The sequence below is a fragment of the Akebia trifoliata genome, chromosome 16 (genome assembly GCF_017979445.1).
Source record: "Akebia trifoliata isolate Shusen 1 chromosome 16, ASM1797944v1, whole genome shotgun sequence".
NCBI lineage: Eukaryota > Viridiplantae > Streptophyta > Magnoliopsida > Ranunculales > Lardizabalaceae > Akebia > Akebia trifoliata.
The window spans coordinates 17,058,471-17,202,649 of NC_141390.1; the positions used below are offsets into that span (position 1 = coordinate 17,058,471).

The window sequence follows — 144,179 nt, forward strand, 5'->3', positions numbered from 1 at the left end:
TTAAAAAGCTTCCCTAGCATCTCATAAACCCTAATTTTGAAGTCCCAACTCCTTACCTAACACCTATATTTCGATTTTAGCTTGAAAAACACCTACAAGTCCTTCAAAAATACTCAAAAATCCATAAATAAATCCGAAGAATCCAGATCTAAGAAAGAGATACCTTGCCTCGGAGTTCAGAAATCAGATCCGGAGACAGAACAAAGCGAAGAGTATTGTACAAAGAACGATTTTTTCAAATCTGAGGGAATAAAATCGTTGCGTTCGAAGATAAAATTCTTTTATTTTTTTATCTAGGTCTTTTTATTAGCAATGTAGTTTTGTTTGGGATAAGTAGAGACCGGCATTGGCCGGACGGGGTTGGTGCCTAACACCTTCTAACCCCGTAACGTGATCCCCAGACCCATATTTTTGTAGTAGATTAGTTGATTTATTCGTTTAGAGTATATATTCGGTTCCTAAACCGTGATAAATAGGTAACGACTCCCAAACCTCAAATGTCAAAAGCGGATCCGCGCACCCAGCGGATTGAGGGCGCTTCACACAAATGAAGTTTCTCAAAATAAATTAAGGTGCACATAAATATGAGAAAACATTACAATCATAAGAGTTTCATTAAATAATATTGTACTTACAATGAAAAACTACATAATGGAACCAAGTCCCATAGTCACTATATGATCATTGAATTTCAACGGTGGCATGTCTTTAGTCAAAGGATCAGCGATCATCAATTTAGTGCTAACGTGTTCAATGACCACTTTCTTTTCTTTAACACGTTCCCTTATGGCTAAATACTTAATGTCAATGTGTTTACTTCTGAAAGCGCCCTCAATTCGCGGGGTGCGCGGATCCGCTTTTGACCCTTGAGGTTTGGGAGTCGCCACCTAGTTGTTAAGGTCTAGGAACCAAACTGACTCTAAAAGAAAAGCAAACTAATCTACGAAAGAGAAAAAAGGTCCGGGGATCACGTTACGAGGTTGGAAGGTGTTAGGCACCAACCCCGCCCGGCCAAAGCCGGTCTCTACTAACTTCCCAAGTAAATTACATTGCTAAAACCTAGATAAAAATAAATAAAAATAAAAAATTACCTTTCCGATAGCAAGGACTTTGTTCCCTCAGATCTGACAAAAAGAGCTCCTTGTACCGTGCTCCCTTGCTTCGTTCTGTCTCCGGATTTGACTTCGGATCTCCTAGATCAAGGTATCTCCTTATTTCTGAATCTGAACTCTTCAAGTTTGTTGCAGATTTAGGGGTGTTTTTGGAGAGATTTTAGGTGTTTTCTAGACTAAAATTGAAGGGGGGATGTTAGGTAAGGAGTTGGAGCTCCAAAACCAGGGTTTATGGAGGGTTAGGGGAGCTTCTAGACCTACTTCTCTTAGGATTTATGATTTGATACGAAAATAGGGTGTGAGCACCTCTATTTATAGATGTTTTTAGGGGTTGATTTGGATAGAGTTAGTGTTTAATTAGAGATCTTTTAATTAGAGTTGTGTTTTAATTTGACTTGTTTTTAGGTAGAATTGTGTTTTAATTCAAATTGTTTAGGTAGAATTGTGTTTTAATTCAAATTATTTTAGGTAGAATTATTTTTAAGTTAGAACTCTATTAGATAGAGTTATTATTTAATTAGATCTCTATTATGACTTTTGGTCTTATTTGATTGACTTTTAATGTTTTGACTTTAGTCTTAATTGATCGACTTTCAATATCTTGACTTTAGTCTTGCTTAATTGACTTTAATTTTGACTTCAGTTTCACTTGATTGACTTTAATACCTTGACCTTAGTCTTGCTTGATTTACTTTTGGTTTTTAGAGAACCCCTTCCATTATTTCTTTAATTTTTTGGACCCCCAAATGGAGGGGTCCTTAAAGAAATATCCCACAAACCCTCAACAATTTTGCCTGAGAATCCGATTAATCGATTTTTTAGGTTCAAAATTTTAAATTAATTTCATTAATGTTTAAATTTAATTATTTAATGTTTTATTTATTAATTTCGAATTTTTTAATTATGAAAATTGTGAAATTACCGTTTTGCCCCCGGAGAGGACTTTTCACGTTTTAAGTCGGTTTTTAATGTTCTAGGATGTTTTAGAATCGATTTTTCGTAAGGAATTCAATGGAAATATTAGTTTTTGTTATTTATGAAAATTTTTTGTGTGAAATGGTGTGAACTTTGTGAGGGGTATTTTCGTAATTTTGTGAAATTCTGTTAAAATTGGTGAAATGATTTATTTGGTTCCGATTTATTATTTTATGTGTTCGAGAGAGTTTTCCTAAGCGTAACGTAGGCTCTAGGGTTGTTTTGAGGTTAGGGGTATTTTGGTAATTTAATCATTTTTAGTGATTTTTATCGTGAAGCTTCTTTTTGGTTTGCAAGATGATAATTTCTATGTTTCTGAGGTCGTATTTTCCTAGCGTAGCGTAGTTTCTAAGTTTTTGTCAGCTCGAGATACCTCATCCGGATTTCTGAAACATATCTGGTAACAAAGTAAAGCAATGGAATACACATCCATCATTGGGAATCATTGCAATCGAGTTGACGAGTTGATTAATCAGGCGGATGCAAAAATGGGGTGTCTACAACTTCGACTTCCACTTTTGTTGTTCTTAGCCATGAAAACAGCAACTGAATTGTCGCAATATTTTCTTAATGGCCTAGAGATAGAATCCATAATTCTAAGCCCAGATATGAAATTCTTAAGCCATACACCATGTGAAGTAGCCTCAAAACAAGAAACGAACTCGACCTCCATAGTAGAAGTGGCAGTCAAGGTCTGCTTGGCACTTCTCCATGATACAGCTCCACCGGCCATCATAAAAATGTAACCTGATGTTGATTTGCGTGAATCAACACAGCCAACAAAGTCCGAATCTGAGTAGCCAATTACTTCCAGATTGTCCGTCCGTCTATACATAAGCATGTAATTCTTATTTCCTTGAAGGTACATCATCACTTTCTTTACAGCTTTCCAATGGTGTAAACCTGGATTATTCTGATATCGTCCCAACATTCCCACAACAAATGCAATTTTAGGTCTTGTGCAGACCTGAGCATACATTAGGCTTCTAACAGCAGAAGCATATGGAATGTTTTTCATTTGTTCCCTCTCAAGATTGTTCTTCGGGCATTGGTTCAAATTGAACCTATCACCCTTCACAATGGGAGCAACATTTGGTGAACAATCCTTCATCCGAAATCTCTCTAAAACCTTATTGATATAGGTTTCCTGCGACAGATCCAAGATATCTCAAAATCTATCTTTATGGATCTTAATGCCAATGACATAAGATGCCTCACCCATATCCTTCATATCAAAGTTTTTAGAGAGGAATTGTTTCACCTCATGCAGCAAACCTTTATCATTGATTGCTAGCAAAATATCATCTACATATAAAATAAGAAAAGAAATTTTACTCACATTGACCTTTTGGTATATACATTGATCCATAATATTTTCAACAAAACCAAATGAAGAAATTACATTATGAAATTTCAAATACCATTGGCGGGATGATTGTTTTAAACCGTATATGAATTTCTTAAGCTTGCAAACCAATTGCTCACCATCACTAAAGGGGAATCCTTCAGGTTGTTTCATGTAAACCTCCTCCTCTAGATCTCCATTAATGAATATTGTTTTCACATTCATTTATTACAACTCCAAGTCAAAATGGGCTACTGACGCCAAAATAACACGCAAGGAATCTTTCTTATATACAGGAGAAAAAGTCTTCTTGTAATCGATTCCTTCCTTCTAAGTGAATCCCTTAGCAATGAGTCTTGCATTGTATCTCTCAATGTTGCCTAATGAGTCTTTCTTTGTCTTAAAGACCCATTTACAACCAATAGCTTTTACACTATTAGGCAACTCAACAAGGTTCTAGACTCCATTATTCTTCATAGAATTTATCTCTTCCTCCATGGTATTGTACCATAATTCTGATTCTTTGAAACTCATGGCTTGCTAAAAAGATTCAGGATCATTTTCGACTTAAATGTTGTAGTCAGATTCTTGTAAATGCACAATATAATCACCAGAAATTGTTGACTTCTTAGTTCTAGTAGATCTTCTTAATGTCGCACCATCATCTTCCTCGGAAGTATGAGGTTCAACTCGTTGTTCAGAAGTCTCGGGCAACTCTTGAACAACTTGATCTACCGGAATGTTGTCAACAGCTTGTGAAACTTCAATGATTGGATGTTCAACACCAATTTGTACTGTGAACAATAACCAATCTATCACCTAAAGTGGAAGGTTGAGACTCTGAATGATCATTCTCAAAACCTATAATCCTGATTTGATCGCTTCCACTGATCAAGTCATTTTCAAAAAACTTTGCATTTCTCGATTCCACTATCCCAGTGCTGTAAGATGGACAAAAAAATATGTAACCTTTAAACCTTTCAGCATATCCAATGAAGTATCCACTAATGGTCCTTGGGTCCAGTTTCTTTTCTTGTGGATTATAAAATCTTACTTCAGACGGACATCCCCAAACGTGCATATGTCGTAAACTTGGTTTCCAACATTTCCATAATTTAAATGGCATTTTAGGAACAACCTTGGTTGGAACTCGGTTTAATATATACACTGTCGTCTTAAGTGCTTCAGCCCATAAAGAATTAGAAAGATTGGAGTTGCTCAGCATACTCCGCATCATGTCCAATAATGTTCGATTTCTTCTTTCTGCTACACCATTCTGATCCGGTGGACTAGGCATGGTGTATTGGGCAACAATCCCATATTCTTGAAGAAACTTTGCAAATGGCCCAGGTGCTTGTTCATTCTCTGTGTATCTATAATATTCTCCACTCTATCTGATCTCACGATTTTAATTTGTTTGCCGTATTGTTTCTCTACTTCATCCTTAAAGATTTTAAAGGCATCTAATGCTTCGTTCTTATTATGAAACATGTAGATATACATATATCATGAATAATCATCTATGAAGGAGATGAAGTATTTCTAACCATGTGAGTCCATGTCTGGACTACATATATCAGTGTGTATGACTTCTAATATAGTCGAACTCCTTTTAGCACTTTTCTTTGACTTGTTGGTCTACTTTCCCTGTATGTAGTTCACACAAGTCTCAAAATCAGTAAAATTTAGAGTACTAAGTACTCCATCATTTTTTAATCTTTTCATTCTTTCTATGAAGATATGACCTAATCTCCGGTGCCATAATGTAGAGGAATCCTCATTAATAACACATCTTTTAATGCCAGTTTAAACATGCATAACATTATAAGTGGTATTGTTTTGTAAATTAATGCAGTAAATACATCAGACAAATACCATTCCTAACACAATTAGATTTATAAAATAAAATAAATAATATTTATGAAAAGTGAAAGAAATATCCAAAAGGTACAAGTCTTGAAACTGAAATCAAGTTTCTAGAAAAACTTGGAACATAAAAAGTCTTTTCTAATTCTAAAACAAAACTACTACTTAAAGTTAAATAGCATGTCCCTACAGCCTCCACATGTGAGCCCATCTTGTTTTCGAATAAGATGATTTGCTTACTTCCCACTGATTACCTTAGGTTTTACAAATCGGCAAGGAATTCGAAATGTGGATTGTTGATTCAGAATCAATCCACCATGTGTTAATATTTATATTAACCATATTAGATTCATAACAAACAAATGAGATTGAATTACCTTTATCCTCAAGTCATTTCTTAAATTTGGCGCATTCCTTCTTTAGGTGTCTCGTCTTTTTACAGAAGAAATACTTGAAATTTTTCTTGATATCAGCTTGGGGAGGTATTTTACCTTTCCCTTTCTGATTAGCTTGAGATTTGCCTTTTCTACGGGTAACCAGCATTGTACTCTCACCCAGTTCCATCATTAGCCTTCCTTCCTCTTGAACACACATGGTCATGAGTTCATTAATTGACCATTTATTTTTATTTGTGTTGTAAGAGATTTTGAAGGGCCCGTATTGATGCGGAAGGGTATTAACAATGTAGTGCACCAGAAAGGAATCTAACATTTCAACATCGAGATTCTTTAATTGAGCTGCAATATCCCTCATATGCATGATGTGCTCGTACACACCTTTGATATTTGTAAGTCTTAGGGATTAGAACTTCATGATTAGGGTATTTGCAAATGCCTTTTCTGAAATGACGAATTGATCATCAATGGCTTTCAGCAAATCCCGGACATTATCATGTTGATCTACGGAACCACGAATATCAGTAGAAATTTTTGTCTTAATGAACATTACGCTGAGACGATTAAATCGCTCCCATTTTTCATAAAGCGTAATGTCCGTTGTAGAACTGGTATTAGAAATCGCAGGTGGTTGTTTTTCCTAATAGCATAGTCAATATCCATCCATCCTAAATGAAGGAGAATTCTCTCTTTCCATACTTTATAGTTATCACCTTTTAATTAGGGAATATCACATCGGATATCAGAAAAATTCGTAGTTTGTGAAGCTACATAAATGAAAAAAATTACATGTTTATGTTAAAATTAAGACCTAAATAATTTCATGTTTACCAACGTAAATCATGTTAAAAAATTGAGTCTAATGATTAAAAATTATCTGTGGGCTCAATTTTTAATTAAAAATATTCAATCATTCTTTATGATAGAATATATCAAATTATTCACTTAATTCGTAATTATACAAGGTATATAATTTGATATATATTTTATCTTATATTAAACTTTATGATAAAACTACTAAATTATTAATTTATAATTCTTGTGGATAAGTTATGAATAATTTGATATTTTATCCTAATTAATTATATAAATATAATAAAATTTCCTGTGGGATAAAATTTATTATATTAATTATAATTGATGTCTAAATAAACTTTATGTGATCATAATTAATTATAATTTTATTTAATTAAAGATGTTGTGGCTATTCTCTAATTAACTAAAATTATATGGATCACTTAGACATTATTCATTTATACTTAAAAAATTATTTTGCATAAAAAAATTAACTGAACTTAACGTGTTATTATTATGCATAATCAATCCTATAATTTCAAGCATAAATATTCATCTAAAAAATTTGTATAATTAATTTAAGTAGAATAATTAATACATGCAAATATATATAAATATGAATAAATTGCATACAATTAAACAAACTGAACATCATATGCAAAATAAATAAATAAATAAATAAAAGGTAGGCATGATGTTAAATAAATGCCTAAACAATTTTAAAATGTATTTTATTTATTTGTTTTATTTATAGAAATTGGTCTTCTTCAACTTTCAGTCTATCCGATTTCTATTCAATTTCGATTCGATTTCTATCCGATTTCGATATGATACAACTCATCAGATAAAACTCCAAAAAATATATAAATATAGTTTAAAAAATACATAAAAGTTATAAATCTAATTTCTCAATGATTTTTCGACATTCCAATTTCTATCCGATGCAACCCAACAATCAAAATCGATCTCCAAATCAATATTTTAACATTAAAAAATTATTTTAAAATACATAAAATTAGAAATCTAATTTCTCAATGATTTCTAGCTCCAGTATGTATCAAAATCAAATTAAAAAAAAAATTCAATCAAAAACAAAGAAATATAAATATTTTCGGATACATAAAAATAAAAATAAATTATCAAGGTAGAGATTTTGTGGCTCTGATACCAAATGTAAATCATAACTTAATTTGAAAATCGATTTTCTAGATAAATGTAAAAATAATCTGAGAATCGGAATCTGAAAAAAATGCCCAAAAATCTGTATGAAATATATACCTCCAGCCATTGATTTTTTACTCTTACATTGTGGATCTTTCGGTCTTGATTTGGTACTTCCAAAACTCTGATTCACTCCTTAGATGGTGTAAAAATGAAGGAGATTGAGAGAGTGAGAAGTTTTGGGGACCAAACGGTTCTTTTTATAACCAAACTTGGTCGAGGCTTCTATCAAGCACTCGACCATGTTTTGGTTCGTTGCCATACCCAGATCTAAAATAGGTTACGTTTCTTAACTATAGGAAACGTGATGGAGCATCGTGGACTACCTCATGAGCTCAGAAAATGGTGGTTCTAAATCATCCACGTAAATCAGGGCTAACAGCTCCATCAACGCAAGTAACGACCCATCTTGAACGTTTGCTAATTATCCATCTTCCAACACATTTGGCAATTCTCCTTCTTCTAGCACATTTTCAGTGCCAGTTAAAGGAGGATTTTCAAAAGCTTTGACAGAATTTGGTAAGAAATCCTTGTGCAGTAAAACTCTTATCGGTTAAAGCAATCTCTCACTTTCCTTGTTGAACGTTTCCTTATGCAAATCCATAACTACTTTTTTTATTAGAATCCTTGCTCAGAATGGAAACTTTGGCTGCACGAACCACGCTTTCCTTAACCATCTCTGGCACATTCTTCTCCATTCAAATTTGATATTTGAATTGATGGGCTGAGTCCACATTAGAAAAACTCGCCATGTCAGCACAAGTTTTTGCCACATTGGATGGTGCAAGGTTGACTAGCCAACCTTAGAGACACATCATCATCTTCTTCCCGTAGAACTCAAACCAATCTGTAAAGTCATCGGCTTCTTCTCTTTACCTTCAACATTATGGTTCTTAAATTTCGAGTCTATCTATGGGGTGGGTCTTTTTTATCACCAAAGGTTTTGGTTACATCCTTTATTCTTTCCTTCCTTTACCGTTTGCTTTATGGCTAGAGACTTAGAAGCTCCCTTCGTTGGAGCTCCCAACTCTTTACCTGCATCAGGTTTCTGCCTACAATCATTCTCAAGGTGGGCCTAGTTAAAAACAATAGGTACAGTAGAGGGTAATTGATTCATAGACGATTTGTTGCCATAAGCCAAATTGTCCATGAGCAATTCTCACTATCTTTGGGCGGCCTTTTAGCAAATCGAGGAGAACACAGACTCGCGCTCCATTCAATCTAGTCCCATTCCATTTATCTAACTATACTATATTCTTCAATCATCCTGACTCATGGATTTCTCATCTCGTCCGGTTGACCAAACTTTCAAGTTGACTCGTTTGAGGTTTTTGTCCCAAGTGAGTCATCTTGTTAAAATCATTTTGGATAATTTTTTTAAATAATTATTATTTTTCTATTATAAGTTGGATTAATAGATGTAGCTCAATCGTAAATATATATATATATATATATATATAATAAAATGAAGTAATAGGATTCGTTTAGCTAACTCCAAATCAGAGGATAAGATTTTTATTTGTTATATTAATTTCATTAATTGATATGAGGGGATTTTAGTAAATATTCCACAAGTTTGCAATTTTGCTGTTGTTGTTGGACAGGTGTGGTTTATATGAGAGAGAGAGAGAGAGAGAGGAATGGTTGGTATCGTCGAATGGTTAGAATTCTGTCGAGAGAGAAGAAAACTTTTATAAACTACCAACTAGTGAGTTCCTCACTTTCAATATCTATGAATTCGTAGGTATACCAGAGAATTCATTGATTGATTATAAAAGTGATGAATTCACTCGAAATACATGTTTTGGAAATTAAAATGGACAGTGTACCAAAATCTAAATTTGGACATTAATTGCACACATTTTGAGAAAAACCCCTTATTTATTTCCATTATTTTAATTGGGGTGTAATAAGTAAAAGTTGTGACGCAACAGCACAGCTCTTTATATATCACTTGAATTTATAACTCTTTTAAGTCTTTTTTTCTTCTTCTTCTTTTAATAATTCCCATTCAAGTCAAAGCTATTTTTTATTTCAATGTATGCATATTTCACAAAAATGAGCACATTATCTCATCACCAATGGACCACTTGATCTATGAGCCAGCCCTGATATTCTTTCTTAATCCAACTATAATATATTACTCCATCATCCTGACTCATGGAGTACTCATCTTGTCCGGTCACCAACCACGACCGAGTTGACTTGTCCAAGTTGTCTTATTAAAATCATTTTGAATATTTTTTGAAATAATTATTATTTTTCTAATATAAGTTGGATTAATATATGCTTAGCTCAATTATACAAAAATATAGATCATATTAATAAAGTAATAGGACTCATGTTACAAAGCCCAAATATTTGTGATAAGGTTTTGGTATTGTTATCTTCATTTCATAAAACTGATTTGGTACGACAAAGTTGGTGTGGGAATAAAACTTTTGACTTTTTTTATTTATTCAAATGATAGGTAATGTGTTTCATAGTGATTAGAAATTGTTTCTAAGAATTAAAAATGGAGGAAAACTAACACAACAAAAGAGTTCTTTATTTTTGAAAACTATCAATTTCTTAAGTAGTAAAGATCTGAGAGATCCTAATTAACATCTTCTTTTTTTTTTTAAAGGGGGGGGGGGGGGGGATGTATTCGACTAAGTTTAGCCTTACTAACTTAGTATGATTCACTAAGTTTTGAAAATTTATTAAGAGTTCTTGAACTTACCTTGTAGCCTCTAACAACGTGATCTAGTGCCATAGGGTGGGGATGGCAACGAGATGGAGTTCCCTCCGAACCCGCCCCAACCCCCACTTGGGTGTAATTTTTTTAACCCATCCCCACCTCTAATAGTATTTTTGAAACCTGATCATGCTCACCTTTACCAAAAAATTTGCACCCTACCTTTTACTTACAACACATCAGTCTTTTTAAAATTAAGCAACTCTTTCCATAAAACATTGGTGTGTTATAAGTAAAATTTGGTGTGCAAAAGCTCTAAAAAAATCCAATTTTCTCTCAAAATCCAATTGATTTCTCTTCTTCAAAATCATTCAGAAAAGTGTAATGATTTTTTGATGCCCACTTTGAGACACGTCCCCATCACAGAATTGTCGATCATTTGCCTTGGGATATGTAAAGTAATAAATCTTTTTCTTATGCATCCCGAGGCAAATGATCTACGATTCTTTGATGGGGACGTGCATCAGAGTGGGGGTGTCATATTATCATAACACTTAAAAAAAAAAAAAAAAACCTCTCATCTTCATCCTATTTTAAACGAGTGTAATGATTTTCTACCGCCCCTCTTTAACATACGCCCCCATCACATAAGGGCATAAACTCAAGTTCTTTTAGCTTACTTTCACTTTTGATTTAAATTTTCATGAGGAGCATTCCTAATTTAAGGATGACATACCTATTTAACCTAATTTATATACTCTCTTTCACGAACTAAAGGAAATTATTGCATCTCAAGTACACCAATTACCAGGTACGAGGATTAATGACAACTCCAGCATAATTTCAAAACTCGTCAAAGATCGAGATGTGTCAACCTAATTGTCTTGGTATCAAGCGTAAATGAGATGAACACATAAGTCAATTGTTAGTACAAGATTTAATACCTCACATTATTATTTTTTTTTTGAAACTAGACATCTCAATCGTATCGAAAAATTTGTTCGAGACGAGACACGAAATCGAATTTAAAACCATGCACACCAGTTACTTGATATAGGGATTAATGACAGATAAGAGGATAAACGGGGATATAGTCACTTATTGAATTTTTTTTTAATTTCTTTTAATTTATATAATCCGGAGACTCGATTTTAAGTTCCGAATTTCAAGCTTATTTTAGTAATTTTAATATTTTCTAATGACGAAAGTACCCTGAACTTTCGTTAAAGAAAACTTTGATGAGGTGGCCCCACACGGTTTGGAGAAGAAAACTTTGATGAGATGGCCCCACACGGTTTGGAGAAAAACACTAAAAAAATTACAAACCCGCCATTGAAGCACTTCTACATCTTATCATCAGGTCAACCCCCTCCCTTTCAAATTTAGCTCCTTTAGTTTCCTCTGTATGTCTATATCAAAAGCTTTGCTTTCTGACCATTAATCCACAGCTATCCTTCCCTCTGTTCTTCCTTAATAAACTGTAAGTTTTACTTCTTTTGACTTGTCTCTGTTATTATATCATGCAATAGTTGTTTTAATTTCAGTCGAACTAATTATCTTAAGGTGTCTTTATAGGCCAAATTCAAAAGAAGGAAGCTATTTACTATTTGCACCTTGTAAGTCTTTTTTCTTTTTTCTCTTTTTTTTTTTTTTCCAAGCTGTTATGTATTTATTTCATTTTTATCCCATCAACTTATATTCTTGAAATTATTTAGATTTCAATTAAATTTTCAAAATTTTACAATAAATATCTTTTACCCAATGTTCCCATAGCCTTTAAAAGTACTTTTGAGTATGAAAAAATTGGAAAAAAATCCCCTAGAGAGAGATTTAAAAAAAAAAAAAAAAAAAAAAAAAAAAAAGAAACCTTACTTTTGGGGTTAGTTGATGGCCCAGTTAGTAAATTTTTTAGTCCTTAATTCCCCTTACCCTTTCAAATTTATCTAGTTCAACTTTTATAAACTGGTCATATATTTATGTCGCCGATTTAAATCATTGAGATCGACTATCATAAAAGGTGGATCTCGACGAATGAATCAAAACAGGATCAATCATTTGTAATTTTGTATTGATGATTTCAATCATCTAGATCAATTCTTGTAAAAATGGTCAATCTTGATGGTTGAATCAAAATAGGTCGAGATCAACCATAATTTTATCCAAAGCATAAAGGTGTTGACCTCTTTCTTTCGGACCAGGATCCCTTGACTCTAAGAATGACTCATGAAAAAACCATATGATCTCAACCCTTTAGACACAAAATCCAAATGGTTGAGATTTATGAGTATCTTGATAACATAAATCTCGGAGATACGATTTTGCATTTAAAGGTTGGGATCATGTGTTTTTTTCATGAGTCATACTTAGGAGTCAAGGGATCCTGACCCGAAAGAAAGAGGTTCCTATCTCAAGGATATTTTATATCAGTGACTTAAAAAAGAAAAGTGATTCTAGAGAAACGCATGACACTTCAATGAGAGCAATTCCAATGGTCTCTAACCCCAAAGGATTGGTGAAATGATCATATCGCACCGTAGGAATTGGAGGTCTTGAGTTTGAATCACCCCAAAGGATTGGTGAAATGGTCATATATTTGGGGAGAGAGAAAGTAAAAAGCAGTTTCACATGGCCTCCTCAAATCCTTTTCGATCACAATCTTCCCCATTTTCTAACCCAAATTTGACTTTGTTTTTGCACAAGAGAAACAAGTATTTTTAACCCCAAAATCCTATAATATTACCATTTTGTGACGCCACATATTATACTTGTGTCACTTATCTTATTAATGACAATATTCATCGAAAATTGATAGCATTATAAATCTTTTCAAATATGTACCATCTTTCCACTACACTCAATTAAAAGTAACTTTTGTATGGCTTAAAACAAGTTGAGTTCGGATTAGATTTGAGTATATTCATATTCATATTTGATTTTTTTTTTACCCGGATCGAAATTCGATTTCAATCCGGTTAGCCTATACCATATCACAATCATTTTGCTTTCACTAAATCTAGATCTCCTTGACCGAATCGCTTGATTCGGGTTGGTCAGGTCGATTAATTTCGGACCGTTCAACATTTTTTTCCAATATTTCTTTTCTAATTATTATACTATCCTATTTTCCCCTTACAACTCCTTTATTTTATAAGAACTCATATTATACTAAGGTAGTAGAAAAAATGATATTTTGAAAAGATAAAAATATAATTTTTAAAGTAATATATTGTTCAGATCTAGGTGGATATAGGGATGGATCCACATCCAATCCGGATTCGACTCAGTTCAAGGGACACCAACCCATATTCGACCCATTTTTTATTCAGGTCAAGTCCAACAAACCAATCCCACTAAAATCGGATGAGAAGACCACTACGGTATCCACCTTTTATAACTTTCTCAGATGGTCTTGCTTTCCTATTTTTGAGGATAGGGAAGAGAAAACCATTGGAGATCTCTAAGCCTATCCAAATAACTCAAAATGATCTAACTGTGCATGGGTCATCTGATTTTTATTTTTCTTGGAATGAATAAGTAGTTGTATGGCATTTAAGTCATTCAAAAGTAATTGAATAATTCTGAAATAGTTTTTAAGTTACTGAAATATACATATGACATCTAAGGGCATTTTAGTCACACATTTTAAACTAGATAAGTTCTTTCAAGAAAAACGATTGATTGAGATGAGATGAGGATATTCCTTATGGATTTTCTAAACAGATAGATCCAATCTCTTGGAAACTTGATTTTTCCATCCATCTCTGAGTACATCAAAAGTTGTTTTTAAAGCATTTGTCTATCAAAAGCTTTCTTCGTTCATGTCTTTTATTAGCCAAGTTTTTATTGTTCTCTTCCATAATAGAGAAGGAGATTTGAGAGTTGGTAGATCCGTAAACTCATATGAAGCGAGCTCATATGTTTACACACAATCTGATTGTGTAAATTCAAATTCAATTGTTGATATTTATCATAGAGATACATGTATTTTAGCGATATGTATTTTTATTTCATAGTTGAATTTGTTGTATTTTTATTTCACAGTTGAATTTGTTATATTTTTATTTCACATATGAGTTCTTTTTCCATGAGTCTACAGATCCTGACCCATGAAAGATACTCTTTGTTCTTCTTTTAAGTTTTTTGAATATCTTTGCTTGTTTATCTTTTTATTGTTTTCGCTAACAATAACTAAATTATCTATTTTCTTTTATAGGGAACTCAAAAATAAGGAAACTATTGGAAAAAAAAAGAATCATTATTTTTTAGATGTATTTTTGTCAATGGAATCCTTTTGACACTGTGCAAAAATAAATTTTGGTCTCATGTCAAGAGGTGCCTGTTGGCATTGAGTATTTAAAAAAATATATATATATAATTGACATGAGATCAGAATTTATTTTTGTATAGTACCAATAGGATCCTATTGACAATGAATTTTTCTTAAAATAAGGGCATATTCATAATTTTAATAAAAATTAAAAAAGAGTATTTTTTATATAAAAAAAAATTATCAATTTATTATACTGTTTTGGTAAAAAAAAAAAAAAAATTGAAAACGGTAAATTACTATTTTTGAAATTCAGTTCAATAATGCTTTGTTTTAGGAATTATTCGATTTTTGGTGCATGTTTTGGTAAATTTACCTAATTTTAAATATTGTATGATTGACTTGAGATATAAATACAAGTTTTCATAAATGCATTGACTCTCTTACATATTGAACAATAAGGCTACTTTTCAAACGATAATGGGGGGGGGGGGGGGGGGGGGGGGGATATAGAAGAGATAAAGTAAGAGTGAGTTAAACAACTGATAATTTTGGGCTTAGATGATGGATGATGCTTAGCATTTGTCTAATGGAGAAACCGTAAATTGTAAAGGAAGAACATGGAAAACATTCCCATGTGAGATTGATATGTTTTTACTCTATTTACATAGAGATTGTTTAATTAAGGATATGAATAGATCATTAATAATTCAAAGAACGTAAAAAAATTAGGATTTTTCGAAGGAGTTGTGCAAGAAAAAGGTTATATCGTTCCTTGTTTTAGTCCAAAAATATTTTATAATGCATGAAATATTCAGAGAATCGCTAAGTATAATCTATACACAGGAAAAGGAAAAGAAAAAGAAAAAAAGTAATTAAAAAAAACATATAAAATGATATCCAAAGCACATTTTATAATTTTTAAGAACCTTCATCTAATCTAATATGAAATTTGCACGTTTGAAACTTATCTCACTGCGTTTGTGTATCAAAGTTTTCTATGGTGGTTTCTTTGCTTAGGCAAGTTCTTTATCTCTTTCAAAAAAAAAAAAAAAAAGCAGAACATACGTTTTACCCAATTGTAAATTTTTGGCTAGTTTACCTTTTATTATCTCCCTCTCTTATTATATAAGGGGCGCTATATGCACCCACTTTCTTGCTCATCTCACCCACTTAACTATTTTCACCCACCATCCGCCACTGAATCTGATTTGGTCTGTTCGTCCCCTTATTCTTCTTCTTCTTCCTCTCTCTCTCTCTCTCATTCACATCTACCTCTTTCTCATTCTTCTTCTTCCTATTTGAATCTACATAAGTTTCAACTAGGGCTTCGTGTTACAAGAAGCAATACCCTTAGAGTTTGCAAAATAGGTTAGCAATGATCGTGAAAACCTGAACGCCTAATCTAGTAGTTGTTAGAAAATCTTGGTACCGAATTAAAATTTTTTTTTCCCTCTTTTTGGCGAAGTGAGCAAAAAATTTAATTAAAGAATAAGGAATCTACATCAATCACTGAGGCATTCCCCTTGTTTTGACCTTAGAATTGGGTGACCTAATTGATCACCGAAAAATTTCTCCCACAAAATTTCAAAACATATTGGGCCTGGTCCAAGTGTATGTGTTTTTAGGCCAGTCCAAGATAATTTGGGTTGGGTTTGTAATTTATGTAAGTGGCACTTATGTGGTGCTTTCAAAAATAGGGGTTTTATTTTCTTTTGTAAGAAGTCTGAAGTCTTTTCTAGAGAAAAGAGTAGAGAAAGAAAGCTCAAGAGATGAGAGGTTTGGAAAAATTGATTTAGAAGAAGGTAAATTTAAGTGATAGAGGTAATTCCTTGTATCGATTTGTCCCATTTTTTTATAGTGAAATCGAGCTCCAACACTCATACATCTGAGGATGTAACCTTCGAGTGGACCATGTAAGATCTTGTGTTGTGGGTAATGTGTTCTTACTCTTTCTTTTGCATTGGCTACTATTAGTCGGCTTTATCCTTTTTTGCTATTATCAAACAAGGTTTTGGAATGTGTGACATACAATATGTTTGGTGAAATACTCGATAGGTGTTTGATCAAATTACTAAGTAAGTTTCACTAAGGTGTTCACATACACAACAAAATCTTCATCAATCATTGAGGCATTCCCTTGTTTAGACCTCGATATTTGGGTGTCCTAATTGATCACCCAAAACTTTCTCCTACAAAATTTCTTTCGCCCAAGTACTGTTGAAAATTGAAGCATTAATACCCATTATCGTGAGAATTAACATGTTCTCCACATTCAAATCCTTCTTCCTTCCCCACTTCAAACCATCAATAGGTAGAGGTTAGAAAACCTTCTTATACCAACTAAGTTGCTTAATTTAAGCCAAGCCTCATGTGCAAAACTGCACTAGAAAGACATAGCTCCTCTTGAATTCGACACATGACACATCTAGAACCAAGTTGAGGTCCCCTTTTCAAGAACCAAGGTTTTAAATTGAAGCACTTTCATTTTAATTACTTGGAATCCCTGAGCTCCAAATTCTCTCCCAACTACGATCTTCTATGTCTCACCTTTTGATAGAGTTCAAAGCACGGCTTGTAGAAAATAACCCAGATTTATTTTCTTACCTAATAATCTACATTGATGAAGCTCCATTGAACAAATCAGATTTTGAACCTCCTCATCCATTTGATAATTTATCTTTTCCAAATCCCTTACTCCTTTAGCCCAAACCTCATCTATCTAGACATCATTCCTTAGTGTTGGAAAACGTCTATGAGAGGGTCTCCTCATATCAACAAACTTATTTAGACCTATGCTCAGAACCTCTTCTGCTAAAATAAATAAAGCAGGAGATAGATTATTTCCTTGCCTTAGTCCTCTTGAACTCTTAAAGAAATTCCATTCCGACTTGTCGTAAGCTTTGGACATGTCGATCTTGAGAGTGATTTTCCCTCCCTTGATCTTTATGTTCAGCTCTCTATTAGCTTCATGGGCCATGATTACATTATCATCAATGCTCATTCACTTGATAAAGGTTCCTTGTTCCATTGAAATTGTAGAAGGTAAACGAACACCCAGACAAATAGCAAGAATCTTTGAAATAATTTTATATAAAAAGTTACATAACCTCTGTTGCATTCACCTCCTTAGGAATAACTCCCTCCTTGAAGAAATGAGAAACAACTGCTAAAAGGTCTTGTTTTAAGGAGAAATTATGGTTAGTTGTATAGTTGAACTTGAAGATGAATGGTTTTAGGGAGAAATTCAGAGGTTTTTTCTATTAGAAGTTGAAGAGAAGGATATTTTCAATTAGTATATGAGAAGGCCTGGTCAAGAGACAATGTCATCAACAAAAATTGAAGGGGTGTGGGGGCAAACTATGGTTAGTTGTATAGTTGAAGAACTTGAAGATGAATGGTTTTAGAGAGAAATTCAGAGGTTTTTTTATTATTATAAGTTGAATAAAATGATATTTAGATCATTTTTAATTAGTATATGAGAAGGCCTGGTCAAGAGGCAATGTCATCAACAAAAATTGAAGGGGGTGTGGGGGCAAACTATGGTTAGTTGTATAGTTGAAGAACTTGAAGAAGAGATGAATGGTTTTAGGGAGAGGTTTTTTTTATTATAAGTTGAAGATAAGGATATTTAAATCATTTTCAATTAGTATATGAGAAGGACCGATCAAGAGGCAATGTCATCAACAAAAATTGAAGGGGGGTGTGCGGGCAAATGGGGAGAGAAATGAGGGAGTGGGGACAAATGGGGGTGTAATTAGTTGAAAATACAGGGGAGTCTTAAAGTTCTGTGGGGGCAATTGCCCCCACCAGCTCCTTATTAGCTCCGCCCCTGCATCTTACCATGACAGTTCATGCTTTTGATCGCCTCCCAAACTTTTTCTTCTAGCATTTCCATAAGCAAATCATTTTGCTCTTAGAGATTGAGGGCTGGATTCCTTCTAAAAGCCGATCCTCCAGGGGAGGGCAATCCACGACTGTGATGCCAATTCCATCCACATTATTAAGTCATTCTCCAATCACAACGTGTCCCCCCTTCTTACTTGGGTTGTCAAGTCAAAGGATTGGGTATTCTGATCTCTATCCTTAAGCAAGTTTATGTGGGATTTTTGCTTCCAAAACATCTCCTCACGCTTGATAAAGCCAGAATGCTCAAATTTTGCTGCTTGACACTCTTCATAGACCTTCTGATCCCAAACCATTGAGACCCTAAAAAATTTCAATCTGTTCCTCTTCTTTTTTGCTTCTCCTTAATTCCCAAGCCCACATTAATCCCAACATCTTTACTCCATTCCTGGAATTCAATCTTCACTCTCTTTGGTTTTGAGAATAATCTAAACATCGGGGAATCCTCCATATATGCTTACATATAAAAAATCATCCATTTCCTCTAAAAAATATCCATTTCCTGTTGAGTTTAGTCCTACATCGAACAATCATTGCCTCGTTTCTGTCCTTATAACTTCCTAGGCCTCACCACTCATTGCCAATTGTTTTGGAGTTGGACCTCCAAATTTATCATCTCCACCCAAAACTCAAGAAAATGGAACTTTCTTAGTCTCGAAGCAACATTTTTTGGTAGGGCAATGATCTGAACCAAGCCTTGGGAAATGCTGGATTCCTGGGTTGCCAATGTCTTCAATCCATATTGTGGAAATAAAATTCTATCTAATCAAGCCCATATCTTCCTTTCTCTATAAGATTATTACTCCAAGTGAATTAATTCCCGAAGAATACAACTTCAATAAGAACCATTAAGTTAATAAATTCTTCAATAGAATTTTTGTTAAGAGATGACCTGCCTCTGTTTTCTGTTTCGATGAATTACTGCATTAAAGTCTCTTGGAAGATCTGTTATATATTTGAATGAGCTAGCTTACTAGATCTTAAATTTGGCAAGATCTCTCCTTCCTCTAATTCTGGAAGATCAATCACTACCATCTCACTAATCTTTGTCCATGGTGGTATTGCTACATCATTATTTAGATCATATGTTTTTGATGAGTAACTCATTATGGGTTCTGTGTCGTCATCTTCTTAAACTCCAGTTTGTCCATTGTTTATCATTTCTTTCCCTTTACCAGCTTATTCAGTCTCACATCATTATTTTTAATTCTTCTTTTTCTATGCCCAATCTTGTCACAACTTTTGCAAAAATGAAGAATAGAACTATAGTCAATTGGTTGCTAGGTCCAACAGAACATATAACCTAACTTCATTTAATCTTGATACCCATTCTCGTAGTGTGAAAAATTGCTAGCACCTCACCCACAACCGAGGCTAGAGATCTTAAATTTACTTCCTCATAACAGAATAAAGGAATCTCTTAGGAAGAGTAATCCAAGATGGAAGGATCAGTGGGTTGTTTTTCATTGGGTGAGAAAACAGACTCCGCTTAAAAACCCTCATCATAATTCTTTATTTTAACCAAACAGCCACCATGTCTTCTTGAATGGAGAAATTAAGCATAACGTGTCTGAAGTCAAGGGTCATTACTTCATATGATCCATGAAGCTTCCATCTTGATGCCATTCCAAACGAACTCCACTCCCAAGTGAGCTTGAGACCATTGTCGTTCCCTAAAAAATTTTGCCATTTGGGCAAACTGAAATCTCATTGCACCTGCCTCCACATCTTCTTTGCTGAAGATAATAGCAAGTTCTCCAAAACAATTAGAGGCTTTCTAAGCTTAATGAGGCGTTCCTTGATCTTTCAAAGGCAGTTGAGGTCCTCCATCATCACCTTGTCTTATTATTGAAACCACTTTTGTAAATTGACCTTGAAACATTCCTCGAAGGATCACCAGTGTTCTCCATCTCTCTTGGCCGTTATAGTGATACCTTCTCGATTGGATTGCACCCTCCCATATAATAGGAGAATGCTAACGTCCAATAATTCATGGGGACGTTAGCATTGTCTAACACTTTTTTTTTCAATAATACCCTTCCTCATTTAGTCTTTTACACAATAAATGTTTGTTTACATAATAAATGCTATAAGTATTTAAGTATTTTGAATTAAATATTTTTTTTGTAGTAAATTATTTGCAATCAATGCCAACATAATAAATGCTTTTATTAATGGCATAATAAATATATTTATTGTGTAAAAGACTAACATGTCCTTGTATTTTTCACTAAAAGACAAAAAAAGGAGGGGTATTATTGTAAAAATAAAAGTGTTGGACAATGCTAACGTGCCCCTGAGGTCTAAGATGTTAGCATTTCTTATATATAAATATTAGGCTTGGAAAAGAATTTTTAGTGAGTCACTTTGTAATATGTAGTAATAGAAAAATCCTCTACCATCTTAAAAGCAATACATCCTTTGTTTTAGTAAACCATCTTTATTTTTGGTTCGTTAAAAAAATATTTTTATTAATATAACAATCCCTACGTCTCTTCTTGTGAGAAATAACTTTGAAGTTGATCCCTTCCCAAATTGAAGTTCCCAAGGTTTTCAAACTTTTGACAATTCCCTCAATGTTTTGATGAAAAGTTGAGATTCCCCCATGTTTTTAGACTATTTAAAATCTCCTTCGTCTTGGTCTTCTTTTGTAGATTAATAAAGTGATGACTGATGACCTCAATATCTTCGTCTTAAATTTGGAACAAAACCCTTTGTTTTCTTCCTAAAATAGTCATTTTCAAGCTTTTCAACCTCTAAACAATTTTCATCATCATGCTTCAAATATCCTATTATGTTTTGAGATTTGAAGGTTGAATTTAGACTTCAAGCTGTAACCCCAAATCTTGACTTTTCCACTTAATTCAAAGTACATCAAATTAGGATCATTCTATGCTTTTTTTCTTTCAATTTAGTCCCAGTACTAATGGATCTCAGATTCATTAATACATGATCTTATTTGTAGTAATTACAATAAGTGCTTCGATGACTATAATCAAGATTGTACATTATATGGTACAAATTAATAATATATTACATTGTTGACATATTAAATCGGCTCATTATATACTCATTCATACATACATATGCTTGCACTTCAAAATGAAAACTCCAAATGACAGGATATCCTTGTGCACACAAATTATATACATTACTGTGAATTAAGCATCTCTAAAATTTACAATAAATAGATAGATTTTTATTAGTAATTATTAATTATCTCAGCAACGACGTTTCTAATCTTAGTATACATAACTCTGAAAGATAGAAACATAAGCTCATGTATTCTATATTAGGATATGTTTGTTTTCGGAGGCAAATGATTAATTGGTCGAAAAAACTTTATCATAGGCGAAAGGATTTAATCTAAGAGAATTCTCTACCCATGGAAAATTCTTTTACAGACTGAAAGATTAAGAAAATATATACTTGTGATCGTGGAAAATTTGGATTTCAACCAAAAATTGATTACCCAACAAATGCACAAATAAACAAACCATTAATCTCCCGTTTTTCATTGTTTGATTTTGAAGTTCAATTTAAAGATTAATATTAAACTCCTGGACTATTTGCTTGCACTATTAATGCTTTAGTTTTCTTCTCTACTATTGGAATAACTATAGCCAATGACACTATATTTTACTTTTAAGTTGTTAATTTTGTCCTTTCCTAATTTTACATTTTAAAAGATTGCGATATTTCGTTAAAAAATGTGCAGGAAAATGGTGGATGCAATCCTAAACTTTCTCATAGAAAAACTGGTTGAAAGTCTCCTAAATGAAAGTTGCCATCTACTTGAATTCCACAAGCAATTTAAGATTGTGAATCAAGAGCTCGAGTTAATGCAGAGCTACATCAAACAAGTAGAGAGAGTAAGGAGGAAGGACCAAAATGAAGTTCTTAAGACTTGTGTGGGACAATTGAGAGAGTTACTATATGATGCAGAGGATATTCTATCAGATTGTAAGTTGTTTTTAGTAAGAAGAAAAAGGGTCTCAAAGTTCAAGCGTTGTTGCTCTCCTTCATTTTGGAAATTCCGTTATAGATTGGGAAAGAAGCTTGGTGGGATAAATCAAGAAATACGGACTCATAGAGGTAGGTTGAGTTCTTACCTTCTTGCAACTCCTCCTATCCCTCTGGACCAAGAGCAGTTAGGAAGTAATCGACCGGCGACTTACCCAATTCTAATGAAAAAGGCTGAAATAGTAGGCCTGGAGGAAGATGTGAAGAAAATTAAACGGTGGGTTTTAAACCCACATGGTTCGCCGTTGAACATCATTGGAATAGTCGGTATGGGTGGGATTGGAAAAACCACCCTTGCTCAAAAGGTACATAATGATGATGATGTGGAGCGTTACTTCGATCATATCTTGATGGTGACTGTTTCACAAACTTTCAAATTTGAAGAGTCAATCAAGACTATGTTGAAAAAAATTGGCGGGCCCAGAGATTTCTCGAACATCAATTTATATGATTTACTGAAGGAACTACAGGACATATTGGAGAAGAAGAAATGTTTGGTTATCCTGGATGATGTATGGAGACTAGATGAAGGCTTATGGTGGGAAAGTTTGAAAGCAGTTTTGGTTCACAGCAGTAGTTGTGTCATTGTCACAACAAGGGATGTGGATGTGGCTCGCTTAATGGGAGCCACTGAGTCACGCACACATCATTCACAACCTCTCTCTGATAAGGATAGTTGGTCATTATTCATCAGAACAGCATTTTCAGTGGAAGGAGGTCAGTGTACGAATTCAGAGCTTGAGAATATCGGTAAGGAGATTGTTGATAGATGTGGAGGACTCCCATTGGCAATCGAGGTTGTTGGAGGAATGATGATAAATAAAGGAAGTTCGACCAAGGAATGGGAGCGAATATCTAAGAACCTAAGCAAAGAATTGGACAAGAAAGGTGAACCAATCTTTTCTATGTTACAATTAAGTTATGATGAACTTCCTTCTCATCTGAAACCATGTCTGCTGTGTTTGGCTGTATATCCTGAAGATTATAGTATATTATCTGAAGATATCATTTCTTGGTGGATTGGTGAGGGCTTTGTTCGAGTAGGGAAACAAGGAAGGACTGCATATGATATTGGGAGAGACTATTTCGAAGAATTAATCAGCCGATGTTTATTACTTGTAAAATTTGAGTCTTTTAGGACAAAAAATGTTTGGTTTAGAGTACATGATATGGTAAGAGAAATGATTAGAAGGGTCGCAGGGGAAGAAAATTTTATTTGGGTAAATGATGGGGGGGAGTTTTCCTCTATCCAAATGCAATCACGTCGTCGAGTAGGTATGGTGATGAACACAGATATGAATCTCTTTATATCCGAGGAGCAAACCAATTTCAAATCATTGCGGACAATAATAGGGTTTGATTTAGAAGAGAGTGAGGAGTTGGTTCTAAATCTGGAATCAAAGCTAGGCCAATTAAAATGGTTGAGGGTTTTGGTTATTTGTTTTAAGGATTTGTCATCTCAGGAGACTCTTAAAAGAGTAGATTGGTTGAGTTGGATAGGATCACTAAAGCATCTCGTTTGTCTTCGGATAGAAAACTCCCGATTAGATAGACTTCCAGATTCTATCGGAAACTGTCAAAACCTTCAAATTTTAAGCCTAATGGATTGTCCTAATTTAAAGAGATTGCCAAAAAATATAGCATCCTTGGAGAAATTATGCACCTTGGATTTATTAGGTTGTGAGTGCATAGAATTCCTCCCCAGTGAGATTGGAAACCTTCGACAACTGTGTATATTCTCTTTTACTACGAATTCAAAAGTCAAGGATGGGGGGTTTCGCATTTCTGGGTTGAAAAAATTGACTCAAATCAGTGAACTTGTGTTTTCCATAGATTCAGAAGATGGAATAGAACAAGGGGAGCTGAAGGTGTTGTCAGAACTCACACAATTGGAGTGGTTGTATATACAATTTCCAAGCAACAACGACGACAACAATGGTGCGGAAGAACGACTGCGACTAGCAAGGAAAGTAGATCATCAACTACTCTCACCTCTTAACCACCTCTCAGAGTTATATCTTAAAGGAGAAGTAGGAGATAAGACACCTATTTGGCTCAATCCAACCTCTCTTCCCAATTTAAGGTATCTTTATATTGGCAGTAGTAAATATCTCTGGCATATGAGTCCAGAATTCTTTGGAGATGATGAGGTTTCTAACAACAATAATACAACTACTGTCTGGAAATTGGAAGTCTTATACCTTCACTGCCTATACGAATTGGAGGAGGAGTGGCCGAGAATGCAAAAGGCAATGCCATTTTTAAGACTCCTAAATGTTTTCTACTGCCCAAAATTCAAAGCATTCCCTTTGGACTTGGATGAAGATGGTAGCGGCAGTTGGAGGAAAGAATGAACTGTGTACGTACACTTCAATTTCGATACCCTCCTTTTAAAAGGTTCGCATATTTACTTTATTTTTATTTTACTGGGGCTTTTCTAGTTTTAAATTTTCATTAATAATAGTTGATTTGGATGAAAGCATTCTCTTTTCACTTGGATGAATAATTTGTAGGGGCAGTACTTGGGCAGTTGGAGAAAAGATTAAGCTGTTCATTTTGATGTAAGTACCCTCCTTCAAAATGTTTGCATATTAATTTTTTCTCTCTTTCTTTTTCTCCATTAAACAGATGGTTAGGATAGGAGGAAACTTACATATTTCTAGAAATGAGTGATATTTTTGTAGGGATGACTCCACTTTTTCCTTGGGATACATTTTTGTTTTGGTTTTGGAATCCATATCTTCCTAACCGTCAGTTTGATGGAGGGATTAGTTGATCAGAAACCTTTTTAACTTTGGTTGTAAATTATGTATCATTTGGATTTTATCACTCCTGTTAAGTCTCTTTTTTTAATGTCCCTTCAAAGCTATTTTTTCTTGCAATATATTCATGTTTTCACAAAAATGAGCAGGGACCAACAAGTTGCACATCACTTACAACTGATTGCACTCCATCCTAAAAAAGATTATTATAAGGGATATTTATGAAGAAGTTATCAACTTTTGACAAATTTACAATTCAAGGTCACTGTTCATTATAATTACCAAAACTTGAACGATAACAAATTCGGCCAGGTTTAAATTGGCTAACTGGAACTAGTCACTTTAAACTTGCAAATGGTTCTCACTTTAAAACCATCGAACTTATTAGAGTTCGGGTTTTTTTTTTTTTTTTATAACCAAAACATGATCATTAACGTTTTGGTAATTAAAATGAACAGTTAGCTCGAATAGCAAATAATTCATTTTCAGCTCACGAAATGGTAATTCACCCTTATTATTATTATTATTATTATTATTATTATTATTATTATTATTATTATTTTATCTCCCTACTTATTATGGAAAAAAAACTTTGAAGCGGGCAGCCCACTTCAAACTCTTGAAGGAACCCTCTCTATTGGATTACATGTGGCATTTTCTAGGAGGTATTTCCAATTTTGGTGGAAATGTAGGGGGGTGAAATAAATTATAAATGCCACGTGTCTTGTGACGAGGAAGGTTCCTCCAAATTTTGAAGCGGGCTGCCACTCTTCAAAGTTGGTACAAATTTTCACCAAACTTTTCATTCAAAGTTCTTATAGGTTTTAATCTACTTGTAGATCATGAAGTTTTGAAAATTAAATTTAGAGTTTATGAAGCTTTAGTGTTGTTATTCCTCTCTTGTTTTCAAGAAGAAGAAAAACAATATATTTATTATTATTATTTTGGACTTAGGAGTGCAATCAAAACATTGGAAAGAAAATGATTTTAAGTGATGAAGTGCAACGGCTACTAGGTGATGTTCAAGTACTCGGTCCCTCCTATTATACTCTGCACCCATAGACCACTTGATCTATGAGCCAGCCCTTAATATTCTTCATTTATCCAATCATCCAGACTCATGGATTTCTCATCTCGTCCGGTTGTCCGTAATATTAAATTGACTTGTTCGACTTGTTTTGTCTCAAATTATGGGTTATCTTGCTAAATCATTTTAAATATTTTTATTGATCCAGATCAGTGGCATTGTGTTTGATAATGTTGCCAGCTTCTATGATTGGGAATTGCTTCTAGGTATTGCAGTTGGGAAAAACAAGAAATGGCATTTTGGTAAATTATTGTGGTGTTGTGATGTGTGTAAAATCTGGGATTATTGCTTGTTGAAATAGATATAATTGTTGGATTCTATTTAAATGACCAGATACCATTAAATGTAAATAAAGAATCAGTTGATACTTTATAATTAACTATCACAAAAAAAAAAACTTTACACAACGCTTTTTTTTTTTCTTTTTTAAACAAGCATCAATTTTTGAGAAAATGACATCCAAAGTGCATTTTTCGTGAGTGAAGGGATCGAGCAAAAAAGTGCGGAACTTTCGACATTGATTTATGTTCAATCTTTAAGGTTTAAACATCGATTTGAAACATCCGATGTCTAAAAACCGTCTTTAACACACTTTTTTATCCGAAGAGCAGACATCAGGTTTTTCTTATAAATATCATTTAAAAAATGATGTCTAAAGTCTATATTCTAAGAAACTCCAAACAACTCCTTCAAATTAAAGAATAATTGTATCCAAACATGACCTTATTTCAAATGCAAGTCTTCATGAAGGATGTTCAAACTAGTTCATTGTTGTCATTTTGTATTCATTTCGGATCATTTTGCCAAGAGTAGGAGAAAAAATGGTTCAGACCCAAGTGGGACATGAGTATTATATCCATATTCAAATTAAGTTGGAAATTTTATATTGATAAGATTTTTTTCTCGAATCCTACTAACTAATACCTTATCTTGATCCGACCTGGTTGGGTCAGATCGGATAAGTTTCGAATGGTTGATTTTTTAGCCTATGTTACTTTTTTGCAAGCTTGCAATAATATTCTATTTTACCATTTTACACTGACTTTATAAAAATTCATACTGTAAAACAAGGGTATTTAAAAAAAAAAAAAATGACCTTTATAGTTTTCAAAGCAATATAAATTTGGATCGGGCAAATCTAAGGATGGATCTGTATCCGACTTGAGTCATGAAACATAAATTATATTAGACCAGGTTTATTATTTGAATACACTCCAAGGATCTAAACCCACTAAATTTAATTTTTGGGTTATTTGAATCTTGGGTTAAATCTGACCCATTCTATGCTTATGGCCAAGGGGTTTCAAGAGTTGTGCCAAGTCTCAATAACTGGTTGAAGACTTGAAATAGAAAAAGGGTAATTTAGATATACCCCTCTGCATTTTGATAAATGTTAGAGATACGCTAGTGTTTTTAAACTAATGAAATGCCCCCTTGACCTTGGTGATTTTGTCTGGAGAGAGTATAAATGATTTATTTGATTTCAAGTTGTTGTTTTTTGTGTTTGAAAAGGTTTTTCTAAACGTAATGTAAGCTTTAGGAAAGTTTTGAGGTTAGGGGTATCTTGGTAATTTAGTAATTTTTTAGTGATTTTTATTGTAAAGCTTCGTTTATTATGGAAGATGATTTCTACGTTTCTGAGGTCATATTTCTTAGCGGAGCGTGGTTTCTACAGTTTTGTCAGTTCGAGATACCTCATCTGGATTTTTGAAACATATCTGGTAACAAAATAAAGTATTGGAATAAACATCCATCATTAGGAACCGTTGTGATCGGGTTGATGAGTTGATTAATCGGGCAAGTACAAAAATGGGGTGTCTACATCCTTCCACCGAACCCTCCGTCCCTAGTGCCGATCTCGCGGGCACTATGGAGCAGGATGCTGCTCTGGACGTGGAGCTATTCTTTAATGATTCGGAGGGACGACTACGGATGCACAGTCTACCTTCTTCCGGGGTGTCTAGCTCTGATACAGTGGTCGGGTCTTCTTCTGGAGCTATCCTAGAGACTCAGAGTGCCTGGGGCGATGCTCCCCCCTCGATCTGATTTTGTTGTACCTTGCAACACATGTAGATTTTTTTTTTTGAATTAGACTCAGACATATTTGTAAACATTTTAAACTTGTGTATATATATCTGTCAATTATTTTTTATTGTTTCATTGTGATCACTTGTGTAATTAACTCGGGCTCCATTGGGCTTCTTGGGCGTGATATTGATCATTAGGGCTTTTGAGCCCTTTTGAGTATTGGTGAGCCTACGAGTGGGTAAAGGGTTCGATTAGGGTCCAAAAGACCCTTCGAGTGTGTTCTTGAGTGACGTGAGTCGTTTGGGATCCATGGTTAGTAAGGTGGTTCTTGGAGGCTTAATATGACCCAATATGATCTTGGCGAGTTCCTACATTCCCGGTATATATTTTGAGAGCTTTCGAGAGTTTTGAACGCATTTATCTAGCACGTAGGAGTTCCTACTATTTTTCATATGATTTTAAGGTGTCAAGCCATGAGATGACCGTTACATGGTCCTGAGTTGTCAAAAATCCAATGACTCAGGGCTCCCAGGTTAAAATGTTCCGGTCTGTGCTTTTAACACGAATAAGCTCTACCAAGCTTTCATCCGTGCTTAAAGCACGGATAAATCATTTTGATTTTTATCCGTTCTTTAGGCATGGACGCATCACATTTTACTGCATTCGTATTTAAAACACGGATAAGCTAATCATGATTTCATCCGTATTTTAAGCACGGATCAGTCAACATTTGACTTTATCCTTGTTTAAAACATAGACCAGTATGATTTACTTCATGATTTAAGCCTGCTTCACCATCAATTTGCCCTAACATTTCATTTTTCACGATTTACTTCCCTTCTTCTCATTTTAGGCAGATTTTTACTCTCCTTCTTCCTCAAAACTTCTTCTCAAGCTCCATGGAGGTGCCCTCTACTCTTTCCAACTTGAAAGGTATGGCATTATCGATCCTTTCTTGAATAGTTGGATATATAGCATGGATAATGACGAGAAGGCTTAATGGTGTTTGAATAAGTTGAGATTCACTCTTTCCTTACCCAAGGTTTCATTGCAATGGGATTTGATCGAGGCAATACTAGGTTATTGGATCCCCGAACTCAATCTCTTTCGATTTAGGGAACATGAAATGACTCACACTATTGAGGAGCTTGAAGTGTTATTGGGGCTTGAAATATCAGGTGCAGTTGTAGTTCCACCATTGCGTGATGGGTATCGAAGTGAGACTTCCGACTTCTTGGGGATAAATCGCAATTTTTTGAAGATTCCGGATGGTGGATCGGTTTTGAAAACAATGTCCAAATCCTTCTTGATCGAACGCCTCACAGATCCCTCGTAGCCATTGATTCATTTCAATGCTTTCACTTTGATGGTGGTGAGTCAACTCCTGTTCCCGAGTGGCGGAGACATCATGGACTTTTCTCTCATTCATATAATTCAGCAAGTCCGGGAGGGACGTCGGTTGGCACCGATGCTGTTGAGAGAGATGTTCCAATCTCTCACGACTTGTTCGTTCGGTCGTGATCAAATTTTTTGAGGATGTGCTCCACTCCTACAAGTAAATTCCAGATTTAGCTTAGATTAAGTTTAAACTGAAATTTACTAGTTTCCAAAGTTTAGAATGCTCCTGTTATTGCAGCTTTGGTTTATGAATCATCTGGCTTCAACTGAAGTCGTTAATCGTCCATTTTGCGTTAATGCTGATCTCGTACTTATGATGTCGATGCAATTTGCTCCCTTCATCTCGGATGGGAAAGAAGAGTGGTATTCCTTTATCGGCAACCTTGATGATGAAGAAGTGATGTGGGTTGATGCCTTCCAATCATGAGGGTTTCTCGTGATTGCATTTGGTGGTGCCCGTTTCCTCGTTTTGATTGGTCTTCACGGGGCAACTCATTATATATTACTTCGGGTTTTTCGATAGTTTGATTACGATCAGGGTATGCTCATCCCCGAGAATTTCAATGAGTTGGTTGGTCTTTTATCGACTGCACTTTTGAGTTGACTCGTAAAAGAATGAAGTCGAGTTGAGGTTCTGAATTGACCCATCTTCACCGCAAACCTATTCCCGGCATACTTACATTGGATTCGAGAACTTGTCTTTGGGAGGTCATCGGTGTCGATAGTTCCCCGAACACGTCCAGATGCTTCATCTTTCTTTGATTATCGAGATCGAGTGGAGGAGTCTCAGACTAATCATCGTTGGATTCAGGCTATCTGGCTTAAGTCCGAGAAGAATAGGCAGAAGGAGATTGCTCGACTGACATCTGCCCTTGCCTAATCTGAGTCTAGTGATAGTGATGAAGTGGCTAGGCTTCGAGCTGAAGTTGCTGAGTTGAAGAACCGACTCATTCAGTGTTCTCATTTTGATGATTTTCAAGCATATCTGGTGAGTTGCGATGCTCTGATGCTAAAAAAGTAATGATGAGTCAGGCTGTTCGGATTCGTGCTTTGGAAGAACGCCTTGACTTTTTTTTCATTTCTCACCATGATGTTTGATTGACTGCGTTGTATTCACTCTTTTTGTATTTTCTTTTCATTATCTGAATGTATGTAAAATGTTGAAAGATTAATGCAAAGAAAATATGTTTTGTACTTACTTGACCTCAGGTGTATCTATTATTCCTGAAAACACGAAGTTTTGTTGAATAAGTCTTAGATTTGTCGTCATTGGCCAAAATAGTAGTTTTTGAAATCTAATGAGATGTCTTTATCAAATGAGTATGATAAATTCAACGTTTGTAAAATCTTTGGCTGGGACGATCCTGGTATTTTTGCCAAACACAGTGGATACGAGTGTCAATTATCTTTCGGTTCCTTTAGAGTCATCCCCAATGCCCTAGTGTTAGAAGACTATTTTCTATTTGGACCACAGATTTTTCAGAAAGATTTTACCGTTCACAATTTTTACTCTTACGGGTTAGGAGTTTTTTTTTTTAATATACCCTTATTGCCCCTGGTGCCCATTACGATTTTCACCAGACTCGATTTTATATTTTTACGCATCGACGTCCTTTTTGGGATTTTCATCATGCTGATGGCTTTGATCTTGCCAAAGTCTGATTTTTTTACTCATAGCGCTCTTTCAGATTTTCACTATGCCCTTTCAGACTATGCTTGTATTTTTAAATTTTTACATTACGGTTTTGTTCGGAGTTTCTATGTCTTTGTGGCTTGGTGACTCAAGTTGAGCTGCAAGATTGGTGACTCTACTCTTGTAGTGGCAATATTTCTTGAGTAATTGATCTAGATTCCCCTTTCGAGTTTGTTGATGACTATTCGTGGTTCGACAACTTAAATTGAGCCACGAGATCGGCTACTCTACACTTTGAGTACTCTTTTTTTCCAAATATCTGACCTGGATTCCCTTCTCGAGTCTTCCAACGACTAACAAGACTTTGAGGTCCGGACCAAGTCACAAGATCATTGGTGTTGCCACTGTCATTATGTTGCCCTAGAACATTTCCTAATCAACAAGGACTTTAAGTAGGACGAAACGTTGGCTCACGCTAATGGTAGTGGAAAGATATAAAAAGGTTAAGGTCTGGGTCTTATTTTATTTAAAGTGGGTTGGACATGGGGTTTGTCTATTTTTATTTCGAAAAGGTGATCTATGTCTCCTCACAGCGTCTCTCGAACTTGTTTAGGTTGGAGATTTAGGTAGAGCCAAGATCAAGTGTCCGAGTTTTTTGACCTTTTTGATTTTTTTTAAATTTTTGGCCAGTGTATCCTCATGCAGGCCAGGAGTATTTGAATGTTTTGCTTATTTTGCTGATTTTCTCTTCTTCTAACTTTTTTTTTTGACTTTCCCCAGTCTTAGGTTAAGAAATGAACGTGATGGCTCAAAGGGGTTGACTAGGGTTGATATTTGGTTTAAAATAGCAAATATGGCCTTTCGTCATCTCAGGGTCGATTTTTAGGCGTAGTATTTCTTGACAGTGTCAGCATTGATTAGTTGTTGGAAGACTTGTCCGTCCATTTCCGTAAGGATCAGAGCTCTTCTTGCCATTACCTTTTGCACGATGAAGGGCCCCTCATACTTTGGTCAAAACTTTCCCCTAGCGTCTTTTTGGATTGGCAGAATTTTCTTCAGAACAAGGTCTCCTGGCGAGAAATCTTTAGGTTTGACTTTCTTCTTGTAGGCACAGGCTATTCTTTACTAAAATATCTGTCCATGACAAATAGCTACGAGACGTTTCTCTTCAATCAGATTTAGTTGATCAAATCGAGCTTGAATCCATTCAGTTTCATTTAACTCTACTTCTTTTAAGATTCAGAGGGAAGGGATCTCAACCTCTACAGGCAAAATTACTTCCATTCCATAGACCAATGAATATGGAGTTGCCCCAGTCGAAGTCCTAAACGAGGTTCGATAGGCATGAAGTACAAAAGGCAACATGTCGTGCCAATCTTTGTACATAACTGTCATCTTTTCAATTATTTTCTTGATATTCTTGTTGGTTGCCTCGACTGCTCTGTTCATCTTAGGTCTGTAGGGTACAGAGTTGTGATGAGTGATCTGGAAGTCTTCGCACATCTTGATCATATCTTTGTTCTTGAAGTTTTTGGCATTATCAGTCACTAGTCCGCTGGAAGGCCCATATCTGTAGATAATGTTGTTCTTGACAAATTTCAGGACGTTGCTTTTCGTGACGTTAGCATAGGACGCGGCTTCTACCCATTTGGTAAAGTAGTCAATAGCAACGAGGATGAAACGATGCCCGTTTGTAGCTTTAGGTGAGATCTGTCCGATGACGTCCATGTCCAAGAGCGAAAAAGGCCACAGAGTAGTCATATTATGCAGTTTTGAAGGTGGAGCATTGATTTTATTGGCATAAATCTGACATAGTGGCATTTGCGGACGTGTTGAAAGCAGTCACTCTCCATTGTCGTCCAGTAATATCCCATCCGTATAATCTTTTTCGCCAGCATATGACCATTTATGTGGGATCCACAGACTCTACCATGTACAGTCTCAATTAGTCGTTTTACTTTTATTTCTGCCACACACCGGAGCAAGACCTCGTGATGCGATTTTTTGTACAAAATACTATTGCTCAAGAAGAATTGTCACGCCAATTTCTGAATAGTCCTTCGATTATTAGGCGTCGCATCTAAGGGAAGGGTTCGATCTTCGAGATATGCCTCGATGTCTGAGTACCATGACTTTTCTTCAGATTCTTCTACTTCGACAAGTAGACAGTATGCCGCCTCATCTTGAATTGTAATCTCAATAGGGTCGATGATTAAGTCTTCTAAAATGCTAATCATAGAAGCGAGTGTAGCTAGTGCATCTGCGAATTGATTCTTAACTCTTGGCATGTATGTGAATGAAATCCTGTCAAACCACGAGCTTAGCTCCTCCAGATACTCGAGGTAAGGGACCAATCTCTACTCTCGGGTCTTCTATTCACCAGTAATCTGATGGACTACTAAGCTTGAATCTCCGCAAACATCGATCTCATCTACCTCGAGATCCAGTACTGCTTTCAACCCTGTTATGCATGCTTCGTGTTCAGCCTCGTTGTTAGAACATTAGAATTTCAATCTAATGGCGATTGGCACGTGGGACCCATCTAACCTGATCAAGACTGTCCCTATTCCGTTCCCTTTCTAATTAGCTGCTCCGTCGAAGTATATTTTTTAGCTTGGTTTGTCATCACCGTCCTCAATCTCCGTGAATAGTATGGTTTCATCGGGGAAGTTTGTCTTTAATAGCTCGTAATAAGGCAATAGGTGCTCGGCAATTGCTTGTCCTTTGATGGCTTTTTGAGTGACATAGGTTATGTCAAACTCGGATAATAATAATTGCCACTTCACTGTTCGACCTATTAATGCTGGTTTATCAAAAATGTACATCAGGGGGTCCATTCTAGCAATAAGCATAGTTGAGTAACTGAGCAAATAATGACGCAGTCGTTGAGATGCCCACACTAATGCACAACAAGTCTTCTCAAGTATCGAATATTTTGCCTCGTACTCAGTAAACTTCTTCCTAAGATAATAGATGGCATGTTCCTTCCATCCTGATTCATTATGCTGCCCTAGCACACACCCCATTGACGTTTCTTGTACTGAAATGTATATCAGCAGATGTCGTCTCGGAATAAGAGGGACTAAGACTGGTAGATTGAGTAGATATTGTTTGATTTTATGGAATGCTTCCTGACAGTCTTTATTCCACTTCTTTGGTGTGTCTTTCTTCAGTAGCTTGAAAATTGGCTCACAAATAGGCGTGAGCTGAGCGATGAAACGGCTAATATATTGTATTCTCCCCAAGAATACCCGAACATCTCTATCTGAAATGAGTGTTTTCATCTCGAGGATATACTTGATTTTTGCTGGACCTATCTCGATGCCCCTTCTGTTGACGATGAACCCCAATAGCTTGTCCGATGTTGCCTCGAATATGCATTTTGCCAGATTTAGCCTCGAACTGTACTTTCAGAGTTTGTCAAACAATTTCTTGAGATTTACCAAATGGTCTTCTTCGATGCCAGATTTAGCGATCATGTTGTCTACGTAGACTTCCATTTTTTTATGGATCATGTCGTGGAATAATACAGTCATTGCCCGTTGATAAGTCATCCCTGCGTTCTTCAGCCCAAATAGCATGACTTTGTAGTGGAAAGTACCCCATGGTGTGATAAATGCAGTCTTTTCCTAGTCTTCTTCTGTTATTTTTATCTGATTATAGCCTGAGAAGCCATCTATGAATGAGAATATACCGTGTCCAGCTGTACTGTCGACTAGAGTGTTAATATGTGGTAGTGGTGTAGACACCCCATTTTTGCACTCGCCTGATTAATCAACTCGTCAACCTGATCGCAACGGTTCTCAATGATGGATGATTATTCCAATGCTTTATTTGTTACTAGATATGTTTCAAAAATTCAGCTGAGATATCTCGAACTAACAAAATTATAGGAACCACGCTACGCTAGGAAAATATAATCCCAAAAACATAGAAATCATCATCTTGCAGACAAAAAAAAGCTTCATTGTAAAATTCACTAAAAAAATGATCAAATTACCAAAATACCCCTAATCTCAAAAAAACCCTAGAGCCTACTGTAGACACCCCATTTTGCATCCGCCTGATTAATCAAGTCGTCAACCCGATCGTAAAGGTTCCCAATGATGGATGTCTATTCCAATGCTTTATTTTGTTACCAGATATGTTTCAGAAATCCGGATGAGGTAGCTCAAACTGACAAAACTTAGAAACCACGCTACGCTAGGAAAATGCGACCCCAGAAACATAGAAATCATCATCTTGCAAACCAAAAAGAAGCTTCACAATAAAAATCACTAAAAATAATTAAATTACCAAAATACCCCTAACCTCAAAACAACCCTAGAGCCTACGTTACGCTGAGGAAAACTCTCTCGAACACATAAAATAACAAATCGGAACCAAATAAATCATTTCACCAATTTTAACAGAATTTGACAAAATTACGAAAATGCCCCTCATAAAATTCACAATAATTTCACATAAAAATTTTCATAAATGACACAAACCAACATTCTCGTTGAATTCCTTACGAAAAACCGATTCTAAAACATCTTAGAACATTAAAAACCGACTTGAAACGTGAAAAGTCCTCTCCGGGGGCAAAACGGTAATTTCACAATTTTCATAATTAAAAAATTCGAAATTAATAAATAAAACATTAAATATTTAAAGTGAAACATTAATGAAATTAATTCAAAACTTTGAACCTCAAAAATCGATTAATTGGACTCTCAGGCAAAATTGTTGAGGGTTCGTGGGATATTTCTTTAAGGACCCCTCCATTTGGGGGTCCAAAGAATTAAAGATATTTTAGAGGGGGGTTCTCCAAAAATTAAAAGCAAATCAAGTAAGACTGAAGTCAAGGTATTAAAGTCAATCAAGTAAGACTGAAGTCAATGAATTAAAGTCAATCAAGTGAGACTGAAGTCAAAATTAAAGTCAATTAAGCAAGACTAAAGTCAAGATATTAAAAGTCAATCAATTAAGACTAAAGTCCAAACCCTAATCTAAACTAATCGAGTCAATCTCATAAGACTAAGGTCAAAACCCTAAATCAAAACCCTAATCTAAACTAATCAAGTCAATCTCATAAGACTAAGGTCAAAACCCTAAATCCAAACCCTAATCTAAAACTAATCAAGTCAATCTCATAAGACTAAAGTCAAAACCCTAAAACCCTAAAGACTAAGTCAAAACCCTAATTGAAACCCTAAAAGAAACCCTAATCAAACCCTAAATGCTTCTAAAAACTTTATAAATAGGAGCCTCCACACCCTATTTTCGTATAAAAAAAAAAACCCTAGAAAAAGTAGGTGAAGAAGCCTCCATAACCTCCCCAAAACCCTAATTTCGGAGCCCCAACTCCTTCCCTAACACCCCTACTCCGATTTTAGCCTAAAAAACACCCAAAAACCTTTCCAAAACACCCTAAAAATCCACCACAAATTCAAAGCATCCAGATCCAAGAAAGAGACACCTTGCCTCGGAGATCAGAAATCAGATCCGGAGACAAAACGAAGCAAGGAGTACGGTACAAGGAACTGTTTTTTTTTTCAGATCTGAGGGAATAACACTTTTGCAGATCAAAGGTAAATTTTTATTATTTTTTTCTAGTTTATCATTAGCGATGTAGATCTATTTGAGATAAGTAGAGACCGGCATTGGCCGGGCGGGGTTGGTGCCTGACACCTTCCAACCCCGTTACATGATCCCCGGATTCAGATTTCTATGTAGATTAGTTCTTTCTTATCCATTGTAGAGTCATTTATGGTTCCTAGACCTAAACTAGGTGGCGACTCCCAAACCTCAAGGGTCAAAAGCGGATCCGCGCACCCCGCGGATCGAGGGCGCTTTCACCTACATTACGCTTAGAAAAATCTTTTCAAATACATAAAACAACAAATTGAAACCAAATAAATCATTTCGTCAATTTTCACAAAATTCGACAAAATTACGAAAATGCCCCTCATAAAGTTCACGATCATTTTGCACAAAATTTTTTATAAATGACACAAACCAAGATTCCCATTGAATTCCTTATGCAAAATTGATTCTAAAACATCCTCGAACATCAAAAATTGACTTGAACCGCAAAAGTCTTCTTCGAAGGCAAAACGGTAATTTTACAATTTTAATAATTAAAATTTTCTAAATTAATAAATAAAATATTTAATAATGTAAAGTGAAACATTAATAAAATTAATTTAAAATTTTGAATCAAAAAAATCGATTAATCAGCCTCTCAGGCAAAATTGTTGATGGTTGCCAATATATTTATTCAAGGACCCCTTCATCTGGGGGCCCAAGGAATTAAAAATATAATAAAGGGGGTTCTTCAAAAAATTAAACTCAATCAAGTAAGACTAAGGTCAATGTTAAAGTCAATCAAGTAAGACTAAAGTCAAGATCTTAAAGTCACTCAAGTAAAACTAAAGTCAAGATCTTAAAGTCACTCAAGTAAGACTAAAGTCAAGATATTAAAAGTCAACCAAGTAAGACTAAAGTCAATCAAATGAGACTAAAAGTCAAAACCCTAATAGAGTTCTAATTAAATAATAATTCTATTTAAAGTAATTCTAATCAAATAATAAATCCTAATAGAGTTCTAATTAAATAATAACTCTATTTAATAGAAATCTAACTAAATAATAACTCTTTCTAAAATAATTATAATTAAATAATAATTCTCTTTAAAAGAATTATAATTAAACCTTAACTCTATCTAAAAGGCACTTAAAAAAGTTTATAAATAGAATCCTCCACACCCTATTTTTGTATCAAATAAAAAATCCTAAAATAAGTAGGTTAAGAAGCTTTCCCAACCTCTCCAAAATCCTAATTTTGAAGTCCCAACTCCTTCCCTAACATTCATACCCCAATTTTAGATCAAAACATACTCAAAAATCATTTCAAAATACCTTGAAATCCATTAAAAAAAATCAGAAAACTCACAGATCTAAGAAGGAGATACCTCAACTTGGAGATCCAAAGCGAATTCGATAACAGAACGAAGCAAGTAGTACTGTACGAGGAGCGGTTCTATCAAATCTGAAGGAATACAATCGTTGCATTCGAAGGTAAATTTATTTTATTTTTTATCTAGGCCTTTTTGTTAGCAATGTAGTTTTATTTGGGATAAGTAGAGACCGGTATTGGCTAGGTGGGGTTGGTGCCTAACACCTTCCAATCCCGTAATGTGATCCTTGGACTCAGTATTTTTTAGTAGATTAGTGATTTTTATCCGTTTCGAGTCTATATTCGGTTCTTAGACCATAATAACTAGATGGCGACTCCCAAATCTCAAATGTCAAAAGCGGATCCGTGTACCCCGCGAATCGATGGCGCTTTTAGTGGCGACTCCGCTGGGAACTATTGAGGATTAGACTTGAAAAACTCCAAGTATGGGAGCATTGTCAGTATGACCTAGTTTTTTTATTTAGTTCGATTTATTTATTTATTTTTGTGACTTGATTATGGATGATTTTGGGTATTGTATTTTTTTCCAATTAAGGGTTGCTTTTTGATGACCCCTAAATAATGAAAGATTCAAATTGACATGAAAATGATGGAATGATGAAGGTTGGGACAGTAATGTTAAAAAAATTTTACAGAATATTCTAGTAAGAATTAAGTCTGGGCACCTATTAATAAAACGTAGATCCCATCGATTAGATTAATTTAGAAACTGAATTCACTCGATTTCATTATCGGAAGCCTTGGATATCATTGATGCAAGTTCAATATGTAAATTTGGAATTATTACTGAATAAAGTTGGGACAGCAATGTTAAAACGTTTTTACAGAATATTCTAGTCATAATTAGGTCTGGACATCTTTAATAAAATGTAGATCCCATCGAGTAGATTAATTTAGAACCTGAATTCACTCAATTTCGTTATCGGGAGCCTTAGATATCATCGATGTAAGTGCAATCTATAAATCTAGAATTGTTGCTGAATGAAGATTATGATAGTAATGTTAAAACGTTTTTATAGAAGATTCTAACAAGAATTAAGTCTGGGAGCCTTTAATAAAACGTAGATCTCATCGAGTAGATTAATTTAGAACCTAAATTCACTCAATTTCGTTATCAGGAGCCTTGAATATCATCGATGCAAGTTCAATATGTAAATCTGGAATTGTTGTTGAATGAAGGTTGGGACAGAAATGTTAAAACGTTTTTACAAAACATTCTAGTCAAAATTAGGTCTGGGCACCTATTAATAAAACGTAGATCCCATCGAGTAGATTAATTTAGAATTTGAATTTATTCAATTTCATTATCGAAAGTCTTAGATATCATCGATGCAAGTTCAGATTATATTTTCCTAATTCACAAAAAATCCAAATTTAGCTAGTGTTAATACAGTTAATGTTCCTGAGAGCGAGTTCATTTGGCACTAGGATCTTTCTCTTTGATTTTCTTTTAGGATGTGTTTCTAATTTTTTTTTATAAATTAAAAATAAAAAAGAGGGTTCATTTCTCCTCATCTCAACAATTATCATTCTATCATAATGTAACATCTATTGGAATCTCGATTTATTTTGAATCACCAAAAAGTGATCATTGATTGAACCTTAAAAATTATAAAAATTATGCCTATTGCAATGTTTGGATTTGATCAATTATCCTATACCATAATCATTAATTGATTTACCATTGATCTTGATCAGATATATAATTGATGTGCTTATTGGTGATCTTAATGATGTTATAGGATTGATATTTATTTTAGCTAATATTCATATGGTATCAATGTGTGATGGTATGATCAGGCCCACGGGTCCATTTTTTTGAAAAGGCCCTGGGCATACCTCACCCTGTTTTGCACACACCACATGTACATTTACTATTTTGCCTGCTTGCATGTCCCATATAGCCAACGTGGCACTAGTGCATGGCCCAGTCTCTTCGGAGATGCGACGTCATTCATGAAAACCACAACTCTAGTCACGTATCTTAAGGTATATCAAACTGGGGCATCAATATCGTCTGATTAGGTGACTCTAAAAGATATATCAATGCATCCAGGCTGGAGCGACCTGAGCCTTTGACCTATTGTGAGCCACACAGTCACATGTCTCTTTGTCAACATAGTACTAGTACGTGGTCGATATCCTCGTGGGATACCAAACCATATGAAAGTTACAACTCTTGACTCATAATCGTAGGTATATCAAAGATAATCCAAGTACATCAATTGCACTTTTTGATCAAAACCAGTGCCTAAGCGAGATCTTGCCCCGCTGTACCCTACTGTACGAGGGGGATAGACTACGTCTATTCTAAATGAGAGGTATTTAAGTGGGCCCTTGCTCAGCATCGTGCACCACCTCTCAACTGGGGATCAAACTGGCTATTTTTGACTTTAGAGAAGTGAGTTGGAGTTTTGGATTATCACCTATACGATATATCAAACCAAGTCACCACGTACTGTCTGATTGAGTACGCTCGAGAGGTATATAGGTGTACTTGAGCAAGGGTGGCCAGATAAAAATTTATTACACGTAGCAAGCTTAGAGTCTATAAATATCCCCTATAGGTTACGACTCGAACTTATCATAGGTGTTCCCAGGTTATTATTTGAATGAGACCTTGTGATTGATGAATGTATGTGAATGATGTATGAGATTAGAATGTATGATTGTCCTCAAGAATAAAAAAAATTTCTTTTGGAAATTAAAATAGGTACACCGACCCAATAAAGAATCCATTTTTTGCAATAATTCATAATGACCCAATCCATCTCGATCCAACAATCATAATGGGTCAGGCCATTTAGATCAAAATGGATATCAAATCATTTTCTAAATTCGGGTTCCGACCCATTTTAAAAGAAGGAAAATGTTTTCTAGAAGAAAAGTGTTTTCTAGAAAAATATTTTTCAAAAGAAAAGAGAAGGAAGGAAAAATGATTTACAAAAGATATATTTTTGCATGAACCTTGGAAATTTTCTTTTTTGCATAGACTTTGAAAAATTACTAAAATGATTTTTCTAAAAAGAAAATGACTTGCAAAAAAATAATTAGATTTGTGAAAGTTTTATTCAATGAAAACATTATTTGTCAATAATTTTCAAGAGTGCAATAGAATTATTTTCCTACTGAATAATCATTGCATGAATTTTCAGAGTTTATTTAAAATGTTATCAAGGGGGTAATACTGGAATTGATTAAATTGACCTTCAATGAGGTTTAATGGTTATCATTGTACCTAAGTTCAATCGTCCATCTTCTAGCTAGGGTTATAAGTCTAACAAACGTCAATATCAAGTCAACAGTCAGAAATTACTTCAGAATTTCTCAATATCGCCCAGTTATTCCCTGAAGATCATAGTGCTTCAGTATTGCCGGTTATGAGCATTGTCTTGAATCCTCAGTCTATAATCGAGCCCGTTGTGAGTAGTCTTGAGTTTTCATGAGTCATTTGTCTTCTTTTCGAGTCGACTATTTTTTCTGTTGAGTCGACTTACTTTGTCGAGTCATAGAGGTGTTTGTCATCCCTTTTGAATTTGATTGGATAAAGAAAATTTTTGAATACCTCGAGCGCATTAACGAATTAACTAATAATCTGATAGATTTCTCTCCTGAACAAGAAAGATAAGAGTCGGGCTAAACTCTTAATCAAGAAAGCAAAGGTCATTGACCACGGAACAGAAAATAATTCCTAAAGAGATTCAAATAGAAACCATCCTATCCCTAAAGGAACATAAGAGGATAATGAATTTTCTCAGAAATTTTAAAAGACTTATTTGTGTGGGCCTATGAGGATATGTTAAGACAAGCTTGGGTATTGTTTGACACAGAATAGATACTGGCTTGAGAAAATGAGATCAATGAAAATGTTACAAAATGTATTAGTGCTACACTTCTCAAAATGGTAGAGCTCCCAAAATAGATTATCATTCTCAAATTAATGAAACAGTTGAAGTGGTATTGATATCTAATAATGGGTCGTACATCAAAGCTTAGGTTATCACTCTGTGTTCAAAGTTCGAGGTTCGAAATCACATTATCTCTCTACCGTCCTCAGATTAATGGAAAGGTTGAAGCAGCCAATAAAATATATCAAAACAATCATCAAGAAAATGTGTCAATCACACCAGGATTAGTTAGAGAAGTTACCATTCACACTAGGGGCACATCATACTTCAATACAGTCTTCCACTGAAGCTATTCCCTACTTTCTAGTGTATGATATGGAAGCAATCTTACCAGTTGAAATGGAAATCCCGTATCTCAAGGCTTTCAAGGAAAGTCAATTGTTAGAAATAGATTGGGTTAGTCAATGGTATAAAGAATTAAACTTGATCGGAGAAAAATGACTAAGAGCTTTGTACCACTTGTAAGCTTATCAAAGAAGAATCGCCCGTACGTTTGACAAAAAGATCAAGGCCCGTCTTTTACAAGTCGAGGATTTCGTACTCAAAGAAAATCGGGCACCTATCTTTGACCCTAGAGAGAAGTTCAAACCAAATTTGGGTAGATCGTTCATCATCAAAGAAATATTACTCGAAAAAACTGTCAGACTTCAAGATCATGATGGAATCGAATTACCAGAACCAACCAACCTTGACCAGATCAAACGGTACTATATTTAAGGAGGCCATCTTTGATCGAATCAATTTTTTGTTACCAAGTTCAAAAGTTCAATATCTCTTTTCTCAGCCCTTTGCAGCCTTTAAAAAAAATAAAGTAAAAAAAAAAAACTTTTTATTCCTCAGCCCGATCACCTAACCTAGGGGATGGAAAAATTTGAACTACGTTTTAGTCTAATCCTAAAATTCTGGGGTACGTAGGGAACCTGAGAAGCTACTTCAGGCCCTATCACATTAAAATAAAAAAAATAGATTCCCCGTCAAAGAAAAAGTCTAAAAATTAAAAAAATACAAAAGAAAAAGAAATATCATCCAAAATGGGAAAGAAAATTCAAGGAAAAAAAAATAATTTAAAAAGAAATGCCACACAAGGGGCATTTAGGTTTTTGAGCCTCAAAATTCCTTTCTTTTTATGTCCAGTCCTCAGCCTACTCATAAAAGTCCTCCAAAGTACTGTAAGAAAAAGTTAAGAAAGGTAATAAAGCATGATCAGATAGTGACTCCAAAAGTTCAGAAGGGAAGGAAAAGAAAAAATAAGATAAAAAGCTTACTAAGTTGGAAATCAAAAATGACAACTTAGGCAAAAATTAGGGTAAGCTCACAAGGTTGAAAATCTGAAAGGACGATCTTGACAACAATCAGAACAAAGAAAAGAGAAAAAATTGTAAGCTCGCTAGATCGAAAACCTAAAAAGATAATCTAGGCAAAAGCTAGAGCATACTCGCTAGATTGAAAATCTGAAAAGGCAATCTATGCAAAATTTAGAGCAATCAAAAAATAAAATAAAATTTCCGTTGAGTTGAGAAGCTGAAAAGATAGTTCGAGTCGAAACATCAGAAGTTCGAATGATCAAGTTTCAATACTCAGTTTGAACCAAATATAGACTCAGTGGATACAAGTATCTCGTCTATTATTGATTTGAAGAGTTTCATGTCCCTAAGCAAACCGACGGGGAGAAAGAACAAATTTTATGATGAATTTCAAAGAGAAATGTTTTGTTCCAATTTTTTTGAGCCTAACTTAAAATCTTCAATATAAAAAGTCAAAATTAAAAGTTAAACCTTTATTGCGCTTGTGGTAATCAAGGATTTCAAACTTTCATACAAGGGGTATTTTCTTTTTCCTCTAAATATGTAGTTTTCCCCTTATACTAGGGGCATTTTATTTTTGAGCAATGTTAATCCTAAAAGATAATGGGAACTGCAAACTTAAGGTTACCCTCTTGATAACAGTTTTTCAAAAAATCCTTAAGGTTCAAAAGAAATAAAAACTCAGGTTTTAAATTCATAAAACTTTTGAAAAAAAAACCCTTGAGGGTTAAACAAAAGCGTTCCTGATCTCATATTTTGATTTTCTCCTAAAGAATAACTCATTTACTTAGAGCAGGAGATAAGGCATTCTTTCGTTCTCAAATTCATTAATCTTTTTCCAGGTCCATTCATTCTTGGATTCGATCATTCTCTTCTAGATTTATTCATTCGTTTCCCGATTGAATCATTATTCTCCAGATTCATTTTCAATCTCATCCAGATTCATTTTAATCATTCTTCTCCAGATTAATTCATTCTTTCCCAAAATTCATTCATTCCTTTGCTAGTTTTGCTTAGATTTTACTAAGGGTTATCTTGGATTTTGCTCAGTTGCTGCCAAAGGTTAACTTGGATTTTGCTCAGTTGCCATCAAGGGTTATCTTGGATTTTGCTCAGATGCCACCAAGGGTTAACTTGGATTTTGCTCAGATGCCGTCAAGGGTTATCTTGGATTTTGCTCAGTTATTGCCAAGGATTATCTTGTATTTTACTTAGTTGCCGTCGAGGGTTTTCTCGAATTTTTCTAGTTCATTACTTTTTCACTCCGAGTAGGTAGAGTAGAACCTCCCAAAAAAAAATTAGTTCATTACTTTTTCACTCCGAGTAGATAGAGTAGAACTTCCCAAAAAAATTAGTTCATTACTCTTTCACCCTGAGCAGGTAGAGTAGAACTTCCCAAAAAAAATTAGTTCATTACTCTTTCACCTTGAGCAGGTAGAGTAGAACTTCCCAAAAAAAAATATTAGTTCATTACTCTTTCACCTTGGGCAGGAAGAGTAGGACTCCCAAAAAAATTAGTTCATTACTCTTTCACTCCGAGTAGGTAGAGTAAAACTTTCCAAAAAAATTAATTCATTACTCTTTCACCCTGAGTAGATAGAGTAGGACACCCAAAAAGCTTAGTTCATTACTATTTCACTTAGGTTATTGCTCTTTCACTCCAAGTAGGTAGAGTAGAACTCTCCAAAAAGTAGTTGATGGATTATGGGTCGTGGATTAGAGGTGGATTGGATATGGATAGTGGTTTATGGGCTTTTAGTGTCTTGGACTTGGGTTTTAGGAGGGTTGTGGGTTATTTTGGCTTGGATGGAATTTGTTTTGGATTGGATTTTTGAGGGTAGATTTATTTTAGGGATTATGTGATATGGGATTGATTTTAGATTAAGGGCAAGGTGAGAAATTAATTTAGGAAAGAGTTGAGGGCTTATGGGGGCTTTAAATGGGCTTAGGGTGTTTGCGGATTTGGAGGTGGAGCAGTGGAAGGTAGATGAAAGGTAGGTATCCCAAGTCTCACTTTTTTACTTTACTAATTTATTTTAAGTTTTTTGCAATCATTGGTTTAATCTAATTTGTCACGTGTTGGCGAATCGGACATGTTAGGCCCTTAGGAGAATTTTATCGAGCATTTGATTGTTCTTAGATACAAAGGCGGAGTGGTGAAGGTAAGGAAAACGTAAGATAGGTCCAATCTCTTAGACCATTGGGAGGTCTTAGGAGCCTTAGTTTGATCAAAATGTCACTTTTTAGTGATTCGGGCTTTTAAGGCCCGTTAGCCAACTTTGTAGAAAAATTGATATTTTGAGTGGAGCGGGGTAGATGGGAGAATGTTGAGTCCTTTTGATGGGCCCATTAACTGTTGGGAGGTTTTAGGGGATTCGATTTGATAAAAATATCAAATTTTAATGCTTCGGACCTTCAATACCCATTGGCCAAGTTTATTAGAAAACTACTATTTTTGGGCCCTTTCGAGTGAAGTCCCGTTCAAATTAGGGTGCCTACAATTATGTTTTGTTGAAACATGTTGGGAGTCTCTAAGCAAATCAAGGGCATTGGTAACTTTACACAAGATTGTGGAAGTACGGATTGAAGAAGTCGTGGCCTTTACTCATTTACAGCTGTGGCATCTAGAACAGACAGTAGGTCAGATCTCACAGTTCGAAGAGGTCGTGGCTTGACTTTTCTCAGGCCAAGGCACGAGTCCATGACAGAACTGATCAAAAATATTAAAATGCGGGCTGTGGCATAATATTCTACCAGGCCTTGGCCCAAACTCGTACCCACATAGAAAAAAGCTACCATTGCCCTAATATTTTAATGTTGGCCAATTTCACAAACAACCTCCTCTTCGTGAACCAACGATAGAAAACTTCTCATCCTTTGCCCTCTTTTACAACATTAATCTTACATTTCCATCTCAATAATCAAGGGTGGCTATAGAAAGATCAATTTCATGAGAGCTAGTCCACCAAATTTCAGTGGAATTGTTGAGTTGTCTTTGTCGATTCAACCAAATCAACTGAGGTACTTTCAGGTTTTACTCTTAAGTATTACAATCAATTAGCCTATATTGCTTAATGTGATCAAAATTTTGATCATTTGGGTTGGGAAATTCTATGTTTGATTGCGATTGTTGCTGTTGGGAGAGTTTGATTTATTTAAGGGTTGATTGATGTCGAGCGGTTGAGTTGATTGCTTGTTTCGGGAAAGAGTGTTTGGATGTTCAATTGGTGGGCTACTATGTGCTGTAATAGGAACGGTCAATGGTGACAGTGGATGGTAATACTTGGTTTTAATAAGATCATAACATTTTTGTGCCCACCAGGTGTTTGTGGAAAGTTCTGTGACAATAATAAAGGTTAGGTAGGTTAATTCATTTCAAATTTTGGGTCTGGTTGAAGTATATGGTACGTGTTGGATATTAGCAAGGTTGGTTAGGTTTGGCTGTTAAATGTGTTCATAAGTAATAAGGTGATTGTGTTATTGAAAATTATAATGGCGCCTAAAAGAACACGAGCTGCAGCCTCATCACCCCCATTCAATAACAAGTTTGTGAGCCGTGAAGCACAAGAAAGGTATGAAAGGTTGGTAATTCATTACAAACCAATTGCTGAAAGAGGAATCAATGGTGTTGGATCCAACGATCTGATGAACATAACAAGAAACAGAGGTGAGGCACTGGTCCAAATTCTGTGCACAACTGGGACCGGTTGTGGTTCCTTTGGTACAGGAATTTTATGCAAATGAAGAAGAGCGCAAAGGGATTAAGGTTTTAATGAGGGGAACAAGTATCCTTCGATAGAGCAACAATCAACAGGTATTATCAACTTCACAACATTAATAATGATGAATACACGGCATACGTTACACATGGTCCAAATTTGAATGAAGTACTTGAGCTCTTGGCCAAGCTTGGCACTACATGGAAGACGACAAGAGACGGGGGTGCAAAAATTTCCAAGAACTACTCTGGATAGGAAAGCAAAGGCCTGAAATTACTTCATTGCAGCAAGAATGATGCCTACTACTCATTTGAGTGAGGTAGCCAAAAACAGGGCCATACTGTTTGCCATCATAAAAGGAAAATCAATAGATGTGGGGCGTATCATTTAAGAGTCGATAGTGCACTGCATTCGATCGAATAGCGGTGGGTTGTTTTTCCCTTCATTGATCATTGAGTTATGTCTTGTGGCGGGAGTACAATGGAGCAAGGAAGAAGAAGTGCTCCATCCAACTCGAGAGCTTGTAACCCGTATAATTCTTCAATTCAAGGAGATGAAATACACTTCAGAAGCTAGTTCGCCCAAGCAGCCACAACCACAATCAGAACTACCTCCCCGCACATTATCAGACCGTCTTGCCCATTTGGAAAACAAAAAAGTAAAGCAATGGCGTGCATTTCACAAATATCACCAATGCTATGTCAATCACATTCAACGGCAAACAACATGGCTGGTGCAGCAAGCTTATCATCAGCATGAAGGCCACAACAACTTGGATGTCATGATGCAAGCACTCGCCATCAACAATGGCATGGATGTAGACCGATTTTCAATGATGCCTCCATATCCTGGATCGCCTAATTTCATTCCATCGTCAGGAATGAATGACAATATTGTAGACACCCCATTTTTGCATCCACCTGATTAATCAACTCGTCAACCCGATCGCAATGATTCCCAATGATGGATGTGTATTCCATTGCTTTATTTTGTTACTCGATATGTTTCAGAAATCTGGATGAGGTATCTCGAATTGACAAAACCTTAGAAACCACGCTACGCTAAGAAAATACGACTCCAGAAACATAGAAACCATCATCTTGTAAACCAAAAAGAAGCTTCACGATAAAAATCACTAAAAATTGACTAAATTACCAAAATACCCCTAACCTCAAAACAACCTTAGAGCCTACGTTACGCTTAGGAAAACTCTCTCAAACACATAAAATAACAAATCGAAATCAAATAAATCATTTCGTCAATTTTCACAGAATTTGACAAAATTACGAAAATACCCCTCATAAAGTTCACAACCATTTCACACAAAAAATTTCATAAATGACATAAACTAACATTTCCATTGAATTTCTTACAAAAAATAGATTCTAAAATATCCTAGAACATTAAAAACCGACTTAAAACGTGAAAAGTCCTCTTTGGGGGCAAAACAGTAATTTCACAATTTTCATAATTAAAAAATTTTAAATTAATAAATAAAATATTAAATAATTAAATTTAAACATTAATGAAATTAATTTAAAATTTTGAACCAAAGAAATCGATCAATCGGGCTCTCAAGCAAAATTGTTGAGGGTTCGTGAGATATTTCTTTAAGGTCCCCTCCATTTGGGGGTCCAAAGAATTAAAGAAATAATGGAAGGGGGTTCTCCAAAAATTAAAAGTAAATCAAGCAAGACTGAAGTCAAGGTATTAAAGTCAATTAAGTGAGACTGAAGTCAAAATTAAAGTCAATTAAGCAAGACTGAAGTCAAAATTAAAGTCAATCAATTAAGACTAAAGTCAAAACATTAAAAGTCAATCCAATAAGACCAAAAGTCATAATAGAATTCTAATTAAATAATAATTCTATCTAATAGAGTTCTAACTTAAAAACAATTCTACCTAAAATAATTCTAATTAAAACACAATTCTACCTAAAACAATTTTAACTAAAACACAACTCTAATTAAAAGATCTCTAATTAAACACTATCTCTATCCAAATCAACCCCTAAAAATATCTATAAATATAGGTGCTCACACCCTATTTTCATATCAAATCATAAACCCTAGGAGAAGTAGGTCTAGAAGCTCCCCTAACCCCTAGTTTTGGAGTCCCAACTCCTTACCTAACATCCCTCCTTCAATTTTAGTCTAGAAAACACCTAAAATTCCTCCAAAAACACCCTCAAATCAGCAACAAACTTGAAGAGTTTAGATTCAAAAACAAGGAGATACCTTGATCTAGGAGATCCGAAGTCAAATTCGGAGACAGAACGAAGCAAGGGAGTACAGTACAACGAGCTCTTTTTGTCAGATCTGAGGGAGCAAAATCCTCGCTATCGAAAAGGTATCAGTTTTTTTTTATTATTTTTATTTCTATCTAGGTTTTTAGCAATGTGATTTACTTGGAAAGTTAGTAGAGACCGGCTTTGGCCGGGCGGGGTTGGTGCCTAACACCTTCCAACCCCGTAACGTGATCCCCGGACTCTTTTTCTCTTTCGTAGATTAGTTTGCCTTTTTTAAAGTCAGTTTGGTTCCTAGACCTTAACAATTAGGTGGCGACTCCCAAACCTCAAGGGTCAAAAGCGGATCCGCGCACCCCGCGGATCCGCGCACCCCGCGGATCGAGGGCGCTTTCAGTGGCGACTCCACTGGGGACTATTGAGGATCAAACTTGAAAAATCCCAAGTATGGGAGCATTGCCAAGATAACCTAGTTTTTTTTTATTTAGTTGGATTTATTTTATTTATTTTTTCTCTTTATTTATTTTTTTATCTTGATTGTAGATAATTTTGGGTATTGCATTTTTTTTCCAATTAAGGATCACTTTTTGATGACTCCTAAATAATGAAAGATTCAAATTAACCTATGAAAATGATGGAATGATGGAGGTTGGACAGAAATATTAAAACGTTTTTAGAGAATATTCTAACGAGAATTAAGTCTGGGAGCCTTTAATAAAATATAGATCTCGTCGAGTAGATTAATTTAGAATCTGAGTTCACTCAATTTCGTTATCGGAAGCCTTAGATATCATCGATGCAAGTTCAATCTGTAAATCTGGAATTATTTCTGAATGAAAGTTGGGACAGCAACGTTAAAACTTTTTTACAGAATATTCTAGTGAGAATTAAGTCTGGAAATCTGTTAATAAAACGTAGATCTCGTCGAGTAGATTAATTTAGAATCTGAGTTCACTCAATTTCGTTATCAGAAGCCTTAGATATCATCGATGCAAGTTCAATCTGTAAATCTGGAATTATTTCTAAGTGAAAGTTGGGACAGCAACGTTAAAACTTTTTTACAGAATATTCTAGTGAGAATTAAGTCTGGGAACCTTTAATAAAATGTAGATCTCGTCGAGTAGATTAATTTAGAACTTGAGTTCACTCAATTTCGTTATCGGGAGCCTTAGATATCATCGATGCAAGTTCAGATTGTATTTTCCTAATTTACAGAAAATCTGAATTTATCTAATGTTGGCACAATTAATGTTCTTGAGAGTGAGCTCATCTCAACCATTGTCATTCTATCATCAATGTAACACCTATTGGAATCTCGATTTATTTTGGATCACCCAAAAGTGATCATTGATTGGACCTTAAAAATTATAAAAATTATGCCTATTGCAATGTTTGTTTGATCATTATCATATGCCATATTTATTGATTAATTTACCATGATCTTACTTGAAATACATGATTGATGTTGATCGTAATGTTAATGTGCTTATGTGATGGGAATAATGTGATCTTAATTGAATATTCATATGATTTGAATGATTTTGATTTTGATTAAATGTATGATTGGTTGATTGGATCCATAGGCCCATTTGTTTGGAAAAGGTCCCGGGCACACCCCACCCTGTTTTGTACACACCACATGCACGTTTGCTGTTTTACTCACTTACACGTCCCATTTAGCCAACGTGGCACTAGTGCATGGCCCGGTCTCTTCGGAAATGCGACGTCATTCATGAAACCCACAACTCCAGTCACGTACCTTAGGGTATATCAAACTGGGGCATCAATACCGTCTGATCAGGTGATGCTGAGAGATATATTGATGCACCCAGGCTGGAGCGACCTGAGCCTTTTACCTATTGTGAGCCACACAGTCACATGTCCCGATTGCCAACGTAGTACTAGTACATGGTCGGTCCCCTCGTGGGATGCCAAACCATTTATGAAAGCTACAACTCTTGACTCGTACCCATAGGTATATAAAAGATAATCCAAGTATATCAATTACACTTCTTGGTCAAAACCGATGCCTAAGCAAGATCTTGCCCCGATGTACCTTACTGTACGAGGGGGATAGACTACGTCTATTCTAAACGAGAGGTATTTAAGTGGGCCCTTGCTCAGCATTTTGCGCCACCTCTCAACTGTAGATCAAACTGGCTATTTTTGGCTTCAGAGAAGTGAGTTGAGGTTTTAGATTATCACCTATACGGTATATCAAACCAAGTCACCACGTATCGAGAGGTATATAGGTGTGCTTGGGCAAGGGTGGCTAGATAAAAATGCATTGCACGTAGTAAACCTAGAGTCTAGAAGCATTCCTATAGGTCATGACCCGAACTGACTATGGGTGTTCCTGGGTTGCTCCATTTAATCTAACCAAAAGGTAAGTGGGCAAACCGATCCAGAATAATCAAACAAAACCCACAACATCGGTCCGACTCAATCGGTGAAATGTACCGATTAATTTGAACCACTTAAACCAGTTGACCCAATGGACAAATGGATCAAACTGATCGATACCAAATCAGTTGGACTAATTGGTTTCACTTTTAAAGATCCAGACCACTTTATCTAGGAAGATTCGATCTTAAGATTGAAAGCGCCCTCGATCCGCGGGGCACGCGGATCCGCTTTTGACCCTTGAGGTTTGGGAGTCGCCACCTAGTTTAGGTCTAGGAACCATAAATGACTCTACAATGGATAAAAAAGAACTAATCTGCATAGAAATCTGAATCCGGGGATCATGTTACGGGGTTGGAAGGTGTTAGGCACCAACCTCGCCCGGCCAATGCCGGTCTCTACTTATACCAAATAGATCTACATCGCTAATGATAAACTAGATTTAAAAAAATAATAAAAATTTACCTTTGATCTGTAAAGATGCTATTCCCTCAGATCTGAAAATAAACAGTTCCTTGTACCGTACTCCTTGCTTCGTTTTGTCTCCGGATCTGATTCCTGATCTCCGAGGCAAGGTGTCTCTTACTTGGATCTGGATGCTTTGAATTTGTGGTGGATTTTTGGATGTTTTTGAGAGGTTTTTGGGTGTTTTTTTAGGCTAAAATCGGAGTAGGGGTGTTAGGGAAGGAGTTGGGGCTCCAAAATTAGGGTTTTGGGGAGGTTATAGAGGCTTTTTTTCACCTACTTTTTCTAGGGTTTTTTCTTTGATACGAAAATAGGGTGTGGAGGCTCTTATTTATAAAGTTTTTAGAAGCATTAGGGTTTGATTAGGGTTTCTTTTAGGGTTTAATTAGGGTTTTGACTTAGTCTTTAGGGTTTTAGGGTTTTTTTGACTTTAGTCTTATGAGATTGACTTGATTAGGGTTTTGATTTAGGGTTTTGACCTTGGTCTTATGAGATTGACTTGATTAGATTAGGGTTTTGATTTGGGATTTTGACCTTAGTCTTATGAGATTGACTTGATTAGTTTAGATTAGGGTTTTGATTTAGGGTTTTGACCTTAGTCTTATAAGATTGACTCGATTAGTACCTTGACTTCAGTCTTGCTTGATTGACTTTAATTTTGACTTCAGTCTCACTTGATTGACTTTAATACCTTGACTTCAGTCTTGCTTGACTTACTTTTAATTTTTTAGAGAACCCCCTTCTATTATATCTTTAATTCTTTGGACCCCCAAATGGAGGGGTCCTTAAAGAAATATCCCACGAACCCTCAACAATTTTGCCTGAGAGTCCAATTAATCGATTTTTTTAGGTTCAACTTTTTAAATTAATTTCATTAATGTTTCAATTTAATTATTTAATGTTTTATTTATTAATTTCAAATTTTTTTAATTATGAAAATTGTGAAATTACCGTTTTGTCCTCGGAGAGGATTTTTTACGTTTTAAATCATTTTTCAATGTTTCAAGATGTTTTGGAATCGGTTTTTTCGTAAGGAATTCAATGGGAATGTTGGTTTTTGTCATTTATGAAGTTTTTTATATGAAATGATCGTGAACTTTATGAGGGGTATTTTCGTAATTTTGTCAAATTTTGTGAAAATTGGCGAAGTGGTTTACTTGGTTTCGATTTGTTTTTTTATATGTGTTTGAACGGATTTTCCTAAGCGTAATGTAGGCTCTAAGGTTGTTTTGAGGTTAGGGGTATTTTGGTAATTTAATCATTTTTTAGTGATTTTTATCGTGAAGCTTCTTTTTGGTTTGCAAGATGATGATTTCTATGTTTCTAGGGTCGTATTTTCCTAGCGTAGCGTGGTTTCTAAGTTTTGTCAGTTCGAGATACCTCATCCGGATTTTTGAAACATATCTGGTAACAAAATAAAGCATTGGAATAGACATCCATCATTGGGAACCTTTGCGATCGGGTTGACGACTTGATTAATTAGGCGGATGCAAAAATGAGGTGTCTACAGATGCCCCTCTTTGGCAGAGGGTTGAAGCAAACTAGATAGCAAATCTATCTTGGTAGATTAGTGCGATATCCGAATGCCAAAGCTAGTGACAGTTCATTTTGCAGCCTGATTTAGCAATTCGTCGAGGTGTTCGGATCCTTGAGGGTTAAACTCTCCCCGAACTAAAAGGTTGTCAGGTCCTCGAGCGAGACCTCTCACTGATGGCGTCAGATCCTTAAATTTTAAAGAATTCTCCCTAACTAAAAGAACAAGTGTGCAAGTGTGTGCACTGTGTGAAACTAAGTAAAATCTGAGCATGAAGTAAATATAAACTGAGCATAATTCCAAGAAAACCCTTGGCGGCATCTGAGCATGAAGTAAATATAAACTGAGCATAATTCCAAGAAAACCCTTGGCGGCATCTGAGCATAATTCTGAGAAAAACCTCGGCAGTAACTGAGCATAGTTCCGAGAAAACCCTCGGCGGCATCTGAGCATAGTTCCGAGAAAACCCTCGGCGGCATCTGAGCATAATTCCAAGAAAACCCTTGGCGGTATCTGAGCATAATTCCAGGAAAACCCTTGGCGGCATCTGAGCATAGTTCCGAAAAAACCCTCGGCGACATCTGAGCATAATTCCAAGAAAACCCTTGGCGGTATCTGAGCATAATTCCGAGAAAACCCTCGGCGGTATCTGAGCATAATTCCAAGAAAACCCTTGGCGGCATCTGAGCATAGTTCCGAGAAAACCCTCGGCGGCATCTGAGCATAGTTCCGAGAAAACCCTTGGCGGCATCTGAGCATAATTCCAAGAAAACCCTTGGCGGTATCTGAGCATAATTCCAAGAAAACCCTCGGCGGTATCTGAGCATAATTCCAAGAAAACCCTTGGCGGCATCTGAGCATAGTTCTGAGAAAACCCTCGGCGGCATCTGAGCATAATTCCAAGAAAACCCTTGGCGGCATCTGAGCATAGTTCCGAGAAAACCCTCGGCGACATCTGAGCATAATTCCAAGAAAACCCTTGGCGGCATCTGAGCATAATTCCGAGAAAACCCTTGGCGGCATCTGAGCATAGTTCCGAGAAAACCCTCGGCGGCATCTGAGCATAATTCCGAGAAAACCCTCGGCGGTATCTGGGCATAATTCGAAGAAAACCCTTGGCGGCATCTGAGCATAGTTCCGAGAAAACCCTCGACGGCATCTGAGCATAATTCCAAGAAAACCCTTGGCGGCATCTGAGCATAGTTCCGAGAAAACCCTTGGCGGTATCTGAGCATAATTCCAAGAAAACCCTTGGCGGCTTCTGAGCATAGTTCCGAGAAAACCCTCGGCGGCATCTGAGCATAATTCCAAGAAAACCTTTGGCGGTATCTGAGCATAATTCCAAGAAAACCCTTGGCGGCATCTGAGCATAGTTCTGAGAAAACCCTCGGCGGCATCTGAGCATAATTCCAAGAAAACCCTTGGCGGTATCTGAGCATAATTCCGAGAAAACCCTCGGCGGCATCTGAGCATAATTCCAAGAAAACCCTTGGCGGCATCTGAGCATAATTCCAAGAAAACCCTCGGCGGCATCTGAGCATAATTCCGAGAAAGCCCTCGGCGGCATCTGAGCAAAATCCAAGATAACCCTTGGCGGCAACTGAGCAAAATTGGCAAAGGAATGAAGGACTTTTGGGAAAAAAGAAAGAATTTGGAAAAGACTGATCAGAGTGAATTGAATAAATCCGGATGATACTGAATCTGGAAGAGAAATGATCGAATCCAGGAATGATTGGATCTGGGAATACCATATTAGTTGATTTCTGGACATAGTCAAATGTGAGTTCCAAAGTGCTTTTGTTTGAACCTCAAAGATTTATCCAAAAGTTTTATGAATTTAAAACCTGAGTTTTTATTTCTTTTGAACCTCAAGAGTTTTTTGAAGAATTGTTATCAAGAAGGTAACCTTAAATTTGAGGTTTTTAGGATTAACATTGCTCCAAGAACAAAATATCCATAGTTTGACAATAAACATGGCATTGAAAATAATTGAACACATCATTAAAAAATGCCCCTAGTATAAGGGGGGAAATTACATATCTAGAGGAAAAAGAAAAAATGCCCCTTGTATGAAGGTTTGAAATATTTGATTACCACAAGCACAATAAAGATCTAACTTTTAATTTTGATTAATTTTATTAAAGATTTTGAGTCAGGCTCAAGAGAATAAAATATTTCCTTTTGAGACTCATCATAGAGTTCATCATTCTCTCCATTGGTTCACTTGGGGAAGTAAGAATTTTCAGATCGATCGTAGACAAGATACTTGTGGCTTCTGAATCTATGCCTGGTTTAAGCTGAGTATTGAACTTGATTATTCGGATTTCTGATGTTTTAGCTCGAACTGCTCTCAGCTTGGGATTTTCTTCTGTTGTTTTTATTTTTATTTTTTTTTTATTTGCTCTAACTTTTTCCTAGATCGCCTTTTCAGGTTTTCAATCTATCGAGCTTGCTCTAACTTTTGCCTAAATCGCCTTTTCAGGTTTTCAATCTAGCGAGCTTTTCTTTTTTTTCTTGGCTCTGATTATTGCCAAAGTTGTCCTTTCAGATTTTCAACTTTGCGAGCTTGCCTTAATTTTTGCCTAAGTCGCCCTTTTCGGATTTTCAACTTAGCAGGCTTCATCATTTTTTTTTTATTTTTTTATTTTTTGAACTTCTGGAATTGCTGCCTGATCATCCTTTGCTATCTTCCTTGACTTTTCACACGGTATTTAGGAGGACTTTCATAGGTAGACTTAGGACTGGGTATAAAAAGAAAGGAATTTTGAGGCTCAAAAACCCAAATGCCCCTTGTGTGGCATTTCCTTTTCAATTGTTTTCTTTTACCTTAAATTTTCTTCCCCATTTTGGATTTCTTTTTCTTTTGAATTTTTTTTCTTAAGTTTTTATTGTGTGGGAAACTAGATTATCTTGATGTGGTCGGGCCTGAAGTGACTTCTCAGGTTGCCTACGTACCCCAAAATTTTGGGATCAGATCAAAACGTAGTTCGAATCTTCCCTCCCCTAGGTTAGGTGATCGGGCTAAGAAAGAAAAAGGCATAATTTTTCTTTTTGAAAAAGGTTGCAAAGGGGTTGAGAAAGGATATATTGAACTGGGTAACAGGAGAATTGATTCGGTCAAAGATGGCCTCCTTAAATGTAGTACCGCTTGATCTGGTCAAGGTTGGTTGGTTCTGGTAGTTCACCTCTATCATGATCTTAAAGTCTAACGACTTTTCCAGACAATATTTCCTTAATGAATGAATTTTTCCAATTTAGACTTTCTCCTATAATCGAGGAGGAGTGTTCAATTTTCTTTGAAGTCTGATAGTTAAATCTTTGACTTGTAAATGATGAGCTTTGACCTTCTTGTCAAATGCACGGGTGACTCTTCTTAGATAAGCTTGCACATGGTACAGGGCTTTAACTCGTTTTCTTTGATCAAGTTTAATTCTTCATACTGCTGACGAACCCAATCTGTTTCTAACGAATTGAAGTTCGATATGTCCATAGCGTGAATGATAATTTTTCTATCCAATCTCGATGTGATTGTCACATTTTCCTGATGATAGCCTTGAGACTGTTACTGACTGCTTCAACCGTTCCATTGATCTGAGAACGGTAGGGGGATGATTTGTGCTGTCGGATCTTCAACTTTAAACATAGAGTAATGATTTATGCTTTGAAGCACGACCCATTATCAGAGATTAGTTCAAAAGGTACTCCCATATCGACTGATAATATATGATTTGAAACTCAAGATGTAGTGAGGATAGCACTGATACATTTTTATAACATCTTCTTTGATTCCATTGATATAGACGAGTATCCATTCCATGTTGAACAACACTCAAGCTTGTACCTAACATACCCTCATATGATCACACGAACAAGTCTTTTGAAATTTCTGAGAAAATTCATTATCCCCTCGTGTTCCTCTAGAGATAAGATGGTTTCTATTTGAATCTCTTTAGGAATTTATTTCTGTTCCGAGGTCAATGACCTTTGCTTTCTTGAGCCCGACTCTTATCTTTCTTGTTCAGGAGAAAAATATATCCTTGAAGCTAGATTATTAGTTAATTCTTTAATGCGTTTGAGGTATTCAAAAATTTCTTTATCCAATCAAATTCAGAAGGGGCGACAGACACCTCTATAAACTCAATAAACTAACTCGACTCAACAGGAAAAAAATAGACTCGATCTAAAGAAAATATCACATTGAAAATTTGGACTCGAGCTAACTCAAATAACTCATGAAAACTCAATATAACTACCCACAATGGGCTTGATTAGGACTGAGGACTGAGACATTGCTTACAACCAAAATGATTGAGGCACTATGATCTTCAAAGAACAACTGGATGATGTTGAGAAATTTTGAGGTCATTTCTGACTGTTGACTTGATATTGACGTTTACTCTAACTGACCGGATTTACAACCCTAGCTAGACGATAGACGATTGAGCTTAGATACAATGATAACCCTTAAAACCTCTTTGAAGGTGAATTTAACCAATTTCAGTGTCACCCCCTTGATAACATTTTAAATGAACCTTGAGATTTTATAGAATTTTGTGCACCAATCCGTTAAACAATTCATCCATTCAATGATTATTCAGAAGAAAAATAATTTTATTGCACTTTTGAAAATAATGTTTTTATTGAATAACAATTTTCACAATACTGATTATTTTTTGCAATCATTTTCTTTTTAGAAAAACATATTTTGATAATTTTATAAGGTCCATGCAAAAAATAGATTTTTGGTAAAAAACATATTTCAAAAAATTTTCATGCAAAAATAGATCTTTTGTAAATCATTTTCTTTTATTTTGGAAAATATTTTCTTCTGAAAAACATTTTTTCTCTGAAAAATACTTTTTTATTTGGAAATCATTTTATCTGGGAAAATCTTGTTCTTATGAAAAATATTTTTTGAAAAACGTTATTTCTTAGAAAATATTTTTTTCTAGAGAATAACATTTTTTCTGGAAAACACTTCTTTTGAAAAACATTTTTTCTGGGAAATACTTTGCCTTTGTAAACTATTTTTCTTCTTTGAAAATTTGATTTCTATTTCGATTTAAATGGCCCGGTCCATCAGGACTGTTGGATTGGATGGACTGGGTCATTATTGTAAAAGAATGGATTTTTTTATTGGGTCGGTGCACCCATTTTGATTTTCAAAAATAACATTTTTTATCCTTGAGGACAATCATACACTCTGATCTCATCATTCACATACATCCATTTCATCATTCAACGGACTCCATTCAATAAACAACTCGGGAACACCCACGATAAGTTCGAGTCGTGACCTACTGGGAAGGTTTCTAGACTCTAAGCTTACTACGTGCAATGCATTTTCATCTAGCCACCCTTGCCCAAGCACACCTATATACCTTTCGATACGTGGTGACTTGGTTTGATATACCGTGTAGGTGATAATCTAAAACCTCAATTCACTTCTCTGAAGCCAAAAACAGCCAGTTTGATATCCAGTTGAGAGGTGGCGCACAATGCTGAGCAAGGGCCCACTTAAATACCTCTCGTCTAGAATAGACGTAGTCTATCCCCTTCGTACAGTAGGGTACAGCGGGGCAAGATCTTGTTTAGGCACCGGTTTTGACCAAGAAGTGCAATTGATATACTTAGATTACCTTTTATACCTATGGGTACGAGTCAAGAGTTGTAGCTTTCATAAATGGTTTGGCATCCCACGAGGGGACCGACCACGTACTAGTACTACGTTGGCAATCGGGACATGTGACTGTGTGGCTTACAATAGGACAAAGGCTCAGGTCGCTCTAGCCTGGGTGCATCAATATATCTCTCAGAATCACCTGATCAGATGGTATTGATGCCCCCAGTTTGATATACCCTAAGGTACGTGACTGGAATTGTGGGTTTCATGAATGACGTCGCATCTCCGAAGAGACCGGGTCACGCACTAGTGCCACGTTGGCTAAATGGGACGTGTAAGTGCTCAAGACAGTAAACGTGCATGTGGTGTGTGCAAAGCAGGGTGGGGTGTGCTCGGGGCCTTTTCCAAACAAATGAGCCCATGGGTCCAATTAAACCATACAACATTGACATCATAGAATATTAAATACCAATCCAATCACATTGCATCACATCAACATTATGATCAATCATCAAACACGTATCTCAAGCAAGATTGTGGCATGTTAGATAGGCAATTATCATAAAGACTAATAATACAGTCCAATCAAGGCTATCTTGGGGTGACCCTAACCAAATCCAATATTGAGACATGCACACAGCAAAACACTTTATTTCTTTATCAAATGGATTTGCTCCCTTTTTTTTTATATGGTCCAATCGGAATTATTTTGGGTGATCCTAAAATAATTCAAGATTTCAAGAGATATCAAATTAAGGATCTAACAATGATTGATGAGATAGAGATGATGTTTTTTTTTTTTTTTATTAATATTTAAAAAAAAAAAATTTAAAAAAACCTCTCTTTTTTTTTTTTTTTTTACAAATTGATTTGACTTTTTTTTTTATTAAAAATAAATAAAAAGAGGGAAAGAGGAAAAGAGAGAGAAAAAAACGTTCTTGCTGTTTTTTCGTTTTTCAGCATGAGTAGAGAAGAAGATAGAAACAGCAGAAACGGATTTCTGCTAACGGCACACCAAGCGAATTTTTTTTTTTTTGCGATTTTTTTCTGATTTTTTTTCTTGGAATTCTCTCCTGATCATAAACAACATTAAAAAAGGCAATGTTTTTGTTTCTTAGTACATCGCTCACAAATAATTTTTTTTCTATAACTTACCGTCTATGCCTAGTAATGTGTCAAAAAAAAAAAATCATCCAATTTTTTTTTCAAATAATCATAACTCTCATCTCAATCACCATCATTCCATCATCAATTTATATCAATTTCAATCTTTCATTATTTAGGGTCATCAAAAAGTGACCCTTAATTGAACCATAAAAAAAGTGCCAAAACAAAGTATCCAAAATTGAACCATAAAAAAAAAGTGCCAAAGCAAAGTATCCAAAATTGAACCATAAAAAAAAATGCCAAAATAAAGTATCCAAAATTGAACCAAAAGATACTAATAAAGGATAATACAGACCTAAAAATAATTCAAATAAAAAAATGGGTCATTCCTCATGTCATTAACCTTTGATATCCTACATTATTTAGGGTCATTCTGAATGTCCCCAAATTGAACCATAACAAAAATGTGCCAAACAAAAATATTTAACATCCCAATCAATGATAATCAAAAGAATGATAAAAATCAAAAGAAAAAAATAAATAACTAAAAATAAAATAAAATAAAATAAAAAACTAGGTCCTATTGGCAATGCTCCCATACTTGGGATTTTTCAAGTCTGATCCTCAATAGTCCCCAGTGGAGTCGCCACTGAAAGTGCCCTCGATCTGCGGGGCACGCGGATCCGTTTTTGACCCTTGAGGTTTGGGAGTCGCCACCTAGTTTAGGTCTAGGAACCATAAATGACTCTACAATGGATAAAAAAAGAACTAATCTGCATAGAAATCTGAATCCGGGGATCATGTTGCGGGGTTGGAAGGTGTTAGGCACCAACCTCGTCCGGCCAATGCCGGTCTCTACTTATACCAAATAGATCTACATCGCTAATGATAAACTAGATTTAAAAAAATAATAAAAATTTACCTTTGATTTGCAAAGGTGCTATTCCCTCAGATCTGAAAATAAACAGTTCCTAGTACCGTACTCCTTGCTTCGTTTTGTCTCCGGATCTGATTCTTGATCTCCGAGGCAAGGTGTCTCTTACTTGGATCTGGATGCTTTGAATTTGTGGTGGATTTTTAGGGTGTTTTTGAGAGGTTTTTGGGTGTTTTTTAGGCTAAAATCGGAGTAGGGGTGTTAGGGAAGGAGTTGGGGCTCCAAAATTAGGGTTTTGGGGAGGTTATAGAGGCTTCTTCACCTACTTTTTCTAGGATTTTTTCTTTGATACGAAATAGGGTGTGGAGGCTCTTATTTATAAAGTTTTTAGAAGCATTAGGGTTTGATTAGGGTTTCTTTTAGGGTTTCAATTAGGGTTTTGACTTAGTCTTTAGGGTTTTAGGGTTTTGACTTTAGTCTTATGAGATTGACTTGATTTGGGTTTTGATTTAGGGTTTTGACCTTGGTCTTATGAGATTGACTTGATTAGATTAGGGTTTTGATTTGGGATTTTGACCTTAGTCTTATGAGATTGACTTGATTAGTTTAGATTAGGGTTTTGATTTAGGGTTTTGACCTTAGTCTTATAAGATTGACTCGATTAGTACCTTGACTTCAGTCTTGCTTGATTGACTTTAATTTTGACTTCAGTCTCACTTGATTGACTTTAATACCTTGACTTCAGTCTTGCTTGACTTACTTTTAATTTTTAGAGAACCCCCTTCTATTATATCTTTAATTCTTTGGACCCCCAAATGGAGGGGTCCTTAAAGAAATATCCCACGAACCCTCAACAATTTTGCCTGAGAGTCCAATTAATCGATTTTTTAGGTTCAACTTTTTAAATTAATTTCATTAATGTTTCAATTTAATTATTTAATGTTTTATTTATTAATTTCAAATTTTTTAATTATGAAAATTGTGAAATTACCGTTTTGTCCTCGGAGAGGATTTTTTACGTTTTAAGTCATTTTTCAATGTTTCAAGATGTTTTGGAATCGGTTTTTCGTAAGGAATTCAATGGGAATGTTGGTTTTTATCATTTATGAAGTTTTTTATATGAAATGATCGTGAACTTTATGAGGGGTATTTTCGTAATTTTGTCAAATTTTGTGAAAATTGGCGAAGTGGTTTACTTGGTTTCGATTTGTTGTTTTATGTGTTTGAACGGATTTTCCTAAGCGTAATGTAGGCTCTAAGGTTGTTTTGAGATTAGGGGTATTTTGGTAATTTAATCATTTTTAGTGATTTTTATCGTGAAGCTTCTTTTTGGTTTGCAAGATGATGATTTCTATGTTTCTGGGGTCGTATTTTCCTAGCGTAGCGTGGTTTCTAAGTTTTGTCAGTTCGAGATACCTCATCCGGATTTTTGAAACATATCTGGTAACAAAATAAAGCATTGGAATAGACATCCATCATTGGGAACCTTTGCGATCGGGTTGACGACTTGATTAATTAGGCGGATGCAAAAATGAGGTGTCTACAAAGATCAAATTAATTTATCTGATCAAAGGTTCAATCCCAATCAGGGGTAGACCCGCATCTAACCTTTCTCACTTTCTTGGTCATCATAAACTTATAGTGCATTTGGATTCGATATTTCCCATTGAAGTTGGGCTATTCTATATCGAAACTTTAATCATGTGGTTAAGAGTTAAACCTTTAGAGTCAATGGTTAACCTTGGTTTACTTCCAATCGGGTGATAATTGGTCGCAAATGTTTTAAACCCTCATCTGTGTCATTTTGGGTCTATCAAAAGAGTCGTTTAGTCAAAGTACCAATGTTAAGTTCAAGTAGTCCATCCACTCACAAAGACCTTCTCTCTTTGTAGATAATTGTCCCTAGTTTTCTTTGAGTTTCAATTCAATTTTCGTTAGTCTTTAAATCCAGTTAGTTGTTTCAGTTACGTTAGTCTTTCTTCAATTTTCAAGTTTTAGTCGAGTTTGTCAATCTAGGTTTTTCAATTCCAATAAAATATAGAAGCTTCAGATTATCATGCGTGTAATAATGATTTGAGCATAATATCTAATATGAGGATTGACTTAGAGCTCATTAATCAAACTCGATAAATATTTGAATTAAATAGTACACTCAAGAAGTGCAAATGGGTACTACATTTTCCTTAGCAGAACATGAGAAGAATAATAAATTTACTTGAGAAATTCAACAACGTTCCTGCATGGTCTCGTGAGAATATATGGATAGATTGCACCAAAATAGATCAAATCCTAAAGTTGAGGGTGAATTTCAAAATCAAATATTATCAAGAATGATGTATTTGAAACCATCAACAAAGGTGTTAAGATCTGTAAAGAAGGGATTCATCATGTTTTTCACTTAAGAAAGAAGAGTTCTCATTTGTGAAAGAATATAAAATTTTTTTTTGAAGTTTGGAAAGGATTGAACGAGTCAACGTCAAATACAAAGAAGTCAATCACACTCAACTTTGTAAAAAATGATAGAAGATTTCTCTTTATCAGAAAAAGACTGAAGATTATTCCTTCTCAGAAGAAGACTGAAGAATATTCATTCTCAAAAGAAGACCTTACTCGACAGAGCAATCCAAATATCAGATTCTTGAAACTTTGACTAAGTCGAGCAGCATTCATCAAAGGAGGCCTCCTTTGGTCGAATCATTTTCCTATCTTACCAAAAAAAAAACCTTATTTAGCCCCTCGCAGCCTGTAAAAAAATAAAAGCAATAGCCTCTTCTTTCTAAATCATACCAATCAACCTTGGGAGGGAATCTTATTATGAACTACGTTTTGACCTGATCCCAAAAGAGAAAAGAAATATTTGGGGTACGTAGGCAACCTGAGAAGTTACTTTAGGCCCGGTCATGAAAAAAAAAATATATTCTCTTAAAGAAAGTATTATCCAAAAGGAAAATCCCCTATTGAAAGGTTTAAAAGAAAAGAATGTCAAACTAGGGGCATTTGAAAAAAGAAAGATAAAAAGAAAAGAATGCCAAACTAGGGGCATTTAGAAAAAAATCAAAATAATTGATAGAAAAGAGAGAATATCAAACTAGGGACATTTTGAGAAGTTGAGCCTTATATCTTTTCTTTCTAAGCCATATCCTAAGCCCACCTATTAAGTCCTCCTGAAGGCTAATTGACTCGGTTAAGGTGTAGGGAACTGAGAAGTTGTCGAGTTGGTTATACAAGATCATCAAGAAAAAAAAAAGAAGCCCGCTAAGTTGAAAACCTGAAAAGGCGGCTTAGGCAAAATTTAGGGCATAACCATAAAAAAGAAAGCATGCTAGGTTGAAAACCTGAAAAGGTGACCTAAGCAAAAATCAAGGCATCATCAGAAAAAAAAACAAAGTCCGCTAGATTGAAAATCTAAAGAGGCGATCTAGGCAAAAATTAGGGCATCATCAAATGGGAGGAAAGGTCCCGTCAAGAAGAAAAATTCAGAAGGAAGCTTGTGCAGAAACTGCAAAACCATTCAAACCACGATATTTGTCTTTTAGCCAAGAGCTCACATCCGACAAAGACAATATTGAAGTCGAAAAAAATCAGAAGTCATCTTGAACATTGTAGGATCTTCAAAAGTAAGTTTACTTGTTCAAGTGTTCGCTAATGGAAGATGTAGAATCATCAACCACTTTGAAGAGGAAGATCTTTTATTATAATATTTATCAAGATTTTTTAAGTCCAGCTCAAGCATTTTTCAAAAGAAATTCGAAAGAAAATGATCAATTCTTTATTGCACATATGATAATCTTAAGAGTCTTAAATTTAAGAGAATGTCAGTTCTTCTATCTATCATACATCAGAGTCCATATTTTTCAAGCGTAATCCATTCCATCAGTCTCGTAGTCAAGTCCCAGTTAAAGCCAACCTTGAAACTAGGGTAATTTTTGAAGGTCATTTAATTCCAAAGTTTTTGTTCTTAATCACATGATAAAAAGAAAATCATACAAAAGCTTAAAAGTCCGGCGAAACCCAATGATAATTACAAATCCAGATGCATGATAAGCCAATAAAGGCCTGATCTTTCAAACTTTGAGCTCGATTTTGAATCATGTAATCAATTAATAGGATTGTTTAAGTTCCTATAAATCTAAGCTCGAGAAACGTGGCTTAGTAAATTCAAGTCTGAGAAGCGAGATTCCAACTTTTTGAATCATAGAATGAATAGGCTTTTTGAAGTGCCTACAAACCTAAGTTCGAGTTCGAGAAATGAGACTCCAACTTGTTGAATCATAGAATGAATAGGCTTTTTGAAGTGCCTACAAACCCAAGTTCGAGTCCGAGAAACGAGACTCCAACTTTTTGAATCATAGAATGAATAGGCTTTTTGAAGTGCCTACAAACCTAAGTTCGAGTCCGAGAAACGAGACTCCAACTTGTTGAATCATAGAATGAATAGGCTTTTTGAAGTGCCTACAAACCTAAGTTCGAGTCCGAGAAACGAGACTCCAACTTTTTGAATCATAGAATGAATAGGCTTTTTGAAGTGCCTACAAACCTAAGTTCGAGTCCGAGAAACGAGACTCCAATTTTTGAATCATAGAATGAATAGGCTTTTTGAAGTGCCTACAAACCTAAGTTCGAGTCTGAGAAACGAGACTCCAACTTTTTGAATAATAAATAACTTTTTGAAGTGCCTATAAACCTAAGTTCGAGTCCGAGAAACGAGACTCCAACGTTTTGAATCATAGGCTTTTTGAAGTGCCTATTAACCTTAGTTTGAGTCCGAGAAACGAGACTCCAATTTTAATAGGATTGTTTAAGCTCCTATAAACCTTAGCCAGAGTCCGAGAAACGAGACTCCAGCTTTGTTTGAAATCATATTGAATTAATAGGATTGTTTAAGTTCCTTAGCCTGAGAAGCTTGGCTACAATAGGCTCCAGTCCGATAAATGAGACTCAAACTTTTTCAAACTCTAAAAAGAATTTCAAATAGGATTTAACGAAGTTCCTACAATGTTATAACTCCAATTACCTTTGTTAAACCTTACTATGATTGTTTTCGTTGCATAAGTGCATCTCAATTTTGAATCATTATTGTCAGTGAGAGAAGATCTCTAGGACCTGGCACATTTTTACTCAGTTTCACACAGCATCACACCATTGCACACACGTGCACTTTTGCATTAGTCAGGGAGAATTTTCTAAAATTCGAGGATCTGACACTGTCAGTGAGAGCTCATACTCAAGGACCTGACAACCTTTTAATTCGGGGAGAGCTTTACCCTCAAGGATCCGAACACCGACGAATTGCTAAATAAGACTGCAAAATGAACTGTCATTTGCTTTGGCATTCAGATATCGCACTATCTACCAAAATTGATTTGCTATCTAGTTTGCTTCAACCCTCTGCCAAAGAGGGGCATCTGTAGACACCCCATTTTTACATCCGCCTGATTAATCAACTCGTCAACCCGATCGTAAAGATTCCCAATGATGGATGTACATGCCATTGCTTTATTTTGTTACCCGATATGTTTCAGAAATCTGGATGAGGTATCTCGAATTGACAAAACCTTAGAAATCACGCTACGCTAGGAAAATACGACTCCAGAAACATAGAAACCATCATCTTGCAAACCAAAAAGAAGCTTCACGATAAAAATCACTAAAAATTGACTAAATTACCAAAATACCCCTAACCTCAAAACAACCTTAGAGCCTACGTTACGCTTAGGAAAACTCTCTCAAACACATAAAATAACAAATCGAAATCAAATAAATCATTTCGTCAATTTTTACAGAATTTGACAAAATTACGAAAATACCCCTCATAAAGTTCACAACCATTTCACATAAAAATTTTCATAAATGACATAAAGTAACATTTTCATTGAATTTCTTACAAAAAATAGATTCTAAAACATCCTAAACATTAAAAACCGACTTAAAACGTGAAAAGTCCTCTCTGGGGGTAAAACAATAATTTCACAATTTTCATAATTAAAAAATTAGAAATTAATAAATAAAATATTAAATAATTAAATTTAAACATTAATGAAATTAATTTAAAATTTTGAACCAAAGAAATCGATCAATCGGGCTCTCAAGCAAAATTGTTGAGGGTTCGTGAGATATTTCTTTAAGGACCCCTCCATTTGGGGGTCCAAAGAATTAAAGAAATAATGGAAGGGGGTTCTCCAAAAATGAAAAGTAAATCAAGCAAGACTGAAGTCAAGGTATTAAAGTCAATTAAGTGAGACTAAAGTCAAAATTAAAGTCAATTAAGCAAGACTGAAGTCAAAATTAAAGTCAATCAATTAAGACTAAAGTCAAAACATTAAAAGTCAATCAAATAAGACCAAAAGTCATAATAGAATTCTAATTAAATAATAACTCTATCTAATAGAGTTCTAACTTAAAAAAATTCTACCTAAAACAATTCTAATTAAAACACAATTCTACCTAAAATAATTTTAACTAAAACACAACTCTAATTAAAAGATCTCTAATTAAACACTAACTCTATCCAAATCAACCCCGAAAAACATCTATAAATATAGGTGCTCACACCCTATTTTCGTATCAAATCATATACCCTAGGAGAAGTAGGTCTAGAAGCTCCCCTAGCCCCCCATAAACCCTAGTTTTTGAGCCCCAACTCCTTACCTAACATCCCTCCTTCAATTTTAGTCTAGAAAACACCTAAAATTCCTCCAAAAACACCTCCAAATCCGTAACAAACTTGAAGAGTTCAGATTCAAAAAAAAGGAGATACCTTGATCTAGGAGATCCGAAGTCAAATCCGGAGACAGAACGAAGCAAGGGAGTACAGTACAACGAGCTCTTTTTGTCAGATCTGAGGGAGTAAAATCCTCTCTATCAGAAAGGTATCAGTTTTTTTTTATTATTTTATTTCTATCTAGGTTTTTAGCAATGTGATTTACTTGGAAAGTTAGTAGAGACCGGCTTTGGCCGGGCGGGTTGGTGCCTAACACCTTCCAACCCCGTAACATGATCCCCGGACTCTTTTTCTCTTTCGTAGATTAGTTTGCCTTTTTTAAAGTCAGTTTTGTTCCTAGACCTTAACAACTAGGTGGCGACTCCCAAACCTCAAGGGTCAAAAGCGGATCCGCGCACCCCGCGGATCGAGGGCGCTTTCAAATATCAATAAATATCACGCGGATGATGATGCGGTTGAAGCTTGACCATCGACAAAAATTTCACGTAAATACTTTTACCTACCTTTGATTCTAATTGATTACATTGGGGACAATGCAATAATTAAGTTTGGGGGTAGGAGTATTACATTTCTGAAACTTTTATTTATTTATTTATTTTCATGTGTTAAGTTTAGGTTTTGGTGTGTTTAAGTTAGTATATATATATATATATATATATATATATTTGTGTTTTGTGGTATTTTTTGCCTAATAATCTGCAGCCAATGATAATGATTTTGATTGAGTATATACATAGTTCTTAGAAGATGATAGAGGTTGAACTTATTTGTGTGCTTAACTCTGATGAAATTCTGTCTTGTTTTGAACTCTTTTACATTGAGCTTATAATCTTGATACACTTGGTTGTTTGATACACTTGGAAAATGTTTATGCCTTTGAGTGTGATCCATGATCTCAATGAATTCTAAAACTTATTTGATTATTACTCGAGGTAAAATCCTAGGTTGCACTTGATTAGGAACATGATTTAGGCCATTCTTGGATCGATTGAGCCTTTTAAGCTTACGTATGTTGATTTTATCACTAGTCTTCTCCATTGAGTCGTATTTCCCATGTTCTTTGGCACCCACAATTTTAACAAAGCCTTTTTGTCTAATTTTTTCAGAATTTGACCCATCACCTTTTAGGTATATTGATTGCTACTGGATAATTTTGAGCTATGCAAATAAGAGTTGAAGGTGAAGTTTCGGGAATGTGGAAGGTGAAGTTTCAGGAATGTGGAAGGCAAAGTTTCAAGAATATTTAGTTGAGGGTTCGAAAAGTACTTATGTTGAAAGAAAAGAAAAGAAAATTATTACTACATCCCTTCTGGTTAAAGAATGCATTGAATCAGATAAGTTTGGGGGTGCAGTGGGCTATTAAAAAAAGTATGAAAAAAAAATGATGAAAAAAAAATGATGAAAAAAAAATTGATGAATAAAAGGTTGTCAAGGAAATGAAGTGAAACAAGATTGAGAATGCGGAGTGACTTGTTATTGAAATCTAAGCTCGCGCTCTATGAGAATCCTAAGAGATTGATGTGCTTAAGGGGTGATTTGAGCCACAAAATTTTCTTTTATCCTACCTTTAGTCCTGTCACACATTACAAGCTGATAAAAGTCCTATTGATTCTTGATTGAGTGGCGACCTACATTAATGGAGAATAGCATGAAAAGTAAGCCTATGGAGTTCATCAATATCAATATCTAGAGATTACCTGTGTTTACTTTTGATTGCATAAACTGCTTTGGGGTGAAAACTGATTAAGTGATAAAGGATTGTTTGCACATATGTTAGGGGTTCAAGGTGAGGTTGAATGACAATTGGGTTGAAAATCTAGACTGTTTCAATTTTTAAAGTTTTTTGAGAATTGTGAAATTTGCATAATCTTTGAAGCAAGTGTGGAGAATCAAGCTTGTATTATCACTTTTGTTTTATTTGTGTTTTAGATTTCTTTCCCTTAGGTTTTTTTTTTTTTTTTTATTTTGCTCAAGGACTATCAAAATGTTAAGTTTGGGGGTATTTGATGAGTGGATTTTATACCCGCGAGTTAACAACTTTTAAATATAATATTTTATTAATTTTAGAGTCTTTTAGTTATTTTTATTTAAGTTTAATTTGTTTTATACTTTTTATGTGATTATATGTTCTATTTGATTTTTATGCTTATTTTGCAATTTAGGAACAGTATGGAACATTAGGATATTTGTCAACATTTAAGAGAAAATTCTGACTCAAATTGATACACTCTTGGAAGAAGGAAACTAAGCATACAAGCTAAAAAGTCTTCAAATCGTAACTCGATAAAAAACGAAGCCGTGGTGGGAATTCAAGAATTGCACAACAAAAATATAAAAATTCAAGCCGTGGCATGACATGTTTGGAGGCCATGGCCTGCTTACATTTCTAGCTTTACACGTTAATTTTGGGACAGAATTAGAGACGGATTTTGAAACTCTTAAACCCTAATGACTCCATACCTATAATAGGAACGATTAACCCTTATTCTAGGGAGAGAAGTTTTGGATTTTTCTTGGAGGCACAAGATCAAGAAGGAGGAAGAGAGCTAGAGATTCGACTCTTGAGTTTTATTTTTGTGAACTTTATCTCTTCTCTTGATCTTTGTAATCTCTAAGAAGGGCTGAATACTTTTGTGATTTTATTTTCTTTTCAATGATGAACTAATTTCTATTCTAGGGTTATAATGGAACCCATTCATGATACTTGATTAATTTTTTGTCTTTCTTTTTTGATTACTTCCACATGTGATGGTTTATTTTATCCTATGTTTAATGCGATTTAATTAACTGGCCATTGATTGAATTGATTTGATGAATCTTAATAATATCGACAGAGTTATTTTGTGTTCATGACCTAGATAGAATAACATATGCTAATTTGATATAGGCATATATTCACGTTGCGTGTGTATCCTTTATGAGAACTTATTCATAATGAATTTTTCTTGATTTAATTCTCATAAACATATAGGGAGTTAGTTTAGAAAGGTATTTTTACATGACCATTGGAAGAAGCTTGTAGAGAATTTAGTGTTCTTAGATGAAATTAAAGTGGATTAATTTATCATAGAAGGAAAAAGAATTTAATCAAGTGGATTGTTTGGGAAAAATTATAAACCTAGATTTTATCACTCATTGATTTTAAATATGTAAATTTACTCTCTATGTTATTTTCTTATTTATTTTTTAAATCCTATTTTTACTTTTGTTTGGATAAAATTAGACTGAGATAAATTGGTAATTAGTAATAGATTGGTATTTAGTCTCCGTGGGAATGATATTTTCTTATCACTTTATTACTTATTTCGATATGTATACTTGCGTGCGTACATTAAGATAACAGACACCCGCTAAAAATGAGCAATTATAGTAGGGCAAGAGCAGGTAATGACAGTTGAAGAGGTGGACCAAGTGGACCTTGGCACTACTAGGGAGCAACTTGTTAGCATTGGGACAACGTTGCAACTACAAAATCAGGGCATGCTGGTGCAACTATTGAAGGTGAACAAGGACGTGTTCGCATGGTCATTTGAATATATGTCGGGGATAGATTCCTCGGTTGCATACCATCAATTGAACGTTGATAAAGCATTTCGACCAGTTCAACAGAAACCCGGAAGATTGTTGCCTCGCCTGAGGTAGGGGGTGAATGAAGAGCTCGATAAACTATTAAAGACAGGATTCATTAGAGAAGTGGAATACCCCGAGTGGGTAACAAACGTAGTCGTCGTACCAAAAAAGGACGGGAGAGTCAGAATATGTATCGATTTCACCAATCTTAATAAAGCTTGCCCAAAAGATAATTTCCCCTTTCCAAGGATCGATAGGTTAGTGGATGCCACCTCCAGGCATGAGATGATGTCATTCATGGATGGTCTTTCACAACTTAGCAAGGATTGTTCTATTTTAAAATTATGTCGTTTGATCTGAAGAATGCATGGGCGACTTATCAAAGTTTAGTGACTAAAATGTTTGGGGATATGATCAGGCGGACAGTCGAAGTGTACATCAATGACTTGCTAGTAAAAAGCAAGAGGGCAAAAAATCACCTACGGGACCTCAAGGAGACGTTGGAATGACTAAGAGGATATCAGATTAAGCTAAGTCCAAAAAAGTGCGTATTTGGAATATCTTCCGGGAAGTTCCTCGGGTATGTCATCACTAGGAAAGGAATTGAAGTACATCCTGACCAAACATTGGTATGAAGTATTTGCATGGAACGAAGAGTGCAAGATGACCTTCCTCGACTTGAAATTTTTTTTAGGGCAGTCACCCATACTCAGTACTCTGGAGGAAAGGGAAGAGTTGGGGATCTACTTTCCACAAGTTCGGTGCTATTCATAATGGACTTAGGACGAGAGTATCTGATCTATTATGTCAGCAAAACACTTAGCTCATTGGAAGTCTGATACACGAAGACTGAAAAGGTTGGCTTGTCCTGTGTTTACACGACACACAAGCTCCGACCTTACTTTCTATCACATAAAGTCTGGGTAGAAACAGATCACCCATTGAAAGATATGATGTACAGATTGGAGAAGTCCGGGTGGATGGTGAGATAGGCAGTGATCCTTGGGGAGTACGACCTACAATTCGAGGCACGAACAACTTTGAAGGGGCAGGTGCTAGCAGATTTCCTAGTAGACTTCCCGATCGAAGACTCGGGCTGGAAAGAACAGGAGGAAGAAGATGAAGCGGTAGGGGAGCCAGAGGTATCGAGTAAACAAGTAGGATGGAGAATGTTCGTTGATGGATCGTCAAATTATTCTAGATCAGGCGTTGGAATAGTACTGGTTACCGCAAGCAATGACAAGCTAGAAAAATACTAAAACTCATATATGGGGCTTCTAAAAATGAGGCAGAATATGAAGCCGTCATAAATGGGCTCCAAATGGCAAAAAACCTCAAGATCGGTAGATTGGCAGTGTAATGGGGAGTATGAGGCAAAAAAAAGAGCGAATGGCCAAGTACTTGACAGTAGTAAAACGAGAAAAGAGTTGGTTTGCGGTTGTTAAAATAAGTAGAATCCCGAGAAACAAAGGAATGATGATTTTATATCATCAAACTCAACAACATACAGGATAGGAATGTGCAACTTACACAATAGAACTCCTATTGGAAAGATTTTTAAATAGAGATCATGAGACATAATGGCCTTAAGTAGGGATGTTTGTAGAAAAATACAAGAAAACAAAATTTTTATTAGAAAAAAGTAAATTATTAATGAAAGAAAACAAGATTTAGGTCCAACAATGTCGTATCGCCATCGTTGAAGAACAGGGCACCAAGATCATGTTCTCAATAGAGCTTAACTTATAATACCAGTAAAATAACTAAATTTATTGGATGATAATTACATAAACCACAATAGGATATTTATAAACATTACATCAATCAAGATACATGGAAACTAGCCTAATGTAAATATTTTAGAATATCCTAATTGATATATTTTAAATATTCCATCACAACCTTTCATGCACCATAATGCAATACACCTTATCCTCTAACACATTGATCTATGAAAGCACCTTTGATCCATGAGAGCAGATCCATTTTTTATATTTTTTGGGAGTTGCCACCTAGTTTTACGGTCTGGGAACCGAAACATGACTCTAAACGGATAAAAAGTACTGAACTACAAAAAAATGGGTTCGGGGATGATGATACGAGATTGGAAGGTGTTAGGCACCAATCCCACTCGACGAATGCCGATCTCCACTTTTCTCAAAAAAATTAAATTGTAAAAAAAAATGATTTAAAAATTAAAATAAAAAGATTACCTTTGTTACCTAGGTGATTGCGACTGTTGATTCTCTTAGAAACTACCAGAATGCGTTCTTCGTGTGAATCTTTCCACTTTTATCTCTATTGCTAGATCTATTTTTGATTTTCAAGATGAGATTTTCTTTTCCTAGATCTGAATATTTTTTTTATTTTCATGGTGTTTTAAGAATTTCTAGGTATTTTTTAAGTAAAAAAATTTAGGGTGTGGGTGGATTTAGGGTTTTGAAAAGTTTTTGGAGAATTTGGCCTCTCTTTCCTAGTGTTTTTCTTGACCTTTGAATTTAGGTGATGAAGACCTTTCTTTAAAGATCTTTTGGGAGATTAGAATTTTTTAAAGATAAGGTTAAGTTGTTTCAATTAGGATTTGATTAGATTTTATTTAAATTTTGAATTTTAAATTTTGACTTACTTAAAAAGAGAATTTTTTAGTTTTTGAAGAACCTCTCAATAGAAGGTTCTTTGTTAAATTATATTTTTAATTCTTTAGGACCCCCGGTGGAGGGTTTTTATTAAATATCATGTGGGTCCTACTTAAATAAATGGGTCACCACTTAAAATTTGACTCTTGGACTTAATTAATTGATTTTATTTGTTCAAAAACCTTAATTTAATTTATTAAGATTTCACTTTACGTTAGTTAATGTTTTAATTATTAGTTTCAAAATTTTAAATTTTAGAGTTGAAAAATTATCGTTTTGCCCTCAAAGAGGACATTTGTGTTGAGATGTTATTTTTCGATGTTTTGAGATATTTTGAAATCATTTTTTAGTAAGAAATTTAATAAAAGTATCGGTTTGTGTCACTTATAGGTTTTTAGCGTGAAATGAACGTGGACCCTGTGTGGGTATTTTCATAATTTTGTTGAATTTTATGAAAATTAACAAAACGATTTATTTGGTTTAATTTGTTGTTTTATGTGTTCGAAAGGATTTTTATAAGCGTAATGTAGGCTTTAGGGATGTTTTGATATTAGAAGTATTTTAGTAAGTTGATAATTTTTTAGTGATTTTTCTCGTAAAGCTTATTTCTATTTGAAAATAATGATTTATATCTTTTGGGTCATATTTTCCTAGCGTTGCATGATATCTAAAGTTTACTTATTTGAAATATCTCATCTGAATTTTGGAAACACATCAAGTAATAATAAAAAATATTAGAATATTCATCCATCATTAGGAACTGTCACAATTGGGTTGACGAATTGATTAATTGGGCAAGTGTGAAAATGGAGTGTCTACAGTCTATATCCTTATCTAGAATAAAATCAAGATCTCTCCTTCCTCTAATCCTAGAAGATCAACCATTGCCACCTCACTTGGCTAATAATTTGTCCATGGTTGCATCCGATTGATTTGCCACATATGTATTCAAATCATATGCTTTTGATGCCTCACCCATTATGGGTTCCACGTTGTCACTTCTTCGACCCCATTCTGTGCAATGTTTATCTTTTCCTTCCATTTACCAACTGATTCAGCCTTACATCATTATTTTTAGAGTCGTGATGAATGCACGCGGTCTTGGTATGTGGTTGCGTACATGGCTAAAGTGGCAAGGGCATTGAATCATAGATCGTTTTCATCTGGATACACAAGAAAAATATGTCCGGTTCTGCGCCTTTGCACGTCAACTGCGTACCAAGACTGCGTGCATTCATCATTGTTTTTATTTTTAATCGTTCCTTCTCTAATGGATAATAGTCCTTTCTATTTTGGTCTTCATTCACTCGTTTTCGTTTGAGCTTTTGTAGCTAAACCTTGGAGTTCCTTCAAAGGTTTATCCTTCTTGAGTCAGTAGTTGGAATCTCTGTTCCCAATCTTGTTACAACTTTTGCTAAAATGAGGAATGGAACTATAGTCAATTTCTTGCCAAGATCCTTATGATCCATACTCAATCCAAACTTGCTTAGCTTCATGAAATTTCGACCCCTTTCTCAAAAGTATAATAAATTACTAGAACCTTACCCACAACCAAGGCTAGGATCTTAAATTTGCTTCCACATAACAGAATAAAAGAATCTTAGGAAAAGAAAACCAAACTGGAACAATGATGGGTCATTTTTCGATACAACCATACTTTGGGTGATGATACCAGAGACCTGGGTTCAAATCCCAGCAGCACCGAGTTATTGAACTCATTAAAAGTAGGCTTACCAATAAATAAATAAACAAATAAGCTCGGTTGTGTTTGATTTAGATGCCAACAAAACAAGATCCATTTGATAAACAAAATGATCTTGGAATCTAGATCCAACCCGAAAAGCATTTGAAGCAGCTCAAACCCATTATATTAGGCTTGGATGGCAAGATGACCCTAATGATGGATTGAATTTTTTGTGAGTCACTTTGTAATATGTAATGATAGAAAAATCCTCGACCATCTTAAGCACAAATACATTCTTTGTTTTTATTGTCATAGTTATTTTTGGTCTGTTAAAAAAATATTTTTATTAATATAACAATTTCCTACGTCTTTTCTTGCCAAAAATAACTTTGAAGCCTCCGCCCCCAAAATGTAGTTCCCAAGGTTTTCAAACTTTTGACTGTTGAAATGGCTATAACTGTAGAATTCTGTTAAAATGGTTAGAACATCCTTAAATGTATTGAAGAATCAATTGATATTTTTTAACTTTCTGTGGAAAATGTTATCTTTTGTAAACCTTTTGTGAACTCTAACAATTAAATAATGTCAAAATAATTTAATATATTAAATAAAAGATTACATTTATACATTCCCATTTCCTACTTCTATTTACAATTTTGGAGGGAAAGGAGAGAAATTTGGGTTCTCTAAGATTCTCTCTCTCTTTCTCTTTTAATAACTTTTTCACTCATGAATTCTTTTATGAGTAGTATTGGAGATGCTTTGTAATTGGCAAATTGTAATTTGGAACCCTCAAGCATTTGGGGCCCAAAAGCATGGAAAGTGGTTCAGCTACATGAGATATTCTATGTATCTAAGCAATGGTCAATCATTGTAAATTAGAAGTACTTTTCGAGGCTCAATCCAAGGTTGAGGATCTCCATTGACATGACTGTTATGATTTGCGGAAAAACACAGATTTTTCCGAGATTAGTTTCAATCTTTGAGGGAATAATATATTTTTCTTTAGAATCCCTAGCATTCCAACAGTCATGTTGATGGAGAGCATTAACATGTAGTACATATATCTTTACTCTTATAATGAGAGAAGTGCCAAGTAGAATTGGTTCAACGCCATTATTTAAGTGGTCATAAATGCCTCTACTTTTATATTTAAATTTAATAAAATCAAGATCATTTTGGTAAAATCATGTTGCTTAGTTTTCAACATTACAAAAGTACCTATTTGTTTATTATGTAATCTTAAAAAAATCCATTACTTAATATTTTAAATTTATATTCAAAGTAAGTAACAAAAATTATAAATTACTTTATTTTTCACTATGATTCTCACTGGGTTGATGTGATAGCCATAGACATTTTTCCTTGAGATCCGAGTAAAAAGCATCTATTGTTGTGTGAACCTCCACATCAAAAATGTGAGAATCTAAGTGGCTGTTTGTTTCCTCTTCAAAATGCATTTTTTTTGCGCTTTTGAGTTGTGAATCTACGTTTCACCCATAAATTACCGTTTGGTAATAAATTTTGCATTAAAACTCTGCGTTTCTAAATGCAGTTAGGAAAAGTTGAGAATAGGCACTTTTTACATTCGCGTTTGCAGGAGTTTTTAATAGCAAAAAACGGTTCACTTAGAAAGATCGAAATACCCCCTCGATCTCTTCTCGACTTCTCTTCTTCCCTTCTCTGTGACAAAATCGAACAGCAGCTCCTGCGACAGAACCGCACGGCTCTTCTCTTCTTCTCGAAAAAACCTCGTTCGGTTCTTTTCTTATTCATCTCTCTCTTCTTCTCAACAGCACGCAGCTGTTCTTCGTTCAACCGAAACCACTTGTAGATCGCCATGACACGCATCTTCGATTGATGCCATCGACGATACCATCACACCTCTTTTCATTCTACTTCTCGATCTCACACAAAACAACCCTTTCCCAACCAAACAAAACCCATTTATTTCTCAATCGATCTTTACCTCTTTTCACTCTCGATTGATCTATACGGCAGCAACACCAAAATTATAGATCTGATTCATTCTATCTCCGATCTCTCATAAGCTTCAAACACCAACTGCGATTTCTGTTCGATCTCTCTCACAATCTACTACAAGATCTAACGGCAAGTACGATCAAATACAACCTTCCTTTGATCTGTGATTTTTTTTTAAATGATGATTTTTTTTTCTGAAATGTAAAATCTCTGGATTCAATCAAGTCAGGTTAAAATCTTCATCTTTATTTATGTTAGTAAGTTGAAATGATGAATGTTTTTTTTTTTATAAGTATGACTCTGGATTAATTTTGTAAGTCAACTTAGTGCATTTTTGGTCTACCTGGATGAATTTTTAGAGTTGACATGATGAGTGGTTCAAAGAGAACTGACAGTGCAATTTAAATTGGTTTTATTTTGTTTTTTGGTTTGTAAATTGGATGATGTGGATGCTACTCACATGGAATTTTTCTGTTTGTAAATTGGTTGACAACAGCAAGTTGGTTGATAATAAACGAGTTTCTTTACCAACCTAGTGAATGAAGATGTAGAAGTGCGCAAATTACATTTATAAATTGAAAACAACCCATTTGAGACATATTTGATGTAGATCTGAAATACATTTGATGTTCGAACCGATTCGATCCAAAAAACATGAAAAATCAGATTTTCGGATTAGAATCTGTAAACACCTCATTTTTACACTCGCCTGATTAATCAACTTGTCAACCTGATCGCAACGATTCCCAATGATGGATGTTTATTCCAATGCTTTATTTTATTACCAGATATGTTTCGAAAATCCAGATAAGATATCTCAAACTGACAAAACCTTAGAAACCACACTACGCTAGGAAAATACGACCCTAGAAACGTAGAAATCATCATCTTGCAAACAAAAACAAGTTTCACGATAAGAATCACTAAAAATTGACCAAATTACCAAAATACCCCTAACATCAAAACAATCCTAGAGCCTACATTACGCTTAGGAAAACCCATTCAAACACATAAAATAATAAATTGAAATAAGATAAATTATTTTGCCAATTTTCACAGAATTCGATAAAATTATGAAAATGTCCCTCATCAAGTTCACGATCATTTCATATAAAAATTTTCATAAATGACACAAACTAATATTTCCATTGAATTCCTTACGAAAAATCGATTCTAAAACATCCTGGAACATTGAAAAATGACTTAAAACGTAAAAAATTCTCTCCGAGGGCAAAACGATAATTTCACAATTTTAATAATTAAAAATTTTAAAATTTATAAATAAATCATTAAATAATGTAAAGTGAAACATTAATAAAATTAATTTTAAAATTTAAACTAAAAAATTGATCAATCAGGCTTTCAGGTAAAATTGTTGATGGTTCGCAAGATATTTCTTTAAGGACCCCTCCATTTGGGGGTCCAAAGAATTAAAGATATAATTGAGAGGGGTTCTCCAAAAATTTAAAGTCAATCAAGCAAGACGAAAGTCAATCAAATAAGACTAAAGTCAAAATTAAAGTCAATTAAGTAAGACTAAAGTCAAGTATTAAAGTCAATCTCATAAGACTAAAGTCAAAATCCTAATCTAAACTAATCAAGTCAATCTCATAAGACTAAAGTCAAAATCCTAATATAAACTAATCAAGTCAATCTCTTAAGACTAAAAGTCAAAACCCTAAATTAAAACCCTAAAGACTAAGTCAATCTCATGAGACCAAAGTCTAAACCCTAATTAAAACCCTAAAAAGAAACTCTAATCAAACCCTAATTCTCTTAAAAAACTTTATAAATAGGAGCCTTCACACCCTATTTTCGTATCAAAGAAAAAATCCTAGAAAAAGTAGGTGAAGAAGCCTCCACAACACCCCCAAAACCCTAATTTTGAAGCCCCAACTCCTTACCTAACACCCCTACTTCGATTTAAGGCTGAAAAATACCTAGAAATCTCTCAAACACACCTAAAAAATCCACAACAAATTCGAAGCACTCAGATCCAAAAATGAGTTATCTTACCTCGAAGATCAGAAATCAGATTCGGAGACAGAACGAAGTAAGGAGTACGGTACAAGGAGCCATTTTCTCCAGATCTGAGGGAATAACACTTTTACAGATCGAAGGTAAGATTTTTTTCATTATTTTTTTTATCTAGTTTGTCTTTAGCAATGTAATTTTGTTTGGGATAAGTAGAGACCGGCATTGGCCGGGCGGGGTTGGTGCCTAATACCTTCCAACCCCGTAACATGATCCCTGAATTTAGAGTTTCTGTAGTAGATTAGTTTATTATCTGTTTTAGAGTCAATTTGGTTCCTAGACCATAATAATTAGGGGGCGACTCCCAAATTTCAAGGGTCAAAAGCAGATCCGCACACCCTGCAGATCGAGGGCGCTTTCAGTGACGACTCCTCTTGGGACTATTGAGGATCAGACTTGAAAAACCCCAAATATGGGAGCATTGCCAAGATGACCTAGTTTTTTTTTTATATTTAGTTTGACTTATTTTATTTGTTTGTTTGTTTATTTATTTATTTTTGTGACTAGATTGTAGATGATTTTTGGTATTATATTTTTATCCAATTAAGGGTCACTTTTTGATAACCCCTAAATAATGAGAGATTCAAATTGACATATGAAAAGGATGGAATGATGAAGGTTGGGACAGCAATGTGAAAATATTTTTACAGAATATTTTAGTGAGAATTAAGTCTGGGCACCTATTAATAAAATGTAGATCCCATCGAGTAGATTAATTTAGAACCTGAATTTACTCGATTTCGCTATCGGAAGCCTAAGATATCATTGATGCAAGTTCAATATGTAAATCTAGAGTTATTGATGAATGAAGATTGGGATAGTAACGTTAAAAGATTTTTATAGAACGTTTTAATAAGAATTATGTCTGGGCACCTATTCATAAAACGTAGATCTTATCGAGCAGATTAATTTAGAACTTGAATTCACTCAATTTCGTTATCGAGAGTCTTAGATATCATCAATGCAAGTTCAATCTGTAAATCTGGAATTTCTGCTGAATGAAGATTTGAACAATAATGTTAAAACGTTTTTACAGAATATTCTAATAAGAATTAAGTTTAGGAACTTGTTAACAAAATGTAGATCTCATCGAGTAGATTAATTTAGAATCTGAATTCGCTCGATTTCGTTATCAGGAGCCTTGGATATCATCGATGCAAGTTTAATATGTAAATCTGAAATTTCTGCTGAATGAAGATTGAGACAGTAACGTTAAAACATTTTTACAGAATATTCTATTCAGAATTATGTCTAGGCACCTATTAATAAAATGTAGATCCCATGGAGTAGATGAATTTAGAATCTGAATTCACTCGATTTCGTTATCGGGAGCTTTAGATATCATCGATGCAAGTTCAGATTGTATTTTTTTCTAATTCATAGAAAATTCAAATTTATCTGGTGTTAACATAGTTAATGCTCCTGAGAGTAAGCTCATTTGGCACTATGATCTTTCTCTTTGATTTTCTTTTGGATTGTGTTTCTAGTTTGTTTTTATAATTTAAAAAAAAAAAGGGTTCATCGTTTCTCATCTCAACAATTATCATTCTATCATCAATGTAACATCTATTGGAATCTCGATTTATTTTGGATCACCCAAAAGTGATCATTAATTGGACCTTAAAAATTATAAAAATGCCATGATCATTAATTGATTTTCCATGATTTTGATTCGTATATATTTTGATATGCATGTTTTAATCTTGTATGATCACATTTTCTAATATCCATATTTTAATGGTTTGATCTGGCTTATGGGCCCACTTGTTTGAAAAAGCCCTGGGCACACCCCACCCTGTTTTGCACACACCACGAGCACATTTACTGTTTTGCACGCTTGTATGTCCCAAAATAGCCAACGTGGCACTAGTGCGTGGCCCGGTCTCTTCGGAGATGCTACGTCATTCATGAAAACCACAACTCCAGTCACGTACCTTAGGGTATATCAAACTGGGGCATCAATACCGTATGATCAGGTGATTCTGAGGGATATATTGATGCACCCAGGCTTGAGCGACTTGAGCCTTTGACCTGTTGTGAGCCACATAGTCACATGCCCCGATTGCCAACGTAGTACTAGTACGTGGTCGGTCCCCTCGTGGGATGCCAAACCATTTATGAAAGCTACAACTCTTAACTCGTACCCATAGGTATGTAAAAGATAATCTAAGTATATCAATTGCACTTCTTAGTCAAAATCGGTACTAAGCAAGATCTTGCCCCGCTGTACCTTACTGTACGAGGGGGATAAACTACGTCTACTCTAGATAAGAGGTATTTAAGTGGGCCCTTGCTCAGCATTGTGCGCCACCTCTCAACTGGAGATCAAACTGACTGTTTTTTACTTTAGAGAAGTGAATTGAGATTTTAGATTATTACCTATACGGTATATCAAACCAAGTCACCACGTATCGAGAGGTATGTAGGTGTATTTGGGCAAGGGTAACTAGATAAAATGCATTGCATGTAGTAAGCTTAGAGTCTAGAAGCCTTCCTATAGGTCACGACCCAAACTGACTATGAGTGTTCCCGGGTTGCTCAATTTAATCCAACCAACAGGTAAGTGGGTGGACCGATCTACAATAATCAAACAAAACCCGCAATATCGATCCGACCCAATCGGTGAAATGTACCGATTAATTTGAACTACTTAAACCAGTTGGCCCAATTGACAAATAGATCAAACTGATCAATACCAAACCAGTTGGACTAATTGGTTTCACTTTTAAAGATCCAGACCACTTTGTATAGAAAGATTCAATCTTAGGATCAAATTAATTTGTCTGATTAAAAGTTCAATCCCAATCAGGGGTAGACCCGCGTCTAACCTTTCTCACTTTCTTAGTCACTATAGACTTATAGTGCATTTGGATTCGATATTTTCCACTGGACTTAGACTATTCTATATCGAAACTTTAATCATGTGGTTAAAAGTCAAACCTTTAGAGTCAATGGTTAACCTTGGTTTACTTCCAATCAAGTGATAATTGGTCCTAAACGTTCTAAACCTCTATCTGTACCACTTTGGGTCCGTGAAAATAGTCGTCTTTCCAGAGTACCATTGCCAAGTAGTCAGTCTTTACCACGAGAAGAAACGAGTACCATGGATGAAGCTGCGCTCGGTTAGATTTTAGAATCTTTTCAAGCACAAATTATTGCTTCTGTCCAAACACAAATTGAATCCCTAAAAATTGAAAAAGGAAAAGATAAAGCTATAGAACCTCAGGATGTGTTTGACCTCGTTAAAAATCAAGAAGATGATCAGTTACACGTTGACCCTATCCTAGCTCATCGAATAACTCAAGTTGAAACTGCTTTGAAGAATATTAAAGACCCTGACGATCTTACTCTTGGATTAGGGGGCAAGACCTTGTTTCCCACGGTCCGTCTGCTAGAGAAATTCACAATGCCAAATATGGAGAAGTTTGGCGGTATTAGATGTCCTAGGACTCACTTAAAAATATATGTCAGCATATGCAATCTCAGGGTTTGAGTGAAGAACAGATGGCACAACTTTTTCAAAGAACCCTTACAGGTCTTGCCCTACGCTGGTTAATGTCATTGGATTCATCTCGGGTAAGAACATGGCTTGAATTGATGAAGGAGTTTATTGATCGGTATTCATTCAACACAGATATTGAACTTACAAGAAGAGACCTAGAAACTACTAAATAGAAACCCGGAGAAACTTTCACTGAGTTCATTGCTCGATGGAGAGCTAAAGCCGCTCAATTGTGGGATCGACCTCAAGAGAAGGAACAAGTCAAGATATCCTCAGGAATCTCACTCCAAATTATGCCAAATATTTGATGCCTCAGTACCTTCCCACTTTTCAATCCCTCCTTGAGGCTGGAAATCAAATTGAGGATGCCTACTCTTCGGGACTTTTTGGTAACCCGTCTGAGTCAAAATCTAAACATTTCAAACCTAATATCAATTCCTTACAAGTGGCCAACACCACCTTCGCACTATCTCCTCAAGCTACTCAACCTTCACAAACTAAACCTAGGAGATAGTTTGCCAATCTTGGAATGTCTCTTAGTGTTGCTTATCAAAAATTGATGAAAAGGGGATTGTTGACACCTTTACAACCTAAGCCTTTACCTAATCCTCTTCCCCCAACAATGGATAATGGGCAATTCTGTGAATTCCATCAGATGTCTGGTCATATTCTTGACATGTGTATTACTCTCCAACATATTATTCAAGATCTTATTGAGCAAGGAAAAGTCACCATACCCACTCCTACCGCACCCAATGTGAAGACTAACCCTTTGCCTACCTTTCAAAATCAACCCTCTCCTACTCTGAATCTAATATCCATATCCAAACCCGAATCAATTGACCCAGGTTCCTTCATTCACCCAATTGGTCTTAATAGTGCATTCGCTCCATGCCAAAATGAGCTCAACTACCCTAAGGCAGTGATAGAACTGAAGAACAGAGAAATCATTGAAGCAATGGGTTGTCCCGCATATGACCGGCTTGAATCGAAATATGAAGAGATAGTAAAAGTAGACAAGTTAAAGTCATCCATCGAAAATAACTAAAGTGGCATAGACTCTAGAATTGTGTCCCTCCATTCAGAATGATGTCGTCTTTTAAGTCTTCTTAATTTTTTTTTAGCTTTAGTTGCGTCAGTCTTTGAATTCAGTTAGTCATCTTTATTTTGGATTATAGTAAGGTTTGTCAATCTATATTCTTTTCAACTCCAATAAATAAAGAAGCTTTTGATTATCATGTGTGCAATAATGATTTGAATATAAGATTTAATATGAGAAATGACTTAAAGCTCACTAACTGAACTTAATAAATATTGGAATTAAAGAGTACATTCAAGAAGTGCAAATTGGTGATACATTATCCTCAAGAGAACATGAGAGAATAGTAAACTTACTTAAGAAATTCAACAATATTTCTTGCATGATCTCATAAGATATATGGATGAATTACACAAAAACATAAATCAAGTCAAGAGTGATTTTAAAGTCAAAGATTATCGATCAAAAATAATATAGTTGAAAGCACCGACAAAGACGCTAAGACTTATAAGTGGATCTACCATGTTTCTCACTCAAAAGAGGAGAGTTTCATTCATAAGAGAATAAAAGATTTTCTCGAAGTTTTAGAAGAGTTGAATAGTCAGAAAACTCAAAAGAAGATCTTACTCGACAGAGCAATCTAGATATCAAATTCTTGAAACTTGGACCAAGTCGAGCAGCATTCATCAAAAGAGGCCTCCTTTGGTCGAATCATTTTTCTATCTTACAAAAAAAAAATATAACCTTCTTTAGCCCCTCGCAGCCTTTAAAAAAAATCAATAACCTTTTCTTTCTAAACCACGCCGACCAACCTTGGGAAGGAATCTTAGTATGAACTACGTTTTGACCTGATCCCAAAAGAGAAAAGAAATATTTGAGGTATGTAGGCAATTTGAGAAGTTACTTCAGGCCCGGTCATGCAAAGAATATATGTATTCTCTTGTCATCTAAAAGGAAAATCCCTTATTGAAAGGTCTAAAAGAAAAGAATGTCAAACTAGGGGCATTAGAAAAAAAAATCAAAAGAATTGATAAAAAGAAAAGAATGCTAAACTAGGGACATTTGGAAAAAGTCAAAATAATTGACAGAAAAGAGAGAATATCAAATTAGGGGCATTTTGGAAAGTCGACCCTTTTACCCTTTCTTTCTAAACCATGTCCTAAGCCCACCTATTAAGTTCTCCTGAATGCTAATTGACTCGATTAAGGTGCAAGGAACCAAGAAGTTGTCAAGTAGGTTATTCAAGATCATTAAGAAAAAAAAAAGCCCGCTAAGTCAAAAATCCAAAAAGGTGACTTAGGCAAAATTTAGGGTATAACCATAAAAAAGAAAGTCTACTAGGTTGAAAATCTGAAAATGCGACCTAGGCAAAATCAAGGCATCATCAGAAAAAGAAAAATAAAGCCCGTTAGATTGAAAATCTAAAAAGACAATCTAGGCAAAAATTAGGGCATCATCAAATGGGAGGAAAGGTCCCATCAAGAAAAAAATTCAGAAGGAAGCTTGTGCAGAAACTAGAAAATGCAGAATCATTCAAGCTACAATACGACGAAGACAATGTTGAAGTCAAAAAAATCAAAAGTTATCTTGAACATTGTAGGATTTTCAAAAGTATTTTTACTTGTTCAAGTATTCGCTAATGGACGATGTAGAATCATCAACCACTTTGAAGAGAAAGATCTTTTATTCTAATATTTATCAAGGTTTTTTAAGTCTAGCTCAAGCATTTCTAAAAAAAAAATAATGATCAATTCTTTATTGCACATACGATAATCTTAAGAGTCTTAAATTTAAGAGAATGTTAGTTCTTCTATCTGTCATACATCAGAGTCCATATTTTTCAAACGTAATCCATTCCATCAGTCTCGTAGTCAAGTCCTAGTTAAAGCCAACCTTGAAACTAGGGGCATTTTTTAAGGTTATTTAATTCCAAAATTTTTGTTCTTAATCACATGATAAAAAGAAAATCTTACAAAAACTTAAAAGTCCGGCGAAGCCCAATGATAATTATAAATCCAGATGCATGATAAGCCAATAAAGGCCTGATCTTTCAAACTTTGAGTTTGATTTTGAATCATAGACTGAATTAATAGGATTGTTTAAGCTCTTATAAATTAAAGTCCGAGAAATATGACTTAGTAAGTTCGAGTCCGAGAAACGAGACTCCAACTTTTTGAATCATATAATGAATAGGCTTTTTGAAGTGCTTACAAACCTAAGTTTGAGTCTGAGAAACGAGACTCCAACTTTTTGAATCATAGAATGAATAGGCTTTTTGAAGTGCCTACAAACTTAAGTTCGAGTCCGAGAAACGAGACTCCAACTTTTTGAATCATAGAATGAATAGGCTTTTTTAAGTGCCTACAAACCTAAGTTTGAGTCCGAGAAACAAGACTCCAACTTTTTGAATCATAGAATGAATAGGCTTTTTGAAGTGCCTATAAACTTAAGTTCGAGTCTGAGAAACGAGACTCCAACTTTTTTTGAATCATAGAATGAATTAGTAAGATTGTTGAAGTTCCTATAAATCTAAGTCTGAGAAACGTGGCTTAATGAGTTCGAGTCCGAGAAACGAGACTCCAACTTTTTAAATCATAGAATGAATAGGCTTTTTGAAGTGCCTAGAAACCTAAGTTCGAGTCTGAGAAACGAGACTCCAACTTTTTGAATCATAGAATGAGTAGGCTTTTTGAAGTACCTAGAAACCTAAGTTCGAGTCCAAGAAACGAGACTCCAACTTTTTGAATCATAGAATGAGTGGGCTTTTTGAAGTGCCTACAAACCTAAGTTCGAGTCCGAGAAACGAGACTCCAATTTTTTGAATCATAGAATGAATAGGCTTTTTGAAGTGCCTACAAACTTAACTTCGAGTCCGAGAAACGAGACTCCACCTTTTTGAATCATATAATGAATAGGCTTTTTGAAGTGCCTACAAACCTAAGTACGAGTCCAAGAAACGAGATTCTAACTTTTTGAATCATAGAATGAGTAGGCTTTTTGAAGTGCCTACAAACCTAGATTCGAGTCCGAGAAGCGAGACTCCAACTTTTTGAATCATAGAATGAATAGATTTTTTAAAGTGGCTATAAACCTTAGCTCGAGTCCAAGAAATGAGACTCCAATTTTAACAGGATTCTGTTAAGTTCCTGTAATCCTTACCCAGAGTCCGAGAAACGAGACTCCAGCTTTGTTTAAATCATATTGAATTAACAGGATTGTTTAAGTTCTTTAGCCTGAGAAACATGGCTACAATAGGTTCGAGTCCCATAAACGAGACTCATACTTTTTCGAACTCTAAAAAAGAATTTCAAATAGGATTTAACGAAGTTCCTACATTGTTATGACTCCAATTACCTAATTGTTCAACCTTACCATGATTGCTTTCGTTGCATAAGCACATTTCAATATTGAATCATTATTTGTTAGTAAGAAAATATCTTTAGGACTTGACATATTTTTACTCAGTTTCACACAGTACACACACTCACACTTACACTTTTTAGTCAAGGAGAAATCTTTAAAATTCAAGGATCTGACACTGTCAATAAGAGCTCGTGCTCAAGGACCTGACATTTTTTTTAATTCTGGGAAAGCTTCACCCTCAAGGATCCGAACACCCCGACGAATTGCTAAATCAGGCTGCAAAATGAACTGTCACTAGCTTTGACATTCGGATATCGCACTATCTACTAAAATAGATTTGCTATCTAGTTTGCTTCAACCCTCTGCCAAAGAAGGGCATCTGTAGACACCCAATTTTTGCACTCGCTTGATTAATCAACTCGTCAACCTGATCGCAACGATTCCAAATGATGGATGTTTATTCCAATGCTTTATTTTGTTACCAGATATGTTTCGAAAATCTGGATGAGGTATCTTGAACTAACAAAACCTTAGAAACCACGCTACGCTAGGAAAATACAACCCTAGAAACGTAGAAATCATCATCTTGCAAACAAAAACAAGTTTCACGATAAAAATCACTAAAAATTGATCAAATTACCAAAATACCCCAAACATTAAAACAATCCTAGAGCCTACATTACGCTTAGAAAAACTCATTGAAACACATAATACAACAAATTGAAATCAAATAAATCATTTCGCTAATTTTCACAAAATTCGACAAAATTACGAAAATGTCCCTTATCAAGTTCACGATCATTTCAAACAAAACTTTTTATAAATGACACAAACTAATATTTCTATTGAATTTCTTACGAAAAATCGATTCTAAAACATCCTGGAACATTGAAAAATGACTTAAAACGTAAAAAATCATCTCCGAAGGTAAAATGGTAATTTCATAATTTTAATAATTAAAAATTTTAAAATTTATAAGTAAATCATTAAATAATGTAAAGTGACATATTAATAAAATTAATTTTAAAATTTGAACAAAAAAATCGATCAATCAGGCTTTCAGGTAAAATTATTGATGGTTCGCAAGATATTTCTTTAAGGACCCCTCCATTTGGGGGTCCAAAGAATTAAAGATATAACAGAAGGGGGTTTACCAAAACTTTAAAGTCAATCAAGCAAGACTAAATTCAAGATATTAAAGTCAATCAAATAAGACTAAAGTCAAAATTAAAGTCAATTAAGTAAGACTAAAGTCAAGTATTAAAGTCAATGTCATAAGACTAAAGTTAAAACCCTAAGTCAAAACCCTAATCTAAACTAATCAAGTCAATATCTTAAGACTAAAAGTCAAAACCCTAAATTAAAACCCTAAAGACTAAGTCAATCTCATGAGACCAAAGTTTAAATCGTAATTGAAACCCTAAAAAGAAACTCTAATCAAACCTTAATTCTCCTAAAAAACTTTATAAATAGGAGCCTCCACACCCTATTTTCATATCAAAGAAAAAACCCTAGAAAAAGTAGGTGAAGAAGCCTCCACAATACCCCCAAAACCCTAATTTTGAAGTCCCAACTCCTTACCTAACACCCCTACTTCGATTTCAGGCTAAAAAACACCTAGGAACCTCTCAAAAACACCCCAAAAATCCACAAAAAATTTGAAGCACCCAGATCTAAGAAGGAGATACCTTACCTCGAAGATCAGAAATCAGATTCGGAGACAGAACGAAGTAAGGAGTATGGTACAAGGAGCCGTTTTCATCAGATCTAAGGGAATAACACTTTTACAGATCGAAGGTAAGATTTTTTCGTTATTTTTTAATCTAGTTTTGTCATTAGCAATGTAGTTTTATTTGGGATAAGTAGAGACCGGCATTGGTCTGGCGAGGTTAGTGCCTAACACCTTCCAACCCTGTAACATGATCCCCGAATTCAGATTTTCTGTAGTAGATTAGTTTATTATCCGTTTTAGAGTCAATTTGGCTCCTAGACCATAATAACTAGGTGGCGACTCCCAAACTTCAAGGGTCAAAAGTGGATCCGCACACCCTACAGATCGAGAGCGCTTTCAGAATCTTAAATCGAAAATAATTTTAGATCAGATTCAGATCTACCCCAATCCATTCCCAAACAAATCCAATCCGAACATATTTTAATATTTTTTTATTATTCTTAATTTCATGTACGTACATATAAATAAAACATTTTGTCTTTTTGATTTTCCTTTATATTTAGTTGGAAAGTAGATTTTTTTTTTAAATTTATATGATTTTATATTTTTTTAACATTAATAATTAGAAAATAAGGCATGTATTCGGATCAGATTGATTTCCGATTAATGATAAAATGAAACGTATTGAATTCGGTTCACATATTCATTTACCCGTTCGGATCGGGTACGTTGTACAAAAGTCAAAATAAGATTTTTTTCACCAAATGCACAAGACAATATTTTTAGACCAATCTTTAGGAAATATTTTTTATTTGTAAATTAGCTAACCAACTCTCAGAATTAAAGAATCCAGACTCATTTCATATATTTGTAAAATAAGATACTCAATATGTATTTCTTGCTGAAATTCCAGTAAAGATTGGATTCATAATGGTAGCATGATTCATAATATAAGGTTTGCTCGAGTAAGGATTGGATTTTAGCAAAAGAGTCTTTATTGACAATCTCACTAAGTTTTAAAGTTTGAATATTTGAATCATGTTTGTTGGATGTTGTAGAATTGTGATGATTTTTTTTTAAAGTTTGAACTAAATTATGTTCGTTTGATGTTTGTGTTTGGTGGTGGTTGTCGTTAATTGAATTTTAAAGTTTGAATATTTGAATCATAAATGCTTTTCTTTATCTTACACACGCACACACACACACACATCAATTATTGTACTCTGTACAGTCAAAGATTGAGAACACAGGGATCCTTCACCGTGGGACTGAGAACTGTGCGTTCTTCCGACTATTTATATGATAGCCTGACATTGCCTCATGGTTTCTCTCTTTGATTATACATTGTGCAAAAATCAAAATATATATCTGTAGAATATGACATGTTTTGTTTCATGCACTACTGTTATTATTACCATTGACAGATTGGAAGATAATAATTCAAAAAATGCGAAAGTAGATTGGACACCCAAACAACATGAAGTTTGGGTCGAGATATGCTCTGAATTAGTTAAAAATGGGAAGAGACTACATAAAGTACTTGATAAGATTGGATATGAAACATTGGTGAAGGAGTTTAAAAGGATAACTGGCGTTTACTATGATATAAAGCAAATGAAAAATAAGTGGGATAGACAAAAAGGACTTTGGGGACGTTGGAATAAGATTTACACAAATACTGGCATCTCTTATAATGTTGAGACGGGTATATTAGATGCAAGTGAGGAGTGGTGGGATGGGTGGTTAGAGGTATATTTTTTTGTTACTTCTTTATTTTATTTATGTAAATTTTATTTATTTCTTTTATATATAATTTAGAATATTTATTTTTTAAAGCATCATCCAAAAGATGCAATATTTCGATCGAAACCTTTGATGTTTGCGAAGCAATTAGATGTAATCTTTGGAGGTACATATGTTACTGGTAGCCGGCTGTGATCGTCTACATCTGGTACAATGCAATCTACATAAGTAAACCAACCAGATAATCTTGGGGATGATCTAGAAGATGTCATGGAGACCTTGCCCCCGGAGTCTCAGACACCTCTAGACTTTATTCCTGATGATACTGATGAGTTAGAGGATGATGCTATCGCTACTGTACCCCCACCCACAGACCTTGTTCGACGCAGAAGTGGCGATACTCTACAACCTCAGGGTCGTAGGCAGAAGATGACTACTGTTATGCGAATTGACCAATCATTGGAGAAGCTCGTAGATGCAGTTAACAATCAGATATCTACTTCTATCAATCAGACATCTGTTAAGAAAGACACTATTCAAGAGTCAATCGACCTCTTAGACCAGCTAACAGATATAACCTCCAACAGTGATCTTTATCATTTTGCGTTGAAGATGTTTATGAAGAACAAGGAATTTAGAGAGATTTTTTGTGGGTTACGATCAATAGATATTCGTCTTAGGTGGTTGGAGAGCGAGATGACTGATTATCTGACTGGGAGAGATTGTTAGACATTTTTTCATGTTATTTTTATATTATGTTGGATTTGAAATGCACCTATAGGGTGTAATATACTTGGTTACTTTTATATTTATGTTTGTTTGATGATGCATCTATAGGGTGCAATATACATTGGTTACTTTTTTATACTAATATGATGTAATATACTTTGTTAGATGGATATGTTAATTTTTGTTAGACATATATTATATTTTCCTATAGATGGATATTATTTGCACTATTTGATGTTTATTGTGATTAATATTGTGGATAATGAGTTTTGTTGTATGTAGTGGATATCATTTTATTGTGTATTGTAAGTTGGGTGTATATACAAATAATATAGATTTATAAACAGGTCAAATGGATTCAGATGTTGATAGCACAAATACTGTTGATACGACTGATACCATGGATTCAAATGATGATACCAGTAATACTGTTGGGTCAAGTATTTTAAATATAGGCACGAGAGGAGTCATCCTAGGTTCTTTATTTTATTGTGAGAATGTCTTAGATAGGGAGGAACATAGTAATTGTCCGTTCAAGGGATTGATTTTGTGTGGAAAATACTGAATGATAATACGACGTATCACTCATTGTTTAGAATGGAAAGCCATGTATTTGTAAATCTATGTTTCATTTTGGAGGAACGGGGTCTGCTAAAGATGCAACGATATATTACTATTTAGGAATAAGTAGTAATGTTCCAATTGATAATATGACATAATCAAGGACAAAGAGTAATTGCAGATCATTTTGTTCATTCACTTGAAACGGTTAGCAAGTACTTCAACATAGTTCTTTTGGCGATTGTGAACTTATCAATGTCCTTAATTGTACCTCCTGATCTTTATGAAGTATCTCCGCACATCCGTAACAATCCTCGTTTTTGACCATATTTTAAGGTAATTTCTCATATATATAAATATACACTTTAAATATATTTGTTTTATTAATGTTTATAGATTAATATAATTAAAAAATATGTAGGGTTGTATTGGAGCGATAAACGGAACATATGTTAGTGCATTTGTACCAATAACAGACCAAATGCAATATCGATGACATAAGGGACTCACACAACATATAATGGTAACATGTTCGTTTGACAAGTTGTTCACTCATGTGGTGGTTGGCTGGGAATGATCGACTAATGATTTACGGGTCTTCCTTGAGACATTGAATACTCCCAATTAAAAATTTTCATATCCTCCACCAGGCCTGTATTTAAAAGTTTGTCAATTATATATATTTATATTCAAGATTAGGCAATATAATTTTTTTTGATAATAAGTAAATACTATGTGGTAGATGTTGGGTACCCGCTCATGGAAGGTTATCTTGCACCTTACCAAGGTGTTCGATACCATTTACAAGACTATCGGAAGTTACGGGCAAATGGTCGACAATAAACATTTAATCATTTACATTCTTCACTTTAGAATGTGATCGAACGAACCTTTGGGGTTTTGAAGGTAAAATGGCCTATCTTGAAGATGATGCGTTCCTATAATTTGGACAAACAACGAAACATTGTTATGGCCTGCATGGCATTACACAATTTTATCAGAAAATATGTGATTGTCGATGAAGAATTTATTCGATTCGAGGAAGAAGGGGCAATGGAAGAGGAAGAAGATAGGATCATTGATCAAGAGTATCCAGTTCCCCTATCAGTAGGTCTTAAGAGTCAACAAACAATGAAAATGCATAGGGATTCAATAGTTGATGCCATTTTTACTGGCAATCATTGATGCATTTTCATATTAATTTTTTTACTTTGTATTGTAATTATAAATACTGTTATTCGATGCTGGAATAAAGATTATACTATTTTTAATTATATTTCGAAGATTCTATGCTTATTTATTTATATTCTTTGTGTATGATGAATAACATTGATGGTAAATTATACATATCCACCATGTTGTTCATGTGGTCGAGTGATGACATTAATCACAGCTAAAACAAAAGAAAATTATGGGAGGATGTTTTATAAGTGTCCATCTTGACAGGTAATATGATATTGATATTAATGTTGAGTGCATATTTATATTTGGTGAGACTGATATTAATTCATGTGTTATTTTACTTTATAGAGACATGCAGGGTCTTTTGTGTGGGTAGATGAAGTTGACATTATCAATGCTAATGTTCCTCAAGATAAAGTAACGGAGTCAAATAAGAAGAATGAAAAATATATTTTGTATGCATTTGTTGGATGTATATTTTTTATGTTTTTATTTATTTCAATTTTACTTATTATATTAACTATGATTATTATGTTTAAATGATGTCGGAATGTAAATTAGAAGTTATGTGGATGTGTTATGTATATATGATGTGATGTGGATATGTTATATATATATGATGTAATGTGAATGTTGAATTGCGTATTATGCAGATATTTTGTTTATCAGGAAAATTTCATATGTCCATTTTTAAGAGGAGATGCTGCTGAAATTTCTGTAGAATTATAAATTTTTCTATAATTTTTTTTTGAATTATAAATATTTTAAAATTAATACAATTATTTTTAAAAATTTTTATATAATTTTATTATATTTATATATATTTAGTGTAATTATATATTTGTAAGGGTATTTTGATAATTTTTTATGCACTTTGAGTGTTCTATCAACTTTAAGGGTATTCTGGTCATTTTACTCTAAACAACAGATTCTAGAACCTGTATCAAATAATAATTACTAGATTCTGGTCAACAGCACAGCACTTTTACGAAGCTGTAACAAAAAGTTTTTCAGTGTTTCATCTTCTGACAACAGATTCTGACAGTAGAAGCTGACTGCAGATTCAGGCAGCTGAATCAAACGGGGCCTAAGTAAATCCTAATGTCACTCCAGCATTACGTATATTTTTAATCAATCCTAGAAGCCCTTCTCTTCCCTTAATATGTTGTTCTCTTGAATATAAAAGAAAAAAAATATTTAAGTAAAAAATAAATATAAAACGAAAGCAGTAGAACTCCACATGAGATTCAAACTGGATTGTAGGTTTATAGGTTTACACCAAAAGCTATGGTCCTATATAATAGACCCCAAACAGGTTCTCCGAATTAAAGATTATAATTATACCCAAGCATGATCCTATTTCTAAATCAATACTTCGTGATGGATGATCAAATTAGTTTGTTGTTGTTATATTTTATGTTGAAAAAATCTGCAATTTTTTCCAGATTTTTGTGACCGAGTGGGTCTTTTTGAGCTACGATTTTAGTGGGTCTCACTATTTATTTGAGGCGAAACCACTTGGAAACATATTCTTCTCATTTAAGTGGGTCCTACTATCTATTTGGGTCTATCCTTTTCTTTTCTCTTAGAACTTTGATTTTCCTAAGAGACACCTTGTCTCTTTATATTCTATAAATAGGTTATTTCAACCTTAGTTTTTTTCATTCAAAAATTTCTCTTCTTCTTTGTTCTTTCAACATGCTTGCATTTTGATTTCACGTCTGCATTTTTTGAGAGTACAACTTTAATGTTCGGTTCGCTAGACGTGTAGATTGTAGTGTTGCCTCTACACATGTGATCGTTGTATCCTGAGAGACAATTGCTCATTGATCTGTATGCACCAAGTTGCGGGAATAAAATTGTCTTGAGGACATTGTGTTCAACACAAGCCTCAGTCAATTTTTATTTTGTTTGATTCTCGGGTACCTACCGGATACCAATTTATTGGCTTTAGATGCATTTGGCCAATAGGGCATAAAATGGTTCATACACAATGTGAAAAAAGTCCAAATTTGATGGTCTTGGGCCATCAAATTTTATAAAATTCGACAGACCAAGAGATTGAATTGGAGTCGAATTTTTCATTGTCAAATTTTATTTTTTAATAGGCCGAAACTGTCAAATTAATGAAGGATGAGAGAAATTTGACAGCTCTAAGCCATCAAATATGGGAACATCAATAATTTCGATGGTCCTAAACCATCAAAATTCAATTTCTAAAATTCGTGGGCCTTGGTCCGTCAAATTTTTATGTCGAATTTTTCAAGTTTCACATAGTGATACCTGGGTCGGATCCAACTCAGGTCGGGTCTATTCAAACAATTTTAGAATGGTGGCTATTTTACCTATTTACTTCTTTGTGAAGTTTATAATAATGTTCTATTTTACCATTATACACTCATTATTTATGAGATTGCATATAAAAAAAATATAGTTTTTCAAAGCAATATATATTCGGATCCAGATAGATGTGGGGATAGATCCATATCCAACTCGGATATGAGCTCTTAAACTTAAAATATCAAATGTAATTGTCTTGATGACGTGGCACACGCTCAACGGTTTATAATAGCTACAAGAAAAATAGGTTGCAGACAATCTTCACCCATATTTGGATGTTTAATTAATTTCCATGTGAGATCATGGCATTTTAAGGATTTTATATGTCAGGAAGAGGTAAGGTGTTTACCACAGGAAGATTTTAAGCATAAAATCATTTTTCAGAATTAAAAAAGCGACCTTTTGTTTGATGGAGAGTCACGACCATGGATTGACGCTAGAAAAAAACCTAAAATGAAAAGTGAAGGCAGGACGTGCCTGACACGCCATCCAAAGTAGGGGTGTCAATGGGTACCCATTTACCCAGAATCGAGCCGGAATCAAAATCAAAAACATCGGTTCCGGTTTTTTTTTATATATTAGAATCAATTAGAATCAGGTCTAATATGGAATCGAACCGATAGGAACCGGAACCATTAGGTTCTATCCAATGGGTACCCGCAGGTACTCGAAACCGATTTATTTTGTCAATTATTTTTATACTATACATGATTCAAGGAAATCCTATATTTTAAAATTAACATATATGATATAAAAATTTTCAAATTTCACATAAACTAAATATTTGAGTTTAAGATGAGTCATTTCTTTTTAAATTTATTACTTGTAAAGAAAATACATTTTAATGTTTAAAAATAAAAGTCATTAAATCCTCATTTTGGTGGAACAAATTATTATTAAGTGGATACTTTACAAATAATATGTTATTTTTACGAAAGAATTTTTTATTATAATGATTTTGAAATAATTTTTCTAATTCGATTATTGAGAATCGGAACCGAAGGATACCTGTGATTTTTATGGTTTCGATTCCGATTTCATTTATTTTAAAATCGGAATCGAAACCAACAAGAACTGAAATCGATAAAATATAAAGATTATGATTCCAAATATCATAAGAACCGAACCAGAACCGACCCATTGACACCCCTAATCCAAAGCATGACAGACCTTTTGTCCCAAGAATAACCTACTTCCTAATCAAAGAATAATTTATTCTTTTCACCTCCCAACAATCCAAAGAATGTTATTATATTATGTTCTTTTTCGCTTTAGTTGGGCTTTATACCTTGAACTCATCTCAGATGTATTAATTTTCACCTTAGTTTGTTTCCACAACGTTTCATTTGGCAAGCTCCTTTCTCTTCGGCAACACAGCAAAACCTACATCCATCTGTAAGTTTTTTTTTTTTTTTTTTTTTTAAGCTTCTTCGCATTTTGTATTTTTAATCTAATTTATAAAATAATGTTTATTCATTGTTTCAGTAAAACTAATTAAATTATCTAATTGTGTGTCTGTAGGCTAATATTCTCCAAAGAGGAAAACTATAGAAACAACAATAAGCTAGCTCTCGTAAGTCATTTTTCAATTTACTATTTTTTATTTTTTTTAAGCTTTTAGATTTGTATATCCTTGGTATTGCTGGCTCAATTCTCCATTCCTTAGAATAAATACAGACCATGAATTCAGACTCAACTGCCTACAAAATGCAATATTGACATCCTTTGGTAGGACTATATTAGGGCTGTTAATGCATCGGATCAGACCTGAAATCCGATCTGATAACTTCGGGTCTGGATCAATTATTTGATTTCCAATAAGGTTTCAATCCGATATCTTATTGGATCGGATCTGGATCAACCATGTCCAGATCTGTTAAGTATCTGATATGATAATAAGTTCGAAAGTATATAAATTATATATTTGTTGAAATATATACACTTGATTTAGATTTTGTATACAAAAATTTGGCCTAATCTAAATCTGATCCAATTGTTGATGGATCGGATTTGAATCTTAATATTAAGATCCCAGATCAGTCCTAGATCCAATCTTTATTGGATCGGTACCAAATCGACCTCGATCCGATCCATTGACAGCCCTAGACTATATTATATATCACCAAAAATAAAATAGAATTATGTTTTAGACCGATGCTAAAACGTTTGTTTCAATCACAAAAGTCTTTGTGATTTTATAGAAACACTTCAATTGAATGCAGAATTACCCAAAATGAAAGCCGATCTAAATTCAAATATTGCTTAAGGGGTTTCTGGGTACCCTTTAATGCATCAGCTCATTTCAACTAATTTAAAATGACTAAAGTACCCTTTCTTTAACAAAAGAAAGAAAAAGTGGTTAATTTATGTAACATATTTACCCGTTAGGTGTGAAACAAAAATTATTTACGATATTAATTCGAGTATGATTCAAAAATATACATTCAGCAGTTCATTAAAATACGATAAAAAAAAGATGGAGGATGACAAAAATACGATTCAAAATGGCACAAGTATAATTCGAGTTCAACATATTAACAAACTTTACAAAATTATTACAATTATAATTATCCTTCATCTACAAACTCATCCCTTTATAAATCAACTTTTCAAACATATATGGTGTGAATCTATTTCTCCACGAGTAATTTTAAGAGAAATTTATCAAAACGGAACACTAATTTGAATTAATTTACAAAACGGAGCACTATAGAACTTATTTCTGAAAACAGTAATTACTGTTTTTGAAGATAATTTGTTTCACCAAAAGTAATATATATATATATATATATATATATATATATATATGAACAGTAAAGTGGTAATTTTGTATATCGAAAATACCCTTTTTTAACTTATTTAAAAATAAAGTTCAGTATCAATGGAATCCTTTTAACATTGTACAAAAATAAATTTTGTTCTCATGTCCAAAGGATCATGTTTGACGTTGTCCAAAATTAAACTCTAATCTGATATCAAAAGGATCATGTTGACATTAAGTATTATTTTTTAGATGTTATTTGTCAATGGAATCCTTTTGGCAATGTATAAATATAAATTTTGATCTCATGCTAAGAGGCACCTGTTGACATTGAGTTTTTTTAAAAATATATATATATAATTGACATGAGATCAGAATTTATTTTGTATAGTGCCAATAGGATCCCATTGACAAAGGGTATATTCATAATTTTAATAAAATTTAAAAAGGGTATTTTCAATTTTTAAAAAAACTATCAATTTACTGTTCATATTTTTGTACCATTTTAGTAAAAAAAAAAAAAACTAATTTTGAAAACGGTAAATTACTATTTTCGAAATTAAGTTCAATAGTACTCTATTTTAGGAATTATTCGATTTTTGGTGCATGTTTTGGTAAATTTACCTAATTTTAAATATTGTATGATTGACTTGAGATATAAATACAAGTTTTCATAAATGCATTGACTCTTTTACTTATCGGGGAATAAGACTACTTTTCATAAGATAAGGGTGGGGGAGGAGGATATAGAAGAGATAAAGTAAGAGTGAGTTAAACAACTAATAATTTTGAGCATAGATGATGGATGATGCTTAGCATTTGTTTAATGGAGAAACCTTGTAAAGGAAGAACATGGAAAACATTCCCATGTGAGAGTGAAAAAGAATATAAAAATAAAGAAAAAAAAATTGATACATTTTTACTCTATTTACGTAGAGATTGTTTAAATAAGGATATGAATAGATAGTTAATAATTCGAAGAAGACAAAAAAAATTGCAATTTTTCGAAGGAGTTGTGCAAGAAAAAGGTTATATTGGTCCTTGTATTAATCCAAAAAATATTTTATAATGCGTGAAATATTCAGAGAATTGCTAATTATAATCTATACACAAGAAAAGAAAAAGAAAAAGAAAAAGAAAAAGAAAAAGAAAAAAAGTAATAAATAAAATAAATAAAATAAATAAAATGATATCCAAAGCACATTTTATAATTTTTAAAAATCTTCTTCTAATCCAATATGAAATTTGCATGTTTGAAACTTATCTCACTGTGTTTGTGTATCAAAAATTTTCTATGGTGGTATCTTTGCTTAGGCAAGTTCTTGATCTCTTTTACAAAAATATAAAACATACTTTTTACCCTATTGTAAATTTTTAGCTACTTTACCTTTTATTATTTCCCTTTCTTATTATATAAGGGGCACTATATGCACCCACTTTTTTGCTTATTTTACCCACTTAACTATTTTCACCCACCGTCCACCACTGAATCTGATTTGGTCTCTTTCTCCCCTTTTCTTCTTCTTCTTCTCCTTCTTCTCTCTCTCTCTCTCTCTCATTCACATCTACTTGTTTCTCATTCTTATTATGATTATTTGAACCTACATAAGTTTCAACTAGGGTTTCGTGGTATAAGAAGCAATATCTTTAGAGCTTGCAAAATAGGTTAGCAAAGATCATGAAAACCTAAACTCCTAATCTAGTAGTTGTTAGAAAATCCTGGTAGCGAATTTTTTCACTAAGGGTTTTTCCACAAGAACAAAACAACCTTAGTGTTTCTTCCCCCCAGTCAAAGTCATTAGGGGTATGCTCATATATATATATAACAAAACACAATTGTCTTGAAATAGTTGTGTGTGACACAAACGTTTAATCAATTACTCTCTTATTTAATTGGGGTCGTTGCAAAGAATCTCCAAGGAGAAAAACTAATATAAGCAACAATAAGCACTTGTAAATCATGATTTGCGATATTTTATTTTATTTGTTATTTTTATTTTATTACAACAAAATCATGGATTGAAGTATAAAATCAATAAGAATAGAAATAAACACAATAAGTAATCACACAAGGCACAAGATATACATGGTCTGATCATAATTGACCTACGTGCATGGGTGAGGGCGGCAATTTCACTATATCAATCAAAGAAGAATCCGAGTTACAATCTCCCACTATATCTGTATCACTCCAACTATGCGACTACTCTCTTTTTTTCTATGGTAACACAAAAATAAGAAAAAGTATATATATATACATAGGAAATGCTAATGTACAAGACCTCATAAGGATGTTAGCATTGTCCAATACTCTTTTCTTCTGACAATACCCTCATTGTTTTGTCTTTTAGTAAAAAATAAGGGTATGTTAGTCTTTTACCTAATAAATACATTTATTATGTTATTAATAAATGTATTTACTATGTTGACATTGATTGCCAAAACATTTACTACAAAAAAAGACATTTAATTCAAAATACTTAAATGCTCATGATATTTATTATGTAAATAATCATTTATTATGTAAAAGACCAATATATCATTGTCTTTTTCACTAAAAGACAAAATGATGAGAGGTATTATTAGAAAAAAAAAATGTTGGACAATGCTAACGATATAGGGTGGCGTTCGGAAGTCCTAAAGAGAGCCAAACATTATGCCAAACATTTTTTCAATGTATAGGTTATGAGTTTAGGAATGGGTTGATTTTTGGTGAAGATGATCTCTAAGATGAGAAGATCATCTTCACAAAAAATCAGCCCATTCTGAAACTTCTAACCCTATTAAAAGTAGTTTACAAAAATCGAACGGTCTACAATTTTTCAACTTGTAAACTAGAGTTATGAGTTTCGGAATGAGCTGAATAAAATGATCATTTATTCATGGCTCTCGAGTTTCGATAAATATTTGAGATACTCCTCCATTTTTAAATGTTTATATCCAATGATAGAGGTTTTATGTGAGAATATAAGTTTAAATGACCAAATATCTTCATCTTCAATTTATGTTCAACTTAAAAGGGATTATTCATCCCTTAACCCTCAAACCGTTGAATTCCTCTCCCCTTCTCTATCAAACCAACTTAGTAAATGGAGACTCAAAAACCGGATCCCTCGCCCGCCCTCCCCCACACACACACACATAAGAACAGAACAACCTTAGTGTTTCGGCCCCCTAATCAAAGTTATTAGGGGAATGTACATATACATATATAATAAAACACAATTGTGTGTAGCACAAACGTCCTATCAATTATAGTATTATGGGAGACAATCCAATTAGGTCAAACCTCCCATCATCTATAGTTTTATAGGTTAAAATTCCCATAAAGTTATGGTGTCATGGGACCCACTTTAATTCTTTTATTCTTCACCTCATCTAATTTTACTATTTTTTCTCTTCTACCTCTTTAATCCAATTTATTATTTTTCATATTTTACCTTTTTAATCTCAATTTTTTAATAAATCCTCTCCAATTCTATTTGTTTCCACCGTTACCCCTTTAACCCTAAAGAGGGTGTCCCCTCATGTAATTTTACTATATTTTCTCTCTTACCCATTTAAACTCAATTTTTGTTAATAATACCCTTCCATCAAATTATGGTTTCTTGGGAACCACTTTATTTCATTTATTCTTCACCTCCCATCTTTATTATATTTTCCCTTTTACCCATTTAACCACTTTTATTATTTTTCATCGTTTACCTCTTTAATCTTAATTTTTTATAATAATACCTCTCCAACTTTAATTTTTTTTTGTTACCCTCTTAACTCAAGAGGGAGCCCATGCCATAGGCTCCAGTGAACTCTAGTATATATATCAACACCAATGATTACTTTATATGATAAATCTCCTTATTGCTATGAGTGTTTTTTTTTTTTTTTTGTTGGAGTTAGTAGTGTTACATGTGTCATGATTTTCTTCTTAAATTTTTTTGTTTTTTATTCCTTCATTCCTCATGATGGGATACCAAAAGATATAGGTAAAAAAGATTATCTTGTCCCCTAGAATTGAATCTTGATAAAGTCCTCCCTTTGGTGGCAAATGATTCTTTCTCCCATTCCTTCGTGCAAATGCAAATGATTGGTAGTGTACCAAGCAAGACCTAATTGTAAGTGAAAAAATAAATAAATAAATACGATTCAGAAAAAAAGAAAAAAAGAAAAAAGAAAAAGAAAAAAGAAAAAAAAACATATGGTATCTAAATTGTATTTGTAAACCTTGGTCTCACTTCGTACCAACTATTTGAACCTTTTCTTATTTTATTGCGTGTCAAATGCTTTTTTTTAGCTTTTGTATCTTTGCTTAGGGCTTTGGCATGTTTTTGCTCTCTTTCGCGGCAAAACAGATTCTATAAGTCTTTATATTTTATTTATTATTTTTTATCTTGTAAATTTGTTTTTCTCTCCTATTATACAGTAAGTGTTTGGAAATTTCTTTCAGTAAGAATAACGAAACTATCTAATTGGTGTTGGAAAATTACGATGGAGGAAGAAAAATAACTTCTAGGCTCGAAAAGATTCGATCTCTTTTAGACAAATATTCTCCCACACTGGTTGAACCAAAGTACACAAGGGATTGATGAACAATTGCCTTCAGGATACAAAGAAGCCTTACACTCAATATACTAAATCAGATTATGTACGATCTGATTTAGCCTAGAACACTCGGAAAAATAAGAAACTGATGATGCCTAGATCTTAAGCTTAGAGAGAGGAGAATACATAATTTTTCAGTGAAGAAATCTGGATTCTGGTTTGCTTTTTATAGCTAATTTTGTGTCTGTTGACCAAGAGTCATGATTTAATGTCTCTTGGTCTAATAGCCGTTAGATTGTGTCTTATCTGTGATCTAACGATCCAGATTGCACCCTATCAAAGGTATGTGTCTCATGCATTTTAACTAACACCTTTTAGTAGAATCTGTTTGATCTAATGGCTCTGATCGCGTCCGATCAGTTACCATTTGATCTAATGGATCCGATTGTCCATGATCGGATGTCAATCATGAACCAACACACCTGATCAATTCTGATTGGGTATTAAATCGATCCATCAAACCTGATTGTTCTCGATTCGGTATTATTTCGATCCATCGTATCCGATCGGTTCCCGATCAGATACTAACTTGATCATACGGTGTTGATCGGATCCGATCCATCATACGTGATGAATCAACAACAACCGTTGGATGGTTTCATATCTCAAAAACTTTAAGGCTCCCCAGCTCCTCGCGACGATGCGTACGTGCGAAGTGCAAAGTGTAGCTCAAAGTGCCCTAAATGCCTAATCGCCCTTTCGCACATTACACGTGTGCGTGCGTGTGATCGTGCTGGGTGGTGCTTTGCACCACCTTGAAGCATTGGATCAAAGCCTAAATGTGTGACACAAATACAACTAACTATGTTGACTATAACTTATAAGGTACTCCATTTTCTTACTTGTGAGCGACGTAGGACTAAACTTTATATACATAAAAAACCTCAAAATCTAACTTAAGGAAAACAAACAAATAAATCATAAAGTATTAATTTTATTTTGAAAATATTCAACAATTGGATGTTTGTAGGAGATTCAAAAGAGGGGAAACTATCAAAAGCAACAATAAACCTTTGTAAGTCATGCTTTTGTATATTTTGGTAAATATATGAGATACTCAAACTTTTTTAATTTGATGACATACTTGGTGACTATGGTTTTCTAAGATAGACTAACATAAAATGATTCAAATACCCCCCATCTTCATAGCCATTTTCATGCAATTGATTAATTTTTTATTGCCTTTAATGGTTTAGAAGTGTTGTCATTATTTTCAGCATAATGGCATCGCATAATATTGAATTTAATAAAATGTTTCAAAACTATAATGTATGAAATAGTATTAGAAATTTGAACTTAAAGAATAGTAAATAGCATTTGCTAATTATTTTTTTTAAAGGCTAAAGTAACTACGTTATTTAAGGTAAAAAACAAAAAAAAATCCTTTAAAATATAAAATGCTAAAGAGTCCTGATAAGCCAGAGGCATACTCAAATGACTCCATGACGTGACAAGTTCAGGTACCATAGATCTGAACGCCTTGGTATACACAATTGCAATTCCCCATAAAAAGTGCATCTCGAGGGAATCGTGTATCATGAGGCGTACAGATCTACTGTTCTCGAACTTATCCACGTCTTGGAATCATTTGAGTATGCCACCTGGCAATTCATATTTTCAAGACTTAATGCTAAAATATCACTATCACTATCCATATAATGGCTACATATCCATTTATTTATGCAATTAATAACTATAGTTATAAACAAAACTGCATCTCTCCCTGTCTCTTTTTTGTTTTAACATATAAGACTGTAGAATTACTAATAGAAAATTAGGTGGTTTTTAATAAGCATAGTACAAGTTTGGGTATGATCAGGGTTTTTTTTATAGGACTACACCTCTTTTTTTTTTCCTCTTTTTGGCTAAGCGAGCAAAAAATTTAAGTAAAGAATAAGGAATCTACATCTCTCACTGAGGCATTCCCCCTGTTTTGACCTCAGAATTGGGTGACCTAATTGATTACACCAAAAAATTCTCCCACAAAATTTCAAAATTTATTGGGCTCGGTTCAAGTGTATGTGTTTTTAGGTCAGTCCAAGGTAATTTGGATTGAGCTTGTAACTCATGCAAGTGGCACACTTATGTGGTGCTTTAAAAAAAGAGTGGTTTTATTTTCTTTTATAAGAAGTCTGAAGTCTTTTCTAAAGAAAAGAGTAGAGAAAGAAAGGAAACTCAAGAGATGAGAAGTTTAGGAAGATTGATCTAGAAGAAGGTAATTCTAACTGATAGAAGTGGCTAATTGTATCAATTTGTCCCATTTTTTCATGTTGAAATTGAGCTCCAACACTCATACATACGTGGATGTAACCTTTGGGTGAATCATGTAAGATCTTGTGTTGTGAGTATTGTGTTCTTACTCATTCTTTTGCATGATTGTTTATCTTCTTTGCATTGGTTACTATTAGTTGGGTTTATCCTTCATTGCTATTATCAAACAAGGTTTTGGAAGGTGTAACATACAATATGTTTGGTGAAATACCCAATAGGTATTTGACCAAATTACTAAGTCAACTTCACTAAGGTGTTCACATACACAACAAAATCTACATCAATGATTGAAGCATTCCCTCTATTTAGACCTTAGAATTGGGTGTCCTAATTGATCACCCAAAACTTTCTCTGACAAAATTTCTTTCGCTCGAGGACTGTCGAAAATTGCAGCACTAATACCCATTATCGTGAGAATTAATATGTTCTCGACATTCAAATCCTTCTTCCTTCCCCATTCAAACCATTAATAGGTAAAGGTTAGAAAGCGTTCTTATACCAACTAGGTTGCTTAATTTTAGCCAAGCCTCATGTGCAAAGCTGCACTAGAAAGACATAGCTACTCTTGAATTCGACACATGACACATCTGGAAGCAAGTTGAGGTCCCCTTTTCTTTTAAACTGAATTGATTAAGGAGGACTTAATCATTTATCTTCCAAGGGAGCACTTTCCTTTTAATTACTTGGAATCCCTAAGCTCCAAATTCTCTCCCAACTACGATCCCCCATGTCTCACCTTCTGATAGAGTTCAAAGTACTGCTTATAAAAAATAACCCAGATTTATTTTCTTACCAAATAATTTTGTCGACCCTACATTGATGAAGCTCCATGGAATAAATCAGATTTTGAACCTCCTCATCCATTTGATAATTTATCTTTTCCAAATCCCTAACTCCTTTAGCCCAGACCTCATCTATCTAGACATCATTCCTTAGTGTTGGAAAATGGTCTATGAGAGGGTCTCCTCATATCAACAAAATTATTTAGACCTCTACTCAGAACCTCTTCTGCTAAAATAAATAAAGCAGGAGATAGACTATTTCCTTGCATTAGTCCTCTCGAACTCTTAAAGAAGTTCCATTCTGACATGTCGATCTTGAGAGTGAAGTTCCCTTCCTTGATCTTTCTGTTTAGCTCTCTATTAGCTTCATGGGCCATGATTGCATTATTTTCAATGCTTATTCCTTTTATAAAGGTTCCTTGTTCCTTTGAAATTATAGAAGGTAAACGAACACCCAGACAAATAGCAAGAATCTTTGAAATAATTTTATATAAAAAGTTACATAACCTCTGTTGCATTCACCTCCTTAGGAATAACTCCCTCCTTGAAGAAATGAGAAACAATTGTTAGAAGGTCTTGTTTTATAATTTCATGCTCAAATGTAAAATTGTCCTGAGAACCCATCCAGACCTGTCTTACCATGATAGTTCATGATTTTGATCACCTTTCAAACCTCTACTTCTGCTTGTATCTTCGTAAGCAAATCATTTTTCTCTTGGAGATTGAGGGTTGGATTCCTTCTAAAAGTTGATCCTCCAGGGGAGGACATTCCACATCCCTGATGCCAATTTCATCCACATTATTCAGTCATTCTCTAATCACAATGTCTCCTTCGAATCAGTATCGGGCCCTTCTTACAAGGGTTTCCATGTTAAAGGATTGGGTATTTTGACCTCTATCCTTAAGCAAGTTTATGTGGGTTTTTGCTTCCAAAATGTCTCCTCACGCTTGATATAGCCAGAGTGCTCAAATTTTGTTGCTTGACACTCTTCATAGACCTTCTGATCCCAAACCATTAAGACCCAAAAAAAAATTCAATTTGTTCCTCTTCTTTTTTTCCTTCTCCTTAATTCCCAAGCCCACATTTACCTCAACATCTTTACTCCATTCCTGGAATTCAATCTTCAATCTCTTTAGTTTTGAGAATAATTTAAACATTGTGGAATCCTCCATATATGTTTACATTCCATTACTATTCCACAACCTCTAAAAAGTCATTCATTTCTGGTTGAGTTTAGTCCCACATCGGACAATCATTGCCTCATCTCTCTTCTTATAATTTCCTGGGCCTCACCACTCATTGCCAATTGGTTTTGAGTTGGACCTCCAAATTTATCAACTCCACCCAAAACTCAAGAAAATGGAACTTTCTTGGTCTCGAAGCAACATTTTTTGGTATTATATAGCAATAAAGGGCAATGGTCTGAACCTAGCCTTGGGAAATGCTGGATTCCTGGGTTGCCAAGGTCTTCAATCCATTTTGTTGAAATAAAATTCTATCTAATCAAAGCCCATATCTTCATTTCTCTAAGAAGATTATTACTCCAAGTGAATTGATTCCCGAATAGTACAACTTCAATAAGAACTAATAAGTTAATAAATTCTTCAATAGAATATTTGTTAAGAGATGACTTGCCTCTGCTTTCAATTTCGAGGAATTACTGCATTAAAGTCTCCTTGAAGATCTGTTCAATATTTGAATTAGCCAGCTTACTAGATCTTAAATTCGGTAAGATTTCTCCTTCCTCTAATTCTAGAAGATCAACCATTGCCATCTCACTAATCTTTGCTAACTTGGCTAATGATTTGTCGATGGTGGTATTGCTACATCACTATTTAAATCATATGCTTTTGATGAGTAACCCATTATGGGTTCCGAGTCGTCATCTTTTTCAACTCCAGCCTGTCCATTGTTTATCTTTTCCTTCCCTTTACCAGCTTATTCAGTCTCACGTCATTATTTTTAATTTTTTTTTTCTATGCCCTATCTTGTTACAACTTTTGCGAAAATGAGGAATAGAACTATAGCCAATTGTTTGCTAGGTCCAGCAGAACATATATCCTAACTTCATTTAATCTTGATACCCATTCTCGTAGTGTGAAAAATCGCTAGCACCTCACCCACAACCGAGGCTAGAGATATTAAATTTGCTTCCTCATAACAGAATAAAGGAATCTTAGGAAAAGAAATCCAAGATGGAAGGATCAGTGGGTTGTTTTTCATTAGGTGAAAAAGCAGACTCCGCTTAAAAACCCTCATCATAATTCGCTATTTTAACCAAACAGCCACTATGTCTTCTTGAATGGAGAAATTAAGCATAACGTGTCTGAAGTCAAGAGTCATCACTTCGTATGATCCAAGAAGCTTCCATCTTGATGCCATTCTGAACGAACTCCACTCCCAGGTGAGCTTGAGACCCTTGTCGTTTCCTAAAAAATTTTGCGATTTGGGCAAACTGAAATTCATTGCACCTGCCTCCACATCTTCTTTGCTAAAGATAATAGCAGGTTCTCCAAAATAATTAGAGGCTTTCTGTGGTTAACAAGGTGTTCCTTGATCTTTCAAAGGCGGTTGAGGTCCTCCATTATCACCTTGTCTTGTTATCGAAACCACTTCTGTAAATTAACCTTGAAACATTCCTTGAAGGATCACCAGTGTTCTTCATCTCTCTTAGCTGTTATAGTGATACCTTCTCTGTTGGACTGCACTCTGCTATATAATAGGGGAATGCTAACGTCCAATATTTCATAGGGACGTTAGCATTGTCCAATACTTTTTTTTTCAATAATACCTTTCTTCATTTAGTCTTTTACACAATAAATGTTTGTTTACATAATAAATACTATAATCATTTAAGTATTTTGAATTAAATATCTTTTTTTGTAGTAAATTCTTTGGCAATTAATGCTAACATAATAACTGTTTTTATTAATGGCATAAAAAATGTATTTATTGTGTAAAAGACTAACATATATTTTTCACTAAAAGACAAAAAGAAGAGTGGTATTATTGGAAAAACAAAAGTGTTGGACAATGCTAACGTGCCCATGAGGTTTTAGACGTTAGCATTTCTTATATATAAATATTCGGCTTGGAAAACAAGATGACCCTAATGAATGGTTGAATTTTAAGTGAATCACTTTGTAATATGTAGTAATAGAAAAATCCTCTACCATCTTAAAAGCAATACATCCTTTGTTTTAAACATCCATCTTTATTTTTGATCCGTTAAAAAAATATTTTTATTAATATAACAATTCCTAAGTCTCTTCTTGTGAAAAATAACTTTAAAGCCAATCCCTTCCCAAATTGAAGTTCCCAAGGTTTACAAATTGTTGACAATTCCCTCCATGTTTTGATTAAATTTTGAGATTCCCCCATGTTTTTAGACTGTTTAAAATCTCTTTTGTCTTGGTCTTCTTTTGTAGATTAACAAAGTGATGACTAATGAACTCAATATCTTCGTCTTAAATTTGGAACCCAAAACCTTTTGTTTTCTTCCTAAAACTAGTCATTTTCAACCTTTTCAGCCTCTAAACAATTTTCATCATCATGCTTCAAGTGTCCTATTTTGTTTTGAGATTTGAAGGTTGAATTTAGACTTCAAGCTGTAACCCCAAATCTTGACTTTTATACTTAATTCAAAGTACATCAAATTAGGATCATTCTATCCTTTTTTTTCTTTCAATTTAGTCCCAGTACTAATGGATCTCTGATTCATTAATACATGACAAGTATAATTAGGATTGTACACTGTAAGGTACAAATTAATAATATATTACATTGTTGACATATTAAATCAGCTCATTATATACTCATTCATACATACATATGCTCGCACGTTAAGCATCTCTAAAATTTACAAGAAATAGATAGATTTTTATTAGTAATAATTAATTATCTCAGCAACGACTTTTCTAATCTTACTACACATAACTCTGAAAGATAGAAACATAAGCTCATGTATTCTATATTAGGTTATGTTTGTTTTTGGAGGCAAATGATTAATTGGTCAAAAAAACTTTCTCATAGATAGAAGGATTTAATGTAAGAGAATTCTCTGTCGATGGAAAATTCTTTGACCGACTGGAAGATTAAGAAGATATATACTTGTGATCGTGGAAAATTTGGTTTTCAACCAAAATCGATTACCCAACAAATGCACAAATAAACATATCATTAATCTTCCATTTTTTCATGGTTTGATTTTGAAGTTCAATTTAAAGATTAATATTAAACTCTTGGACTAGTTGCCTGCACTATTAATGCTTTAGTTTTCTTCTCTGCTATTGGAATAACTATAACCAATGACACTATATTTAACTTTAAAGTTGTTAATTTTGTCCTTTACTAATTTTACATTTTAAAAGATTGCGATATTTTGATAAAAAATGTGCAGGAAAATGGCGGATGCAATCCTAAACATTCTCATAGAAAAACTGGTCGAAAGTCTCCTAAATGAAAGTTGCCATGTGCTTGAATTCCACAAGCAATTTAAGATCGTGAATCAAGAGCTCATGTTAATGCAGAGCTACATCAAACAACTAGAAAGAGTAAGGAAGAAGGACCAAAATGAAGTTCTTAAGACTTGTGTGGGACAATTGAGAGAGTTACTATATGATGCAGAGGATATTCTATTAGATTGCAAGTTGTATTTTGAAAGAAGAAAAAGGGTCTCAAACTTCAGGCGTTATTGCTCTCCTTCATTCTGGAAATTCCGTTATAGATTGGGAAAGAAGCTTGGTGGGATAAATCAAGAAATACAGACTCATAGAGGTAGGTTGAGTTCTTACCTTTTTGCAACTCCTCCTATTCCTTTGGACCAAGAGCAGTTAGGGAGTCATCGACCGGCGACTTACCCAATTCTAATGAAAAAGGCTGAAATAGTAGGCCTGGAGGAAGATGTGAAGAAAATTAAACGGTGGGTCTTGAACCCACATGGGTCACCGTTGAACATCATTGGAATAGTCGGTATGGGTGGGATTGGAAAAACTACCCTTGCTCAAAAGGTACATAATGATGAAGATGTGGAGCATTACTTCGATCATATCTTGATGGTGACTGTTTCACAAACTTTCAAATTTGAAGAGTCAATCAAGAGTATGTTGAAAAAAATTGGCGGGCCCAAAGACTTCTCGAACATCAATATATATGATTTACTGAAGGAACTACAGGACATACTGGAGAAGAAGAAATGTTTGGTTATCCTGGATGATGTATGGAGACTAGATGAAGGTTTATGGTGGGAAAGTTTGAAGGCAGTTTTGGTTCACAGCAGCAGTTGTATCATTGTCACAACAAGGGATGTGGATGTGGCTCGCTTAATGGGAGCCACTGAGACACGCACACATCATTCACGACCTCTCTCTGATAAGGACAGTTGGTCATTATTCATGAAAACAGCATTTTCAATAGACGGAGGTCAGTGTACAAATTCAGAACTTGAGAATATCGGTAGGGAGATTGTTGATAGATGTGGAGGACTCCCATTGGCAATCAAGGTTGTGGGAGGAATGATGATAAATAAAGGAAGTTCGAGCAAGGAATGGGAGCGAATATCTAAGAACCTAAGCGAAGAATTGGATAAGAAAGGTGAACCAATCTTTTCTATGTTACAATTAAGTTATGATGAACTTCCTTCTCATTTGAAACCATGTATGACGTGCTTGGCTGTATATCCTGAAGATTATAGTATATTATCTGAAGATATCATTTCTTGGTGGATTGGTGAGGGCTTTGTCCGAGTAGGGAAACAAGGAAGGACTGCATATGATATTGGAAGAAAGTATTTCGAAGAATTAATCCGCCGATGTTTATTACTTGTAGAATTTGAGTCTTTTGGAGAAAAAAATGTTTGGTTTAGAGTACATGATATGGTAAGAGAAATGATTAAAAGGGTCGCAGAGGAAGAAAATTTTATTTGGATAAATGATGGGGGGGAGTCTTCCTCTATCCAAATCCAATCACGTCGTCGAGTTGGTATGGTGATGAACACAGATATGAATCTCTTTATATCCGAGGTGCAAACCAATTTCAAATCATTGCGGACAATAATAGGGTTGAATTTAGAAGAGAGTGAGGAGTTGGTTCTAAATCTAGAATCAAAGCTATGCCAATTAAAATGGTTGAGGGTTTTGGTTATTTGTTTTAAGGATTTATCATCTCAGGAGACTCTTAAAAGAGTAGATTGGTTGAGTTGGATAGGATCACTAAAGCATCTCGTTTGTCTTCGGATAGAAAACTCCCAAATAAAGAGACTTCCAGATTCTATTGGAAACTGTCAAAACCTTCAAATTTTAAGCCTAACGAATTGTCCTAATTTAAAGAGATTGCCAAAAAATATAGCATCCTTGGAGAAATTATGCACCTTGGATTTATTATATTGTGAGTCTATAGAATTCCTCCCCAATGAGATTGGAAACCTTCGACAACTGTATATATTCTCTTTTACCATGAATTCAAAAGTCAAGGATGGGGGGTTTCGCATTTCTGGGTTGAAGAAATTGACTCAAATCAGTGAACTTATGTTTGGGATAGATTCAGAAGATGGAATAGAACAAGGGGAGCTGAAGGTGTTGTCAGAGCTCACACAATTGGAGTGGTTGTATATAATTTTTCCAAGGAACAACAACAACAACAATGGTGCAGAGGAACGACTACGACTAGCAAGGAAAGTAGATCATCAACTACTGTCACCTCTTAACCAGCTCTCAGAGTTATATCTTAAAGGAGAAGTAGGAGAAAAGACACCTATTTGGCTCAGTCCAACCTCTCTTCCCAATTTAAGGTATCTTACCATTTATTATAGTAAATATCTCAGGCATATGAGTCCAGAATTCTTTGGAGATGAAGAGGTTTCTAACAACAATAATACAACAACTGTCTGGAAATTGGAAGTCTTATACCTTTCCCGCCTATACGAATTGGAGGAGGAGTGGCCGAGAATGCAAAAGGCAATGCCATTTTTAAGACTCCTAAAGGTTTTGTACTGCCCAAAATTCAAAGCATTCCCTTTGGACTTGGATGAAGATGGTAGCAGCACTTGGAGGAAAGAATGAACTGTGTACGTACACTTCAATTTCGATATCCTCCTTTAAAAAGTTAGCATATTTACTTTTTTTTTTATTTTTTATTGGGGCTTTTCTAGTTTTAAATTTCCATTAATAATAGTTGATTTGGATGAAAGCATTCTCTTTTCACTTGGATGGATAATTTGTAGGGGCAGTACTTAGGCACTTGGAGGGAAGATTAAGCTGTTCATTTTGATGTAAGTGCCCTCCTGCAAAATGTTTGCATATGGTTAGGATAGGAGGAAAATTACATATTTCCTAGAAATGAGTAATATCTTTCTAGGGATGACTCCACCTTTTCCTTGGGATAGATTTTTTATTTTTTTTGGTTTTGGAATCCATATCTTCCTAACCGTCAGTTTGATGGAGGGATTAGTTGATCAGAAACCTTTTTAACTTTGGTTGTAAATTATGTATCATTTGGATTTTATCACTCCTGTTAAGTCTCTTTTTTTAATGTCCCTTCAAAGCTATTTTTTCTTGCAATATATTCATGTTTTCACAAAAATGAGCAGGGACCAACAAGTTGCACATCACTTACAACTGATTGCACACCATCCTAAAAAAGATTATTATTAGGGATAGTTACGAAAAAGTTATCAACTTTTGACAAATTTACAATTCAAGCTCACTGTTCATTATAATTACCAAAACTTGAACAATAACAAATTTGGCCAGGTTTAAATTGACTAATTGGAAATAGTCACTTTAAACCTGTGAAATTGTCACTTTAAACTTGCGAAATGGTTCTTACTTTAAAACGTCGAACTCGTTAGAGTTCTGGTTTTTTATTTTTTATTTTTTTTAACGAAAACATGATCATTAACGTTTTGGTAATTAAAATGAACAGTTAGCTCAAATAGCAAATAATTCATTTTCAACTCACGAAATGGTAATTCACCCTTATTATTATTATTATTATCATGTCCCTACTTGTTATGGAAAAAAAACTTTGAAGCGGGCAGCCCACTTCAAACTTTTGAAGGAACCCTCTCTATTGGATTACATGTGGGATTTTCAAGGAGGTATTTCCAATTTTGGTGGAAATGTAGGGGGGTGAAATAACTTATAAATGCCACGTGTCTTGTGACGAGGAAGGTTCCTCCAAATTTTGAAGCGGGCTGCCACTCTTCAAAGTTGGTACAAATTTTCACCAAACCTTTCATTCAAAGTTCTTATAGGTTTTAATCTACTTGTAGATCACGAAGTTTTGAAAATTAAATTTAGAGTTTATGAAGCGTTAGTGTTGTTATTCCTCTCTTGTTTTCAAGAAGAAGAAAAACAATATATTTATTATTATTATTTTGGACTTAGGAGTGCAATCAAAACATTGGAAAGAAAATGATTTTAAGTGATGAAGTGCAACGGGTACTAGGTGATGTTCAAGTAGTCGGTCCCTCCTATTATACTCTGCACCAATAGACCACTTGATCTATGAGCCAGCCCTTAATATTCTTCATTTATCCAATCATCCAGACTCATGGATTTCTCATCTCGTCTGGTTGTCCGTAATATCAAATTGACTTGTTCGACTTGTTTTGTCTCAAATTATGGGTTTTCTTGCTAAATCATTTTAAATATTTTTATTGATCCAGATCAGTGGCATTGTGTTTGATAATGTTGCCAGCTTCTATGATTGGGAATTGCTTCTAGGTATTGCAGTTGGGAAAAACAAGAAATGGCATTTTGGTAAATTATTGTAGTGTTGTGATGTGTGTAAAATTGGGATTATTGCTTGTTGAAATAGATATAATTGTTGGATTCTATTTAAATGGCCAGATACCATTAAATGTAAATAAAGAATCAGTTGATACTTTATAATTAACTGTCACAAAAAAAATACTTCACACAACGCTTTTTTTTTTTTTTTTCCTTTTTTAAACAAGCATCAATTTTTGAGAAAATGACATCCAAAGTGCATTTTTCGTGAGTGAAGGGATCGAGCAAAAAAGTGCGGAACTTTCGACATTGATTTATGTTCAAACTTTAAGGTTTAAACATCGATTTGAAAAATCCGATGTCTAAAAACCGTCTTTAACACACTTTTTATCCAAAGAGCAGACATCAGGTTTTTCTTATAAATATCATTTAAAAAATGATGTCTAAAGTCTATATTCTAAGAAACTCCAAACAACTCCTTCAAATTAAAGAATAATTGTATCCAAACATGACCTTATTTCAAATGCAAGTCTTCACGAAGGATGTTCAAACTAGTTCATTGTTGTCATTTTGTATTCACTTTGGATCATTTTGCCAAGTGAGGAGAAAAAATGGTTCAGACCCAAGTTGGACATGAGTATTATATCCATATTCAAATTAAGTTGGAAATTTTATATTGATAAGATTTTTTTCTCGAATCCTACTAACTAATACCATATCTTGATCCGACCTGGTTGGGTCAGATCGGATAAGTTTCGAATGGTTGATTTTTTAGCCTATGTTACTTTTTTGCAAGCTTGCAATAATATTCTATTTTACCATTTTACGATCTAATTTTATAAAAATTCATACTGTAAAAAAAGGGTATTCAAAAAAAAAAAAAAAATTACCTTTATAGTTTTCAAAGCAATATAAATTTGGATCGGGCAAATCTAAGGATGGATTCATATCCGACTTGGGTCATGAAACATAAATTATATTAGACCAGTTTTTTTATTTGAATACACTCCAAGGATCTAAACCCACTAAATTCAATTTTTGGGTTACTTGAATATTGGGTTAAATCTGACCTATTCTATGCTTATAGCCAAGGGGTTCCAAGAGTTATGGCAAGTCTCAATAACTGGTTGAAGACTTGAAATAGAAAAAGGGTAATTTAGATATACCCCTCTGCATTTTGATAAATGTTAGAGATACGCTAGTGTTTTTAAACTAATGAAATGCCCCCTTGACCTTGGTGATTTTGTCTGGAGAGAGTATAAATGATTTATTTGATTTCAATTTGTTGTTTTATGTGTTTAAAAATGTTTTCCTAAGCGTAATGTAAGCTTTAGGAATGTTTTGAGGTTAGGGGTATTTTGATAATTTAGTCATTTTTTAGTGATTTTTACTGTAAAGCTTCGTTTATTATGGAAGATGATTTCTATGTTTCTGGGGTCATATTTTCTTAGCGTAGAGTGGTTTCTACAGTTTTGTCAGTTCGAGATACCTCATCTGGATTTCTGAAACATATCTCGTAACAAAATAAAGTATTGGAATAAACATCCATCATTAGAAACCGTTGCAATCGGGTTGACGAGTTGATTAATCGGGCAAGTACAAAAATGGGGTCTCTACTCCCTTCCACCGGACCCTCCGTCCATAGTGCCGATCTCGCGGGCACTATGGAGCAGAATGCTGCCCTGGACGCGGAGTTATTCTTCACTAATTCGGAGGGATGACTGCGGATGCACGATTTACCTTCTTCCAGGGTGTCTGGCTCTGGTACAGTAGTCGGGTCTTCTTTTGGAGCTATCCTAGAGACTCAGAGTGCCTGGGGCGATGCTCCCCCCCTCGATCTGATTTTGTTATACCTTGCAACACATGTAGATTTTTTTTTTTTTTTGAATTAGACTCAGATATATTTGTAAACATTTTAAACTTGTGTATATATATCTGTCAATTATTTCTTATTGTTTCATTGTGATCACTTGTGTAATTGACTCGGGCCCCATCGGGCTTCTTGAGCGTGATATCGATCATTAGGGCTTTTGAGCCCTTTTGAGTGTTGGTGAGCCTACGAGTGGGTAAAGGGTTTGATTAGGGTCCAAAAGACCATTCGAGTGTGTTCTTGAGTGACGTAGTCGTTTGGGATCCATGGTGAGTAAGGTGGTTCTTTGAGGCCTAATATGACCCAATATGATCTTGGCGAGTTCCTACATGCCCGGTATATATTTTAAGAGCTTTAGAGAGTTTTGAACGCATTTATCGAGCACATAGGAGTTCCTACTATTTTTCATATGATTTTAAGGTGTCGAACCATGAGATGACCGTTACATGGTCCTGAGTTATCAAAAATCCAATGACTCAGGGCTCCCAGGTTAAAATGTTCTGGTCCATGCTTTTAACACGAACATGAAATGACTCACACCATTGAGGAGCTTGAAGTGTTATTGGGGCTTGAAATATCAGGTGTAGTTGTAGTTCCACCATTGCGTGATGGGTATCGAAGTGAGACTTCCGACTTCTTGGGGATAAACCGTAATTTTTTAAAGATTCCGGATGGTGGATCAGTTTTGAAAATAATGTCCAAATCCTTCTTGATTGAACGCATCATAGATCCCTCGAAGCCATTGATTCATTTCAATGCTCTCACTTTGATGGTGGTGAGTCAACTCCTGTTTCCGGGTGGCGGAGACATCATGGACCTTTCTCTCATTCATATGATTCAGCAAGTCCGGGAGGGACATCAGTTGGCACCGATGCTCTTGAGCGAGATGTTCCAATCTCTCACGGCTAGTTCGTTCGGTTGTGATCAAATTTTTTGATGATGTGCTCCACTCCTACAAGTAAATTCTAGATTTAGCTTAGATTAAGTTTAAATTGAAATTTACTAGTTTCCAAAGTTTAGAATGCTCCTGTTATTGAGGCTTTGATTTATGGATCATCTGGCTTCAACTGAAGTCGTTAATCGTCCATTTTGCGTTAATGCTGATCTCGTACTTAGGATGTGGAGGCGATTTGCTCCCTTCATCTCGGGTGGGAAAGAAGAGTGGTATTCCTTTATCGGCAACCTTGATGATGAAGAAGTGAGGTGGGTTGATGCCTTCCAATCACGAGGGTCTCCCGTGATTGCATTTGGTGGTGCCCGTTTCCTTGTTTTGATTGGTTTTCACGGGGTAACTCATTATATACTACTTCGGATTTTTCGATAGTTTGATTACAATCAGGGTGTGCTCATCCTCGAGAATTTCAATGAGTTGGTTGGTCTTTTATCGACTGCACTTTTGAGTCGACTCGTAAAAAAATGAAGTCGAGTTGAGGTTCTAAATGGACCCATCTTCGCAGCAAACCTATTCCCGGCATACTTACATTGGATTCGAGAACTCGTCTCTAGGAGGCCATCGGTGTCCATAGTTCTCTGAACACGTCCAGATGCTTCATCCTTCTTTAATTATTGAGATCGAGTGGAGAAGTCTCAGACTAATCATCGTTGGATTCAGGCTATCTGATTTAAGTCCGAGAAGAATATGCAGAAGGAGATTGCTCGATTGATATTTGCCCTTGCCTAATCTGGGTCTAGTGATAGTGGCGAAGTGGCTAGGCTTCGAGCTGAAGTTGCTGAGTTGAAGAACCGACTCATCTAGTGTTCTCATTTTGATGATTTTCAAGCATATCTGGTAAGTCGCGATGCTCTGATGCTAAAAAAGTAATGATGAGTCAAGCTGTCCGGATTCGTGCTTTGGAAGAACGCTTTGACTCTTTTTTCATTTCTCACTATGATGTTTGATTGACTGCGTTATATTCACTCTTTTTGTATTTTCTGTTCATTATCTGAATGTATGCAAAATGTTGAAAGATTAATGCAAAGAAAATAGGTTTTGTAATTACTTGGCCTCAGGTGTATCTATTGTTCCTGAAAACACGAAGTTTTGTTAAATAAGTCCTAGATTTGTCGTCATTGGCCAAAATAGTAGTTTTTGAAATCTAATGAGATGTCTTTATCAAATGAGTATGATAAATTCAACATTTGTAAAATCTTTGGCTGGGACGATCTTGATATTTTTGCCAAACACAGAGGATACGAGCGTCAATTATCTTTCGGTTCCTTTAGAGTCATCCCCAATGCCTTGGTATTAGAAGACTATTTTCTATTTGGACCACGGATTTTTCAGAAAGATTTTACCGTTCATAGTTTTTATTCTTATGGGTCAGGAGTTTTTTTTTTAATATATATTTTTAATTTACCCTTATTGCCCCTGGTGCCCATTACGATTTTCACCAGACCCGATTTTCATATTTTTACACATCGACGTCCTTTTTGGGATTTTCATCATGTTGGTGGCTTTGATCTTGCCAAAGTCTAATTTTTTTACTCATAGCGCTTTTTCAGGTTTTCACTATGCTCTTTCAGGCTATGCTTGTATTTTTAAATTTTTACATTACGGTTTTGTTCGGAGTCTCTGTGTCTTTGTGGCTTGTGACTCAAGTTGAGCTGCAAGATCGATGACTCTACTCTTGTAGTGGCAATCTTTCTTGAGTAATTGATCTAGATTCCCTTTTCGAGTTTGCTGATGACTATTCGTGGTTCAACAACTCAAATTGAGCCGTGAGATCGGCTACTCTACACTTCGAGTACTCTTTTTTTCTAAATATCCGACCTGGATTTCCTTCTCGAGTCTTCCAACGACTAACAAGACTTTGAGGTCCGGACCAAGTCACAAGATCATTGGTGCTGCCACTGTCATTATGTTGCCCTAGAACATTCCCTAATCAACAAGGACTTTAAGTAGGACGAAATGTTGGCTCACGCTAATGGTAGTGGAAAGATACAAAAAGGTTAAGGTCTGGGTCTTATTTTATTTAAAGTGGATTGGACATGGGGTTTGTCTATTTTTATTTCGAAAAGGTGATCTATGTCTCCTCCTAGTGTCTCTCGAACTTGTTTAGGCTGGAGATTTAGGTAGAGCCAAGATCAAGTGTCCGAGTTTTTTGACCTTTTTGATTTTTTTTTTAATTTTTAGCCAGTTTATTCTCATGTGGGCCAGGAGTATTTGAATGTTTTGCTTATTTTACTGATTTTCTCTTCTTCAAACTTTTTTTTTTACTTTCCCCAGTCTTAGGTTAAGAAATGAACATGATGGCTCAAAGGGGTTGACTAGGGTTGATATTTGGTTTAAAATAGCAAAGATGGCCTTTCGTCATCTCAGGGTCGGTTTTTAGGTGTAGTATTCTTGACAGTGTCAGCATTAATCAGTTGCTGGTAGACTTGTCTGTCCATCTCTGTAAGGATCAGAGCTCCTCTTGTCATTACCTTTTGCACGATGAAGGGTCCCTCATACTTTGGTCGAAACTTTCCTCTAACGTCTTCTTGGATTGGCAGAATTTTCTTCAAAATAAGGTCTCCTGACGAGAAATCTTTAGGTTTGACTTTCTTGTTGTAGGCACGGGCTATTCGTCACTGATATATCTGTCCATGACAAATAGCTACAAGACGTTTCTCCTCAATCAGATTTAGTTGATCAAATCGAGCTTGAATCCATTCAGTTTCATCTAACTCTACTTCTTTTTAGATTCTGAGGGAAGGGATCTAAACCTCTACAGGAAAAATTACTTCCATTCCATATTCCAATGAATATGGAGTTACCCCAGTCGAAGTCCTAAACGAGGTTCGATAGGCATGAAGTGCAAAAGGCAACATGTCGTGCCAATCTTTGTACATAACTGTCATCTTCTCGATTATTTTCTTGATATTCTTGTTGGCTGCCTCGACTGCTCTGTTCATCTTAGGTTTGTAGGGTACAGAGTTGTGATGAGTGATTTGGAAGTCTTCGCACATCTTGATCATATCTTTGTTCTTGAAGTTTTTGGCATTATCAGTCACTAGTCCGCTAGGAGGCCCATATCTGTAGATAATGTTGTTCTTGACAAATTTCAGGACGTTGCTTTTCGTGACGTTAGCATAGGACGCGGCTTCTACCCATTTGGTAAAGTAGTCAATAGCAACGAGGATGAAACGATGCCCGTTTGCAGCTTTAGGTGAGATTTGTCTGATGACGTCCATGTCCCAAAGCGAGAAAGGCCAAAGAGTAGTCATATTATGCAGTTTTGAAGGTGGAGCATTGATTTTATTGGCATAAATCTGACATAGGTGGCATTTACGGACGTATTGAAAGCAGTCACTCTCCATTGTCGTCCAGTAATATCCCATCTGTATAATCTTTTTCGTCAGCATATGACCATTTATGTGGGATCCACAGACTCTACCATGTACAGTCTCAATTAGTCGTTTTACTTCTATTTCTGCCACACACCGGAGCAAGACCTCGTGATGCGATTTTTTGTACAAAATACTATTGCTCAAGAAGAATTGTCCCGTCAATTTCTGAATAGTCCTTCGATCATTAGGCGTTGCATCTAAGGGAAGGGTTCGATCTTCGAGATATGCCTTGATGTCTGAGTACCATGGCTTTTCTTCAGATTCTTCTACTTCGACAAGTAGACGGTATGCCGCCTCATCTTGAATTCCAATCTCAATAGGGTCGATGATTAAGTCTTCTGAAATGCTAATCATAGAAGCGAGCGTAGCTAGTGAATCTGCGAATTGATTTTTAGCTCTTGGCATGTATGTGAATGAAATCCTGTCAAAGCACGAGCTTAGCTCCTCCAGATACTCGTGGTAAGGGACCAGTCTCTACTCTCGGGTCTTCTATTCACCAGTAGTCTGATGGACTACTAAGCTTGAATCTCCGAAAACATCGATCTCATCTACCTCGAGATCCAGTGCTTCTTTCAACCCTGTTATGCATGCTTCGTATTCAGCCTCATTGTTAGAACATTGGAATTTCAATCTAATAGCGATTGGCACGTAGGACCCATCTGACTTGATCAAGACTGTCCCTATTCCGTTCCCTTTCTAATTAGTTGCTCCGTCGAAGTATATTTTCTAGCCTGGTTCGTCATCACCGTTCTCAATTTCCGTGAATAGTATGGCTTCATCGGGGAAGTTTGTCTTTAATGGCTCATAATAAGGCAATAGGTGGTCGGCTAGGTGGTCGGCAATTGCTTGCCCTTTGATGGTTTTTTGAGTAACATAGGTTATGTCAAACTCGAATAATAATAATTGCCACTTCACTATTCGACCTATTAATGTTGGTTTCTCAAAAATATACTTCAGGGGATCCATTCTAGCAATAAGCATAGTTGAGTAACTAAGCAAATAATGACGCAGTCATTGAGATGCCCACACTAATGCACAACAAGTCTTCTTAAGTATCGAATATTTTGCCTCGTACTCAGTAAACTTCTTCCTGAGATAATAGATGGCCTGTTCCTTCCGTCCTTATTCATCATGCTGCCCTAGCACACACCCCATTGATGTTTATTATACTAAGATGTACATCAGCAGAGGTCGTCCCGGAGTACGAGGAACTAAGACTGGTGGATTGAGTAGATATTTTTTGATTTTATGAAACGCTTCCTGACAGTCTTTGTTCCACTTCTTTGGTGTGTCTTTCTTCAGTAGCTTGAAAACTGGCTTACAGATAGGCGTGAGCTGAGCGATGAAACGGCTAATATATTGTATTCTCCCCAAGAATACCCGAACATCTCTATTTGAAATGAGTGCTTTCATCTTGAGGATATACTTGATTTTTGCTGGACCTATCTCGATGCCCCTTCTGTTGACGATGAACCCCAATAGCTTGCCCGATGTTGCCCTGAATATGCATTTTGCCAGATTTAGCCTCGAACTGTACTTCTTGAGTTTGTCGAATAATTTCTTGAGATTTACAAATGGTCTTCTTCGATGCCAGATTTAGCGATCATGTTGTCTACGTAGACCTCCATTTTTTTATGGATCATGTCATGGAATAATACGGTCATTGTCCGTTGGTAGGTCGTCCCTGTGTTCTTCAGCCCAAATAACATGACTTTGTAGTGGAAAGTACCCCATAGTGTGATAAATGCAGTCTTTTCCTAGTTTTTTTCTGTTATTTTTATCTGATTATAGCCTGAGAAACCATCCATGAATGATAATATACCGTGTCCAGCTGTACTGTCGACTAGAGTGTCGATGTGTGGTAGTGGTGTAGACACCTCCTTTTTGCACTCGCCTGATTAATCAACTCGTCAACCTGATCGCAACGGTTCTCAATGATGGATGATTATTCCAATGCTTTATTTGTTACTAGATATGTTTCAAAAATTCAGTTGAGGTATCTCGAACTAACAAAATTGTAGGAACCACGCTACGCTAAGAAAATATAATCCCAAAAACATAGAAATCATCATCTTGCAGACAAAAAAAAGCTTCATTGTAAAATTCACTAAAAAATTGATCAAATTACCAAAATACCCCTAACCTCAAAAAAAACCTAGAGCCTACATTACACTTAGGAAAACCTTTTCAAACACATAAAACAACAAATCGAAACCAAATAAATCATTTCGTCAATTTTTACCAAATTCGACAAAATTACGAAAATGACCCTCATAAAGTTTACGATCATTTTGCACAAAAAATTTTATAAATGACACAAACCAATATTCCCATTGAATTCCTTATGAAAAATCGATTCTAAAACATCATGGAACATCAAAAATTGACTTGAAACGCAAAAGTCCTTTTCGAGGGTAAAACAGTAGTTTTACAATTTTAATAATTAAAATTTTCTAAATTAATAAATAAAACATTGAATAATGTAAAGTGAAACATTAATAAAATTAATTTAAAATTTTGACTCAAAAAAATGGATCAATCAGGCTCTCAGGCAAAATTGTTGATGGTTGCCAAGATATTTATTCAATGACCCCTCCATCTGGGGGCCTAAGGAATTAAAAATATAATAAAGGGGGTTCTCCAAAAAATTAAACTCAATCAAGTAAGACTAAAGTCAATGTTAAAGTCAATCAAATACGACTAAAGTCAAGATCTTAAAGTCACTCAAGTAAGACTAAAGTCAAGATATTAAAAGTCAACCAAGTAAGACTAAAGTCAATCAAATGAGACTAAAAGTCAAAACCCTAATAGAGTTCTAATTAAATAATAATTCTATTTAAAGTAATCCTAATCAAATAATAAATCCTAATAGAGTTCTAATTAAATAATAACTCTATTTAATAGAATTTTAACTAAATAATAACTCTTTCTAAAAGAATTATAATTAAATAATAATTCTCTCTAAAAGAATTATAATTAAACCTTAACTCTATCTAAAAGGCACTTAAAAAAGTTTATAAATAGAATCGTCCACACCCTATTTTTGTATCAAAGAAAAAATCCTAGAAAAAGTAGGTTAAGAAGCTTCCCCAACCTCTCCAAAATCCTAATTTTGAAGTTCCAACTCCTTCCCTAACATTCATACCACAATTTTAGATCAAAACATACCCAAAAATCCTTCCAAAACACCTTGAAATCCATTAAAAAAAATTAGAAAACTCACAGATCTAAAAAGGAGATACCTCAACTTGAAGATCCAAAGCGAATTCGGTAACAAAACGAAGTAAGGAGTACTGTACGAGGAGCGGTTCTATCAAATCTGAATGAATACAATCGTTGCATTCGAAGGTAAATTTATTTTATTTTTTTATCTAGGACTTTTTGTTAGCAATGTAGTTTTATTTGGGATAAGTAGAGACCGGTATTGGCTAGGCGGGGTTGGTGTCTAACACCTTCCAATCCCGTAATGTGATTCTCGGACTCAGTATTTTTTAGTAGATTAGTGATTTTTATCCGTTTTGAGTCTATATTCGATTCTTAGACCGTAATAACGAGATGACGACTCCCAAACCTCAAATGTCAAAAGCGAATCCGTGTACCCCGCAGATCGAGGACGCTTTCAGTGGCGACTCCGCTAGGAACTATTGAGGATCAGACTTGAAAAACTCCAAGTATGGGAGCATTGTCAGGATGACTTAGTTTTTTTATTTAGTTCGATTTATTTTATTTATTTATTTATTTTTGTGACTTAATTGTGGATGATTTTGGGTATTGTATTTTTGTCCAATTAAGGGTTTTTGATGACCCATAAATAATGAAAGATTCAAATTGACATGAAAATGATGGAATGATGAAGGTTGCGACAACAATGTTAAAACATATTTATAAAATATTCTAATGAGAATTAAGTCTGAGCACCTATTAATAAAACATAGATCCCATCGATTAGATTAATTTAGAACCTGAATTCACTCGATTTCGTTATCGGAAGCCTTGGATATCATCGATGCAAGTTCAATATGTAAATATGGAATTATTACTGAATAAAGGTTGGGACAACAATGTTAAAACGTTTTTACAAAATATTCTAGTCAGAACTAGATCTAGACACTTCTAATAAAACGTAGATCCCATCGAGTAGATTAATTTAGAACCTGAATTCACTCAATTTCGTTATCGGGAGCCTTAAATATCATCGATCCAAGTTCAATCTATAAATCTAGAATTGTTGCTGAATAAAGATTAGGATAGTAATGTTAAAACCTTTTTACAGAACATTCTAATAAGAATTAAGTTTGGGAACCTTAAATAAAATGTAGATCTCATCGAGTAGATTAATTTAGAACCTAAATTCACTCAATTTCGTTATCGGGAGCCTTGGATATCATCGATGAAAGTGCAATATGTAAATATGGAATTGTTGTTGAATGAAGGTTGGGACAGAAATATTAAAAAGTTTTTACAAAATGTTCTAGTCAAAATTAGGTCTGGGCACCTATTAATAAAACGTAGATCCCATCGAGCAGATTAATTTAGAATCTGAATTAATTCAATTTCATTATCGAAAGCCTTAGATATCATCGATGCAAGTTCAAATTGTATTTTCCTAATTCACAAAAAATCTAAATTTATCTAGTGTTAATACAGTTAATGTTCCTGAGAGCGAGTTCATTTGGCACAAGGATCTTTCTCTTTGATTTTCTTTTGGGATGTGTTTCTAGTTTATTTTTATAATTTAAAAATAAAAAAGAGAGTTCATTGCTCCTCATCTCAACAATTATCATTTTATCATAATGTAACATCTATTGGAATCTCGATTTATTTTGGATCACTTAAAATTGATCATTGATTGAACCTTAAAAATTATAAAAATTATGCCTATTGTAATGTTTGGATTTGATCAATTATTTTATGCCATGATCATTAATTGATTTACCATTGATCTTGATTAGATATATAATTGATGTGCTTATTAGTGATCTTAATGATGTTGTAGGATTGATATTTATTTTAGTTAATATTCATATGATATCAATGTGTGATGGTATGATCAGGCCCATGGGTCCATTTGTTTGAAAAGACCCCGGGCATACCTCACCCTGTTTTGCACACACCACATGCACGTTTACTATTTTGTCCGCTTGCATGTCCCATATAGCCAACGTGGCACTAGTGCATGGCCCAGTCTCTTCGGAGATACGACGTCATTCATGAAAACCACAACTCTAGTTACATATCTTAGGGTATATCAAACTGGGGCATCAGTACCGTCTGATTAAGTGACTCTAAAAGATATATCGATGCACCCAGGCTGGAGCGACCTGAGCCTTTGACCTATTGTAAGCAACACAGTCACATGTCTATTTGCTAACGTAGTACTAGTACGTGGTCGGTCTCCTCGTGGGATACCAAATCATTTATAAAAGTTACAACTCTTGACTCGAAATCTTAGGTATATCAAAGATAATCCAAGTACATCAATTGCACTTCTTGGTCAAAACCAGTGCCTAAGCGAGATCCTGCCCCGCTGTACCTTACTGTACGAGGAGGATAGACTACATCTATTCTAAACGAGAGGTATTTAAGTGGGCCCTTGCTCAGCATCGTGCGCCGCCTCTCAACTAGGGATCAAACTGGCTATTTTTAACTTCAGATAAGTGAGTTGGAGTTTTAGATTATCACCTATACGATATATCAAACCAAGTCACCACGAACCGTCTGATTGAGTACGCTCGAGTGGTATATAGGTGTACTTGAGCAATGATGGCCAGATAAAAATGTATTGCACGTAGCAAGCTTAGAGTCTATAAATATCCCCTATAGGTCACGACTCAAACTTATCATGGGTGTTCCCGAGTTGTTATTTGAATGAGACCTTGTGATTGATGAATGTATGTGAATGATGTATGAGATTAGAATGTATGATTGTCCTCAAGAATAAAAAAAATTTCTTTGGGAAATTAAAATGGGTGCACCGACCCAATAAAGAATCCATTTCTTGCAATAATTCATAATGACCTAGTCCATCTCGATCCAACAATCATAATGGGTCAGGCCATTTAGATCAAAATGGAAATCAAATCATTTTCTAAATTCGGGTTCCGACCCATTTTAAAAGAAGGAAAATGTTTTCAAGAAGAAAATTGTTTTCCAGAAAAATATTTTCCAAAAGAAAAGAAAAGAAAGGAAAAATGATTTACAAAAGATATATTTTTGTATGAACCTTGGAAATTTTCTTTTTTGCATGGATTTTGAAAAATTACTAAAATGTATTTTTCTAAAAAGGAAATAACTTGCAAAAAAAAATAATTAGATTTGTGAAAGTTTTATTCAATGAAAACATTATTTGTCAATAATTTTTAAGAGTACAATAGAATTATTTTCCTTCTGAATAATCATTGCATGAATTTTCAGAGTTTATTTAAAATATTATCAAGGGGGTAATACTGGAATTGATTAAATTCACCTTCAATGAGGTTTAATGGTTATCATTGTACCTAAGTTCAATCGTCCATCTTCTAGCTAGGGTTATAAGTCTAACAAACGTCAATATCAAGTCAACAGTCAGAAATTACTTCAGAATTTCTCAACATCGCCCAGTTATTCCCTAAAGATCATAGTGCTTCAGTATTGTCAGTTATAAGCATGTCTTGAATCCTCAGTCTATAATCGAGTCCGTTGTGTAGTCTTGAGTTTTCATGAGTTATTTGGGTTAGTTCGAGTCCTTTTTTTAACAAAGTCATGTCTTCTTTTCGAGTCGACTCTTTTTTCTGTTGAGTCGACTTAGTTTGTCGAGTCATAGAGGTGTTTGTCGCCCCTTCTGAATTTGATTGGATAAAGAACATTTTTGAATACCTCGAGTGCATTAACGAATTAATTAATAATCTGATAGATTTCTCTCCTGAATAAGAAAGATAAGAGTCGGACTCAACTTTTAATCAAGAAAGCAAAGATCATTGACCACGGAACATAAAATAATTCCTAAAGAGATTCAAATAGAAACCATCCTATCCCTAAAGGAACATAAGGGGATAATGAATTTTCTCATAAATTTTAAAAGACTTATTCGTGTGGGCCTATGAAGATATGTTAAGTACAAGCTTGGGTATTGTCTGATATAGAATAGATACTGGCTTGAGAAAATGAGATCAATGAAGATGTTACAAAATGTATTAGTGCTACACTTCTTAAAATGGTAGAGCTCCCAGAATAGATTACCATTCTCAAATTAATGAAATAGTTGAAGTGGTATTGATCTCTAATAATGGGTCGTACATCAAAGCTTAGGTTATCACTCTGTATTCAAAGTTCGAGGTTCGACATCACAGTATCTCTCTACCGTCCTCAAATTAATGGAAAGGTTGAAGCAGTCAATAAAATATCTCAAAACAATCATCAAGGAAATGTGTCAATCACACCAGGATTAGTTAGAGAAGTTACTATTCACACTAGGGGCACATCATACTTCAATACAGTCTTTCACTGAAGTTATTCCCTACTTTCTAGTGTATGATATGGAAGCAATCTTACCAGTTGAAATGGAAATCCCGTATCTCAAGGCTTTCAAGGAAAGTCAATTGTTAGAAATAGATTGGATTAGTCAATGGTATAAAGAATTAAACTTGATCGGAGAAAAATGACTAAGATCTTTGTACCACTTGTAAGCTTATCAAAGAGGAATCGCCCGTACGTTTGACAAAAAGATCAAGGCTCGTCTCTTACAAGTCGGGGATTTCGTACTCAAAGAAAATCGGACACCTATCTTTGACCCTAGAGAGAAGTTCAAACCAAATTGGGGTGAATCGTTCATCATCAAAGAAATATTACTCAGAAAAACTGTCAGACTTCAAGATCATGATGGAATCGAATTACCAGAACCAACCAACCTTGACCAGATCAAACGGTACTATATTTAAGGAGGCCATCTTTGATTGAATCAATTTCCTGTTACCAAGTTCAAAAGTTCAATATCTCTTTTCTTAGCCCTTTGCAGTCTTTTAAAAAAAATAAAGTAAAAAAAAAACCTTTTTATTCCTTAGCCTGATCACCTAACCTAGGGGAGGGAAAGATTCAAACTACATTTTGGTCTGATCCCAAAATTCTGGGGTACGTAGGCAACCTGAGAAGTTACTTCAGGCCCTACCACATCAAAATAAAAAAATAGATTCCCCGTCAAAGGAAAAATCTAAAAAAAAAATTCAAAAGAAAAGAAATATCATCCAAAATGGGAAAGAAAATTCAAGGAAAAAGAAAATAATTTAAAAGGAAATACCACACAAAGGGCATTTAGGTTTTTGAGCCTCAAAATTCCTTTCTTTTTATGTACAGTCCTAAGTCTACCCATAAAAGTCTTCATAAGTATTGTGAGAAAAAGTTAAGGAAGGTAGTAAAGCATGATCATACAGTAACTCCAAAAGTTAAGAAGGGAAGGAAAAGAAAAAAATAAGATAAAAAGCTTACTAAGTTGAAAATCCAAAATGACAACTTAGGCACAAATTAGGGCAAACTCACAAGGTTGAAAATCTGAAAGGACGATCTTGACAACAATCAGAACAAAGAAAAGAGAAAAAATTATAAGCTCGCTAGATCGAAAACCTAAAAAGATAATCTAGGCAAAAGCTAGAGCATACTCGCTAGATTGAAAACCTGAAAAGACAATCTATGCAAAACTTAGAGCAATCAAAAAATAAAAAAAAAATCTCCGTTGAGTTGAGAAGCTGAAAAGACAGTCCGAGCCGAAACATCAGAAGTCCGAATGATCAAGTTTCAATACTCAGTTTGAACCAAATATAGACTTAGTGGATATAAGTATCTCATCTATTATTGATCTAAAGAGTTTCAAGTCCTTAAGCGAACCGACGGGGAGAAAGAACAAATTTTATAATGAATTTCAAAGAGAAATATTTTGTTCCAATTTCTTTGACCCTGACTTAAAATTTTCAATATAAAAAGTCAAAATTAAAAGTTAAACCTTTGTTACGCTTGTGGTAATCAAGGATTTCAAACTTTCATACAAGGGGCATTTTCTTTTTCCTCTAAATATGTAGTTTCTCCCTTATACTAGGGGCATTTTTTTTGCATGATGTATTCAATTATCTCCAATGCCATGTTTATTATAAAACTAGGGGCAGTTTATTTTTGAGCAATGTTAATCCTAAAAGATAATGGGAACTGCAAACTTAAGGTTAGTCTTTTGATAACAGTTTTTCGAAAAACCCTTAAGTTTCAAAAGAAATAAAAACTCAGGTTTTAAATTCATAAAACTTTTGAAAACAACCCTTGAGGGTCAAATAAAAACGTTCCTGATCTCATATTTTGATTTTCTCTTAGAGAATAACTCATTTACCTAGAGTAGGAGATAAGACATTCTTTCGTTCCCAAATTCATTAATCTTTTTTCAGATCCATTCATTCTTGGATTCGATCATTCTCTTCCAGATTTATTCATTCGTTCCCCGATTGAATCATTATTCTCCAGATTCATTTTCAAACTCATCCAGATTCATTTTAATCATTTTTCTCCAGATTCATTCATTTTTTCCCAAAATTCATTCATTCCTTTGCTAGTTTTGCTCAGATGCTGCTAAGAGTTATCTTGGATTTTACTCAGTTGCCGTCAAAGGTTAACTTGGATTTTGCTCAGATGCCGCCAAGGGTTAACTTGGATTTTTCTTAGATGCCACCAAGGGTTATCTTAGATTTTGCTCAGTTGTCGCCAATGATTATCTTGGATTTTACTCAGTTGCCGTCGAGGGTTTTCTCGAATTTTGTTAGTTCATTACTTTTTCACTCCGAGTAGGTAGAGTAGAACATCCCCAAAAAAAATTAGTTCATTACTTTTTCACTCCGAGTAGGTAGAGTAGAACTTCCCAAAAAAATTAGTTCATTACTCTTTCACCCTGAGCAGGTAGAGTAGAACTTTTCAAAAAAAATTAATTCATTACTCTTTCACCCTAAGAAGGTAGAGTAGAACTTCCAAAAAAAAAATATTAGTTCATTATTCTTTCACCTTGGGCAGGTAGAGTAGGACTCCCAAAAAAATTAGTTCATTACTCTTTCACTCTGAGTAAGTAGAGTAAAACTTTTCAAAAAAATTAATTCATTACTCTTTCACCCTGAGCAGATAGAGTAGGACTCCCAAAAAGCTTAGTTCATTACTATTTCACTTAGGTTATTACTCTTTCACTCCAAGTAGGTAGAGTAGAACTCCCCAAAAAGTAGTTGATGGGTTATGGGTCGTGGATTAGAGGTGGATTGGATATGGATAGTGGTTTGTGGGCTTTTAGTGTCTTGGACTTGGGTTTTAGGAGGGTTGTGGGTTATTTTGGCTTGGATGGAATTTGTTTTGGGTTGGACTTTTGAGGGTAAGTTTATTTTAGGGATTATGTGATATGAGAATGATTTTATGTTAAGGATAAGGTGATAAATTAATTTAGGAAAGAGTTGAAGGCTTATGGGGGCTTTAAATGGGCTTAGGGTGTTTGCGAATTTGGAGGTGGAGCAGTGGAAGGTAGATAAAGGGTAGGTATCCCAAGTCTCACTTTTTTACTTTACTAATTTTTTTTGAGTTTTTTGCAATCATTGGTTTAATAAAAAATGTCACGTGTTGGCGAATCGGACATTTTAGGCCCTTGGGAGAATTTTATCGAGCATTTGGTTGTTCTTAGATACAAAGGCAGAGCCGTGAAGGTAAGGAAAGCGTAGGATAGGTCCAATCCCTTAGACCATTGGGAGGTCTTAGGAGCCTTGGTTCGATCAAAATGTCACTTTTTAGTGATTCGTGCTTTTAAGGCCCGTTAGCCAACTTTGTAGAAAAATTGATATTTTGAGTGAAGCGGGCTAGATGGGAGAATGTTGAGTCCTTTTGATGGGCCCACTAACCCATTGGGAGGTTTAAGGGGGCTTCAATTTGATAAAAATATCAAATTTTAATGCTTCAGGCCTTCGAGACCCATTGGCCAAGTTTATTGGAAAACTACTATTTTTGGGCCCTTTCGAGTGAAGGCCCATTCAAATGAGGGTGCTTACAATTATGTTTTGTTGAAACATGTTGGGAGTCTCTAAGTAAATCAAGGGCATTGGTAACTTTACACAAGATTGTGGAAGTACGGATTGAAGAAGTCGTGGCCTTTTTCTCATTTACAGCTGTGGCATCTAGAACAGACAGCAGGTCCTGATCTCACAATTCGAAGAGGCTGTGGCTTGACTTTTCTCAGGCCAAAGCATGAGTCCATGACAGAACTGATCAGAAATATTAAAATGCGGGCTGTGGCATAATATTCTACCAGGCCTTGGCCCAAACTCGTACCCACATAGAAAAGAGCTACCATTGCCCTAATATTTTAATGTTGGCCAATTTCACAAACAACCTCCTCTTCGTGAACCAACGATATAAAACTTGTCATCCTTTGCCCTCTTCCACAACATTAATCTTACATTTCCATCTCAATAATCAAGGGTGGCTATTGAAAGCGCCCTCTATCCGCGGGGTACGCGGATCCGCTTTTGACCCTTGAGGTTTGGGAGTCGCCACCTAGTTATTGTGGTCTAGGAACCAAACTGACTCTAACATGGATAAAAAGAACTAATCTACCACAGAAAATCTGAATTCGGGGATCATGTTATGGGGTTGGAAGGTGTTAGGCACCAACCCCGCCCGGCCAAAGTCGGTCTCTACTAACTCCCCAAATAAATCACATTGCTAAAAACCTAGATAAAAATAAAAAATAAAAAATTTTGTACCTTTCCGATAGCAAGGATTTTCCTCCCTCAGATATGACAAAAATAACTCCTTGTACCGTACTCCATTGCTTCGTTCTGTCTCCGGATTTGACTTCGAATCTCCAAGATCAAGGTATCTCCTTGTTTTTGGACCTGAACTCTTCAAGTTTCTTGCAGATTTGGGAGTGTTTTTGGAGGGATTTTAGGTGTTTTCTAGACTAAAATTGAAGGAGGGATGTTAGGTAAGGAGTTGGGACTCCAAAACTAAGGTTTATAGGAGGCTATAGGTGTTTCTAGACCTACTTCTCTTAGGGTTTATGATTTTGTACGAAAATAGGGTGTGAACACCTCTATTTTTAGATTTTTTTAAGGGTTGATTTGGATAGAGTTAGTATTTAATTAGAGTTCTTTTAATTAGAGTTGTGTTTTAGTTAGACTTATTTTAGGTAGAATTGTGTTTTAATTAGAATTATTTTAGGTAGAATTGTTTTTAAGTTAGAACTCTATTAGATAGAGTTATTATTTAATTAGAATTCTATTATGACCTTTGGTCTTATTTGATTGATTTTTAATATTTTGACTTTAGTCTTAATTGATTGACTTTTAATATCTTGACTTCAGTCTTGCTTGATTGACTTTAATTTTGACTTTAGTCTCACTTAATTGACTTTAATACCTTGACCTTAGTCTTGCTTGATTGGCTTTTAATTTTTGGAGACCCTTCCTCCATTATTTCTTTAATTCTTTGGACCCCCAAATGGAGGGGTCCTTAAAGAAATATCTTACGAACCCTCAACAATTTTACTTGAAAGCCCGATTGATCGATTTTTTAGTTCAAATTTTTGATTTAATTTCATCAATGTTTAAATTTAATTATTTAATATTTTATTTATTAATTTCGAATTTTTTATTATGAAAATTGTGAAATTACCATTTTACCCCGGAGAGGACTTTTCACGTTTTAAGTCGGTTTTTAATGTTCTAAGATGTTTTAGAATTAGTTTTTCATAAGGAATTCAATGGAAATACTAGTTTGTGTCATTTATGAAATCTTTTGTGTGAAATGATTGTGAACTTTATGAGGGGCATTTTCGTAATTTTATCAAATTCTGTTAAAATTGACGAAATGATTTATTTGGTTTCGATTTGTTGTTTTATGTGTTTGAGAGAGTTTTCCTAAACGTAACATAGGCTCTAGGGTTATTTTGAGGTTAGGGGTATTTTGGTAATTTGGTCATTTTTAGTGATTTTTATCGTGAAGCTTCTTTTTGATTTGCAAGATGATGATTTCTATATTTCTGGGGTCGTATTTTCCTAGTGTAGCGTGGTTTCTACAGTTTTATCAATTTGAGATACCTCATCCGGATTTCTAAAACATATCTAGTAACAAAATAAAGCAATGGAATACACATTCATCATTGGGAATCATTGCGATCGGGTTGACGAGTTGATTAATCAGGCGAGTGCAAAAATGGGGTGTTTACAGATGCCCTCTTTGACAGAGGGTTGAAGTAAACTAGATAGCAAATCTATTTTGGTAGATAGTGCGATATCTGAATGCCAAAACTAGTGACAGTTCATTTTGCAGCCTGATTTAGCATTTCGTCAAGGTGTTCGGATCCTTGAGGGTAAAGCTCTCCCCGAATCAAAAGGTTGTTAGGTCCTTGAGCGCAAACTCTCACTGACGGTGTCAGATCCTTGAATTTTAGAAAATTCTCCTTGACTGATCTAGCAACTGTGCAAGTGTGTGGCTTAAAATCTGAGCATAATTTGAGCATAATCTGAGTATAAACTGAGCATAATTTGAATATAAATTGAGCATAATTTGAATATAATCTGAGCATAAACTGAGCATAATTCCGAGAAAACCCTCGGCGGCATCTGAGCATAGTTCCTAGAAAACTCTCGGCGGCATCTTAGCATAATTCCGAGAAAACCCTCAGCGGTAACTGAGCATAGTTCCAAGAAAACCCTCGGCGGCATCTGAGCATAGTTCCGAGAAAACCCTCGGCGGTAACTGAGCATAGTTCCAAGAAAACCCTCAGCGGTAACTGAGCATAGTTCCGAGAAAACCCTCGGCGGTATTTGAGCATAGTTCCGAGAAAACCCTCGGCGGTAACTGAGCATAGTTCCGAGAAAACCCTTGGCGGTACCTGAGCATAGTTTCGAGAAAACCCTCGGCGGTATCTGAGCATAACTGGCGAGGAATGAATAAATTTTGGGAAAGAATGACCGAATTTGGAGAAAACTGATTGAATCGGAGAACGAATAAATCTGGAAGATAATGAATCTGGAAGAGAAATGATCGATTCCAAGGATGATTGGATCTGAAAAAGAATCTAGAGAACGAAAGAATGCCATATTTCCTATGTGAGATCCAAAATGCTTTTATTTGAACCTCAAGGATTTATCAAAAAGTTTTATGAATTTAAAACCTAAGTTTTTATTTCTTTTGAACCTCAAAAGTTTTTCGAAAAAACTGTTATCAAGAGGTAACCTTAAGTTTGGGGTTCCTATTATTTTTATAGGATTAACATTGCTCGAAGACAAAATGCCCCTAGTTTGACAATGTACGTGGCATTGAAGATAATTGAACACATTATGCAAAAATTAAAAAAATGCCCCTAGTATAAGGAGGAAAAGTTACATTAAAGAAGAAAGAAAATGCCCCTTGTATGAAGATTTGAAATAATTGATTACCACAAGAGCAATAAAGACTCAACTTTTTAAATTTGATTAATTTTATTGGAGGTTTTGAGTTAGGCTCAAGAGTACAAAATTATTTCCTTTCGAGATTCATCATAGAATTCACCCTTATCTCCCTTGGTTCACTTGGGGGAGTAAACATTTTCAGATCGATCGTAGACAAGATACTTGTGGCTTCTGAGTATATGCCTGGTTTAAGCTAAGTATTGAACTTGGTTATTCGGACTTCTGATGTTTCCGCTTGGGATTTTCTTCTGTTTTTCTTTGTTGCTCTAACTTTTGCCTGGATCGCCTTTTCAGATTTTCAATCTAACGAGCTTGCTCTAGTTTTTGCCTAGATTGCTTTTTCAGATTTTCGATCTAGCGAGCTCTTCTTTTTTTTTTCTTTGCTCTGATTGTTGTCAAAGTTGTCCGTTCAGATTTTCAACCTTGCAAGCTTGTCTTAATTTTTGCCTAAGTCGCCCTTTTCGAGTTTTCAACTTAGTAGGCTTTATCATTTTTTATCTTTTTCTTCTCCTCTGAACTTCTGGAGTTACTGTCTGATCATGCTTTGCTATCTTCCTTGACTTCTCGCACGGTATTTAGGAGGACTTTCCTAGGTAAGCTTAGGACTGGGTATAAAAAGAAAGGGATTTTGAGGCTCAAAAACCCAAATGCCCCTTGTGTGACATTTCCTTTTAAATTTATTTTCTGAATTTTCTTTCCCACTTTGACAATTTTTTTCTTTTGAATTATTTCTTTTTAGATTTTTTCTTTGTCGGGGAATCTATATATATATATATATTATTTTGATGTGGTCGGGCCTGAAGTAACTTCTCAGGTTGCCTACGTACCCTAGAATTTTGGGATCAGACCAAAACGTAGTTCGAACTTCCCTCCCCTAGGTTAGGTGATCGGGCTGAGAAAAAAAAAGGCATAATTTTTCTTTTTGAAAAGACTACAAAGGGGTTGAGAAAGGATATGTTGAACTAGGTAATAGGAGAATTGATTCGACCAAAGATGGCCTCCTTAAATGTAGTACCGTTTGATTTGGTCAAGGTTGGTTAGTTCTGGTAATTCGATTCCATCATGATCTTGAAGTCTGACAGCTTTTCTTGGTAATATTTCATTGATGATGAACGGACCTCCCCAATTTGGTTTGAACTTCCCCTGGGATCAAAAATAGGTGCCCTGTTCTCTTTGAGTACTAAATCCCCGACTTGTAAATGACGGGTCTTGATTTTCTTGTCAAACGCACGGGCGACTCTTCTTTGATAAGCTTGCACGTGATACAACGCTCTTAGTCATTTTTCTTCTATCAAATTTAATTCTTCATACCGTTGGCGAACCCAATCTGCTTCTAACAGCTGACTTTCTAACAAAACCCTGAGAGATGGAATCTCCATTTCAACTGGCAAGATTGCTTCCATGCCATATACTAAGGAATAAGGAGTAGCTCCGGTAGAGGATCGAATTGAGGTTCGATATGCCCATAATGTAAATGGTAGTTTTTCTGACCAATCTCAATGTGATTAACATATTTTTTTGAGGATAGTCTTAATATTCTTATTAGCTGCTTCGACCACTCCGTTAGTCTGAGGTCGGTAAGGAGATGATTTATGGTGTGAGATTTTGAACTTTGAACTTTGAACACAATTTGATAATCTCAGCTTTGAAATGCGACCCGTTATCAGAGATCAACTCTGAAGGTACCCCGTATAGACTGATGATGTTCGTTTGAATAAACTTTACAACTCGAGACGCAGTGAGGACAACATAAGAGGCAGCTTCGACCCATTTGGTAAAATAATCGATGGCAACTAGAATGTATTCGTGCCCGTTTGATGCTTTAGGCGATATTTTACCAATAATGTCAATTCCCCAGACTGAGAATGGCTATGGGGAAGTCAGACCCACTAATTGAGATGGCAGCACATGTATGAAGTTTGCATGTATTTGACACTTATGACAGGTTTTGACCATGTGATGACAATCCATTTCTATCGTGGGCCAATAGTATCCTTGTCTCGTAATTTTCTTAGCTAACATTTTCCCGCTCATGTGAGGGCCACATTCTCCTGCATGTAGTTCAATCATTATCTATTTAGCTTGATCTTCATCAACACACGACAAATGAATCCCATCATAAGACCTTTTATATAAACTTCCTGTGCACAGGATAAATTGAGATGCTAATCTTAGTAGGGTCTGTCGTTCCTTCCTCGATGCTTCTTCCGAGAATTCTTGTTTTTCCAATACTTTCTTTATATCGGTGTACCATGGCTTTCCATCGGGTAGTAGAGTAGCAATGTTGATCTAATGGCAGTACGCGGGTTTGTCTTTGACTTCAACCGTGATCGGCCTTAATTCTATGCCAGGAGGCAAATGGATCATTGAAGATAAAGTTGCTAAGGAGTCAGCAAATCTGTTATCTTCCCTTGACAAGTGTTGGAACAAGATAGCTTTAAACTTACTGACTAAGTTTAACAAATACTCATGGTAAGGTTTCAACTTTTCATCCCTAGTCTTCCATTCTTCCAATGACTGATGTATGACCAAGGTTGAATCCCCAAAAACTTCAATTTCTGTAATACCCAGGTTCAAAGCAGCTTCGAGCCCCGCGATGCACGCCTCATATTCAGCCGTGTTATTAGTGTTTGAAAAGGCTAATTTAATAGCAATAGGAATGTGGCATCCTTCCAGAGAAAATAGGACTGCCCCTATTCCATACCCATTTTGATTTGCGGCTCCATCAAAGTACAACTGCCATGTTTGGTTCTGCGGTTCTTCTTTAACGTGCAAGATGTTCTCATCAGGGAATTGATCGACGGACCTTATTCTTTCTACTACAGGGTGATCTGCCAAGTATTCTACTATAGCTCTTCCTTTGATAGACTTCTGTGTAACATGCGTGATGTCAAACTCTGATAGTAATAATAACCATTGCGCGGTTCTCCCTGTTAACGCCGATTTCTCAAAAAGATACTTGAGAGGATCCATCCGAGATAATAGGATAATTGAATGAGACAGCATATAATGCCGGAGTCTCTGAGTAGCCCATACCAATGTTAAGCAGGTTTTCTCCAAGGATGAATATTTTCGTTCATACTCTAACATCTTCTTACTGATGTAGTAGATGGCCCTTTCTTTACGAGTATCTTTGTCATATTGTGTAAACATGCATCCCATACCTTCTTCTATGACTGACAAATAAAGAAGAACTGGTTCACCCGGTGTAGGTGGAACCAAAATAGGTGGGTTTAAGAGATACTCCTTGACTTGGTCGAAAGCCTTTTGACATTGCTCATTCCAAACTGTTGGTTCATTCTTCTTGAGAAGCTTGAAAATAGGTTCGCAGACGTTGGTGAGTTGAGCGATGAACCTGCTAACATACTGGATTTTGCCCAGAAAATCTCGAATCTGCTTTTCAGTCTCGGGCGGTGGCATCTCTTGGATAGCTTTAATCTTTACAGGGACTACTTCGATCCCTCTTTGACTGACCACAAACCCCAACAATTTTCCAGAAGTTACTCCAAATACACATTTTTGTGGGTTGAGACGAAGTTGGTACTTTTGAATCCTTGTGAGAAATTTTTCTAACGCAGTAACATGCCCGAGTCGTTCTTTGGATTTGACTATCATATCATCTACATAGACTTCGACCTCTTTGTGTATCATGTCATGTAATAAAGTCGTGGCTGCTCTTTGATAGGTAGCTCCAACGTTCTTCAAACCAAAAGGCATGACCTTGTAGCAGAAGGTCCCCCACTGTGTGATGAATGACGTCTTTTGCATATCTCGAGGATCCATCTTTATCTGATTGTACCCTGAAAATCCATCCATGAAGGACAACAACGCGTGTCCTGCTGTACTGTCTACTAGACCATCTATGTGTGGTAAAGGGAAACTATCCTTTAGACTTGCTTTGTTTAAATCTCTAAAATCCACACACATTCTAACTTTTCCATCATTTTTGGGTACCGGAACGACATTAGCAATCCACTCAGAGTATTCTACTACTTCCAAAAATCTAGCGTTAATTTACTTCGTAACTTCTTCTTTGATTTTTAAAGCCCATTCCGGCTTCATACGTCGAAGTTTCTGTTTGATTGGTCGAGCATCAGGATACAACGGAATCCGATGTTGGACAATGTCTGTGCTTACCCCCAGCATATCCTCGTAAGACCACGCGAATACGTCTTTGAACTTTTTGAGTAAATCTACTATCCCTTTGCGTTCATCAGGAGATAAAGTGACCCCTACACGAATTTCTTGAGGACTTTCTTTTGTTCTGAGGTTGATAACTTCTACTTCCTCTATTAGAGGTTGAGCATGACGTTCCTCTTCTTGTTCAAGTAATTTGATTATTTCAGGGGGAGGTTCTTTGTCAGAAGACTCTCCCTCCGAAGTCAGATTATTAGTTGAATTATTATTGCGCTCGGGGTAATCAAAAATTTCTTTCATTTCATTAAAAAGAGATGGGGTAACATGACTCATTGCAAACTTGACAAACTCACTCGACTCAGTAGGAAAAACAGACTCCCTAGAAGCAAAAGACTCAGTAGAAATAAATGACTCAATTGGCATATCAGACTGAACAAGACTAATGGGACTGACAGACCCAGCCTTGACATGCAACACATGACTAATTACATGATAATTTGATAGAGCCCCAACAGCGGGTTTGATTATAGACTGAGGATTTGGGATCCCTTTCTCAACCGACAACACTAAGATATCATGATCTTCAATGAATAGTTGATCTATGTTGAGGGAGTCCAGATCGAGCTGCCAGTCTTCAACTTTCTTCTCCTTAACTTCTAAGCTTGCTTCCTTTTCAGGCCATTCCATGCCAAAGAAGATTTCAAACCCCGGTAATCGAGTACCAGTGATATGATCGATGAAAGGCTCTAGGAACCCACAGTAACGGAAGTCTTCTCCTTCTTTCACAAAATAACCATTGAGAGTCTTTCGATAGGGCTTCATTTTGATGAGATCTGCGGTACGCATTTGCCTTTTAGCGATGGCCTTATCTCGTTTTGTCTTCCAGTATTGGGTCCAATCTTCCTTAGTAGGCTTATATCCTAGTCCGAATGTGCCGATGGCCTCTTTAATCACTGGTGCCTCTTTAATACCTTGCTGCTTGCGACCTAAGCCCATACCAGGGAAGAATCTCATTTTCTTGAATATATTGGCCATGCAACAATTAAAGGTATTTTCCATTGGAAAATACTCTTTCACGGCTTGATCCCATTGGACTGAGCATATCTTTTCAAATTCGAACCCACTAAGCTCTACTACCTATTGTTCTGGTTGAATCTCAAGCAACGGCTTATCCTTAGCCTCAGTATTATTTATGATCCCTACAATTTCAACATCTCTATGAAGAGTAATTACTAGTCCATCCTTGATAAATTTGACCTTCTGGTGTAGCGTAGAAGGGATGGCTTTGATTTGGTGTAACCATGGTCTTCCTAACAGTAAATTGAAAGAAGACTGGATGTCAATAACCTGAAATCCACAGGAAATTCGACTATGCCAGTGGACAGTCGAAGGTGTAAAATTCCCAGTACATCCCTCTTGGTGTTATCATAGGCTCTAATACCTTGATTAGTAGATTTGAGATCTTTAGTCTTAAACCCGAGACAAGTAGCAGTTTTCAAAGGGCAAACGTTCAGTGCACTCCCGTTATCGATCAAAACCAAAGGCACCCTCATCCTGTTACAGTCAACTATAATGTGCAAAGGCTTAGTGTGGCTTGCCCCTTCTTTTGGGAGATCCGAGTCCGAGAAGGATAGGATATTCTCCACGTAAGTTGCCCCTACTATACTGGCCAGCTGATCTGGAGACGTTTCAAGGGAGACTTGGGCTGTGCTTAGTGCTTTGAGAACAGCCTCCCTATGAGTAGTGGAAGCCATGAGTAGACCCCATACTGAGATATTGGCCCCTGATTTTTTCAACTGTTTGATCACGGAGTTATCCTCTTCGATGCTTTCCTTGGTGGGATCATCTCCTTCTTTTCTTGCCAGGGCTGCAGGATTATCAACACAAAGTTCTTGTGGCTTAAAAACTCTTCCCCCTCGAGTCATATGTCTAACTTCATCACAGGAAAGGGGGAAAGGCTCATCTTCCTCAATCAACAAGTATGGATCTTCGGCTGTCAAGGTTCAGGGTTTTTTAGATTCATTTGGGCCAACAAGTAACTAGTGAACGCGAAACTATCGTAACGAGGCGGGGATAAACAATAGGTATCATCCGAGGTTAAATCAAATGGTTCATAGTTTGTGGTGAAAACCTCATCAGTGAAGGCTGTCCCGGTAAGGAGGTAATTGGGCGATTTAACTTGGATTGGATGGATGAAAGAAACAGGGTCGAATGGTAATGGGTTGTGAGAAACCATGTTTAGGATTGGTGGAGGTTGATAAGCAGGTAGTGGATTAGTGGTGACATTTGGTGGGCTAGGGATGGTGACCTTTTTATTGTCAATAAGGTTTTGAATGGCATGGCGCAAGGTGATACAACGATCCGTGTGATGGCCAGGATTTTGATGGAACTCGCAGAACACGTTAGCATTGTGTCCAGCTGGCAAGGGATTAGGTAAAGGTCGGGGTTGGATAGGGGTAAGAAGTCCTTTTTTCATCAATTTGTGAAACGCTACAGTGAGACTCATCCCTAGATTGGTGAACTGACGCAGAGTCCGAGGTTGACTTGGGTGAACCTGGTTATTAGTCCGGGCTGGGGGTTGAGCTGGGGTAACTGATGTATTTGCGATGCAAGTATGGTTGAGGTTGGGTTTGGGAACATATGATTTCTTAGGCTTGTTATCTGAGGGGTTAGAAAGGATCCCAGAGGCAAATGCATCCTCAAGTTAGCTCCCGGCTTGCAACAAGGATTCAAAGGTAGGGAGGTATTGGGCCACTAGGTGTTGAGCATATCCTTGAGAGAGGTTCTTTAGGATAATTGCTGCTTGTTCCTTCTCCGAATGTCTATCCCACATTTGAGAAACCTTGGCCCTCCAGCGACCAATGAAATCAGTGAATGTCTCCCCATTTTTCTGTTTAGTTGCTTCTAAATCCCTTCTTGAAGTCTCAATCTCGGTACTGTACTTATATTGATGCCAGAAGGCCTTTGACATGTTTTCCCATGTACCCACAGTAACTGGATCTTGAGACATTAGCGACCGTAGTGCTGATCCTGATAAAGTTCTTTGGAACAACAATGTCATTTGTTCGTCATTGAGCCCCATAGCGCGCATGTTGGTAACATACACCTTAAGATGTGTTTTCGCACACCCTGTCCCACTGAACTTGTCCATTTCAGGCATCACAAACTTCTCTGGCAAATGGATTCTAGGGATGCGATTCAAAGCTTCAATGCCTGCTACAATTTCATCAATACCCTTTATACTCTTCATCGCTGACTCCAATTGAGACATTCTATTAGATAACGCCAAATTTTCATCAACATACTCTTCGTCTCCGTCGAGCTCGAAGACTTCACGTGGACGTTTCTCTTCAGCTTTTTTCCCTTTTGGGTCATCTAAAGGAATTCTCGTCGATTCCGAGATCTGTTCCAACATTTCCACTTTACCTTTTATATTGTTGATATCATTGGCAAAGGCTGCCAAGATCTTACAGATCTCTATGAGCTCAGATTCTGAAGCCATCTCTGCTTGTTGACTTGGTACTGTGGTTCTTTCTAACCGATTGGACTTACGACTCCAACTAGGAGGTGGACGCTTGAGTTTGGGCGCAATGATAATCCTATATGACCCCATCAAAGGTAGATTTAGTCAATTTCAGTATTACCCCCTTGATAACATTTTTAAGAATCATTTTATTGAGGTTTGTGCACCAATCCATTAATTAATCCATTCACACAATGAGTATTTGAAAAGATGATATTTATTCAAAAAGATAGTTTTATTGAAAATGATTGACAACGAATATGTTCTTATTAAAAACATCTTTCAACAATTTTGACTTGAACTATTTTTACATGGACGCTTGGCTTTGTCTTGATGGTCATCAGGATTGCTGTC

General features: G+C 35.1%; 2 protein-coding genes across 6 annotated transcripts; both read left to right on the top strand.

Moving 5' to 3' along the window:
* The first annotated feature begins 11,735 nt into the window (after positions 1 to 11,735).
* Positions 11,736 to 111,430, top strand: LOC147382667 (disease resistance RPP13-like protein 4). Of its 5 annotated transcripts, none has more exons than XR_015174046.1 (5): positions 11,736 to 11,866; positions 11,962 to 12,002; positions 22,278 to 24,979; positions 25,102 to 25,143; positions 26,580 to 27,077. XR_015174046.1 is itself a non-coding variant. In XM_086429431.1 (4 exons), exon 3 carries the CDS (start codon positions 22,282 to 22,284, stop codon positions 24,934 to 24,936), a length of 2,655 nt encoding a protein of 884 aa, XP_086285557.1. In that variant the 5' UTR covers positions 11,736 to 11,866; positions 11,962 to 12,002; positions 22,278 to 22,281; the 3' UTR covers positions 24,937 to 24,979; positions 25,096 to 25,969. The 5 variants fall into 5 exon arrangements, 2 of the variants coding, with proteins under 2 accessions (XP_086285557.1, XP_086285558.1); XR_015174045.1 differs by having other exon boundaries at positions 25,096 to 25,143; positions 26,580 to 27,076; XM_086429431.1 differs by lacking the exon at positions 26,580 to 27,077 and having other exon boundaries at positions 25,096 to 25,969.
* Positions 111,431 to 111,673: 243 nt separating this feature from the next.
* Positions 111,674 to 113,863, top strand: LOC147382668 (disease resistance RPP13-like protein 4). The gene is made up of 2 exons (XM_086427212.1): positions 111,674 to 112,616; positions 113,343 to 113,863. The coding sequence occupies exons 1-2, from the start codon at positions 111,674 to 111,676 to the stop codon at positions 113,861 to 113,863; spliced, it is 1,464 nt and encodes a 487-aa protein (XP_086283338.1).
* Positions 113,864 to 144,179: the final 30,316 nt, after the last annotated feature.

Excerpts from the sequence above, each read along its gene's own strand:
- LOC147382667 (XM_086429431.1), top strand. The coding sequence starts at position 22,282 with ATGGTGGATGCAATCCTAAACTTTCTCATAGAAAAACTGGTTGAAAGT.
- LOC147382668 (XM_086427212.1), top strand. The coding sequence starts at position 111,674 with ATGAAAAAGGCTGAAATAGTAGGCCTGGAGGAAGATGTGAAGAAAATT. Across the intron at positions 112,617-113,342 it reads CGAAGAATTAATCCGCCGAT|ATTCAGAAGATGGAATAGAA; the intron begins GTTTATTACTTG and ends TGTTTGGGATAG.